Source organism: Artibeus jamaicensis, unplaced genomic scaffold (genome assembly GCF_021234435.1).
Source record: "Artibeus jamaicensis isolate MK-2021 breed Jamaican fruit bat unplaced genomic scaffold, CSHL_Jam_final scaffold_369, whole genome shotgun sequence".
Lineage (NCBI taxonomy): Eukaryota > Metazoa > Chordata > Mammalia > Chiroptera > Phyllostomidae > Artibeus > Artibeus jamaicensis.
This window is the reverse complement of record NW_026522042.1, coordinates 34,079,440-34,215,301: the sequence shown is the minus strand read 5'-3', so window position 1 is coordinate 34,215,301 and position 135,862 is coordinate 34,079,440. Positions and strand designations below refer to the sequence as shown.

Sequence of the window (135,862 nt, the reverse complement as noted above, 5' to 3'; positions counted from 1 at the left end):
CCTGAAGGGAACCAAAGTTTTGTCACCCAGCCGGCCTTTTTGGGGTATTGATTTTAAGCTGTTTATTAAGAAACAAAAAACTCAGAAAGCACATTTGACCCTCTTCCCTTCCCTGCCCAAGTGATTTAGGCAGAGAAAACTGCCTTGGGAAGGCATCTCAGCCAGTCCAATTTGAATTAACGTGGTAAACTGAGGGCTTCACACGGTCTGCTGCGTGGACACAACCGCGGTCCCATCGTTTGAGTTGCTGAGCAAGAACTTTCCTGCCATGGAGGTCGCTCTTCCTCAACTTGCTGTAAATGTCCCATTCTCCCTTCTGAAATATATCGGGTTGGCCAAAAATTTGGGGTTTTTTACCTGTAAAATGGCTCTAGTAGTGCTTAGTTGTCTTTAATTTCATTCGAAACGATTTTATTAGATTAGATTGTCATGGCTGGCATATCAGCCTGCACTTAAAACAACACAATTGGTGAATTTTTGTGCAGCCATTTTAATACCGAAGATGGAAGAAAATAAGCAACATTTTTGGCATATTACGCTTTATTATTTCAAAAGGTAAAAATGCAACCAAAATGCAAAAAAAGATTTGGGCAGTGTACGGAGAAGGCACTCTGACCAACCGAACGTGTCAAAAGTGGTTTGTGAAGTTTCGTGCTGGAGATTTCTCACTGAGTGATGCTCCACGGTCAGGTAGACATTAACTGAGCACAATCAATGTTAGCTGGCATACTCGAAATACCCAAAACAATAAAGTTACTGGGGAAAATGAAAAGTGTCTCTTTTTTACTAAAAAACCCAAATGGACTTTTTGGATCTGCTTTGTCCAAAATGTGTTATTTACCCAGGGTCACTTCATCTTTGGACTTTTCATGCTTGGAATTCCCCACGCACACATATTAAAACTTTGATTTCCCTCTGTTCATCTGTCTCTGTTAATCTGATTATTAGCTCAGCCAGAAGAACTTAGAAGGTGGGAGGAAAAGTATTAGCATTTTTAAGGCCCCCTCGTGGCTGTCAGCCTTCAGTTCTGCACGTCCACCTTCAGCTGTGGTCTGAGGCAGAATAGTGTAACTGCCGTAGGGAGTCCGGTCCAGAGCAGGAGGGGGAGAAAGAAAGGGCAGGAGCCGGCACAGGGGAGGGTGCAATGTGGCAGGCTTGTTGGGGAAGATGCCACTGGCCCCAGTGGTGGGCTGACTGGGATCTTGGGGGCCGGATGGAAACCAAAGCCAGGGGCTAGGGGTGACCACACAGGGGCACAGGGGGCAGGGCGTGGCCTGGTGGAGGGTAGCCTCTTAGCCTTCATTTCCATGGCCACCCCCTCCTGTTATTCTGTTCTGCTGGTGGAGCGCGGGTTTGTCCACATGCCCACCACCCTCAGGAAGGACTCCAGCAGGTGTGCACACTTTACACTCATCTCTGTAGCCCCCTCCCCTTTCTTTTGCTGGGTTCAGGTGTGGGCAGGGGCTAAGGGCCTGGCCAAGGAGCTGTGGGGGTAGGTGTGTGGGAAGAGGGCTGGGGGAGGGGGAGCGTTACTGAGAATAATTTCTGCGGAGCCAGGTGAGGCGGTCCCAGTCACAGAGGCAGTTGTTTCCTCAGACCTGTGGCAGGGGTGTAGGGACCCCTGTGCCTGGGGATGGGGTCCCTGTGGCCACTGCAGTGGGAGGTGGCCCTGGTCCTTACCTGAGGTGGTGTCTGGTGCTGTGGGGGTCTAGTTAGTCACAGACAAGACTGTGCTGGTTCTGAGGTCAGTCTCAGGGGATCACAGGGTCAGGATGCTCAGAACCGCCTCCCCCCCCCCCCCGCCCCCGGGCAAACCCATCTTGCCTCCCTTGATTGGAAGCCTCCATCCCAATCCTGCAAGGTTGCTTCCATGTCACTGGGTCAGCCCTTGGCCGTAGACCCCTCCCCGTAGCGAGACCTGCTCCACTTTGAACGTGTAAACACGGAAACTTGGGCCACCCAACCCGCCGCCTCACTCAGCACAGTGACACGATCCCCTGGGCTCCTCCGGCCCCTTGCTCCCCTGGGAGGTCGGGTTTCCAGGGCTGGGCATCTCAGCCTGCTCTAGTGAGGGGTGCCTGAGGTGATCCTGGCCCTGAGCCTCCTCAAGGTGCCTCCCATGGCTTGGGGGGCACACAGTGTATCAAATCCTGTGGTCCTCCAGCCTCCGGGAGCTGCAACCCCCAGCAGCTCTGCCTCCAGTACTGGGCGGCTTAGGCACTGCCCACGGTGCACAGTCTGAACCTCGGAGGCTTCTCACACAGCAGACAGCCCGCTCTTCGACAAGGCCCAAGACGGAACACCTTCAGTACACGCAACCTGTTTCCATCACTCATCCATGCACCCATCCACCACCATCACCACCCACCTGTCATCCATCCATCCGTCTGTCTGTCCACACATCACCCATGACCACCCATTCACCATCCATGTGGCATCCCCACAACATCCATCCCCCAATCCATCCATCCATCCATCTATCCGTCTGTCATCTCTTCATGGTATAGGGACACGCGGAGAATGAGATGCTGCACACAGGTGGGGACGCAAAATGGGAGCGCTCTGGGGTGGCTCCCCTGAGGTGCCTGTTATCAGGAGGAAGGTGTGAGGAGCCCAGAGAAGGGCGAAGGCATGCGGTGGGCAGTACAGGGGGACAGGGGGGGAGCACAGGGCCCACAGTGGGGCCCACCCTGCTGCCAGGCCAAATATGAGCATTCAGAGCGGTCAAGGAGAAGAGGCGGAGTGTTGGTGCAGCGAGGCCCAGGCTGCAGGCGGCGGGGGATAAATGACACGGGTGTGCGTAGTCACAGTCACCCCGGCTTTCGTCCTCCCGGCCACACCCTGCCCGTCAGGCTCCTAAGCCAAAGAGCCTCTTTGTCAACAGAGAATATTTTTTCATTGCTTTTAGAGAGAGAGAGAGAGAAAGAAACATCAATTAGTTACCTTCTTGTATGTGCCCCGACCATAGGTGGAACCTGCAACCTGGGTATGTGCTCTGACCGGTAATTGAACCTGTGACCTTTCAGTCTATGGGATGGCGTTCCAACAAACTGAGCCACAAATATGCTGTTAAGGCATTTTTAACTTGTATATCTGTCACTTACAGTCCAGACGCTGATGATGAAAATAACTAAAATGATTTCTTATGATCTAGGTGCCTCCTTTGTTTTCTACTAAGGCTGCCTTCCACCTAAAACCTTCTATAGCTCCCTATTACCAACTCAACCTGTGTGGCTTTAAGGGCTCCTGCTCACTTGCCACATGCACCCTCAGTCTCATCCTCCCTCGCTGAATACCCTGTTGGAGCTTTCTGGTCTTGCCCCCAAGGTGGCCTCTTTTGTCCCATGAGCCAATAATTCCTCAGGGTTGGAATTCCCAACCCTCTGTCCCACCTCCTCCCCTCCTCTGGGCCATTTCCTGTTGCTTCCACAGCTCTGCACTATCTGTGGGTTCTCCTGTCCTACTGGGCATCTCTGTACCTGTTTTCCCAACCTTCTGTCCCTACCTCCTGCTCTAACTCTGATATGCCAGGAGATGTCTTCACTTGCACAGGCCCTGCTCAGAGCCAGACAAATGCTCCCAGCTGAGGACAGACACACCTGGACACTGAGGAAGGACAGGTATAGCCAGGATGTAGTTCAAAGCAAGAACAGAGCTTTCCGTCAGAAACATCTGCCCTGGCCCCCACTGGTGTGGCTCAGTAGGTTGGATGTCGTCCTGCAAACAGCGATTCCATTCCCGGTCAGGGCACATGCCTGGGTTTCCAGCCAGGTCCCCAGCGGCGGGGTGTGAGTTGTTTCTCTTCCTTTCTCCCTCCCTTCCCCTGTCTCTAAAAATAAATAAATAAAATCTGTTTTTTCTTTTTAAAGAAATGTCTGTCCTGCTTGGCTTCCCAAGCAAACCCCAGCAACACAAGTTGTATTTGCCTTCCAGGGGGACGCTCTCCAAGTGGGTGCTGGGAGAGGCCACAGCCAGGCTCAGAAGCTAGAGGTCTGGGAGCCCTTGAACTCTTTTCTTTTTTACATAGACTTTACATGGGATGAAGTGCACATATATTAACTGTTCAGTTCAGAGTTTGGAGAACTGCGTGTACCTGCGTGGCCACCACCCAGACAAGACACAGAGGAACCAACTGCCCAGAAAGTTCTCTCCTGGACCTGCCTGTCGGCCCCTCCCCATAGGAAGCCACTGCCTGCTCTGTCGAGCCTGTTCTGGAACGCAGAGTAGATAAGATCCCTCAGTCTGTGCTCCTGGCTGTCACTTGTTGGTTCGTTCCTTTCCGTGGCTGAGCAATGTTGCTTTACAGACGAACGACACCTGGCTAGTCCCTCTCTCCTGCTGACAGACACTGGTCGTTTCCGGTGGGGTCACTAGGAATAAAGCCGCTGTGGAAACTTGTGTGCAAGTGTCCATGTGGACACGTGTTCACTTTTCTTGAGTACCTAGGAGGAGTAGTACCTCGGAGTGGACCAGCCCAAGGAGTAGAATTGTATTTAATATATTTTTTTAGGAAGGGCCAACAATTCCCCACAGCGGCGGCACTATTTCACACGACAGGCAGGGCCGGGCTGCTGGGGGTGGGGGCGCCGAAACAATGTGGGGGGCGGCTCTCAGCAGCGCTGCGGGGGGCTCCACCTGTGGGCCCCTTGAGGGGGGCAGGTAGGCTCACCTCCTTTATTATTGGTTTTTAATTCATTTTTTATTATTTTTATTTTTTAAAGATTTAATTTATTTATTTTTAGAGAGGGGAGAAAGAGGGAGAGAGACATCAATATGTGGTTGCTTTTCACATGGCCCCCACAGGGGACCTGGCCTATAACCCAGACATGTGCCCTGACTGGGAATTGAACCAGCGACCCTTTGGTTTGCAGGCGGGCACTCAATCCACTGAGCCACACCAGCCAGAGTTTTACTTCCTTTAATAGGTTATTTGATGCCCATCTCTTGGATGTGTCCCCTCCCAGGCAGGAGACCTGGTGAACACCCTGCTGCAGCCCCGACGCCGGACCCTGCCCTGTTCCGCAGCAGGTGTCTTGGCCAACCTTGCCCATCCTAGACCCTGTCCACAGGTGGGCTTCTCACTCTGCCCGCACACCCCCGTCTTCCTACCTTAGAGTAGGGTTTCCCACCACTCTCCCTCTGTGCATTTCTGTCTCCGTCTCTCTCTCTCGACTCTGCTTCTCTGTCTGTCTCTGTCTTCTGTCCACTGAAGAATGAACCTTATGCTCAGGTGCTAACTAAACACACACAGGCTTTTCCGCCTGTGGGCTGGCGGGGTCATCCCCGCTATGTTCCTGCAAGAAAAGCCCAGCCCCTCCACACCCTACCTGGTGACAGCTCATCCTGCTTCTGGAGGTAGGCAGCCAGAAGACTCCTGCAGGCCACAGTGAGTCTCTCAGAGCTGGGAGTGGGGCTGCAGAGGGCGTTCTGCCACCCCAGACCCCACAGTGACTACCCCACCTTCACGACGCAGGGACTGGGGGTACCAGGACCTGGAGTCCCAGAACCCTGTGGGAAAGGGCACCGTTGTCCCCTGGTGTGGGCAGATGGAGTGCAGCTCAGGACCCACCTCCGCCTCCTGCTGACCACCTTGCCAGGGTGTCCTCACTCTTGCAGGAGTAGGGAGGTGAGGACATGGGCCTTGGTGCAGGAGGCCCACCAGGTGAGATCCTGTGGTCAAAGGGACCTGTGCAATTGCTGGCTGGTGACCCCAGTAGTGAGTGGTCAAAACTCACACCCCTCCCCCTGGCATTATTCACACCTTGTGTACCCCTCCCCCTCTGCTCTGGGGTCCCCAGGTACAGCGGGTGCAAGTCCTTTTTGGGCTCAGTGTTCTGCTCACCCCTAAAAATCTGGGCTCCTGGGGCAGCTGCACCCCAACCCACAGCTATGCATCCCACCCATCTTGCTGACATCCCTGAGCCAGGGCCTGGTTCATGTTCAGCTGTTCCCATGAGGAAGCTGAGGCACAGATAGAGGGAGGGACCTGCCCAGGGTTCTCTGGAGGGGGTTAACTGAGGTGCCCCAAGATGAAGCCAGATGAGCAGAGATATGCCAGGATGCTGAGCTTCCACACTGTCTTTGGGAGGCGCTGCTGGCCAGTGCGGTAGATGACTTCCGTGACAGGCAGCCAGGGGCCCAGGGCGGATCCTGAGCTGTCCTTAGGACTCCCGGTCCGAGGGCGCCCCCTGCCGACCGCCTCTCACACAGCCAGACTAGGCCGGGGCTGCGTGCCGAGCAGGAGCAGAGAGGCAGAGGCGATGGACTCTCTTTGGTCCCCGGTGAGGAGCGTAGGTCTCCGAGGCCACTTCGGCACCCAACGAGGTCCTCCTGTGCTACGGCGCTATCACCCACAGCGGTGGTGGCAGGTTGGTGTCAGGGTGCACTCCTGCTGCATTGCACAGGCACTGAGGTGTGCACCTGCTCAGGTAAGTTGCACATCTGTTGGTCCTGACACCTCCCCCACCTCCGTCCATGGGAAGTTGGGGGTAGGGACTATGTTTGGCAGTATTTTTTTTCTCCACTGCATATGAAACAGGCGTGGGCCTGCAGCCCACACAATCTTTGGTGTATGGCAATAATTATCAGTGAGCACTGTGATTATCCCCTTTAATCAAGAGAGCCTGTTGAGGAGGAATGCAGGGTCTGCAGGCTCTCCCACCACCCTAACCACTCCCGGGAATGGGCAAGGAGGGCTGCAGGAGGCCGACCTTCCAGACTCAGGCCCCAGGTCGGAAAAGGAGCCTCTTGTCCGCCTTCAGGGCAGGCTTGATCCAGCACTTGAGTCCTGGGCTTGCAGACCCTTGGTGTTCCCAGGAGCTGGCATGGAGGCCTCTCAGGGAGTGATGGAAGGAAAGAGACCTTCCTTCTACCCTAATGTCAACACAGCATTGGATGAGTTAATGCTCTGGGTCTTGACCATTAGGGGAAGGGACCACCCCTGTAGTGATAGAGAGGGCTGCTATCTGTGCATAATGCCCCCTCTACTCACCAACCCTCATCCCTACCTCGCAGAGGGGGAAGCTGGACCCCAGGGCTGGCAAGACAAAGTAAGTGCAACAAGGATGTGGCTGCCCCCCAGCTCCCCTGCCAAGGGGAGTCCAGCTCCTGTGTCCCTGCCCGAGAGGGTCAGTGCCTGGTGAGTGGAGGTCGGGAGCATCTGTCCCAGATACAGTGTGGAAGAGGTGGCGACAGCAGACCCCATGCAGGGAGCCCCAGCTCAGAACTTCGCCTGGCTGTCGGCTGCAGCAGGGGCAGTGGGTTCTTGCACCACAAGTATCAGGAGCCTTAAAAAAAGCCCACACCGGCCATCTGCCAGAGGAACGTGGACTATGAGGACGCGCAGCATTATTTATAGAACAGAAACTGGCACCAACCATGTGTTCACGGGAGAGGAAGAATCAGGTAAGTGAAGGAACGTCGGACACTGGGTGCGTGCGACCCAGACACCCCAGATACTCAGGGAGTGTTCACTAGCATGGGGAAGTGTTCGTTACACGAGGTCAAGTAGGGGCAAGCAGGTGGTTAAGGTGGTGCCCAGTGCAAAATAAAGCACTTCACCTGGCACAAGGCAGGTGACAGAAACGCAGGCCGCCGCCTTGCTGCCCGGGTCCCAGGACTGAGCTGGCCCACCCTCCCCACGGGTCCTGCAGGGCACGGGGAAACAGGGGAGGCAGAGCATGTGCTGATGGCCTGACGGAGGCCCTCTGCCAAAATGCGAGGTTGCAGTGATGGCCCCCAGCTGGGATCCCGAGATGCCAGCTGCAGCCTGAAGCTCACAGGAACCGGAGTGATTCAACCCACCATGACCCACTCACACTGGCGTGCGCAGCCTCTGCCTGTCCACGCTGCTAATGCCTGCCTAGGTCCTGAGTGCCTGCCAGGTGACCTGCAAGGTGATTTCCCCATGTGACTGACATGTGATTACCTCACAAATGCCATGTGACTTGCATGTGATCCCCCCCACGTGAGAAGGACTCAGAACAGCCCTGTTATTCGCGGGATGATGCTCAGGATTAAAGGGAAACCAGCTGTGTATTCTCAGCTGTTAAAAAGCAGGTGGCTCTTAGTACTTGGCAGAGGCTGCCCAGAGCGTGTGTTCGCTGGTGATGTTGGCTTATGGAAATGCACCGCTGGGAAGCAAAGTCCTCAGTTTTTGTCTGGGAACTGACCCCTCTTTTGGGGCTTCCTTCTTTTCTCTAGTCACACATCCAAAGCACCCCCCCCGTTCTTGTCCTCCCAACTCTCAGCCAGGTGACTAGCTAAGGAAGAGGGGAAGGGGGATGCTGGTGGCCATGCTGAGGAAGCAACATCTTCCTGGGGTCTCCAGCTGGCGGAGGCCCTGCCCTTCTTGGGGTCTGCATTGGGGGGCTTCCTCCTCCAGCATCTCCTCTGTGTCTCCCACCACCCCAGCCCCCTGGGTGACCCACTCCTCTCCACCCCCACTGTGGCGGTGGCAGCCCCTCTCCGTCCCTCTGCTCTGTGGCTGCCTCTTGGTGGGTACTGCCCAGGAGCCACTGGCAGATTCCCTAGAAATGAGGTCCTTGAGTCCACGAGTAAAGGGGCTGGGAGAGGGAAAGTGCCAGCTGACCAACCTATATGCTCCATCCCTTGGACCTCTGTGAACTCCCTCCCAAAATTTAACCATCGGAGCTGATGCTTCAGGAACATGGTACACCCTGTCCCCACACATCATGCAAACAAGAATGCCCTCCTATCCCTGAGTGGGTGTCCAAAGTCCTGTCAGCTATTGATCACCTCCAGATGACATCTCCTCACCTGTTCCAGGTACCCACCTAGAATTAAAGACTCTGCTATAAGATTAGCAACACCAACACACTTATGTGCAATAGGAAGGAAATGGAGATGGGAGGAAGTGATTATTGAACAGAGAGATTCCCAGCATGGCAACATGGAAACTGCTCTTCAGCGGGCATCCTGCCTGGTATCTGTTTAGTCTGTCCTTCCTCCACTCCCAGCCGCTGCACATGATCCTGACCTGGCAGGTGACTCTTACCTCATGTCTGAATGGTTATAGTGATTTGGGGCCCTGCCTGCATTGGATGCTGAAACTCTCTCCTAACACCCCTGTGGAAGCCCTACACCTCGGAGAATGCCTGTGTTATAGACATACTCCTTGCTGGACCGTGTCTCCCCAAATTCATGTTGAGGCCCTGACCCCAGGGGTGGCTATATTTGGAGATAGGGCCTGTAAGGTGGTAATTGTGGTTAAATGAGGTCACAAGAAGGAGCAGGGTGCTGATCTGATAGCTTTGGTCTCCTTTTAAGAAGGGACACCAGAAAGCTGTCTCTCTGCCCTATGAGGACAGGAGGCAACGTCTGCAGGCCAGGAAGAGACCTCGCCAGGAGCCCATTGAATGCGCCCTGACCTGGGACTTTCAGTCTCCAGAACTGTGAGAGCAAATGTTGGTTAAGTCGCCCATGTGCGTGGTATTTCGCTATGGCAGCTGAGCAGCCTAACAGTCCCCTCACCACTTCTGTCCTTGGGAGGATGGCTTCAGCCATCTGCTTTGTGGTTCGGTGGCAGAGCAGCCGAGTGGCGCACCACAGTGCCAGGGACCCGTTGGTGCCCCTGCAGGGAGCCCTCTCTCCCAGCGCTGCGGGGACAGGGACGTTTGCAGTGGGGCACTAGGAGCAGGGGTCAGAGCCTTGGCTCTCCTTGCTCCCTGGTGACACTGGGATGGAGATGCATCCCCACACCTTCACTGGACCTTCCTTTCCGTCACGGGATTCGTCATTTTATTCAAGCCCCTTTTCCGTCCACACCCAGCTGCCTCTTTTGAAGACTTGCTAGGACCCCATGGGGCTCAGAGCAGAGTCTCCTTTGAGAACCCTCCTTTCCCAGGAGGAAATTCCTTGGCCTTCTCACCCTCCTGCCTCAACTGGTCTCTTTGCCGGAACAAACCTTAGGGCTCCTCCTCTGGGCACACACTCTGTGCTGACTCTGGGACCATCTTTGCAAAGGTTGCCGGTACCTTCTCAGCACTCACATGGGTGCGGGTGAGGACGGGGGATTCCTCGAGGCCCCTTCCTGGCCCATCTATCTGCTCTTTGGGTGGCAGGGGCCCAGGGTCATCTGCCTCGGGGTTGGCACTTTGCAGAGCTGCACACGATGGCGGACACCGGGCTCGGAGTTATGGTGGCGTCTGGGTGAGGTCAGGCCACATCCTGGGGTGAAATGTGGGTGAAATATTGGGGTTTTATGGAAAATAGCCTCACAGGGTGATCTGGTCATAAATCTGTAACTGGTCACAGTGACTAGTCACACCCCTTGCATAACATACAATGTTTTAGTAAAAGGTTTATCTTTGCCTTAAGCCAGTTCTGTGCAAACCATAAACCAACAAACAACCTCTGAACCATGCACCCCTGAAACAAACCATAACCAACCTCAAGAAAACACATGGTCTTGTTAACTGTCCTGCAACCCAATCCCCGCCTTGCTTCCTCCCACCTCCACGTCATCTTCCTCATGTCACCTCCCTAATTTCAAGTGTGTAAAAGAAGCTGCAAGACTGTTATTCTCTGGTGCATTTGAAATCTTGTTCCCATGCCTATGTCATCAATTTGGCTCAAATAAACTCATAAAAATTCTGTAGAGGTGTGGATATGTCTTACGTTGACACAAATGACCTGGAAGGGACATGGTCTTACAGGCCACCCCCAGGCAGAGTGGCAGGCCCCAGGGGAGCAGGCTGCACCCGTTCCTGGATCATGGAGGGGAGGGGGGCGTGGATGGAAAAGGGGTTCTATGGGAAGTAACCTCACAGGACGATCTGATCATAAATTCCTAACTGAGCAGGTCATGGTGGGTAGTCCATCCCCAGGCATTTAGTGGGGATGCCTTAAGCCACCCCTGTTTATTGTTGTGAATCTAGGTTAGCAGACCTTTAAAACACCAGCAATAAAACTCCGCCAAGGTGGTATTAACCCTCAAGGGAGCACAGTCTTGTTCACAACTCTTGTTCGAGATCGTTTAACCCAGGAGTGTCCAGCCTTCTGGTGTCTCTGGGCCACACTGGAAGATGAGAGGCGTCTTGGGCCACACATTAAATACACAAACACTAATGAAAACTGATGAGCAAACAAGGTTTTATGTAAATTTATGATTTTGCGGGTGTGCGGGTTGGACACGCCTGCTGGGTCTAATTCAGTCTCTGCCTTGCTTTCCTAAGTTCCCTCCTTTCTTTCAAATGCATAATAGAAGTTGCAAAACTGTCATTCTCTGGAGCAACTGAGTTCTTGCTCCCTGCACATGTCCTCGGTTTGGTTCTATTACACTCTTACAAAAATTCTCTACAAGTTTAGCTGTTCCTTACATTGACATGGGGGGTGCTGGAGGGGAAGTGAGGGGGGAGAGGAGGAGAGGGGGCTCTGGGAGAAGGGAAGGGAGGGAAGGGGAGGGGCACAGCAGGGCTCTGGCTATTCTTCTCCTGCGTGGGGCCCCTGAGGAGCCCCCACTTCACTGTACAGGGGGAGCAGGGACAGGCTCTGGACCAGGAGAAAGGCGGGCCCCGTACCACTTGCTCAGGGCCTCAGCCGAGGCCTGGAGGGTGGGCTCCCCGTGCTGCTCCTCTCCAGCTCCCTCCCTGGGGACTTCGGGGTGGGGCTCTGCTCTGCTCCCCCGGCAGCCCACTGACCTGCCTTTCCCAGACCGCGGCCTGCTGCCCCTCCTCCTTTCTCTGTCCAGGGTCCCTCCTCTGAAGACTCTGGTCAGGCGTCCGCCCTGCTTCTCCCTTGTTCCCAGAGCTGGCTCTGTCCTCCTGACAGCGATCTTGCCCTCTGAGCCTTGCCCCCATCTAAGACCACACCCATGCCTGGCACTCCCCAAGCCCACCCTTTGCCCAGCATTCAGTCTGACCCCCAGCCATGGGTCTGACTGCCCGGAACCTGGGGATGCACTGCAGCCGGGCCCGATCAGGGTCCTTGGCCCCTCCCCGACAGCCTGGTCTGCTTGCTCTGGGGACCAGGTCAACCTCCCTGACAGCCTGGGTCTCCCACCACAGGGCCCTCAGCCTGGACTGGGCTCACCATGACCCCTGACCTTGACTTACTGCCCTCAGCATTCCTAAAGCTCTGGAACCTCCTGAGCATCAGCATTAGACAGGGGAGGGAGTAGGGCTGGGGCCTTTATGTCCCCCTCCTCCAAACTTCCTCCCCAGGCCAGCCCCACACCTTCCCCAACCCCTTTGTTATCTGACCCCCCAGTCCCTCACAAGGGTCCCCAGGAGCTTGGTGGTCCCACTTTCCTTCTTTTCCCTCCCTTATCTCAGCCTTTCAGTGGGGTCCACACTCCTGACCTTTAACCTCACTGATCCTGACTGCCTGTAGGGGGTCTAGATCCTCAAGCTTCTCTCTAGGTGTGCCCTTCCCCTCCAGGCACTCCCCTCCGGGGCCAGCCCCTCCACAGCCCCTCCCCTTTCTCCTCATCAGCTCTTCTCCCTCCCCTATCCCTGCCTCCAACTGGAGAGTCCCTTCCTGGGGTGGGAGAGCTGACCCTGTACCAGTACCGGGCTTGTGGCATCTTCTTCCCTGTCCCAGGAACTCTTTAGAAGGAATCAACTTTGTTTACATGAGTTCTCGGGAAATGTGTGTGGTTTAATTTAGGAAGTAATATTCTGCTCAGAACTCTTTCTCACGCTTTTCACTCAATTATCTTTTAAGACCCACTCTCGGCTTCTAACCTCAGGCATCCCCGAGGTCTCTCATCTCCCCACCCAGGTGCCTTCAGCCCTGGGTCCCCCAGCAGCTGCAGAGGACACACAACAGGATACCCCACACCTGTGCAGGGCAACTGTATCTTAGGTAGGAACGGTAAGGGGGATCCTTAGTAGCCCACTGTCCTGGTTCTCTGGGCATCAATTTCAGTCCTCTCAGCACACTTATGTGTGGGCATCCCTGGTGCACCGGCCCAGGAGGGGCCCCGGTGCTCCCTCCCTAGCCCACGGCTTCCTCTCTGTCCTTTCTGCCCTCCCCACACTCCTGCCTTAGTCAACACCTCCATCCACAGACTGAGGGGACCCCAACCCGCCACCCTGGTGCTCGGAATAACTCACCTCTGGTTGGTGAGGCTCTCCTCCCCCGAGGGCCTGACCCAGGCCGGCTTCTCCCCAGCTCTCCAACCCAGACCCCCACAGCCATCTTTGAACCTGGGGCTGAGGCTCCTCCCCACTCCTGCCCATAGTAGGTGCACAGGAAATGCTTCATCGGCACCTGATGGGACAGGGGCTATGGTGTGGAAGGCTGCAAGTGACCACTCTGCAAGGCGTCAGACCAGTCTATGAGCACGTTGGTACAAATGCAAGTCCCCCTGGTTTGTTATACCCGTTTATTATAGAAGGGCAGAGAAACTTAGGCCATGGGAATCCTGGCAGAATCTGCAGCCATTCCAAGGCCACACTGGAGAGCACAGTAACTGGGCTGCTTGCCGCGGTCACCATGGCTTCCAGCGGAGTCTGTCACATGGCCCCTCTAGCACAGAGAGCTCGTGGGCATGGAGAAATGCTTCAAAAATGGTGGCTGTAAATGAATGGTGAATTTTGCTCTTGCAATAAAAGGGTCCCCCAAACACATTCCCTTTAAGTACCTCTATCAAGGTGCAACAGTGTGGTCATCCCGCTTCCCCTGTTGGAGCCCCACTCACAGCCTGGAGCCAAATGCCTTAAAAAAAAAAGTTTATTTGTTTATTTTTAGAGAGAGGGGAAGGGAAGGAGAAAGAGGAGAGAAACCAATGTGAGAAACATTGATTAGTTGCCTCTGGTATGTCCAGTTTGGGGACCAAACCCTCAATCAGGCTTGTGCCCTGACTGGGAATCCCACCGGCAACCTTTGGCTTTGTGAAATAATGTCCAACCAACTGAGCCACACTGGTCGGGGGAAGCCAAATACCCTTTTAAGGACAGTTTCCGCTCATCTGCAGCTGCATGTCCACATAAGAACGTCCACACACTTAGAGAATTTTTATACATTTGAGCCAAACTGAGGTTACATGCTGGAGAATACCATCTCAAGTTCTTTCGAGAATAACAGTTTTGCAGCTTCTTTTATGCATTTGGATTTCAGGAGGGAACTAAGGATGATTATGGGAGGGTGGAAGGAACAAAGACAGGGATCAGATTACAGGAGAGGTTGCAGTTTCTGTTACCTTATTTCGTTTTTTAAAGAACAGACTTTTATTGTCTCACAGTTCTGGAGGCTGGAAATCCAAGACCGAGGGGTCAGCAGGTGTGGTTTTTCCGAGGCCCCTCTCCTTGGTGTGCACAGGTACACACACTGACCCATGATGGCAGATGCGCCCATGGCTGCGTTCTCACTGCGTCCTCACGTGGTCTTTCCTCTGCGCACGTGTATGTACCTCTGTCTCTCAGTGGTGGCTTCTCTTAAAGGTGTGTTAACCTAGATGCACAGAAACAATGCACAGGACTTGAGATAAACCTTTCACTAAACAGGTATATGCCTGGGGTGTACCCACTGTGAACTGCCCAGTCGGGGTTTATAATTTATCACAGCACCCCTTTTTCATCCACACACGGCTTCTGCAAACAATGGGGCTCTGCTCCCGAGAGGGCACAGCTGGGGCCTCCTGGCCAATGTCTGCTCAGGGTGCAGCAGAAACGTACATACGCCAGGTACTGGGCCCTCCCTGGTGGGTGGGCTCCCTTTGACCTACTCTGTGTAATCTGTGTGCACCTGAGATCTCCTCTGAAATCTAGCCTGGGTGCTGTTCAGTGGGGACACCCACCCCCATTGGGTGACCCAGGGCCCCCAGGAAGAAGTGAATGTGGGGAGGGCAGCCCCTGAGCTGGGCCCAATGAGCTCATTCTGTTCAGCCTGAGGAAAGATTTTGAGCATCAAGGAGGAGCTGGGATGCAGGAAGGCACTGACCTTCAGGGGCCAGGAGGATCCTGGGAGTGGTCTGGGATGAGCCTGGTGGGGAACCAGAAGGTTTGGGGAGGAGGGGTCTGGATTGGTGGGATCGGGTTCCATGTGGGGAGCTGCCTGGGATTCCCCGAAGGGCAGCAGGTACAAAGGCTGGCTTCCTCCGTTGGTGGTGGTGGGGTTGGACCTTGGTCCTTGCTTTCTAGATAAGAAAGTTCAGAGTCAGACTCAAACTATAAGAGAAAGTTCATTTAGAAAGTCACGGAGGTGAAAGAAGGGCCCTTGGAGCTTAGAAGAGAGAAAGGGAAAGGTCGTTTGCCTGGGGGGAAGGAGTGGGGAAGGGAAAGGCACAGGTGCGCTGGGGTTGGGGGTGGGCAGCGAGTACTGGATCCTTCCTCTTCAGGGCTTTAAAGGCTGGGGGTTTAGGGGAGGTCTTAGGGGGGATCGCAATAGAATATTCATCATCATTCCGCTGATGCTCCAATGTGAAATTTATTCCCCTGACTTCATCCGTCCTTGGGCGTGGTTGGCTCACAGCACTGATTGGATTTCTGCTATTTATCTCTCTGAGCTGGGTGATCTGCGCTATTGCCCTCAGGTTGGGGGCGGGGGGAAGAAGTGTAAACCATTTACTCTTCAAGTGTCCTTGTTTTTTGTGATTTACTAGATGATTGTAAACTGTTTGACCATTTACCTACCCATCTCCGTTTTCCTATTATTCCCTTCATCCTGGTTACTGGTCCCCTGGTTACTGGTCTGTCTGGCCCTGTCTGCCCAGCCCTCCTCCCCTCCGAAGAGGCGCAGGATGGGGCGGGGCTCACAGTTTCTTGGAAAAGTACTGCCTGGAGTCTGCTGAGGAGTCACTTCCTTAGGTTGATGGTTAATTGAGTTTAGTCAGTTCGAAAACAATTTGGATCTCCTGGAAATGCCCTGAGCAGGGAGGAGCCAGAGACAGGGTAGCAGGGGTTGGTGGCCTGGGGACTGCCCTGTGGGAGGGTGGGCCTGGGCTTCTCTACGCCCCCGGGCAGGGATCCAGCGGGCCAGTGTGAGCCCCCGCACGACCACATGTGCCAGGGACCCCAGCCCTGGGCTTGCTCTTCCTCTGGGTTTTGGGGACACGGGGTGGGCTCAGAGACCCCATCTGCCTCTGAGGTTCTTTCACTGACTATCCCCTCTGTGGCCAGGGCCTCAGGGGCCCTGGAGCCCCCAAGTAGAAGGTGGCACAGCCCTGGGGCAAGGCCAATGATGTCCTTGTCTCTGTTGAAGGACAGAAAGTGGGGAGCCACCAGAGGGCCCCTGGGGGAGCACGGGAAGGTCCAGCTCAGTCCCCAGTCCCTGCCCCCCCATCAGAGAATCCATGTGTGGGGCGGTGGGTGCTGGGCTGGGGGCCCCACTGCCTCCCCTCCCTGACCTTTCACACATTTTAGACCGAACTTCCTCTCCAATCTTCACTTGAAAAAAGGAGTTTCAGAAACTGATTTAACATGAGGTTGGAACCCCAGAGATACTGTGAAAGTCCTCCTTGATACTTGGGTCAGTGGTCTGTGCCTCCTCTGTCCTCTGCCGGGTTGGGTCACAGGCGGGGAAAACATCTCAGGGGACACCGCCTTATTGGGTGTGCTGGGTCTCTTGAGTCCAGTTTCATTCCTTCAATTTAATAAGCCACTTTAAGAAAAATCTCTACCAGAACTTCAAAGATGGGGAAAAAGATTTTTGAGCAAAGATGTTTATTGCCACACCATTTATGAGGGGAGACCCCCAAAACTCTGGAAAACCTGGAAGGTGGGAGTACAGGCTTCCCCGGCTAAGTGAGTGTTCTAGGAACCCATCTGTGCCAGTGTGCCAGCTGGTGTTATTGTAAGAGGCTGCATTCAGCTTTGGTGAATTTTTTTTGTAAGACTCGACACGTTTGCCCATTTCATGATGGGTAATTTACGAGCACACCTGCCCACACAGCGCTGAGTGTTCAGCAGTTTTTGACCAAAAATGGCCTGACCCCCATGCCCGACCCTCCCTATTCACCCAGTCTCACCCCGACTTTTTTTTCCTGGATGGAAAGAGTCCTCAAAAGCAAAACTTTTGCAGATGTGGAAGAAGTGAAATAAGAAACGGCACTAAAAGACATCAAAATAGACGAGTTCAAATACTGTGTTGAGCAGTGGCAAAACATGTCCATAGGTGTACTGCATCCAGTGGAGAGTACTTTGAAGGTGACCGAAGTTTAAACATGTGAGAATAAACACACAGTTTTCGTAAATAAATTCCGCTCGTTTTGGGGTCCTCTCCTCCCCTGCACAATAACTGAAAGCTGGAACGACACAGCTGCACAACAACAGAAAATGAGCGAAAGCTCGACGGGCCCCCGCGTGGAGGCAAGTGCGCGGTGCGAGGCTTACGGCGTGGGAGAGCACGGGTGTTCCATGGAGAAGCGCAAATGGTCCCATCGCGAACGTATCTCAGAATGTACATGTGACATGCAAGTGTGTATGCACATGTACACCTATGAGAAGAAGATGCTAAGCTGTTTACACCATCCGTGAGTGGTGAAATTATAAATGCTTTTTACTCATCTCTTTGTTCTGAGTTTTTCAACTATGCTACAAAAATGTATTACTTTTATAATCACAAAAGTTATAAAAATGTAAATGTTCACATATTACTATTAATCTGACAAAACTACCTTAGGCCCTTAACCCAGTGCTCTGTCTGCTTTCTCCAACCTTGTCACACAGAGTGGGTGCTCTGTGTACGACCCCGGGCTCCCAGATGGATGCTCCATCTCCCCACACACTCTGGGGACCTAGGCAGCCCCTGTGCTCCACCCACTGCCACCAGCTGGGCTCCAAGGACAGCTGGCACCATAACACAGACAGAATCACACTGCAACCTGTCCCAGCTTATGCCTGGGTCATTTCCTCTAAGTTCCAGGTTGTTAACAATGGGTAAACAGGTAGGAATGAGACTCAGGTGACTCCCCCCTCCCACCCCCCAGGCCAGGGTGAGTGAGGACAGTCTTGTCTGAGGCTAGACCTGCACGGCACCAGACACCAGCTCAGGTAAGGACCAGGGCCACCTCCCACTGCAGTGGCCACAGGGACCTCATCCCCAGGCACAGGGGTCCCTACACCTCTGCCACAGGTCTGAGGAAACAACTGCCTCTGTGACTGGGACCGCCTCACCTGGCTCCGCAGAAATTATTCTCAGTAACGCTCCCCCTCCCCCAGCCCTCTTCCCACACACCTACCCCCACAGCTCCTTGGCCAGGCCCTTATCCCCTGCCCACACCTGAACCCAGCAAAAGAGAGGGGAGGGGCTACAGAGATGAGTGTAAAGTGTGCACACCTGCTGAGTCCTTGCCACCCTTTCTTCCTCTCTCTCCCTCTCTCTCCCCCGATCTCTCTCCCTCTCTCTCCCCCGATCTCTCTCTCTCTCTCTCTCTCTCTCGGATTCCTGCCCCAGCACAGGCAGCACTCTGCTCCCTCTTGCTGTGAAAGGCGGAGGGGGAAGGAATACTAACTACAGGCCAGAGTGGACTGTCCAATGGGGTGACGCTGACCGGGTGGCCTTCACTCCTGCCTGCAGTCAGTGGATGAAGGCTTAGAATTGGGGGAGGAAAAGCATCAACATCCCGTGACTTCTGAGGCTTCTGCTCAGTAACTTGGGCCTTATAAACACTACTCCTTCGTGAAAACAAACCACGCTGTTCAAGACAAAGGTTAATGACTGGAAGTTACCAGAGCCCATGGCCCGCCCTCACCTGCCGTGGTGCCGCACTGCAGACTTGGGTTGGTGGGGGTGTGGCCTGGCTGACAGCAGTCACTAATGATCAACTCTGGTCCTGTGCCTTGCTGTCTGTCCTATGGCTTAGGGTGTCTTCCTGTTCTTTAAGACATTTTTAAAAAATTCATTTTGTAGAGAGAGAGGAAGAAAGGGAGAGAGAAAAACATCGATTTGTTATTACACTTACACATTCATTAGTTGCTTCTTGTATGTGCCCTGACCAGGGAGGGATTGGACCCGCAACCTTAGCGCATCAGGACGACCCTCTAACCAACTGACCTACGCAGCCAGGGTATGTTGTCCTGTCCTTTAGCAGGTCCTGTCCAGGGCACGTTCCCACGAGCAAGGCCCTCTCACTTGGCTTCTGGCCCAGCACAGGAAGATGTCAGAAGTCATCCTTCTGCACAAATTTCTCATTGATTTGAGGGGTGGGTGTCCTCCTCTAACACTAGTGTGTAAGAGTCTGGAGCTGCACGTGGGCCCATTGAAATAAAGTGTGAGACAAACACGAAGTGGATTAAAAACCACATCCTCTTCCCAAGGGCTTGGATGAGCTCTCCGGTTCAAGCTACATGTTTTAGAACTTATGAGATGGCAAAGATTTTAAAATAATAATATCCCTGGTGCAGGAAGTGCAGGGAATGGACTACCCTTGCTTTCTGTTGGTGGGGGTGTAGCTCAGTGCTCCCAGAGAGCATGTGTGACCTCCAAGTCCCTCAGAGCGAGCCACCTGTGCCAGTCCTGGGGCACGTGGGCTGGCTCCCGGGGTCCGGGAACACAGGTATGAAAACTCTGCAACTGTCGGTGGCAAATTGAACCCAACAGTGCATAAATTATGCATCATGGCCAATTTGGGATTATTCCAGGAATGTAAGGTTGTTTCATATTGAAAAATCTAGCCGTAAGCACCACATTGAGAAAATAAAGGAGTACACACTATTAATAATCATTTCAAAAATGTGGAAAACCATTTCATGACATTCATCACCCATTCATAATAAAAGAAGACCCTCCAGGATGGGGTCGGTGATGGCTGAAGGGTGCAGGTGTCTCCTGGAGGTGACAAGACACTGCAGGGTGGATCGTGGTGACGCCGCACAATGCTGTGAATACACTAGAAAGGGAGCCATTTGTGTATTATGATCATTCTACCTCAACAAATCTGCAACAAAAAATAAGGGAATCTCTTAGTATATGGAGAATAGAAGGGACTATTTTATTCTGACAAGAGTTGGTACTAAAATAGCCACCGGGTCAATAGTTCCATGGTGAAACAGCAGAGGCTGTTGACGAGATGGGAAGGGGGCCAGAATGCCTCCTGGTGACTGGTTTGTCCACTGTTGTTCTGGACACAATGTAATGAGGTAAAAAAAAAACAACCAAAAATCAAAACAGAAAAAGACGTCAAAGGATGGGGGTGAGTGAAATAAAACTGTCATTTTCAGTTGGCATAATTTTGTATTGAAAATTATGTAAAAGTCAATGTTTAAAAAAAGTTTAAAAAGAACTTTAATATAAAGTCTATATACAAAGATAAATTACATTCTATATATATCAGCAATACACAATTAGAAAATAGATATATTTTTAAAAATACCATTCATGATCACATAAAAATAACCAAATACCTAACAATAAATCTAATGGAAGATCTTCAAGACCTCCATGCAAAAAATCTACAAAACATTATTGGGGAAAGAAGGCATTGTTAATGGAGGAACACATTAGTTTGTGGTTTGAAAAACAATATGGTTAAGATTCCATTTCAATTAATCTATAAACCTATAGATTTAGTGCACTTCAAGCAAAATCCCAGCAAGTTTTCTGTCAAACCTACAAGTTTGTTCTGAAATGTTTACATTCTTTTTATTTAAAAAAAAGATTTTATTTATTTATTTTTAGAGAGAGGAGAAGGGAGGGAGAAGGAGGGAGAGAAATATCAGTGTGTGGTTGCCTCTCATGTGCCCCCCCCAAAATGGGGACCTGGCCCACAACCCAGGCACGTGCCCTGACTGGGAATTGAACCAGTGACCCTTTAGTTTGTAGGCCTGTGCTCGATACACTAAGCCACACCAGCCAGGGCCGAAACCTTTACATTCTTTAGGAAGAACACAGTTGGAAGAACATCAGCTGTTAAGACCTGGCCTAAAGCCACAGGGAGGAAGACTGCATGCCCAGGACAGCAGGTGAGCACCAAGACCAATGGAGCAGAGTGAAAAGGGAAGAGAAAGGCCACACAGACTTGAACACCAGATCCACAACTAAAGCAGTTTTGCAGAGAGAGGGAGAGAGGGTGAGGTTGTGAGCAAGCAGTGCCGGGTCATTTGGATATCGGGGAAAAAAGGAATCTTGACTGCTCCCTCCTACAGCACACACAGACAAATCCCAAAGAGTTCCAGGTGGGCTGTTGACTGAAACATCTAAGGCCAGCCCATAAAACTTCTAGAATAAAATCTGTGAGGGTATCTTCATGACTTTGAAGTAGGCAGATTTTTTTTAAGGGGTCAGTGATCGGACAACAGTGTGATGAGAGCTTGTGTTCATCCAAGGCACTGTTGAGGGTTTGGGAAGGCTGACCCTTGCGAAGGCTGGTGGCCAAGCCGTATCCCAGAATGTAGTAAAGTGTCCTCAAAATTAATAGAAAGGGTCAGCATCCCAATAGAAAAGGACATTTAAATAGGAGGATCACGATGACTGGTCAGTTCACGGATGAAGCCGCACGGCACAGGCCATTGGAGAAATGCAAGTTAAAAACCACACGACGGCCCTGGTTGGTGTGGCTCAGTAGACTGAGCACCGGCCAGCCTGTGAACTGAAAGGTTGCTTGCTGGTTTGATCCCTGGTCAGGGTACATGCCCGGCGTGTGGGCCAAGTCCCCAGTTGGGGGCACGAGAGAGGTAACTGATTGATGTATCTCTCGCACATAGATGTTTCTCTCCCTCTCTTTCTAAAAGGAATAAATAAAATCTTAAAAATGATAACACCCCCCCCCCCCACGGGGTAGTTATTTAGCACTGGCACAATGGCCACAACATAAATCAGGCAAGGCCACTGAGCTGGCGAAGGCATAGGGCCTCCCAGGGATGCTGGGTCACTGGCTCACCCCCCCTCTCAGGCCATGGCAGCATCCTTTCAAGTTGCGCATGTGCACACAGAGGGCAAAACGGCGCCACTGGGGATACAGACAAGAGTGTGCCTGAGACAGGAACGGGCTTCGCAGTGGTTTTCAGGATAATGGCACGCACTGGATGCTGTCCCGAAGCAATGGAAAAGTGAGCTGTGACAGGTCGCCCTGGGGCCCTGCGCACACACGCATACATATTTATAAAACTGCAGAACAATGGGACAGCTGTGTTTACCCACAGGTGGTAGTTGAAAGACTCTACTTTTCTTTAGCAAGCATGTTTTTCTTTTGCAGCAAAATGTTGTCACGGCAGACATGGCTGAAGAGACAGGGTATGAGGGTGTGGGTGAGAAGAGATGGCCTCAGGCTTGTGGGACGAGGAGGAGGGGAATGTCCTTAGATGAATGGGCCCCTCTGAGAAGATCCTCAGCATCAGACCCCCTCTCTGTCTTTACCGTGGACAAATGTAACTTTTCACAATTTGCCCTATTTGCCTCTTCAGCTTGGCAACTAACAGAGTTTATTAAGGGGAACTTACATGGATGGCACATCTTAGGTGGCCATCCTCTACACCACTTGGCATGAGCCACAGAATTGTAAAGAACAGGGCAGGGTGGACAGGACAAGGGTATGTGACCCAGCCCAGATACGGGACGATTCCTCACATGCATGACCAGGTCAGGACCAAGCCTGTGCGGAACAGCGTCTGGAGTGTTTCAGTGCAGAAGGAGGGCCTCGATTGCTATCAGTTTCTGATGGGGTTTTGGGAAGCAGTCTCTACTGCGGCCCAGCTCTGGCTGGTGGGCAGTCCTGGTCACATCATGTCCCGGTCTCTCCTCTTCAGAAAAGAGGGGTCTGTTTCCTGCCTGCCTGGACTGATCATCTGGGGAGGGCACAGCCAGGCTCCGGCTGCAGGAACCGTCACCGAGTCCATATCAACTGGGTTTTTCTGAGGAATCCATCAGATGCTGTCCCAGGGGCGTCGCCAGTGAACAAATGGGAGGTGGAGCTCCCCTGTGGCTCTCACATCCCATTGAGAAAGAGAAACCATAAGCAATCAGCCAGGTAACTGAGTCACCTGCAGCCTGTTGGAAGGGCAGGCAGAGATCAGTGGCATCTCTGGCATGACTGCAAAGTGTGAGGAGGGCTGGTGGACACTATGGGAAGATGGCTCCAGGCAGGGGGAACAGATGTGGGCCTGGGGCGCAAGGAGGGGCCTCCAAAGGGGGGCTGCTGACCCTAGCAGGCCAGCTGGAACACCATGGGCCTTTGGGCCTTTCCCCTTTGAAGAAGCAGGTAGAGGGCTCCGAGCAGGAGTGGCCCAGGATGCCGTGCCCTCACCAGACTGTGAGAACCCCCTGCTCTGCCTCCTGCTCACCATCTCTCTCTCCACCCCCCTCTCACGTGCGCCCTGCACCCAGAGTCTGGCCCCGCATCTCAGAATGCTCAGGCCACAGAGGCCGCTGGCAGCCCCATGAGCCCATGGCACCATCCTGGAGCCGCCCGCCTGCCTCTTTAGCACTCCACCCAGACCCCCAGCCAGGGCTGTGCGAAAGGACCCAAGTGACTCTGGACCTTGACTGAGTTGGATCCTTGGTGCAGCCCCCTTCATCCTTGTCACAAAGATTCTGAGGCCCTGCCGGCCCAGGGCACCTGGCCTTCATTCTGCTAAGCCCCATATCTGAATTTTCCCCAGGAAATCCACCATGGAGTTGGATGTACAACATGTTTTCCAGCCCAGGAAGGGGCCTCGGGGTTCTAAGGGCTATGAGGCTGGGACTCAGGGAGGCTGGAGCTCTAGGAATGTGGGTGCCAGTCCAGTACCTGCCACTCCAGGCTTCCTCTGTGAGGCTTCCAGAGGGAGCGTCCAGAAGAGCCCCCTGGGAGTCAGGCTGTCTGAGCACATGTGGGTGCGGGGGCGGCTCATCTGTGCCCGTGACTTCTATGTTTGCACAGGGGGAGGGGCTGGCCAGTGCCAGCTGAGAGCCTCAAAGGGTCGGCCAGCACCTCCGGCCTCTGAAGATAAGGCATTAACAGTCCTGTGGACTCGCCCTTCAGATCTGCTGACGCTTCCTTTCGGTCTAGGTGCTTGGGGTGAGGTGCCAAAGGTTCCCTATAAAGTACTGGGGCTCTGGCTTTGTTCACTCATCCTCCAGCTCCTGTCCTGTTCTGCCCAGAGGGATCTGCCTGTGACCACCATGGTGAAGCTTGTGCTGCCCAACCCGGGCCTGGAGGACCGAATCCCCTCCCTGGAGCAGCTGGAGGTCATGGAGAAGGAAGAGGCCGGCTCTCGGCCCAAGTGGGACAACAAGGCCCAGTACATGCTCACCTGCGTGGGCTTCTGCGTGGGCCTGGGCAACGTGTGGCGCTTCCCGTACTTGTGCCAGAGCCATGGCGGAGGTAGGTTGGGCAGGAGGGCAGGCTGGGGCTTGAGGGCAAACAACAGTGATATCCCCCAGGACCCCAGCAGCCCATTCACAGAGGGGAGAAGTTTGGAGGGCAAGGGGCTGCGAATAGGTCTAATCTGGGAGTGGGGACAGACAAGGGCCAGCTGCTCCTGTGGAGGGAGCCCCTTGTCTGAGCGGGGAAGGTGCTGGCCCGAGGGGCAGCAAGGCCAGCCCTCCTTTCTAACACCGTATGGGCAGTGAGCTAAGTTCTAAACCCACGGGTGGGCTCCACATTCCCTGAGAGACAAAGGAGGGAGGTGGGCCTGCAGTGGGTGATCCACAGAGAAACAGGCAGGTGGGTTCTTGGCAAGAGGTGGAAAGTCTGTATTCCCCATGTAATGCTGGCCTCAGCCCGTCCTGCGGCCTCCAGAGGCCTCCAGGGACCTTGTCTGTAGCCCAGGGGCGTCTCCTTCCCCTGGGCTGAGGCCACTCCCTCTCCCCCAGCTGCAGATACTCCCCTGGGGTTGCTGGGTCTCAGTCCCCAGGGTCTCGTCCTTCTACCCACCCTCCTGGCACCTGTAGGTTGCAGGGATGGAGGTCATACTTGTAGTCCCATCTGCCTCTATGTGTCTGTGGCTTCTGTCTCCCCTGGGCCCCCAGCCCTGGCAGGGATGGCAGCCAGGAGCTGCGCCTCGGGAAGGGGCACAGAGCCATGCTTGTCACCTGGGAGGAGGTCTGGGTAGGTGCTGCACTCACTGGAGTGACAGGCTGTGCAGAGCAGCTAGATGCTCAGAGGATGCTTCTGGTTCTGTGGGCGTCAGAATAGCCTCCTTTGAAAGAGCAAGGGCTCTCAGTGATGTGAGTTTGTTCATACTCTGAAGAACCTGCAGGCTGTCACCAGGCTTTGTGACAGAAAAGAAATCAGATGGGGTTGTTTCCAAGTCACCTGTGTGACCCGCCCCCCACTTCCGTGGCCAAAGACCGAAGCTTCCGAGTGTCTGGAGGGTCTGTCTTTTTGCCTCAGGTCCAGCTGTGCTTTCCAGATGGTCCTGTCCCAGTCACCACTATGCCAGTGGAGGGGTGAAGGGACCCCCCTGGGAGCCCGTGAGGTCACACAGCAGGAGGGTCAGTGACTCTCTCTGCAAGGTCCTGGTCACCTCCTGGACTCCCACCAGAGCTGCCCTGGGGCCAAGGTTCTGGCAACACCTGCAGCATTTACTAAGTTCCAAAGGGAAGGGGCTGAAGCCAGGTGGGGGCAGGGGTTTCTGGGATTGAGAAGGGTTCACCCCCCAGAAATGGGGGTTTGGGGGGTGAACCACACCCCCTGTGAGTCCAAGGGTCAGTGTGGGGACATTGCCTCCAGGCACAGTGGGTGAGAGGAAGATGTCCCCACCACCCCTGGGTCCTAAAAAGTGGACAGCGAAGCCAGGGGTCCCAGGTCTGTCAGCTCAGAGAAGCAAGGAGGGAGGTCCAACTGCCCGTCTCCCACCTCTTAGGACCCTTCTGGTGGCTCACCTGCTGCCCCTCCAGGCCACGCCCTGCCCCTCCTGTGTGTTCCCGCCCATCCGGAGGGCCTCTCACTGCTCCTCGGCTCTGGTCTGGAGCCGAGTACCTGGTCCTCCAAGCCCAGGAGACATTCACTGAGGACAGTGATAACCCTCAAGCCCAGGAAACAATTGTGGAGGACAGTGATAAGGTTCCCACCCCAGGAGAAAATTGCTGAAGACAATGACAAGGCGTGGCAGGTGACTCCTTCGGGCTGGCAATTCCCATGGCTGTGGCCCCAGCTCTAGGGGAGGGTGTGGTTTTGTAACTGGGAGAGACAATGACAGAGCTGAGGACTCCTGCGACCAGTCCTGTTTTGGTGAAAGCTTAGCTTGCCTTCAGTTATTTCCAGGAGTTTTGGGTAAATTGAAAAGGAAAACAAATCACCATTTACTTTGTTTAACTTTATATTATGAAAAAAATAGAATGCAGAAAAGTAGAGGAAATGACAGCGGAGACCTCTTCCCCACAACGTAGACGGGCGTCTGAAGCTCTTTGCTGAGTTTGGTGGGACGGCGGCGGGTGGGAGTGCACGGGCACATGCAAAGGCCCCGTGTACTGCGTGACGCGGAAACCACGAGGAGGCCTGCCTTCTAGATCTCTGATGGGGGCACGTCTGTGACCAGAGTAGCGGGTAACTGAGGCACCAGGTGGGCTGTGTCCTCTGCCTGTAGCACCTCAGCTGCCCTGCCTTTGTTGGGTTCCTTTTCTTGGTCTCGTGTGTCTGCCACCAGCAAGCAGCAAGATGTAGTAGCCTCTGCCAGAGTCCGTCTTGCCACCACACGGAGACACAACGGTCAGCCTGGACCATGTCTGGACTATGGGGGGCAGGGGTGGCTCTGGGCAAGGGCGAGCAGCTCTCCTCACTCAGCCTCGGGGAGCCACAAGAGGGGCTTGGGGACCCACAACTCGCATGCGGGCGCTGGGGCAGGGGGCTCGTGGGCCCTTTTCCTGAAGAGAGGTATTTCAAAAGTTTCGAAATTGTCCCTGAGTTGAGCTGACAGCAGTCTGTGTCCTGGCCCCACCACACTCTCCCTCGCACCCTCTGGGTCCCCAGTTCCCGCCTGTGACAGGGACAGGAACAGGAGTCTGACCCCAGGGCCGCACCAAAAGCTGGCTGTTTGTCCAGCTTTGAAAACCAAGAAGTGGGGCGTGTGGGCGGGAGGCTGAAGCCAAGAGGTGCCGTCAGAGTCAGGACCCACCCACCCCCCGGGGCCAGTGACGAACGGCTGCGTTCCATTGTCCACGCGAGTGCAATACCCACTCTGTCCCCAGTGATGTCACCCCGACTCACCCCATACACTTTCTTAGTGACAGAACACGTAGGAGAGATGGTGTGTGGGGCGGGGGGCCGTGGGGGCCCTGCCTTCCTCCACCGGTGCTGGCCCGGCACCCATCGAGTCAGCAAATATTCCTCTAGTTTCTGCTCTGTGCCACACACATTGCCTGCAGGAGAGAGAGATGTGGGGAAGGCTCAGACCTTGCCCTTGAAGACGGCCGCTGCCCCTCCCCAGCCCATGTCTCCCCACCTCTCCCCCACCTGTTTCCTACATCTTTCTCGTGCAAGACCTTTATACCTGGCCAGGGCCCACCGCATCTCTGCCTCCGTATGTGTGTCCATCGGTGTGCAAGGGCACCTGACCACGGGCACCTACAGACAGGACGCCTGTCAGGCGCATGTTACACCTGGGGGAGCTTGCAGGAGGGAGGGCTGCCAGGAGCACAGGCAGCAGAGGCTTCCTGGAGGAGTGGCTACCAAGTGGGGTTTTTAGCGGGAATAGGAGTTCCCTGGTGGAGACAGAGGGGCAGCAGGACCTGCGGGTAAAAGCGATGTCCTGAGGTTGGGACCCATCCCAAATGTCCAAGAACATTTGGGGACCACAGACTTGTTTTTTTTTCCTGCTAGTTTTGCCCGGAAGATTTTCACATCACGCTCCTGGGAGATGAGAGAGGCGACTCTTGTCGTATTTTAACTTTGTCCTCACCAGCAGCGTGACCCAGTGAGTCATCCCTGCCCACGAGCCTGCAGACCCCGCGGTACTCCAGACCTGGGGTAGCCCCCCACTCCCTTCCCATGGGAGCTCCAGCTAGGGGTCGTCACTGCTGTCTGCTTTTCATCTCATTGTCACGTCGAGCTGACTGTCACCTTTGAGTGAAGTTTCTGTGTGCCGTCCGTGCCTACCTGGTTGGATTTTGAGCCCCAGAAGGGCCTCACCATGCATGGTCCGTGGACTCCCTGTGTTCTGTTCAACACGTGGGTACCTTTGTCAGTTCCCCAGGAGCTGCCGTGCGCTCACCCTCTTGGACAAGCACAGTCCTGGGGGAACAGCAGGCAAGTTGGCTGCTCTCATGAGGGGACATGAAGCGTCCCCCATAAAGCAGTCCCAGTGGCCATCTTGAGTGGCGTGCTGTTGATGCTGGTATCCTAAGTTTGTATTCGTGAGCAAGTTCCGCAGGAACTTTCTACCAGAGCCTGTGTCTCCAGAGGGGCCTTTTGTCGTCTGGCGTGCGCTACCTGACACACTGCTGCCTGTTTCTGACTAGGAGCGTTCATGATCCCGTTCCTCATCTTGCTGATTGTGGAGGGCGTCCCTTTGCTGCACCTAGAGTTCGCCATCGGGCAGCGACTGCGCAAGGGCAGCGTGGGCATCTGGAGCTCCATCCACCCAGCCCTGAAAGGTGTAGGTGCGTGTCGGGCCATGACTGTGGCACCCCTGCTCGAGTCCAGTGTGGGCAGCAAGCGCGCTCCTTCCTTCTCTCCTTTTGCCTCTGTTTCCCGAGGGCTCGCTGCCCCCAGCCGTCTGCAAGCCCTCCCTTGGCATCTCACAGAAGTCAGTGGCAAGGTCCAGGATGGGGCCACTCCCGGTCGACAGAGACCAGCAGGGCAGCAGAGGCTATTCTGAGTCCCTGAGTGCCCGGACCTGGGAGTACGTAGATGTGGAGACAGCTGAGTCCCCCATTGCCTCCCACAGCAGAGCTCAACAAGCGCCTCAGGGACCACCCTCCTGTTCTCTGGAACGCTGAGTCTACTCACACTCAGTCCTCAAGGGGGGTCCCCCAGCACTGCCCCCTCCTGCTCCCAGTGTCCCATTCACCCAGGGGTGCCTCCACCCGCAGCGCCTCCCAGAGGTGCCCCCAGCAGTGTCCATTGCTCTCCAGGGATTGCATCCATGCTTGTGTCCTTCATGGTGGGCCTCTACTACAACACCATCATCGCCTGGGTCATGTGGTACTTCTTCAACTCCTTCCAGGAGCCCCTGCCTTGGAGCTCGTGCCCACTCAACGACAATCGGACAGGTGAGCCCGGGCAGGGCAGGGCTGGAGGGCAGGGGCCAGGACGGCTGGCTGTTTGAGAGCCATGGGCACCTTTGAACGTGCAGAATCCATAAGTAGTCACCTTCTGATTTCCCCAAGTTCAACTGGCTGTGGGCCAGGTTTGTCAAAAATCAGAGCACATCTACCATAACAGAATTTTAAAAAATCACTCCGCCAGAGAAAAACCCTTTAGAAAGGTGCTTCCACCTCAAGAGGACTGGTGAGTGGTGCCAGCGAAGGTCGGAATGAAGGGAAGGTGGGAGGATGCCACGGGGCGTCATAGAGACCCACTGCTCCCTGACATCACACCGAGTGGTGGCCTGACCCTCCACTGTCCCTTCCCACTGCATTCCCCAGGGCCTTCCTCTCTGCAGTCTCATGCCCCTCACTCACCACCCGGTCTTTCTGGGCCCCTTCCAGAGAGGGAGAGTGGGGAACAGACCCTCTGCCTGGAACCTGCAGGGTCATGGGCCGTGTGCTCAGCTTGGCAGCTTGCACACATCTGCATCAGGATGCAGACACGAATCCAATAGGCAGGGAGTGGCCAATGTACAGCTGTGTGTGCGCATGCATGTCCGATGTGCTCACACTTCTATGTGCACAAATATATGCACAAGTGTACATGTTTGCATCCAGGGATGCCCACGTGTGCATATGTGTCTTGTGAGTGTGCACACATGTGTGCACACGCAAACACATGTAGGTGTGCTCGTGTGTGCACACACATTGGGAGTGCACTTGCCTCTCTATGCATGCTACCTCCCTGGCGTTGGTCTGTTGGGAGCACAGCCTGGTTTCTGGTGACACTGCCCTGCTCCTCGCTGCCCCCCCTCGCTTCCCTTTCTATGACCCATGCTGATGGGTGTGAGTGCCCCCTGCAGACTATGTGGAGGAGTGCACCCGCAGCTCAGCTGTGGACTACTACTGGTACCGGGAGACGCTCAACATCTCTACCTCCATCAGTGACTCTGGCTCTGTGCAGTGGTGGATCCTGCTCTGCCTGACCTGTGCCTGGAGTGTCCTCTACGTGTGCACCATCCGTGGCATCGAGACCACCGGCAAGGTGTGGGCTGGGCTTCAGGAGCTCACTCACAGGGGCAAGCAGGAGGGGGCTGCCCCTTCGCCAGCTCTGTGGGTCACTGCCCCATGTCTGTTGTTTTGGGAGGAGATGTGGTGCTGGCCTGGATGGTTCTCAAACCTGTGCTTAAAAAGCAGCAGCAAGAGTGACCCACAGTATCTCTCTGACCCGGAGGGAGTGGAATAGTCCTCAATACAAACAGAATAGGAGATGTCTCCTCTCCCTGCCCTGGGAGCGGGGGCAGTGGGGTACCCAGGGGAGTGGAGCTGGGGTCCCGCATGACCTTTTTCCTCTTTGTGAGCACTGCGTCCCCCTTCATCCCATTTCTGCCCTTCCCCAGGCTGTGTACATCACCTCGACGCTGCCCTATGTCGTCCTGACCATCTTCCTCATTCGGGGCCTTACACTGAAGGGAGCCACCAATGGTATTGTCTTCCTCTTCACGCCCAATGTGAGTGTCCTGCTGTCCACCCCAGGCCTCCAGCTCCTATGGCAGAGGCCACCCTGGGGGACAGGCCTGCCCACCTTATACCAGCCCTGGCCAGTCCCAAGCCCCTTTGATATGTGTGGGCTGGACCTGTGAGGGGGGGCTGCCTGAGAGCTCGAGTGGGGCTCTGTGTGGATTGAGGGCAGCCGTCTCCAAGTCATCGGCCAGCACCTGCCCAGCGGCCTCGGCTGTTGCCGGCCTCCAGGCTCACACCGCTCCCTCGGGCCACTATTCCCTTGGTTTCCTGTGATTCTTCATCCTTGGGGTGCCTGGCTGAGGGTCTCTACTTGGTTACAGATCACGGAGTTGGCCAACCCGGTGACTTGGCTGGATGCAGGGGCCCAGGTCTTCTACTCCTTCTCTTTGGCCTTCGGGGGCCTCATGTCCTTCTCCAGCTACAACTCTGTCCAGTGAGTGACCAGTGGTCTGGGCTTGTTGGCGCCCCCAGCAAATCATGGGATCCATGGGACTTCGTGCTGGGGAGGCAGGCTGAGGCTCTGGGAGATTTTCAAACACTAGGTGCCTCAAGTGAGGCCTGTTTATGACTGTCCTCTCCATGTGCCTTGGTCCTGAGAATGAGGAGCCCCAGTATGCTCTCGTCCATCCCCTCACCCACTCTCTGGTGGCCCCTCAGCATCCAGGACACCAGATGCCTGGCCACCACAACCCTCCCCAGACCAACATTCATGCAGAAAGGGTCCCTAGGGATCTTCAGAGGAATGCGGTTGTTATCAGTTCATCTCCACAAGCACCAGTGGAAGACCTACTGTGTGCCCTGCCTGATGCATGAATTTCTGTCCTGCTAGGACCCGTTGCTGTGGTCTGGCAGAGAGACAAATGGAATGAGCAGGAAGAGGGGTCCCTGGAGGGGCATGGGGCCAGGCTGGCGTCCTTGATTGGGGTGGGCTCACAGGCAAAAGGTGTGATGTGAACAAAGACTCAGGGAGTGGGTGAGTGGGATGCCTGCTGGCTGCTGGCCATGGGGGGATGCTCTGAGAGGGTGGGGGCCAGGCAGGGTGGTGGTGGGGCCTGATTTCTCCACCTCCGTGCTGACCCTTGTTATTATCTGGACTTTTAATTCTGGCCATCCTGGTGGGTGGGATGTGGTGTCTCACTGTATTTTGATTTGTGTTTCCCCAAGAGCTGGGGGACTAGGCTTCTGTTGGAAGCATCTGGAAGGATGGTATTAGCATCAGCAGTGGAGCCAGTGGGAGAGCTGCTGGGTCTGGTTGGGGAGGTCAGGAGTTGTGGTCTGGAAACACTGAGCTGATGATGGGGAACCCTCAGCTGGGTGGAGACGGGACCTGGAGAACCAGGGGAGGGCAGATGGGGGTTCGGTGGGGTAGGGGACACAGGAGGGAGGAAGGGAGGGGCGTGGCAGGGTAGGTGTAGAAGGTATGGCCTGGGCTACCTCTGCGGGGCCTGCGGGGTGTGGGCAGTGAGGCTGAGTGCTTATCGAGTGCTTGCCTCCTGGGCCCGAAGCAGCAGCTGGCTGAGCTGGAATTGTCACACAAGGTTCTCCTGTCCCAGGTTTGGGGGTTGAAGGCTGCTCTAGAGGTCCCCACAGCTTTCAGGGGTCTCCAGGCCACCAAATTGCAGTGCAGGTGGCATTGTGAAGTGGTAAGAAGAGCAGGAATGACGGACCACTGGCTGCCGGTGCAGGGCTTGGGCATGGCCTTCTGGTCACCTCTTGCTGGGTGTACTTGGGGAAGGACAGGTGGGTGGGCTGTGTCCCCTCTTCCACTGTACCCCAGCAGTTGAGGCTCAGGGCCAGCTCCTTGCCTGTGCTGATGTGGCCGGGTAGGTGGACATGGCATCCCCAGCCTGCAGTGACTACCGCTCTCTTCTGCAGCAACAACTGTGAGATGGACTCAGTGATCGTGTCCATCATCAACGGCTTCACATCTGTGTACGCAGCCACCGTGGTCTACTCCATCATTGGCTTCCGCGCCACAGAGCGTTTTGACGACTGCTTCAGCGAGTGAGTGTCCACCTCTAGGGAGCCCGCCAGGCCTGTACTGCCCAGGGCTGGTATCAACCCCACTCTCTTTCCAGTAACATCCTGACGCTCATCAACGGGTTCGACCTGCCCGAAGGCAATGTCACCCAGGAGAACTTCGAGGAAATGCAGCGGTGGTGCAATGCCACTGACCCAGTGGCCTTTGCCCAGCTGAAGTTCCAGACCTGCGACATGAACTCTTTCCTGTCAGAGGTGAGACTCTTTGGAGTGACTCAAGGGAAGGGAGGAGAAGACACCCTTGGGGGACACTGAACTCCCAGAGGCCCAGTTCCCACGAGCCTGTCTCCGTCCTCACATGCCTGCCTGCCTCTGACCTTCCTGCCCTGCCTTGGGGCCTGCACCCCGAGAGCCCATCTGTCACAGGCTGCCCTGCGGCCAGCTCTAACTGGCTCTAATGAACCAATGGGCCACATGACCGGGGCAGCTGTGTAGGGGATTCACATAGACCCTGTTGATGTCCTTCAGAACTCTGAATAGATGATAGTCCCCACAGCTGCCACATGTCTGTGTGGGCAGCTCAAGGCCCTGACTGCTGCTGGACATTATGATCCCTGTCCTGTTCATAAAACATAGTTCAGCTTTGGAAAACAATTGGGCCAAAGAGATAAAGACTGGTTATTTCACAGGATAGCTCAAATGAGCCCAATACCATCATAGTGTGGGTGTGGCATCTGGAGAGCTGGCCAGGGGTTGACAGGGAAGGAGAGAAACGTGACTGAGGCCAGGGGGACACGAGGAGTATGTGCCATGCGTGTGTGACCCGTCTGCTTGTCCACGCAGGGTGTGGAGGGCACGGGGCTGGCGTTCATTGTCTTCACAGAAGCCATCACCAAGATGCCGGTGTCCCCACTGTGGTCTGTGCTCTTCTTCATCATGCTCTTCTGCCTGGGCCTGTCCTCCATGTTTGGGAACGTGGAAGGTGTGATGGTGCCCTTGCAGGACCTCAGAGTCATCCCTGAAAAGTGGCCCAAGGAGGTGCTTACAGGTACTCAGGCCAGGGCTGGGCAGGCAGGCAGCAAGGACAGGCCTCAGGAACCATGGCCGAGGGGCAGGTGGGGAGGTCTGTCTGCAGCGGCCTTTCTCTGTCCCCAGGCCTCATCTGCTTGGGGTCGTATTTGATTGCGATCATCTTCACACTGAACTCCGGCCAGTACTGGCTCTCCCTGATGGATAGCTACGCCGGCTCCATCCCCCTGCTCATCATCGCCTTCTGCGAGATGTTCTCTGTGGTCTACGTGTACGGCGTGGACAGGTAGGAGGGAGGCTGAGGCATGTGGCTGTCTCCAACAATCTTAGGAAACTCCCGCCCTGGGGTAAGTTGTCCCCGGTCCAGACTTGGTAGAAGACAAGTGCATAGGACACAGGCCTGAGGGACCATGTGGTGTGGGCACCAGTCTGGTACCTGGATGGGTGAGGGCGGAAAAGAGATGGATCCCAGAGGATGTCCATCCAGAGCAGTCGAAGCTGCATCCCCTCCTGCTTCCAGATGCTTCCAGACCCAGCACTGAAAGCTAAGCACAGACCGTAGGGCACCACATAATCACAAATAAAAGTACAGGCACCTCTGATCTGACCAGATGATTTAAAAACATTTGTAACCAAAGTGTCATAAACAAAGTCAAAAGACACATGATTAGCTAGAGAAACAGTTGCATGGCACGGAGGCGAAGCACTGGTACACCAGAAGCCCTCGGCAGATGAGATGTGACCAGAGGGACCAGAAAACTCAGAAGGGTGGTCTGTGTCCTGTGGGGCCCAGAAGCAGCCTCCAGGGGCTGGGGAGCAGGCAGGGGACTTGAGAGTGGGGGAGTGACAGGATAGGGACATTAGCTGTGGGTAAGGGGGCCTCCCTGCGGGACCAGGGGGAAGGAGCTGGGTGTTTTATGTTAACTGGGGGTCCATGGCTAGGGAAGCCACTCTGGTGGGCATGCTCTGGGCCTCTTTATGGGGAGAGAGAGCGATGCAGGCAGACAGAGACTCAGACAGAGAAAGGGGCAGGATGGCCCTTTCGGCCATCCCCTTGGTGAAGTACTCAGGGCGTCACACCATCATCATGGAGAAGGAAATCCAGAAAATGACACCAGGTCTCTGACAGAAGCTGGTCTCACAACTTTAGAAGTAACTGTCGGCATCTACTCACGTGACATGCATGAGCCACTGGGCCGGCAGTGGGGAGGGACGAATCTCACTGTGCAAGTCCTGTTCTGGATCACCAAGACACGCGTGTGTAAGGGCACACGAACAGGAGGCCAATCCGAGCCACAGTGCACACAGCTGGGGTGGCCGCCTCCAAGCGACTGAGGAGTATGTGGGTGGACTCACTCACTTCTCCCCCAGCACATGCTGGGGAAGAAGGCTTAGGTGTAAATGCCTGCTGCTGGGTGTGAGGCAGGTGTTAAGGTCCTAATGAGTGTGCGTCCACCTGTAAATGGCCCAAAGACAGTTTGAAGCCAGACACTTGCTGCTGGGGGTCCTATGTAACACTGCCTTAAGGAGGCCATTGAGCAGGAGGTGGAGAGCCAGGAGTAGCACCAAGCGCAAGAGACTTGCCACCAAGTTCCCAGGCCCTGCTGGATACAAGGCTTAGGCATCTCTGTTTTTCTGGAAGTGCCCTACATATCATCGGTAGGCCTGGACTGTTCACATTTACATCCGGCCCACTCTGTTCTAATTTCTACAATAATAAATTCATTTATGTAGAACAGAGTTCAGCATAGGATGGGCAGGAGATAGTGGGGCCTTCAAGGTCAGGGTCATTGCCCTACTAAGCAGACTGAGGTTTCCTTTCTGCATTCCCCCAGAGGCATTGACTCCTGTTTGCATAAATCATTGCCTGAGGCATGTTCACAGGTTGGAGCACCAGGCTGTGGTTTGCTCTGTCTCCAGAGGCCTCCAGAGAGGCCCCCACTGTGCCCAGAGGCTTCCCGAGGGAAGCGAGTCTTTGTCTGGCAGGAAGGCCACCACTGTGATGGGGGCAAGGCCAGAGGCAGCACTTCAGGGTGGCAGCCATGTGTCCAGGGTGGAAAGGCTGGCCCATCCTGTGCTTTGCTGGGATTAAAGGCTTCTGATATCAACCAGTTGATGGCTCCCTATTGGCTTCTGCTCCAGGTTTAACAAGGACATTGAATTTATGATCGGCCACAAGCCCAACATCTTCTGGCAAATCACATGGAGAGTGGTCAGCCCACTGCTCATGCTGACCATCTTCTTGTTCTTCTTCGTGGTCAAGGTCAATGAGGAGCTGATGTACACCGTCTGGAACCCTTCCTATGTGAGCATAAAGGGGCCACTGGGTTGGGGGTGGGGGTCATGTTCCCTGTTAGGAGGCATATGGGGATGGCGGAGGTGGGGACTACCTGAGGGGCTGGAGGAGGTGGGGAAGGTGGGAGGGGCATAAGAAATAGGGACCCATGGAGGGCAGAGGAGGTAGGGGAATGGAGGGGATCATATTTCTCTTGAGGAGGTATGTAGGGGTGGAGGAGCCTTGGGTCTCCCTCTCCTCCTCCACAGGGGCAAGGATGTGAAAATCTTGGGGAGAAGTGGGCACTGTGCCCCCAAAGGAGACCCCACTGGCTGTCTTTGTGTCTGCTGAACCTGTGGTTGCTCTCTCCCTAGGAGGAATTCCCCAAGTCCCAGCAGGTCTCATACCCAGACTGGGTGTATGCTGTGGTGCTCCTCATTGCTGGTGTGCCCAGCCTTACTATCCCCTGCTTTGCCATCTACAAGCTCATCAGGAACTACTGCCAGAGGGGAGAAAACCAGCAGCTGATCAGCACCCAGTCCACAGCCTCTATGAATGGAGACCTGAAGTCCTGAACACCATGTCCATGGCTGCACATGTGCACGTTCATACACATGTGTGAGCATGTGAGTGTGCACATGGGTGAGAGAGTGTGTACACACACAGGTGTGCACATGTGTATGCACATATACATGTGTATGCGTATAAGTTATATGTGCACACATGAGCATGCATACGGGTGCCTTTATGCGCTGGTCTATATAATTTGCACGCACATACATGTTAGCACACATGCATACACATATGTGCACACAGGCATTTGTGTGCGCGCACATGGTTGTATGGGATGTGGGTGGGCGTGCACAAGAATTTGTGTGCTTATACCCATGTGAGTTTATGCACACACGTGTGCACAAGAACGTGCAAGCTGTGTATTTATAAACGTGCATATGTGACATGTGATGCACTGCATACACATGTATATGCATGCACACACATGTTCATGTCTAAGTGTGGGTGTGTATTTGTCTGTAATTTATATAGACATGTGCATGCAGCTATGTGTATACATGTGCAGACATGTTCCCATACAGCCAGGTGGGGCCTGGCTGCCCTATTGGTTCCCTGTGTCACAGATGTGGTGGGGCCTATATTCACGTGCTGCCCCGCCTTCCAAAGGAAAGTCAAAAGTGACAGCAGGGAGGCCATACCTGCTGTGCTCATCCTGTAGGAGGCAACAACTCTCCTTAGAACGGTCTTTCTGCCCCCCATTTCCCTTGCTGTTGACCCCTTGACCTTGGAGTTCTTGCAGTAATGTAATTTTACCCCATGATGAAGAGCTCTATTTGGAAGAGGCCATGGGCACTTAGGCCGGGGAGACCTGCCTGTCTACCAGCCAGCAAAGAGTTCCTGAGTCTTGGCAGTGTTCCAGCTTAATGAATGCTAACCCATTTAATCATTGCTCTGGCTGCTACAAATAGATGACAGTTAAATAAAACTCATCTTGGCATAATTTAAGGCAGAAACACCCTTTGAGTGTGTGTGTTTTTAAGAGAACATTAACCATGTGAATTTTTAGCCTGGTGTTGGAAAGGATGGGTTGTAGGGTAACTCGGCCTTGGTCACTGACATTGAGGACAGTCCATAGGTCTTGAGCAATGTCGGGACCGTGAAGACCCCGCAAGACTATCCCCTTGGTGCCATTCAGTGAAGATTGGTGTTATCTCTTCCCCCATCAGGGAAAGGCCTATTTCCTAGGATGCAACATCCAACCTCAGCCAAAGTTACTTGGCACTTGGGGTATTTATTTCAATGAACTGGCCACTTCTACTTTCCATGGAAACATCTGGAAGTTTAAGTTAAGCTGGACTTTCTGAGAATTCTCTAGGCAGGAGTGGGAGAGCTGAGTGGAGGGTAGGTCCCAGCACCACGTTCAGTCTGTCCACTTGGAGACACCCCAAAGCACCCTCCCCTCCCTTCCCAGCGCCTCCTGTCCAATAGGGACCACACATTTCAGCCCTGAAGCCTAGCTGAGAACCTCCAAACACATCCAAGTGCCTGGAGTCCTCTTACATGGCCAGTCACCTGAATGTCGTGATCTACAGAAACCTCTGGAGGTAAAGTGGGAAATCAGCCCACACCCTCCACCCGAGGCCATGACGCCATGTCCCTGCCCAGGAAGCCCACAGACCTCACACCATTCTGGTCTCCACTCCCAGGTGCCAATGACTTCCATGGGACCTCACCTCCTTCTATCCACAGAGCCTTCTGACCCTTGATTGGGAAAATGCTCATCAGTATCCTGTGGATGCGCTGCCTCACCCAGAAGTATAGGACAGGAGAGATGGGGTGGGGCTGATCCCATCGGTCCCTGTCACGTGAGGAGTGCCTCATTTTGCAGACTTACTACCTTTGTAAATTTTTAGACATGCAGTTTTTATGAGCAGAAAGCGTACCTGTCTAAATAAATCACTGTATTTCCTATTCTCAGCCTAAATGTTGTCCAAATGCAGAGGAACGAGCAGAGGAAACAGTTGAGCCCTCTAGAAGGGATGCTGCAGGGCTGTGGTCCTGGGTTCTAGGATTTCCTCTGAAGAAGCCACAATGCAGTGTCCACGGGGCCCAAGGCGTGGTGGGTGGACCTGGCCACTGTCTGAGGTGCCTTGTGTTGCTGGGGGTGAGCCTTAGCCTCGGGACGTGGGAGTCGCTGGCCAGGTCGCTGTGTTGGGGGCCAGGGAGAGGGAGTAAGGAGAATGGTGGGAAAAGCCCAGGCAGACGCTTCAGGCTGGCCGTCACCACCCCAGTCTCCTTTCCCCTCCTCTTCCCTCCCTCCTCCTCCTTTTCATCTTCTTTGATTCTCCTCTTTGTCTGTTTTCCCTCTCACCCCAAAAAGAATCTTTTAAAACTGGGTCCATGGGGCCCACACTTCCAGGGCCCGCATATTTGGGAACATAGCCAGATGTTTGAGCCACACCACGTCCTGAGCAAGTGAGAATTGTGAACCTGGGGCTCTGGCCTGTCCCAGTGGAAGAATCTGCAGGGGCGGGGGTCTCCCTGTCCAAGGAGCCCCCAGTGAGAGTGCCTGGGCTGAACTACCCCATGTGAGCAGCTCGCCTCTCCCTCAAGGGGTGGAGTGACTTGTCCCCCAACTTCTCAGGTCCCCACCATGTGCAGTGGGTGTCCCCTGTCTTGCCTGCTGCCTGAGGGCAGCAGTGGGTGCTTAGGGTGTGGGGGAAGCTGCAGCATCAAGTGGAGGAACCCCCCCCCCCGCCCCATTCCCATACAACGTCAAAGGTCACCACTGCGTGATTCCATTTCCATAATGTTCTTGAACTAACCACTATAGTTAGAGGTTGCCAGGGTTTAGGAAGGGGGTGGAAGTGGAAGGGAGATAAGTGTGGCCAGCAAAGGGGACAGCAGGGACCCTCCAATGGACGGGTCCTGGACTGACAGAAAAGCATCAACATCTGGTTGTGATGTTGACCGGATACTTGCAAGATGTTGCCACTGGGGGAACTGGGCACACGAGCTCTCCATAGTATTTCTTAGACTATTGTCTCACAGTCGAGATAACCTAATGGGCCCCAGTCTTGGGCCCCCTGAGTGTCCCCACTGGGAACGGAGGCCCCTGTTGAGAACGGTTCATTGGTAGGGCACCTGCAGGCCATCAGCACTGGTCATACAAGGCAGGCTGGTGCGGGAGCGGGGGCGCCAAGGAGGGACTGCATGCCAGAGCCAGGGCCTGGCCTGAGTTACCGATTAACTGGCTCCACAGCTTTCCTTTAAATAACAAAAAATACACCTGAAGGGGAGACTGCACCTGGCTGCAAGCCCCAGCAGAAGTTTGAGAGTTGAGGCACCAGGGTGAGGGAGACCAGGCATGGCATGTGCCCCAGGACCAGACCCACTGGGGGACAGCAGAGGGGACGAGAGGCCCAAGTGGGACAACAAGCTCCAGTATGTCCTGAGCTGCGTGGGGTTTGCCGTGGGCCTGGGCAACATCTGGAGGTTCCCATACCTGTGCCAGAGCCACGGCGGAGGTAAGCCTGTGCCCAGGCCGCACCCTCGACCAGAAGAAGGAGAGAGCAGTGGCATTTCAGACTGGTTTGTCACTGGTTCCTGCCCCTGGGTGGGAGGTGTTCCTCCTGGGAATCAGCGATGCGCCGTGACCCGGGGGAAACGTGTCCCTTGGGAGTCCCGTCTGCGGGCATCGTAGCTCTTGGGACCCAGGCAAACCTTCCAAATACTGCCCCTGCTCAGCCTCGCCATGGGGCTGCCCATGTCTATGGACTCTCCCAGCCTTATTTTCAGAGTCTGCACTGCAGACTCCTTGCTCCCTTTGAGAGCTCCGGCTTTGAGCATCCCTGAGACAGCAGGTCTCCACAGGAGGCCACGGGCCCTACTGGGAAATGTAGTCACATTCGAGTTTATTCTATTCTATTCTATTCTATTCTATTCTATTCTATTCTATTCTATTCTATTCTATTCTATTCTATTCTATTCTATTCTATTCTATTCTATTCTATTTTTGGTCCTCACCTGAGGACATGCTTATTGATTTTAGGGAGAGGGGAAGGGAGGGACTGAGAGAGGCAGAGAAACATCGATGTGAGGGAGAAACATTGGTTGGTTACCTCTCACAAGCGCCCCAACTGGGAACTAAACTGGTAACCTAGGTATGTGCCCCGACTAGGAATTAAATCCAAGATCTTTCAGTTCACGGGAGGACGCTCCAACCAACTGAGTCACACGGGCGAGGGTGAGTCATTTCACTGATGGTCAGAAGGACTTGAACTAAAGCAGTGAGCCCGCTTCTTACTCCACGCCCTTGTCTCACTTGGCGCAGTGCGAACATGCATGTTCCTTTTCACTCGCAGTGCTGGGGACTGAGGGCACAGAAAGACACAAACCACCCTTGGCAGCTGTTATGGATCATTGTCAGATTTTGTCTCCTGACATGACAGGTGGGGCACTCCCCATGCTGGGCTCGTTCTTCCCTGGGGTGCCACCCTCCAGGGGCTGTCCTGGCTCAGCACCTGGTCAACTTGATTTCAAGGCACCTTCTGCTCCTGTGAGACTTGAGGTCTACCAGAGAGTCCCTCACGGTGATCACCTGGCTCCATGAGATCTCTGGTTGGAAATGTGCGGAGCGTTTTGGGGGTAATTACTCTGGCCTCACCTGCCCAGGAAATGAGGGGTGAAAGGAAGTCTGCAGGTGGGTGGAGCTCTCATGCCTCATTTTCTGGACAGGAGTCACCTTTTCCCTTTTCAAGGCAGATGGGTAGCTGACCTGATGGCGACAGGTAAACAGAGGACAGGGCCAAGTCTTGTCGGGGAGACAGGGAGAAAGGGCTCTTGGGAGCTCCGTGGCCCCAGCTCTGCCCAGCAGAGCGGACAAAGGCCCTGTTTGTCGCAGCTCTCCTGGTTATAAGGACAACGCCTCTTTAAAGGTGATTTTCTCTCCTGGTTATAAGAAAATGTGTGGCATGCAGAGAGTTTTGAAAAGGCAGAGCCAGAGAAGTAGGAAACTGACCTGTCATGTCTGCCCACAGAGGTGTCGAATGTTTGTGGGGTTTTGGAGCGAGACAGCACCTTGGGCCTTGGGTGTCCTGATAATGAGCTCCCAACACTCCGACACGGAGGCCGCAGGCGGCAGTTGCTCCCACCGCCCCTCAGCTGCCACTTGCATCAGGAAAGAGGGCAGCCAGGAGCAGGCTTGACGCAAGGCTGGACATGCTGGTAGTTAACTAGTGTCTGTAAACGTTTCACCACCCACAACCAGTGGCCACAGTCGGTGCTGCTACAGGCCTGGACAGTCGGGGAGTCAAACTTCCTGAGTCCTTGTCACCACAGGCTGTGAGCTGAGGCACCCTACCTCTGGGGCCTGGGGCAGGGTGGGGCTTGGGCCCCTGGCTCCACACGAGGTCTGAGAGCTGTCCCTGTTACCACCTGAGCCCATGGGCCTTTGTCCCCATTTTTGAAATACCTGTTTAGGATCTAGGTGCAGATATAAAGCACTTGGTGAAAATGTCATGAAATGTCTAAGTTTCTTTAACTCACGCTTCTCCTAAAAAATGTCTCCACACGTGTTTGCAGGCCCTTTTGCCACTACTGATTATTTTGAAAATGAGGAGATAAGCAGATAATGTGTCACATTTTTAATTTGCCTGAGTTAATGACACTGAGGGTGACTATTATTTTCTCCCCCATTCATGATTATTCAGCTTTGTAAGCTTTTAAATATAAGACTTAAGCAACATTGTCACAAAATTGAGCAGAGCATGTAGAGACTGACAGTGATCCCGTCACATAAACACCATTTCACACTCTGTGGGAAAGGTTACCACGCAGCTGCCGGGGACCCTGTTCTCCTCCCAGCAGCCTGGGGAGGTGCCACAGGGTCTGGTGACGAGAAGGGCTGGCCTCGCCCACAGGCCTTGCAGGTGGGAGCTGCAGGTCCGGATCACGCTTGGTGCCCGGGTCTGTGGACTCTGGCAGAGGTCAGGGGCCTGCGCACACTGGGACCAAACAACTCTGTATCCGTCCCCCCCTCCCACTGCATGGTGAGCGAGGGACAGAGATGGGTCCCGGCTCAACTCGGGGCACAGCTGACGGACGATCTGAGGCACTGGCCTCCACAGAATTCTGTGTGAATGAGACAGCTCTGTGTGCTGGGAATGCTGGTAGCCAAGGGTCATGGAGTCTCAGTAGGAACAGAATGGCCCATGTGTTGGTTAAAACTACCTCCAAAGCACTGAGTTGGGTGTGGCCATGGTTTAAAACAACAGCACCAGGCCCGGGGTGCGGTCCATCCCCTCTCACTGAGGCCGCGGTGCTTCACCTACCCATGGGGCTTCCTCTGCTGACCAGCGTGTCTTTGCAGGGGCCTTCCTCATTCCCTACCTCATCGCCCTGGCCTTCGAAGGAATCCCGCTCTTCCACATGGAGCTCGCCATTGGCCAGCGTCTGCGCCAAGGCAGCGTCGGGGTGTGGACGGCCATCTCCCCTTACTTGGGTGGAGTGGGTAAGCTGTCTTTCTGGACCCCTGCCCACAGTTGCTGGGGAGGGTGGAAAGTAGGCACAGTTCCATGGGCACGGTGGGTTTGCTCATCACACAGTTGTGGTTTGGAACCTGCAGACAAAGGAGGAATTTTGGTATAAATGTTCAGGGAGATCCAGGCAGCAGTGTCCCTGTGGGAGGTGGTCACACTCTTAGAAGGCCTCATTCGGTTCCCCTGAGGAAGGACTTGGGTGCAGGGTGTTGTGGGGGGTGACCTCAGGGTGCAAGAGGAAGGGGCAATGGGTGAACCCCTTGGAGCAGCAGCAGCAGGCTGTCCCATGTCCTGAGTCCTATGGGCCTGTGCACACGCTGAGCCAGCACGTCCTGGGAGCTCACGGGCATGGGGGCAGGCAGGCTGGACAGGGGGCCATAACATGACATGTGACCAGCGAGGAGATGTGGCCAGATGCAGCCAGAGGAAGGGCAGCAGAAATGGAGGAGGCTGAGTCAGGGTGGTGTGGAACGGAAAAGATGGCGACTGCTGCTTCATCCGCAGGCCTGGGCAGCCTCACCTTGTCCTTCCTGATCAGCCTCTACTACAACACCGTCCTGTCCTGGGTGTTGTGGTACCTCCTCAACTCCTTCCAGCAACCGCTGCCCTGGGGCTCCTGCCCGCTGGACGTCAACCAGACAGGTAATGCTAAGGACCAGGGAACGTGGTGCTCTGCCCGAGCCCGAGCCCCGCACTATTGCCCTGAAATAGCATGCTGAAATCTGATTCTCTTTGCCCCTTGTCTCTGTTCACTGTTGGACGAAGGGGCCCACAGACACAGGGCAGCTCCTCGGAGCCATGCCAGTGCCTGGCAATGAGAGGGGGTTGCTGCTTTGGCCGAATTAGGTTCTTTAGGTCCAGACCTCAGCCTAGCCCTGGGTCTGGCTAGGTCTTGGCTACAAGGAAAACAGTCACTGTTTTCAGCAGTTTACTCATGAGGCTGTGTTCATCCTCTTTCCCTTCCCACCTCTGGCTGGTACGACCTTGTGTTTTGCTCATTCTGAACGAGGCCAGCCCTGGGCACCTGACAGTGAGTCTGGGCCTGGAGTTTCCTCATGTTGGCCTTTCTGACCACACTGGACGTCCTGGACAGTGGAGGGCCCTGGTCCTGCCCAGTGGGCCCAGCTCTCCAGCAGCAGCTCCAGGATGGGTTATGTGTAGAGTCACTCCTTGGCGGAGGTTTGCAAAGTCCAACTCCCACCTGAGCTCCTCGGCCAGCCTGTGACCTCCTGGTTTCAGGGTTCGTGAAGGAATGCGAGGGCAGCAGCACCGTGAGCTACTTCTGGTATCGGCAGACGCTGAACATCACAGCCGACATCAACTACAGTGGTTCTGTCCAGTGGTGGCTGCTGGTCTGCTTGGCTGCCTGCTGGGCAGTCATATACCTGTGTGTCATCAGAGGCATCGAATCCACGGGGAAGGTGAGAGCTCGTGGGGCAGACCCCACTCCCCTGCTCCCTCCAGCTTCAGGGGACCCCCCCACCCCTACCTCGCCACACGTCGCGAGCAGTGTTTGCAGCTGATTCAGACACTCTGCTAGGAGGGGCGTGGGCATTGAGACTGTCATATCTCCTTGGAGAGTTGACGCTTTCATCGTTATTGAGTGACCACCCTTCTCCGAGTCACAGTCTTCGCTCTGAAGTAGGTGAAGGTATCATCATAGCCACCCAGGCGCCTCGACCGTGCTTTTTCCATTCTCCTTCTTTGACCTGACCGAGGCCTCTGTTTCAAGCGTCTTTCTTGTCGACAGCACGCGTTGGGTCTTGCTTTTTGAAATCCAGTTTGACAATCCCTGCCTTTTATGTGTGGTGCTCAGACCATCTACATTTAATGCAATTATTGATCTTGTTGATATAAGTCTCTCACTTACGTTTATTTTCTACGTGTCAGATCTGTTCTTTGCTCCTGTTTCCCTCTTTTCTGAGAGTTTTTATGATCCCGCTTTGTGTCCTTGTTTGGGTAATTGGCTATAACACTTTGTTTTATCTCGGGGTTGAATTAGGGCTTGTAGCTTACCGTGGTCCACCTCGGAGCAGTGCGTGTGTGGTGGGGGAGCCTCCCAGCCGTACACCTCCCTTTCGTCCTCCCGGCTTTTGTGCTGCTGTTATACAGAGCAGGGCAAAGGTAGGCTCACAGTTGTGCGTATGGAAAACAATATAATAACTAATAAATGATAATACAAGAATAAAATCTGTGTTTCACGTACTCGCAACTGAAAACCAACCTTTGCCCCACTCTGTGCATTTTACTTATAATATGTTGTCAACGCCAAGTACATTGTTAGCATTTTTGTTTTAAACAACTGATCATTTCTTAAGGAGATTTACATAATGAGAAAAAGCGTACTTATAGTTTCCACGCGGAAAGGACCAGGGAGCCTGCACCTCTGGCTCACAAGCATGGCTTCTTTTTTTTAGTTTGTTTGTTTTTGTTTTGCATGGCTTCTCAAGTGCACCCAGCTCAGTAGCTTCCCCCGCCTCCTCTCGGTGCAGAGAAGTCCAGCATCATACATATCCATCTTTTTATATCACCACATGATGCTCCAGGCACCCGTAGACCCTGGCTCCCAGTTGTGGTTGTGTGGCTCTTGCACAGACCGAAGCGTGCATGTGCACCTGGGAGTTCCTCAGTGGGTGTGTGGATGTTAGTTACTCTCACATGGGGATCTTCGCATTTGAGAGGACTGGAATTACCAAGGGCAGCCATGAGGTCAAATGATCCAGCCAGAGTTTCCAGACAACCCTGTTATGAAAGTCCCTAAATATGCATCCTGGTGACTCGCAAAGTCAGTCCGTATTTGGGGACAATGAGAAAAGACTGTCCATTTAATTAATTAAATTTTTAAAAATTATATTTTATTGATAATGCTCTTACAGTTGTCTTAATTTCTGCCGCCTTCCACCCAGCATCCCTCACTTCCTCAGGCACTCCTAACACCATTGTTCATGACCATGGGTCATGTATGCAAGTTCTTTGGCTACTCCATTTCCTGTACTGTACGTTACAGCCCCATGGCTACTCTGTAACTACCTATTTGTACTTCTTAATCCACTCACCTCTTCATCCATTCCCCCACAACCCCCTCCCAGCTGGCAACCATTAAAACGTTCTCCGTATCCATAATTCTGTTTCTTTGCTTCTTGTTTGCTTCTATTTTCTAGTTTGTTTTTTTTAGAATTATTTGTTGATAGATATGTATTTCTTGCCATTTTATTGTTCATAGTTTTGATCTTTTTATTTATTTTAGAGGGAGGGGAAAGGAAGGAGAAAGAGAGAGAGAAACATCAATGTGAGAAATATCGATTGGTCGCTTCTTGCATGTCCCCGGTTAGGGACCTGGCCTGCAACCCAGTATGTGCCCTGACTGGGAATTGAACCAGCGCCCTTCCCGTCTGCAGGCTGGCACTCAATCTACTGAGCCACACCAGCCAGGGCTCCTTCTTTTTCTTAAACAAGTCTCTTTTACATTTCATATAATAATGGTTTGGTGATGATGAACTCCTTTAGTTTTTTCTTGTCTGGGAAGCTCTTTATCTGCCCTTTGATTCTAAATAATAGTTTTGCTTGGTAGAGCAATCTTGGCTGTAGGTACCCACTTTTCATAACTTTGAATATTTCTTGCCAATCTCTTATAGCCTGAAAAGTTTCTTTTGAGAAATCAGCTGACAATCTTATGGGAACTCCCCTGTAGGTAACTAACTTCTTTTATCTTGCTGCTTTTAAGATTCTCTCTTTATCTTTAACCTTTGGCATTTTAATTATGATGTGTGCTGGAGTGGGCCTCTTTGCATCCACCTTGTTTGGGACTGTCTGTACTTCCTGGACTTGCAGGTCTATCTCCGTCCCCAAATTAGAGAGCTTTCTTTCATTATTTTTTTCAAATAGATTTCCAGTTTCTTGCTCTTTCTCCTCTCCTTCTGGCACCCCTATGATGTGAATGTTGGAATGTTTGGAGTTGTCCCAGAGGCTGCTTACACTATTCTCATTTTGTTGGATTCTTTTTTTTTCTTGTTCTGCATGATTGTTTTGGGTTTGGGTTTTTTTGCTTCCTTATGTTCCAGTTCATTGATTTGTTTCTAAGCTTCACCCACTCTACTGTTGTTTCCCTGTAAGTGTTTTTTTTTTTTTTAATTAGTGTCTCATTCATTTGTAGTTGGATCTCTTTTATGCTCTTGAGGTCCTCACTAATTTTCTTCAGCATTCATGTAATCAGTGTTTTGAACTCTGCATCTGATAGATTGCTTATCTCCATTTTGTTTAGTTCTTTTTCTGGAGTTTTGATCTGTTCTTTCATTTGGGCCATGATTCTTTGTCTCCCCATTTTGGCAGCCTCCCTGTGTTTGTTTCTATTTGTTAGGTAGAGCTGTTTTGACTCCCTGCCTTGGTAGCATGGCCTAATGTAGTAGGTGTCCTGTAGGGTGCAGTCACACAGCCTCCCTTATTACCTAAGCTGGGTACATGAGGTGCACCTTTTGTGTGGTCTGACTATAGCCTTCTATTGTAGCTGAGCCTTGATTGCTGTTGGCAGGTCAATGGGAGGGATTTATCCAGGCTAGTCAGTTGCAAGGACTGGCTGTAACCACTGACCACCAACATCCACCCTCTGTGGAGGATCAGCTGTGTGGGGGCAGGGTGGTGGTGCTCCGGTGTGGTCTGTAGTTGTCCACTGGGAGCGCAGGTTCTGGGGTTTCCCAAGTGGTACAGGCCAAGTTCAGTGCCAACCTGTGTTCTGCCTAGGGCCAACCTGCATGGCCTATAATGCAATTTGAGATGGCTACGACATATGCTGGACCTGGAGATTCCCAGGTGAAGCCAAGCTATGAATCAAGGCTGGCTGCTGCTAGTGCTGGGCCTGGGGCCACTAGGCAAGGGATCTGAGAGCTGGGGGCTCACCAAGACCAGATGTGGCTTGTTTGAGAGGATTTAGGAAGTTGTGAAGAGTGAGCCAAGACCAAGCCATTCAGTGATTTTTATGCAAAAGTCAATGTTAACAGCTCGGATGGGCCCATAAATTGGGATAGAGTGTTAGGGGCTCTCCAGGTGTGGCAAATTGTGTTAGCCAGGTTGATGGAGTCTCAGATATGGCACCTGCCTGCTGGCTCTGTGGCTCTGTGAGGGGAGGGTTCAAAAAAAGGACAGTGGCCTCTGCCTGCCTTTTTGTCTGGGAAAAAGCTGTCTCCCAGCTCCTGCCTTGATACTAGACACTTCAGTTCTTTCCTATATGGTACTGGTGCCTTTCAAGCTGCTACCCCAGTGCTAGAGCTCAGAGGGAGTGAGTCTGAGTAAGTCTGTGTGTGGGTTCTTTAAGAAGAACTGCTTGGGACTCCAGAAGTTTCTTCCACTGACTCAATCCCTGCTGGTTTTTGCAGCCAGAAGTTATGAACACTTACCTGCTCGGCACTGAAACCCTGGGCTGGGCGATCTGGTGTGAGGCTGGGACTCCTCCCTCCTGAGATTTCCCTCCTGAATTTTTATCCACCACATGTGGATGTGGGAGCAGCCCATTCCACGTCTCTGCCCCCCCTACTGGTCTGGATGGAGATGGTTTCTATAACTCCATAGTCATGAGACTTCCATTTAACTTGATTTCATATGGTTCTGAGGATGGTTGTTCTATAGTTTATTCTAATTTTGATGTGGCTGTTCAAAGAGGCAAGCCTTGTGTGCCCAGGCCACCATCTTGACTGGAGTCTATTTTTTCAAAGATTTTATTTATTTATTTTTACAGAGAGGGGAATGGAGGGAGAAAGAAAGGGAAATGTACATCAATATGTGAGAGAAACATTGATCATTTGCCTCTAACATGCCCCAACCAGTGACCTGGCCCAAAACCGAGGCATGTGCCCTGACTGGGAATTGAACCAGTGACCTTTCAGTCTCCAGGATGATGCTCAACCCACTGAGCCACACTGGTCAGGACAAGAGCATCCTTGTCTGACTTTGCATAGATGCTGTGGTACAGATTCCTGCCCACACATGACTGAGAATGGGTGCCATGTAGGATGTGGGAGAGGTTGGGGGAAGTTATGGGGCCCTAAGGCCCCTGAGAGCGGCAAGGCGATTGAGGCGGGAAGAGGGTGTTGGTGAAGTGAGAGCTGAATGTCTGTAGTGCAACCAAGGGGGAGGCTGCTGCCCAAGACGTCAGTGCCCAACTCAGATGACCTGTGGGCACAAACGATATGCGAATCCATGTGTGACCATCAGAGTGAGCTCCAAACCCTCCAAGCTTGACCAGGGCCCACCCCCACTATCTTTACCTTGCCCCCCACCCTGACTCGAACAGAATCCCAGGTGAATGATGTGACACTGGCCACTGAGGCGTGTCCAGCATGACTGCCTTTCTAAAGATTTTTATGTGGAGAAGATACCACTGAAAAACTTCACAATCTGGTCTTTTTTTTTAAGGCAATTTATTTCACAGCCTTGTTTCCCTACCTGGTCCTGACGATCTTCCTTGTTAGAGGACTCACCCTGCCTGGGGCGGCCGAAGGGTTAACCTTCCTGTTCACTCCCAACGTAAGTGGGTCTAAAATGGAAGTTTAGGCACCAGAAAACATTTGAGTCAGGGCCCCAGCCCAGCCCAGCCCAGCCCAGCCATCCCACTCCCTCACCGTGTGGGGTGAGGATGAGGAGAAGGGGAGTGTGGGCCTCAGGGAGAAGGTCAGGGTCAGAACAAAGGGAACGAGAGGAGGACACGGTTTGGGACATTCAGACTTTGGTTCTGGTGGGACATGGGGGACTACAGTTCAGGGGAGAGACTGTTTGGGGACCTGATGTCCCGTCCCTAGTGCCCTGGACCCCACACCTCTGAGAGCTTTGTCCAGCTACACGGTTCCACAAGGCAAGGTGCCATGGGACCTAGGGGCCTGCCTGCCAGAGCCCATGACCCTTCTAGACCACTCCATGCTCTCAGGATCCCAGCAGCCCCTGGGAGATCCTGGGGCTACATGGCGTGCCCCAGGCTCCCCAGGCAGTGCCCTGCCTCAGGGGAAGGGAAGGGGACACCTGTGTGTGGAAGGGTGTTAGGCTAAGGGTCCCCCAGCAGCAGAGACACCAGGCACCATGTGCAGGTGAACCCTACCCTGGGCAACTACAAGCCACTCCAACCCCTCGGGTGTGAGAGGAATGGATAAACACAGCAAGGTTTGAGTTGCTCAGACCCATTTCCCAGTCCTGAGAGGTTTACACTCAAGTTCTCAGCACCCACATGTCCCACGTAGATGGGAGCTTTGGCTTATTTGACACATCACAGGATGGGAGGCTGAGGTTGCTGTATTAACTGCCCTTCCAAGCATGCTCCCTCAACTGTCCTTGGGGCCTGAGAGACACCACTCATGACAGCTGCCCCAGAGGAAGCCCTGACAACGTTCTGGGACAGGAGGTGCTGGGCCCGCGTGGTGTGTCTGTGGCAGCAGGTGCTCCTATGTCTCCCTAGATACAGACTCTCCGGAGCCCACGGGTGTGGCTGGATGCGGCCACCCAGATATTCTTCTCTCTGTCGTTGGCCTCCGGAGGACACATTGCATTCGCAAGTTACAACCCATCCAGGTAGGGCCGAGTCTGTCCTGATGCTCACTCAGTACGTCTTTATGGGACTTCCTGCCTGGGACAGAGGGTGACCTAATGTGAACTTGAGATGAGATCAGATTCTGGAGATTCCAGCAATTACTGAGTCACCCCCTGAGGGCTGGAGGTCAGGTCCTGCATGGTAGCACGTTCCGGAGCCACGGCTGGAAGAGAGCCCAAATAACCAAACCCAGGAACAAGACCACATGGGTCAGACACCGCCCAGCACAGACCACGTGCGTGGTGCATGAGGTTGGAGGGCAGAAGTGCCACTGCAGTCACTAACACAGACTCAGGCCCCCACTCCGCAGGGAGCCACAGCCACCATCCATGAGACCTGTTACCCCCACGGTGACAGCGGCATTGGAAACTGTGCAGTGAGAGGCCCCGTGACACCGGTAAACCCAGTGCTGTGTGGTGTCAGTACTTTTATCCCTCAGAGAGCACAGGGACAGGAGGTGGAGGACAAAGGGCCAGCTGGGCCATGGGCTGTGTCGACAAGTTACTATCTCAACTCTCACCCTCAGTAGCTTGTGTGTGGTTAGCTCACTTCTGCAGCCTGGAGCTGGGGGTGGCGGGAGGAGGCCAAAGCTGTCCTGAGACCACCAGGAACAGCACAGTGTTTCTGGGTCACACATAAGAGGCCCCAAGTGCAGCATGGGGGGCTTCAGGGCGGGGGTGCTGAGGCAGCAGGCGCCCCCTCCAAGTTTTCTCTCTGAGGGGCCCTAACCACAGCACTCACTCTGTCTGCTCAGGAACGACTGTGAGAAGGACGCGGTGATCGTCGCCCTGATCAACAGCATGACCTCCCTCTACGCCTCCACTGTAGTCTTCTCTGTCCTGGGCTTCAAGGCGGCCAGTGACTATGGACGCTGCTTGGACAGGTATGCACAGCGTCCTGGGCCAGCAGCTGGGGCCTGCTGCACTGGGGGTCCCGGTCTATGACTTTTCATTTCCGTGGGGAAGGACAGAGTGTCCCCCAAAGGGTGCGTCTACCTGGAAGCTAGAACGTGGCCTCATCGGGTCTTTGCAGGTGGTGTTGGTTAAGATAAGATCATACCGGAAAGGGTGCCCCAAACCATGAGAGTGTCCTTATATGAGACAGAAGGGAACACACGGACACAGGCAGAGGCCACTTGATGACAGAGGCAGTGGTGGTCCTCTCAGGACATGCCACAAGCCCAGGAAGGCCAGAGCATCCAGAGCTGGGAGATGCATGAAGGACCCCCTGCGAGTCCCCGGAAGGTGATCCAGCCACGTCCATGGTGCCGCTGTGACGCCTGTTCTAAGCGCTAGGCCCGGCCGGCAGAGGGAAGAAGGGGACGGCGGCACTCCCAGGATGGGGCGGAATGCTCTGGAGGGGCCGTGGGGCCTGTGCCCTGGTGAGCAGCATAGCTGCTACTCGGTTATTCTACCTGCTTCCACCAAGACGCCTGGTAAACACAAGTTGCTGACCCATTAGCTGCACTAGAAATCATCCCAACAGTCTTCCTGGGTGGTGTGCCTTGATCTCGCTACATGTGAGGACAGCACCCCTGTACTACACTTAGGGGACATTTTAAACAGCAAAATCACCACCAAAAAGCACAAAATATGTGAAAACCACGGGCCCCAACTGTCCACAGTGGAGATGAAACGGAAAGGCAGTGCGTGGCCTGGCTGACCTGGGCAGGCAAGCTCGCAGAAGGCGCCCGGGCGTTGATTTTGAGGTTACGGGAACACCTGCAATATTATTTAGAGCCGGGAGCCTTGGAGACAATTGAATAAAGCTCTCTGACTATGCGGCTGGAGGGGCAGAGAGCTTGGACCCACCCCTTCCGGAGCCTGTGGGGAGCACTGCACCCCATGTCCCCTGGGGACCCACAGGTCGGGCCCAGTTGAGCCCTAAGGGGAGCCCCTCGGAGCCTGAGAACAGCCTTCCTCCCCACAGTGTGTGTGAAGAAATAAGCACTCCCGCCACAGACATCCTTGAGACCCTGCCACACCCAGAGGGGCTGGCCTTCACAGGGTTGTCGGGGTCCTTTCTGGGCATTTCTGGCTGTGTTTGCTTGTGGGTGCCAGGTGTCCCAATGACCCCACTGAGTGCTCACTCAGCCTCTCTGTCCCTGCAGGAACATCCTCAGCCTCACCAATGAATTTGACTTCCCCGACCAGAGCATCTCCAGGGAAAACTACGCTGCCATCCTCACACACCTGAATGCCACCCAGACCGAGACGGTGGTCGGGCTGCACCTAGAGTCCTGCTGTCTGCAAGACTTTCTGGATAAGGTACTGAGGGGCCCGGCCTTGCTGCCGACAGCTGGCCAGGGGAGTGGACATCACTGGCTGTGGCGGGAAGTTGAGCAGCTGCACGCAGGGCCAGCTGACCATCAGGGACCAGGGCAGTGGGCTGGGCTGGGCAGTCAGCAGGCAGGTCCTCAGGGCAGCAATCTGATGGGAGCCTGAATCCAAGGTCCTGGGGTCCCATGTCACACGTTGGCTGCAGGCCATGAACAGGGAAAAGGTTCCTGTCACTCAGGAAGGCGCCCGCATTGTGTCAGTGCAGCCCACACAGAGCAGGACCACCCCCTTGGTCCTGACCCCGGCAGGGGCGTCGGTGCCCCCATGGCTCACAGTGCAGGACAGGTGGTGCGCTACATCCCAGCAAGGGCCCGTTTGTGTTGCAGAGTGCCTCAGGCACGGGCCTGGCCTTCATCGTCTTCACCGAGGCCATCCTGCACATGCCAGGGGCGCCTGTGTGGGCCGTGCTCTTCTTCATCACGCTGTTCACCCTGGGGCTGTCCTCCATGTTTGGGAACATGGAGGGTATCATCACGCCACTCTTGGATATGGAGGTCCTGCCAAGATGGGTCCCCAAGGAGGCCATGACAGGTGAGTGTTGTCACTGTCACTGGCCTCACGGCTCTTGTTTTCCCACATGCTGTCCAGACACCCTCCTCCATGAGGGCTCGACGGCCATGTCACATGGAGAGCTGGGCCAGCCCTGACACCTTTCAGGGCTGGACTCGGTGGACCTGGACTTGATGCCTCTAAGGGTCATTATGGGAGGGCAGAGGGTCAGGGGCAGAGTGGGGCAGGGATCAGGGGTCCCCTCCCGCATTGCTCAGTGAGTGCAATCCCAACACCCTCTTGCCCTCCAGGCACAGTTTGGGAGGTGGTGGGGATAGGCCGATGGGGGAGGAGGTGCGAGGAGCTGGGAGGGCGCAGCCAGGGTGACATGCTCAGACGCATGTCTGTGTGCAGGAGCCGTCTGCCTGGTCTGCTTCCTCTCGTCCACCTGCTTCACGCTGCAGTCTGGGAACTACTGGCTTGAGATTTTCGACAACTATACTGCTTCCCTGAACCTAATCATTTTTGCCTTCATGGAGGTGGTCGGTGTCATCTATGTTTATGGGACAGAAAAGTGAGTTCTGCTTCCCTCAGCATCAGCTGGGCTGAAGTCCTGCCCCTCTGCTCCCCACGTCCCTGTGTCCAATGTCTGGGCAATGTGGCAGCCAGTCTCCAGGGCACCTAAGGGGATAAGACAGAATCATCTGAGGCCCCTCCCAAAACATACCCAGGGTGGCTCCCAGTGGTCTACGAGATCCCTCACAGGACCGGCCCACCTGGCTGTGCTGGCCTCCCAGCCTGTGGGGAGGCAAGCAACAAAATGACCAGTCTTCAGTCACATAGAACAGATTCCTCAAGGTCAAGGACACGTGGGCGGACACCAGGGATCAGAAGGCCCGCCCTGCCCACATGCCCTCCTGGAGGCCTCTGAGAAGGCTCAGCACTTGTCCTGCCCATCCCCACCTGGCTTGGGCCTGCTGCACACTCACGCCTTCACCCCCACCTGGACCCACCCCTGTCACTCACACCTGTAACTTGTACCTGTCACATCCACACTTAGACCTGCACTCCCCTGCCACCCCTGAGCCCAGTTCTGCCCCAGTGGTCCTCGAGGTTGTGCTCTCTGTCCTTGGTTCCAAGGGGTCCTGGGAGTCACCAAATCTAGGGCCTTCACCCCTGCTCGGAGGGCACAGGGGCCAGCATGCTGGTCCTGAGGTGAGACACTGCTCACCGGGAGAAATGGAAGTGAGAGTCAGCTGACTTGGTCACGCGGGACAAACAGCGAGCCCTGAATTCCAGCCAGCCACGGGCTCTCAGGAGACACTCAGGATGCTTCTGGGGTGGAGCTGGGGTGGAGGGAGCAAGCAGAGGAAGAGCTGCGAGGGAATTCCTGCCTCTCCACTGGCTCCCGGATGTTACTGTGGATCAGCCTGAGTCACTCTGAGTCACCCCAACCCCAGGGGCAGGGCAGCTTGCAGGCAGCTTCACCATCCTGGGCACGAAGGGCACCAGGTCAGGCACCAGCTTCCGTCCTACAGCTGGACTGGCAAAGGCTTTACTGCTTCTCACCCAGTGGCTGAGCCTTGCAGGGATGAACCCTGCAGTTCCTGTCCAGAGGCACCTTCCCCAGGAGCTGGGCTGGTGGCCGGGTTGAGCTCCTCCTTGATGTCTGGAAAGGGCCAGGAGATGCTGGAGCACCCCCTGCCTATCCCTCTCCCTCATCCAGACTAACCTGCTCGCCAGGCCTTTGCCACATATCAATGGGAGATTGAGTCCTCATCAGGATCTGAGAGGGCTGCCCATTTGGTGGCTGCTCAGGAAGGCACATGGGCAAAAGGCAGATGGAGGTGGCGGGACAGCCCCCACAGGTCACATCGTTGTGACTCTGGATGAAGCTGCTGGCTGTGTGGGCTTGCCGGCACGGGACCGGGTGGGAGACCTAAACCCGCTGTCTCTGGCAGGTTCTGTGACGACATAGCATGGATGACGGGGAGGCGGCCTGGCTTCTACTGGCGGATGACCTGGAAGGTCGTGAGTCCCCTCCTGCTGCTGACGGTCCTCACAGCTTACATGGTCGTCATGATCCCGACAACAATGAGCTATCGGGCCTGGGACCCCCAATACGTAGGTCCTGCAGATGGGGATCCAGGGGCCCTGGGGTCCCTCAGACTGGGCCTGGATTGGACCTGGTGCCATCTGGAGCCCAGATGACCCTCCTGGTGGACATCTGCACCCTCAGTGACAGTGTGGGCTACCTTTTCTTTCTTTCTTTCTTTCTTTTCTTAAAAATATTTTATGTATCTTTTGGAGAGAAGAGAGGAAGAAAGAGGAGAGAATCACTGATGTGTGAGAGGAACATCGATCAGTTGCCTCTCGCATGCCCCCATCTGGGGGTCTTGCCCACAACCCAGGCTCTGACTGGGAATGGTTTGTAGGGGGTGCACAATTCACTGAGCCACACCAGTCAGGGCTGGGCTGCCTTTTCTATGGGACCTGAGGCCACGGGACCTCTAGAGTCCCTTGGGACATCGGAGGTGACTCGGCAGTCTGGACAAGCTCAGCCAGTGGCAGAAGGACTGGAGCAGTTACCAGACTTTGGGGACCTCACAGGTTCCTGCAGCCCTGCACACAGAGGTGTGGCTGGAGGCCACACTTCTCAGTGCTGTGGGGACAGGCACTGCATGCTGCTCACCCCTGGTTTGAGATGGGAGGAGGCGCATGTGGCTTATGTCACTGAACTGCCACCAAGCCCTGTCAGAGGGCCAAGCCATGGTAGCTGACCTGCCACCCCCTTTAACTGCTCTGAACCTCAGCGTGCCCCCTGTGGGGAGCAGGGAAGTAATTCTCTTTCAAATTCCTCTTCTAAAGGGGAACTGCCCAAGCCACCAAGGGCAGGAGGAAGAAATGGTGCAATACTTCTCAAAGAATTCTCATGAATATTATACTATTAGATTCACACAGCTGTGCCTTGTGAACCTCAAAAGAAGGGCCTGCAGTCCGCGTGTGGTCTTGCCCTCCAAGAGAGGGGACACAGGGAGGCCACTAAGCCTGATGATGCCAGTGGGCCACACAGAGGCGACTTCGAGCCTGTGGGTTCCCTCGGGTGGTCAGGGCGGCTCTTTCCAGAACACAGTCCCTAGGTTCCAGGCCTGTGGCTCAGAGTTCAGTCCCCAGAAGAGGCTCAGCCCATGTCCTGAAACTTCAGCCCCGTGCCCTCACCACCAAGGGAGCAGCCCCTGGTTGTGTGCCCTTTCCGTTCACCCACCTGGAATGAACCAACCTGTTGCTTCATTTCAGGAAGATTTGGGGTGGAGCTGCCCACCCAATCCATGGTCACTTGGCGGAGGGTCAGCCTCACTCTGACCAGGGCGGTAGAGCAGGGTGACGCTGTTCCCTTCCCCAGATGTTCATTGTGGCCTTGTGTCTCTGCAGAAGCAGTTCCCCTTGCGGCAGGAGAAGCCCTACCCAGGCTGGGTGCAGGCCGTCTGTGTGCTTCTGTCCTTGCTGCCCGCACTGTGGGTCCCGACGGTCGCACTGGCGCAGTGGCTCTCCCAGCGCAGACGGAAGCAGGAGAGTGTGCAACAGGACACACGCCTGAAGCTGCAGGACAGCGTAGCCTGCTGAGGGTGGGGAGGGCCTAACCTGTGTGTCCCTCACCCACAGATCACCCAACCCCATTATATTCCCCCCCAAACCTAAGACCTGTGCTTGTGCCTTCCAGACACCCTCACGCCTGCCGACCCTGCTCAGTGGTCAGACCAGTTTCAACATCACAGTCCATGCTGTTCTCCAAACAAGAGATGGCCCAGCACCTGGCTCCTGGGGCCCTGCAGTCTGGGGCACATGTCTGGGTGGCTGTAGGTTGCGCCTGGCGAACCAATGGGCAAAGGGCAGGGGGGTCCCACTGCCAAGCAGACCGGCAGAGGGAGCTCTAAGAAGGCCACATCCACACCCTGTGCAGCGGGGTCTCGCAGCACACAAGTTATGGGAATCGTAGGGCTGATCTCCAATGAGAAGCAAACAGGCCCTGGGCCCACAGCAGCCCCTGCACCTAGAGCACCTGGGTCACGAGGAAGGTCTGTCGTGACCGCATCAGTGAAGGGGAACTGTGTAGGCAGCAGGAACATGGGCTTTTCTCAGGTGAAGTGGGCAGCCTCATGTGGGAAATTGTCACAGGAAACAAATGGGCACCCCAGGACCCCAAAACAGAAACAGACCCTCCTCGAGAGAGCAGTTAGCCTGGCCAGGGAGCTAGGTGCTGGCTGGTTTCTCCTGAGGTTATATCACTGCCTTCCATTCTTTTAAAACTTTCTCAAAGGAGCCCTGGCTGGTGTGGCTCAGTGGATTGAGTGCCGGCCTGCAAACTGAAAACTTTCTCAAAGGCTTAAATGTGTGTCAAGAAGGTACTGAAAGGCTGATTATCATTCGGGTTCCTACTGTCTCAGAGGAGCCACATCACTCTCACTCCCAGTTGCTCTCAGTCACTTCTCGGTGCTGTCCATGCACCCAGCAGTCATGTAGGCCACAGTCAGGACCTGTTGGCTGTACAGCCCTCGGAACAGGGCCTCTTCCCCAGCTGCTCCAGTGCTAACTCCTCCATCTGACCACCCTCCCTCTGCCCACCTCCACCAGTGCCGAGTCAGGGGGCGGGTCTAAGGTGCCCAGCCCTGACACACCGGCTTGCTTCAGACTTGCCACCCTGAGACCGCTCTATCTTTGGCTACATGCTGCTGGGAACAGCCTCTGTGAAGACCCAGCACAGGTCTTTCTAAGCAACTTTTAAACCAGTCCCTAGTCGGGCTAATGCTGTCCAGGGTGCTGAAAGTCCCCCCCAGACAAGTGCAAGTCATGCACAACCCACGCCAGGCCTGCTGTGCCCACAGCCCGCCCAGACCCAGGCAAACAGGGCATGCATTACTGCTGCCTGGGAGCAGCTGGGAGTTCACATGGACTGAATTCAAGGGTACCCCAAAGTGTGTGTTAAGCCCCATGGTTGGGCGAGTCCTGCCCTTTGCCCCCATGTTGCTGCCGATCCTCTCACAAAGCCAGCGATGGCCAGTGAGCCTCACACGGCATCTCTCTTGACATATGGTCTCCTCAGCCTTGCAAGGACCCTGCGATCACACTGGTCCTCCAGGTAATTCACAATAATTTCCCTTTCAGTTGGCTGATGAGTTACCTCATTTCACTTGCAGGTTTCGGGATGAGGGCATAACTTTGGGGGTCATCATTCTGCTTCTTACAGCACCTGGGGGTTCTGAGCTCACCCAGGCTTGGCTTCCCTTTGCTTTAGAGTCCCTTACAGTGAGGTATGAGCATGTACGTGGGCAAGAGAGGGGGCAGCACCCTGGGACTGGGGAGCATAACTGCACAGCACCCCAAGGCGCCCGGAGGCACCCTCTGCTGTCACTCGGCTTCCCAGCCGCTCTTTTCGCACTTCGACTGCACTCGCTCCACAGGGTAGTGGGATGCAGGGGCAAGCGGGCTCCTGCTTCTGCCGTTCAGACCCAGGGAACACCAAATGTCTACGTTTTTTTTTGTTCACTTAAATTTTTAAAAATCATTTTCATATTTCGCCCTGAGCTCTTGGCAGACTGCACAGTGGTTTGGAAGAGATGAATCAGAAATTCTTAGTGAGCGAAGCCTGACCAAAGTACACGTGTTCCTCAGGGTTTAACACTTTAGTAAAGATGCACCTGGCCCTGAGTAAAAGTGCCCCCCAATGCATTTCCTAGAGAACAGGATTCTGGAGCTTCTAGAAGACAGATAAGGGAGCAATGACTGACCTCCTGGGCCCAGTCTGCTACGGAAATGCCAGAAATGCACAGGGCGCCATGAGCCCATGCAGGTCAGGGCGGGTCATTTCAGGTCAGCTCGAGCGCCTGCAGGGGGTTCCTGGTCATGTCCTGTCCTACCTGCCCTGGGTGGCAGGTCAGTTCTCCCCCACTTACAAGAGCGAGGGCGCCACAGGGAGACACTCAGGGTGGGGCTCATCTCTCCTGCACATTTATGACACACTTGGACTTGGGCCTGCCATAAGACAGAGAGCCGTCACTCGAGCACTCTCCACAGCAACAGTAAACAAGGCAAGGCCCATAAACTCTGAAAGCGTGTGCACTCAACCCCCGCCAAGGTACACTCAATAGCACCTGTCACAATTTGTGGCCCCATCAGGAACATCTGGAAGGAAGCTTCTAAATTGCTTACCACTCCACCCCAGGGGACAGGGCAGAGCACCAACAACCGCCCCACCATGAAGACGACTGCTTCCGATGACACTTCCTTTGAGCTGCCCCGTTACACTTTGTGCAATCAATCCTTCCAGCTCTGGCTGTTTGACCTTTGTCCAGTGCCCTGCAGGGCCCACCAGTGCGCAGTATGCCCCCCAGGGTGGACCAGAGGAGTATGCTGTGGGTCCCCACTGGAGGGGTCATTCTCACAGAGGTGAGGACACAACTCCGGCTCTCTGCTTGATGACACCTGCAGCTCCATGGACAAGCCTTTCTTTTGCTGGGGCTCCCACAGACACTGGTGGCTGGGGTGGACCCAGAAGGTGGGAATCTGAGCAGGGCCTTGACCAGGGGTGGGATGGGGGCTCTGGTGAAGCTTCTGAGAGAATAACCCCTCCTCTCCATCAGCTAGGCCCCAGCCTGCATACTGTCATATAAGCCCCTCCACGACTCCTAGCCACTTCTGGGTGGACTCACCTATGTCCTCCATAACCTCACCCTCCACACCCCTCCAAACTCCTGACATTGACTGTGGATTGAGAGCTGCTATCCGCCCCCCAGGTTATTGTACAGGAGAGGCCCAAGTCCGGCCCCCAAACCTCCAGGTCCCCACAGCAATGGTTCTGTGGCGGGGCCCCCACCCCGCCAGCCAGCAGCATTAGGAACTTGCTTAACTCCCAAGCCCTACACCAGACCTGCTGAACTGGAAACTTGGGGCCACAGCACCCCATGAATGTGTGCCTCAAGCCCCAGGGAACCCAGAACTCAGGTTGCGATCCGCTGCCTCATGGGCTCCAGGTCACCTGAGCTGAGCTGGTGCAGTCAGCTGTAGACACGGGTAGGGCTGGGCTAAGGCTTTCCCACCACCGTCCTGCTGCACCTGCCCGGTGGGAGCGCCCCTTCCCAACCACCCACCTCCTCCCTCCTTCCCACCACACCCCCAACCCCACCCCTGGAAACTCCCTCCAGCCCCCACAAAACCAAAAACCTATACACATCAACACTCATGTTTTTAAAATTATGGGTAACAGTACTTGTGTAGTGTGCATTTTAATACAAACCTAAGATAAATATTTAAAAACTAAGAAAATAATAAACAAAGGCTCTTCTCTCTGCAGCTCTTACCCTGTCACTGGGGTGATGGGGTAGGAGCAGGAGGCGGTGCAGGAGGGGTCATGAGGATGGTGTGCTGGGTGGGGAAAAGGAGACTCTGGAAGCAGGTGCGACAGCTGGGTGAATGGTGCTGGACACTCGATTCCTGGAGGCCTGGGCAGAGTGTGGGGCAGGCAGGTCAAAAGTGTGGGTGTGACTGGTGGGGATAAACCTCAAACAGCTGACCGGGCCCTTTGCTCTTGGGCAAGCTGAGCAAGGCACGAACTTTGGATGCAGCTGAGGTATCAGGGTGGGTGCTGCTCCACTGGGTGTGGACAGCTGGATTTAGGACTATGCAGATCAACAGGGAGGAGTCCACACACACCCACTACTTGTGGGCCAGCACCCCAGACCAGGGTGACCCCACAGCGGGAAGGGTGACAAAGGTCCCTGACACTTCTGGATGCCAATGACCCAGCCTGTTCCTCTATCTGCCTCCTCCTGACAGCAGGTAACTGAAGGATGAACCTGTCACTAGGAAGCGGCAGCAGGGGCGTGCAGGTGTTTGGAGGCAGGGCGGGCTCTGCTTCCCTGAGGACCTGGGGGCAGACCTCTCCAGGAAGCAGCCCAGTAAGCAGCATGTCTTGGGGTCTCAGGGCACAGAGGACAGACCCTTTGGGTACATCCAGCTGGGATGGGGCTCCAGGGCCTGGCACCCACCCTGAGCTGTGAGAAGGACTGGCTATCAGTCCAAGATGGCCTCGAAGTCTGTGGTCAGGGCCGGATCAGCTGCGGCTTGCAGTGTGGCCAGCGTCGCCCTCGGGAGCTGCCGGCACAGCTGCGCTTGGGCTGCAAGATGACCAAGATCAGACTTCCTCCCAGAAAAAACCTGAGAACATGCTTCATGTTGGTAGCTTTGTGGGCCCACTGAGGGGCCAGGAAGGGATGGCTGTGTGCTGAGCACCTACCATGTGCTGGCCAGGTTCCAGGCATGGGGCACACACCCTCGGGGCTGAGGAACAGACGGGGCCAGTAAGCATGTCAGAGCACAGTGAGGGGGTGGTGTGTGCAGCCAGGATGCAGGCCAGGGGTGGGAGAAGGGCACACAGACCAGAGGGGGTTGGAGGAGGGAGGGAGAGGGAGGCACAGTTCCTGAAGAAAGTATCAGCCTTGGAGGTGAGGAATGAAGAGGTAGAGAGTCTGAGTGGGCAGGCCAGGAGCCCAGGTAAGGGAGCCATGACCCTCCAGTCATTTGCACCCCATCACCTGGGGACTGCTGTCCCCACCACTCCTGTGACTCAGATATGGAGGGACTGACATTCGTTCACTCAAGGACAAGGACAGTTCCTGCGCATGCACGAGGGGTGCCTTGGGGCTGGACTCACTCGCCCAAGCTTACCAGCCCGGAGCGTTCCCAGAAGACACTTGTAGGTGGCACTGTGATGAGACAGCTTCAGCAGGAAGGCGTGCAGGCACAGCCACCTAGTGGCTTCAGAAGGAAATGGGCCAGCAGCACCCTTGGTCCCCAGGGACAGCCCTGGGGGACAACACAAGAGGCTGAGGCTTCCACCGGGCCCATCCCAGCACTTGGGCTCCAGTCGACACCTGGGGTCCCCATCAGGCTGCATTCCAGAGCAGGGACTCAAGGGGCAGGGCACCAACAGATGACTTCATTTCAGGGGCCATCCCAACCCAAGAACCACAGAATTCTGACAGCTGAAATGCTTTCAACTTCTCCAAAGAAGTTTCCCCAAAAGAGAACTAACAGTAAGTAAAGGTTGTTGCCCTCAGGACCACAAAGCATGGCCTGACTCAACCTGACTGTGACTGTGCATGCCGAGGTTGTAGGGGGTGGAGGCAGGATGAGGGGCTTGCATGGCTGTTCCTGACTTCCCTCCCTCCGAGACAGGCAGGGGGCTTGGGCTTAGTCTCCCCTATTCCTGACTACCAGCCTGGATTCGTACGAGCATCCCTGAGCCCCACGGAGAGGAGGCCCTGCCTGGGACAAGGCCCCTCGGCCAGTCCCCAATGTTCCATCATGTTCCAATCATGAAGGATGTCTGACCACATGGCAAGGGGTGGGTGAGATGAGGTAAGCATGTGGTCGGCACGTTAGACCGTGGGGAGAAATGGCAAGAGCCCAACTCCCTGTCTCCTGTCTTGGGTACACTAGCGCCTCTGGGCACATTGGCACCAGAGCTGCTCTAGTCCCGGGCACTCCGTGCGCTGAGAATCCAATGTCTGCCAGCACCACAGGCCACCCCAGCCCTGGGTCACCTGCACGCACCTGTGTTCTTGGCTTTCAGAAGGGTATAGCAGCGGGACGCAGTGTCAGAGATGATTCGGAGGAAAAACGAGGGGTTCTTCCGAACATGCTGATTGAACGGGAGCTGGAGCACACAGGCGTGAAACCTGAGGGCAGATCGGGCTTATCAGAGGGCAGTCCCTGGCTGAACGTGTGCATGGGGGGCATGTGGGTCTACAGGCACAGGTGTGCATGTGTGCTCAGCCTGTACGTGTACATGTGCACAAGTACCCCCCTGTGCACGTGACCACATGACAAGCCCATGGCCAGGTGCCCTGTGCCCCTGATCTTGCCAATGACCCAAGCCCCTTCTGGAAGAAATGTGCATGTGTCCATCCAGCCAGTAGGCAGATGGAGGCATCTTTCTTGCTTATGGGAGTGGGGAGACAGACCTGGAAACAGGGTTGGGGCCACTACTGGCGTGGAAGGGTGTGTACCACATGCTGGGAGGACCCTCTACCAAGGGAGAAATGGTGCTTAGCGCAGAGTGGGGGAGGCCTCCACTTGTGGACACTGCACCTTCCAACAACTCTAGCCTGGAGTCCCCGATTGTTCATGAAGAGCTGAGCCCAGCAGGCCCCAGTCAGACGGTGCCTGGTGAGCGTCCTGGTCTGTGGGCCAGGCAGACTGCCCTGGCCTTGCCTGTCTCAGCTGCTGTGACCACTACGGTTCAGCTTTGCATGTCCCCTCCTGCTGGGAAGGGCATGGGGCTCTCTGACCTTCTATGTGCCTAACCTGCTTTACTGGGAAGCAGCTGCCATTCATGACCACGGTGGAGGAGCCAGCAGCTCTGCACCCCGTCACACTGACTGACCAAGCGAATAGCGTGGAGCTGCCCAAGGGTGCCTGCCATACACCCGGGTTCCAAAAATGTTCCTTGACAGGAAGGTGTATGGGGCCAGAGCCCCACAGAGCAAGGGGGTATATTGCTGGGGGCAGGAGGGTGAGGTTGGGCTGAAGCCCATAGCAGGGCCTTTGCAGGCGAAATGATGAGGCCTCCAGGGACCTGGGGCTGGTCAGGGGCTGGTCTCCCACTCACTTGGAAGCATCAGCTGACTGCTCCTTACCCCTTAGGGACCTGAGAAATGAGCAGGTATCACAGCTACCTTGCTGGTAGCTGAGAATGGCCTGTGGGCACATTCCTGTTTACACTGAGCACATTTGCAAAGGTGTCACGGCAGCTTGCACATGACAGCACGTGTGCACGGGGAGAAGATGCAGGTGAAGGAAGAAACAATACGAAAAGCAGCAGGTGTTGATCTGAGCACTGGGGTCTCTGGGTGGAGCACGTGGGCCCCATACTTCCCAGAAGTGTACACAGGGCCCTCTGGCCCTCACGGCCAAAGCACAGGGTGCGGGCCCTCTGGGGCTGACGGAGTTTCTTGGTGACATTTAACAGGCATTTCCTCCGACAGCCCCATTCAGTTCCTACCAGCTAACTGTGTCTCACAGCATGGGCACAGCACTGGGTACCACAAACTCGGAGGCTCGAAACAGATGCCCAGCTCCCCAGCACCCGGGGGATGGCTGTGCGCCCTCATCCACCCCATGCTTACAGCCACTGGCCCCGACTGTGGGCAGAAGGCTTTCCCTGTGCCAGAGGGGCAGTAGCTGCTTCCTGAGCTGCCTGGCAGCAGGTCTCCCTGGAAACCACTGAGCAAAGACCAGCGTGTGTCCTGAGGCCAGACAGGCGAGTAGCCAGGCTGGTGTCCATCTTCCTGAGGGGTGAGCACAGCTTGACAGCGTGACCATTAACATTTTCCCAGAAAACACTAAGGCACAACCAGTTCTTAGTTCTGCCCCAGTTCTCAGCAGGTTACCGTGGAACCCCTGGGGACAGGGAATGTTCTGGAAGCGTGGCAGGGCCTCAGCATGGACTAATGAGTGGAGCACAAGTAGTGGTTGAACTGTTTGGGAGTCAGGTACCAGAGCCCCTTTCTGGGGGACACTGGAGGGTTGGTGGCCACGGATGGTCACCTGTACCTGCCTGGACCCTCTGCTCTCTGGGATCCTCCCCAGGAGGGCATCTGCCTTCCTCCCACTGTGGCTCATCTCCTACAACCCCGTCCCTGCAGCAGGACGCAGGGACGCCTCGGGCCATGCTGGCCTCCTAGCACCACCTGGTGACTGGGCACAGGACCTCCGACAAAGCAGAACTGCATGAAGAGGCAGCCTCCACTGCTGAAACTGCTTTCCCATAAACCAAAGGCTTTGACGTGAAGGCCTGGGGAACCAGGGAGAGGGCGCTGCTCTCAGCCCACGGGAAAGCAGGGCCCAGGCCGTGCGTGGCCCTGTCGCCCCGCTCTCTGTGCCGGCGCAGCCAACGAGCCCACCTGTAGGCCTGCAGCAAGAATATCTTGTAAACGTTTGTGCAAACCGTCTGGAGGCTGTTCACCTGGAGCCGCAAGGAAAGGAAATGTTGGAAATACAACTGAAATGTACATTTCTATCTTTTGCGTGATCACCAGCATGAGTGGAGTAAAAAAGAGGACCCTTCTCTCTCCATTGACATCCTACCACATCCTCACTGGTGGCCCCTTGCTGCCTGGGGTGGAGTCAGGACTCTGCTGGGGCCACCTAAGGAAAACAGGCAGGAAGGGATGAGAAGGCCAGTGCTCAGGGTGGCTGTGATGACACCTTGTGGCCCTGAGGTTCTGAAGCTTGAGGCCACCAAGGCCTTGGACCCCCATACCCTGCGAAGAGGAGCCCCAGGGTGGAGGAAGATAAGCCTGAGAAGGGTAGGGGAAGGGGTCCTGGATGTGCATGGGCACACATGCACACTCACATACATCTATGCACACTCCCACACGTACACACACAGGCATGTATGTAAAAACAAACCCACAGGCATGCACAGCTATGCACCCACATGTACAGTTATACACATGCATGCTCAAACGCACACCCACCAATATCCGCATGCTTATGTGCACATCTGCACATGTACACAGTGGGACCTATAAACCAACTCCCACTGGCTGACTGAGCAGCAGGCTTTCTGAGCTATGAGGTCTGCTGGTCACGTGCTCACCTGCAGATCCAGAAACAGACTGTGGCATTTCAGCCTCAACACTGCAAAGAGCTTCCGTCGCATGCTCCTCCCGGCCTTGAAGCCCTGGCTGAAGGTGAGACTTGCTCTGATCGAGGTCTGGGCATAACTGCAACACAAAGGGCATGTCCCATGATATGTGTGGCCACCTTCCACCCTCAAACATGGCCTGTACCCTCACCCAGAAGAGGATGCTCACCCGGCATCCTCTTGGTCCGACCCAGCTCGGTCATTCTATGGAAACACGGTCACTCCAGGGAAACAGGACAGAGCGTGAACAGGGCCCTGCACACTGCTGCTGGCAGCTGGGGCACTCCTGCCATGTACCCCCCTCCATGTAACTCTGCAAAGGTGGACAGCGGTGGCAGATGCCCATACCCTGGATGCCATATTTTGAAATTTATTTTCCCTTTACTAAACACTCTTTGAAAACAATTTCAATGGCAGAATAGGTTTCTTCTGGGTGTTGTGTGATATCGCAGCCACTTACTTAGGTTGTTCCAATGCCGTGGCAACAAGTTGTGCCACCCAAGTGTTTAAAAATGATCAAAATCTTTGATGATGTTTCTGATTTTTTTCCTTAGGATAGACTTCTAGAGTTGAAATTATTGGAAAAAGGTCTTAACACTTTAAGAACTTTGATAAAAGTTACTGCTTTCCAGAACAGTGGTTCTTGTCTGCCCACCCTAAGAAATGTGCAAACATGCCCACACCCAGCTCCAGTGCTTGGTGAACTGCAGGGCAGCCGCCAGAGTGAGGGACTGGGGCCTTGGTGCTGTTGTTGGCAGAGCTGGGCCCAGAGGGTGGGGAGCCTGGGAAGTCGAAGCAGAGTTCACCTGATCAGGAGAAATCAATCGGACAAAGCTGAGGGGCCGGGGTAGGGCAGGGAGAGGGCTGAGGAAGGGAGGCACATGGGCCAGCTCGGTGAGACGGCAGACAGGTGACCGACCCTCTGGATCGAGCATAGAAAATAACTGCATTTGCCTCTTCCCTTTCTAAGCAAATTCCCAAAGAGCCTCTTGGAAGCAGGAGTGAGTGCTGGAGTGCTCCAGCAGAGGAGCTGGAATTCCCAACCCAAGGAAAGGGAACACATGCTTCCGCCAGTTTCATAATCTGTACCCTTTAGTCATAAAATGGCAGATTCCTGCATCTGTGTTCGCCCAGGTCAGGTCACATCTGTGCTGGGCCTCAGGCTGGACTGCATGCGAGCTCTCAGATTTGGGAGACAGGGTATTAGGGCTGAACTGTGTCCCCCACATTCACGCGTTAAAGCCCTCTCTCTGTGTGACTGTGTGGGGGACAGCGCTTTTAAGAAGGTAACTTAGTTAAATGAGGACATTACAGTGGGACCCAATCCAAGGTGACCGGTGTCCTTCTCAGAAGTGAGAGACACCAGAGATGCCTGAATGCAGGACGGCCACGTGAGGACACGGGGAAGACTGTCTACACCTCGAGGAGAGGTCTCAGGGCGAACTGGCCCTGTCTAGACCTGCACCTCAGACTTCCGGCCTCTAGGACTGGGAGAGAATGTCTGTGATTGAAGCTGTCCTGTCTGTGGTATTTTGTATGATGGCCTGAGCTAACCAACCACACAGGGACCCACAGGATTGTGTACAGAGCAGGCCCCGCGTGCCATAGCCCAGTGTCCCTGGTAAATCAAAGGTGGCCATGAACTCATGATATCCAGTCCGGCCACTGACAGGCAGTAAGAGTGTGTGCCCTCACTGTGAAAAGACCATGTCCAGCAGGACCTGAAATCTTGGGGTTCCGATCTGTACCACTTCCCTACATGCTGGGGTTGCGCCAGCCACACCATTTCCTTTTATGAAAAACACTCCAGACAGCTGCTTACCTGGCAAGTCCCTTCAACCCACACAAGGACACACTCTGGCCCCCTCTTGAGGGGGAGAAGGCACCGTAAAGTCTGACCTTTTGGGACCACAGGCACGTGTTGGATCGGGACAGAAGCAGGATCAGGACTAGACCAGCCTGGTACACCTGGCTGGGCGCACTTACCTGGAGTAGTCGCAGAACACCTCCAGGGTCTGTGTGTCCAGCAGCAAGCCACACCAGGGGAACAGGCAGTGGGCCGGCAGCTGCAGGGGGGCTGCACCGCCTAGGACGTCATCTTCCACAGGGAAGTTCACTACTGTCTTCCGCAAGTTCGCTATGCAGCCATACTCGGGCACGCCCTTGACCAGGGTCCTAAAGCAGGGAGGCCACATCGGCCACCGGGAGGAGAGATGCCACTCAGGATCTCGAAGCACTAGCTCAGTGCCACGTAAAACCCTGAGAGGCAGAGGGAGCAAGAGCTGGCCCTGAAGGGCAGCTGCACCACATCGGACTGCAGGTGCTCCCAAAGCTCTGGGTGATCACTGTTAAAGATCAGAGAACAGGGCAGCCCCCAGGAAGGGCAGAGGCCGGTAGTAGGAGAGGGGAACATGGGGCTGAACCCTGAAGGCCAAGTGGACTCCGCATGACCCTATTCATAGCTAAGATAGGTGAGCAATGGGCTTAGGTTCCCAGCTGAGAACTGAGAAAGGCCAGGTGGGCGGGCATGCAGGGCCCATGGATGACACACTTCCTCTCTGCAGTGGCCAATTGGGCCCACTCAGAGACCGAAGTTCCCAGGTGTGCTGGGGTGTTTGTAGAAGAGGCCAACACACCTACATTCAGCCAGCTGTAAAGATTACCTTCCATAGTGAGGTGGCACACCCATCAGTCGCAGGACCCATGAGCAGAACCGGGGTGTTCTGAGAAGGGGGAGTCCTCTGGTGGACGGCAGCCTGAGCTCCTGCCCTTCCTGTGCAGCCCATGGATTTCAGACTCAGCTTGCCAGCCCCCGCCATCACATGGGCTGACTCCTTGCAATAACTCTATATGTCCCCAGCTAGCCAGCTCCCAATGGGAACCCAATGGACACACTCTGGTCCACCTCCCTGCCAAACACCCTCAGTGCAGTGGTGTCCCACAGACACTCCACGAAGAAGGCCCCACTCTGTCTGCACTGTCCCCTCTGGCAGCCACTGGCCACGTGTGGTCACTGATGTCTTTGAATTTGGCCAGGAGCTGGATCTGTCACGTGACTTAACTTTGACTAATTTACATGTGCCCATTATCCTGTGTGAGGCTGCTGTGTGTGGCAGGGGGGGCCAGCACATGCCCAGCAGGGTTTTATGCAGCCCTGCAGGCCCTCTGACCCCTGAGGATCCCCTGGGGCAGACATGGGGTACGGGGACACCATCAGCAGGGCTCTCCAAAGACAACCCTGCACCCAAAGCAAACTGGCCCTCGGGCACAGGCACTTCTCAGAGTTTGGCTTTGTCACTCTCCTCCCTTGGAAAAGCACACTGCAAAACAGGCCCCAGATTCCCGGGGTCCAAGAAGGGATACCACTCTGCAGGCCATCCCTCCTATAAGGCAAGGACCCTGTCTGTGAGACGTAAGTTTGAACAAAATGAACTTCAACACCAACGCCCCAGGTGATCCTGTGCATTTAGCAAGCCCCCGCTCTCCGCTCTCTCTCTCTCCCAATGCCTGCCACAGAGAAGAGTGACTCCATTTTAGAAGCTGCAGACAGGCAGGCAGGGCTGACTCCTGCTCCCCCTTCACTGGCACAGCCCCAGAGAAGGTGTTGTCACTCCCTGCACTGTCCGGTGCAGAGTGTGTGCGTCACTTCCAAGGAGCCTCCGAGAGCTCAGCCCAGCCCAGATGCCAGACCCCCTCCTGCTCTCTCCCTCTGGGGACACCTGTGTCCTGGTGCCACGGTCAGCTCCAGGCTCCTGCTCTGCACACCCAGGTTCTCAGAACAGCATGACTGTGCCACGTGCCCTCAGCAGAGATGCTGGGACACGGGGCATCAGATGAAAATGAATTCTTAGGGGAGCAAGGCGGGCTGCATGAGGCCACAGAAGCACCTGTTGAGGCCCACATGTATGCAGGCCCTTACCTGAGAAAGGCTTTCGCTTGTGTCAGGTGAGGAGTGACCAGCAAGAAGTCGTCCACCAAACGCAGGAGCACTCTGACAGGCAAAGATGCCCGAGAAAGGGTGTTAGATAGACCTGAGTTCACATGCACAAGAACAAATAACCCGTGGGACTCAGTTCTGGCTGGGAACGGAGGACAGGGCCCCACAGTCAGGCCAGCACAGCCACCGGCTGGGTCCCCTGGAAATGCCTCACTCCCTGGTGCACTGAGAGCCACTCACAGCCCACATGTGAGGCCGGCTCACTATCTCTGGGGAAACCTCCCATGATGGACAGGCAGCCCTGTCTGCACCAGAGCACAAGAGGGGGCAAAGGTGATCAAGGGGACAAATGACAGGGACCCCGTTACCCGTCCTGCTGCAGCCCGGGGAACACCCTGCTCTCCATGTCTCCATAGCATAAGCTGCACAGCAGGGTGGACAGGATGGAGCCCTGGGGGATCCCCTGACACTGGACGTAAAACCTGGGGGAAGACATGGGCGGAAGGGTGGAGCACGTGTTCAGACGTGTGTGCAGACCACACACACACATGCACACACAACGCTCAGACCACATGCACATGTGCATACCACACAGTGAACACAGAGCACACGCCACCCTGCTTGGGGAGGGAGGTGAATCTCGATCTGCCACACCTGCCCACAAAACCCCACCACAGACTGTCCAAATGGGGCGTGACCCCTCTTCACCAAGAGGCAGCAGGCAGTCCTGACTCACTTGCCCCCAATCCTTATGACGTGGTTGCGCACCAGATGCAGGAAGAAGTCGAACAGGCTGCTGCTGGCCTCATTCAGAGAGCAGCTCTGGAAAAGCAAGTGGGAGATGTGTGTGAGCGAGCGGACACTTGAGCAAGAGATGGGCAGGGGCAGAAGGAGCGGGAGGCAGATGAGTGGGGACAGCATGGGTAATCTGTGGCTCTGGCTGGGCTCAGACCCACGGCCACTGGCCCAGATGGCTTGTGCCACTCACTGCTGCTGTGGCACGTGGTGGGGCTCTGGTGGCCAAAAGACATCTGGAGGTCTTACAGCCATACTTGAAGGATTGGTTCAACCTAAAACTGGTTCTGCATAAAGCCACAAACTCAGCAACAGCCTCTGCTCACACACAAGAAAAATGTGCTTCCCACCCATGGGTCAACTCCAGGTAGATCTATGGGTCGAATCCAACGTGTCTTCCTAAAGGAAAGGACATGTTTTCTTTTGGCCTCCAGATCAGAACTGAAGGAGAAGATGCCTCTAGCAAATCTTAACAAAGAAGCTGGACAGCAGCAGAGAATTCAGCGAGAGGGCTGAAGGCAGAACAAGCCTCCGCTGGCTGACAAGGGTGGCTTCGGCTTGCCCATGGCCCTGCCCCCAGCGGTGTGTTGGGCGTCTGCCCGTGCTGACCTGCTCGATGACTACAGTGTCCCTCAGCGAGCTTGTCTTCTGCAGTTGTTGCACAAACTGTTTCATGTAAGGCTGGAGGTCCGTGAAGGTGGACACCTAGTGTCAAAGAGAGCTGGGTGTAGGGTGCTGTGCCCACCCTCAGGAAGTTCAGGCTACGCCTAAGTGCTGGCACCTGCAAGTGTGCGAGCACGAGCATGTCTGGCCCTCCTGTGCCGTTCCACTTTGGTGTCCAATGCTGTCCTCCGGGAGCCCAGGCCTGGCCTGTGGCCGTGCAGCAGGGTCCAGCACTTCACGGCCACTCTGGCACAGCCGCTCAGGAACATTCCTCTGGCAATGTCTGAGACTAAACAAAGCATGCCTGTGACCTGGCAACTCCACCCCGAACCCACCAGATGACACCTGACAGTGACGCTCACAGCGTCAGCTGCTTCTCGGACTTGTTGGGGAGCAATAGAAACCAGGTAGGAAGGGTGTTGGGTATGAGTCTTGTTCATGGAATTTGAGACAGGTTAGCGAGTCGGCAAGATGGAGGTCAGAGTGGCGGGCACCTGGGGCAAAGGGGGAGCCTCCGGGTGGGGGTGACTCTCTGCGCCTGGGCACAGGTGGCAGCACCATCCACCCACAGATGCACAATTTCACTGAGCTGTCCACTCGGGATTTGCAATCTACACTCATCTGACTTGCCCAGGGGTTTTCAGGTGTGCCTTTCCCAAAAATTTTGGGGGGAACTCCTGCACCCTTCTGCCTTCCCTATGGTGCAGTTATGGGGGGATGGTGCCCTCACTCTCCAACAGGCTCCTGATGACTGCGCATGACAGGCATGGGATCCGGGGGGCAGCCACGGGGACCCCAAAGAAACACACGCATGGCTCTGGTGCCACCTCCTTGCACAAAGCCAGGGGCCTTCTGAAGGGACAACAGGCAGGAGAGGCTTGGAGAGAGGACTGAATGTGACATGCACCAGAGTGTGAGGAGGACGAGGACAGAGGCACCTCCCAGCACTGCGAGCACAGGAAGCACCACTCAGCACCCATGGGGGATGGCCAGACTGCCGGGGCCACATCCATGTCACGGATACACTTCCTCATGGCACACACCCAAGGGACTTACGTGTCTTTTGAAGGACTTCCGGACGTGCCCACGTGTGGTTCTCTGGACCATGGCGTACTGGCGGAGGCAGTACGTGTGTTCTTGGGGCTTGATCACGTTGGCAATCACCTCCACCAGCCTGCTCTGAGGAAGGGTGTCGTAGGCACCCATCACGTCCACCTACGTGGATGGAGGTGTGTTCACAGGCTGCTCACACACCTACCTTGGCCTCCCGCATCCTGGGTCCCACCTGCTCTGTCCTGCCAAATCTAGGCCCCAGGCTGTCCTTAGAAAATCCCGGGGGTGATAAGATATGGTGGAGCCAGGAAGCCCCTGAATACCCTTCCCAGAGCCTGCCCCCCTGCCATACACACTTGCCCCACTGTGGGGCTCTTGCTGAGATGCCCCCATTTCCCCCAGACTGAGCACTGCAGGGTGGCTCTGGGTTCTTTTCTCCACCCCCCAGACTGGGACATTCCGGGGGGCCCATGTCTCTGAGTGCAGGCTGATGAGGAGGAGGTCCCTGCTGGATGGCCAGAGCTCTAGGGCCCCTGGCTTTATAGACTGAGCCGGGTGCACTCCTTCTCAGGGAGATCCCCCACACCCCAAGCAGGTGGTGGTGGCATATTCTCCCCAAGGGCAGGGGCCCCTGTGGAGTTAGGATGTGGAACATCGGAGTCCATGCCAGCAGGGAAGGCTCAGAGCTTCTGCCCCCGGGAGCCAGGTGCTGCCAAACGAAGATGAGGTCGCCTGCCCTCCCTGCTCCCAAAAGTCTACAGCTCCACCACAGGCACCTCACCCTGGCAGACACGGGCCCTGGGGAGGGGGCCACGTCCAACAACCTGGCCAGAGCCCAAAGTATGGAGCCACTGGGTGGGTGAGCCTGAGGGTGCTGAGTGACCTCACTGGGGGTGGGGGGCACCCACCTTGACAAAGTACAGCTGAGGTGCTGGGTCCTGGGCCCGCACACGCAGCACGAAGGTGCGCCAGGCCCTATAGATGTCATCCATGCCCAGCAGTGAGGCACCCAGGAGGCCAGGGCGCTGCATGCGCTCGTAGTTGAGCACGCTGAACAGCGTCTTGACTTTCGAGGAGAGATGTTGCACCTGCAGGGCCAGTCAGGATGGCAGCATCATCAAAGGGTGTCCCTGCCAAGGGGACCCGGGGCCCGACTGCCTCATCCCACCTGTGGGGCCCAGGGACACGGGGAACCTCTGCTTCAGCACCCCTACCCCACAGCTTCCTTCACATGTTGGAAGGGCGAAATGATCGATTCACCCACGCCCATCACAAGGCCCTGGGGCATCCCCAGAGACCCAGCCTGCAATCCAGAAACGCAGCATGAAATACTGCTGAGTAGCTGCCTGCAGGACCATGTCTCCCACCGGCTCCCACCTCACTGCGGATGGAAAGGTGCGCTTCCTCCTGGGGACTCCCCCCCACAGATGGGGAATTCGTCTTCACTCACAGACCAAATCAGACCCCTAATCCACACACACAGCGTTCCTTTCTTTTGGGGGGCACAATCACTCCCAAATGCTCCAGGGAGGCATTGGACCTGCTGGTGATGCAGTCATGCTGCAGGAGGAAGGGGGTGCTAACCACAGGGTGGGGTCCTTCGGGGGGCCTGGGAACCCGGAGCGGAGGCTGACTGGCCTAGTTCTTTCCGTTCCTGCATCGTGGGGAGCATGCATCCCTGGTGCTACAGCAGGACCACGGGCACCACGTCAGTCCTTTGTGTCATGGGTCCATCTCATGAGAACCTTGTGGGTCCTCAGAGCCTGTTCAGCAGCTTCTAGGGCTGGCCTTCCTGCGAGGGCCTCCTCTGGACCCTCCTCTGGCCTGTCCGTGGTCCCCCTGGGCTGTCTGCCCGAACACCAAGCCTGGGGTTTAAATGCAGTTTGTTTAAAAAACGAGACAAACGGGGTCACCTTCTTGTCCCTGCGGAACGCTCTGGCCCCCACAACGTAGTCCATGTTCACAATCGGCCGCAGTCCGCCGGGCTTGGGGAGGAAGCGGAGTCTGGACATCAGCACAGCGGGTCTGGCGTCCTGATGTCTCCTGACCTCGGCTGCTGACAGTTGGCGAAGCTGCACCCTATCAAAGTGCTGTCTGAAACAGAGACCCTCGTGGGACACTGGTCGGTGGCCAAAGGAGAGCCGAGGCGGGTCCACCTGTGAAGGCACCCATGCCGATGGGGCTACCCCAGCACGCTGACCAGACGCTGCTGGAACACCCTCCGGGGAGGGGCCCAGGACACTGGTTCCCTCTGGAAACCAGGGTACTGCAGGCCGGGACTGGACAGAACCACTGGGAGGACCGCATGTTCTGCCACGTGGAAGGTGCAGGGGAGTTACTTCGTGCAACCCCACACGTGCCAGCAGTTACTCCCTGGGCACCTCCCAGCTCCCTGCCAGTCTTTTCCCAGAGACCAGCCACAGGAAGGGTCCGGGGCCCAGAATGCTCCCTGGGCTGTGGCCCCAGCAGTGAAGGAAGGTTGGCAAGTGCAGCCCATCCTGAGACTTGAACACCCAACCAGCAGGGCGATGGTCCCCACGGTGAGGGTCTAAATGAACACTTTGGATCACAGGTCATAGATTTTAAAAATTATTAAATAGGACATACTGTACCTCCACTCAGACCCATGACAACAGCTTCCAGTCCCTCTCTCAGGCACCGGAGGACTGGGACTGGGCCCCTGGTTCAGGAGTCACTGCCTCCCTTCAGAGATGTGTGGCTCAGGGCAGGATTTAACCCAACTGTGCATAAAGCATGGGAACCCTGATCTGGTCACTTCAGGGTCCTTGCTAAGCCCTCTGAGGACACAGGGCACCTTGGCCAGGCTCACCCATAGAGAGGAGGGCTTGGGTGTCAGGCCTTCATGCCCCTAGCCCTGACGGATCCCCACCCAGCTAATGTCTGCCACCGTCCTGCATCATGTACCCAAAAGAGCTGCCGAGCAGCTGAGGCAAATCCACTCAGAGGCAAGCCAATCTCCTGGAAGTTTCCACCTCAGGGTCCTGCCTCATAGCAAGACATCTCCACCCCCAGAATCTTCCCAGTGAGTTGTTAAAAAGGTGGGCTTCATTATCTCGTGACACAAGTCCCAATCATTCTGTGCAAATTAAAATAGAATCTGACCACACACCAGGGGTAAGTGGCTTTCTGGTGCCATGTTTCCCAGGTCTGAGAACCTAGAGATCACCCTAGCTCAAGCCCCCGATGCCACAGGTAAGGAGAACTCTGGGAGTCCCTGCCAGCACAGAAACCCTAGAGGCCAGGGTGGCCCCTGGAGTAGCTGGGTGAGGAGCCCCAGGGTGAAGGGGAGGGGGGACGGGGGGCTCAGAGGAAGGAAAGCACTGCGTCTGCAGATGGGTAAAACGGGTCACTCCGTGCTCTGTGATACCTGATCCCAATGCTTTGCAGTTGGCTCCAGACACTCTTCCGGAAGAAAAAGAGCTGGTTCTTCTGAAATGTGGTCTCCGTGACATAAAAAAAAGACTTCAGCAGCTCAACCACATATGTGCCCATCAACCAGCACAGAAACTTGGCCAGGACCGCTTCTCTCAGACGGTGTTCTGCGGCCGGGACAGAGCGGCCCCCTGGAATGAGAGGCACGTGCTCAGCCCGCCTGCGTGGCCCATCACGGCAGCCACGGCTGCATGAGATGGCAAGTCTGGGCTGGATGTGCAGCACTCGTGCCCCACCCACTGGATCCCGCGGACTTGGGCAGAGAATGAACACGGAGCGCCTCAGCAGTGACGTACCTACTGACTGACTGTATGTGGAAGTGGCAATGTTCTGGACATACTGGACTTCAATAAAATGCATTGTTAAATCGGTTTTACTCTTGCTTCTCACTTTTTTTTAACGTGGTACGAGGACATTTTAACTTATACATGTGGCGCACGTCCCATTTCTGCTGGGCAGTGATGATGTGAAGCGCCACCATTTGTCCTGGTGGACAAGCAGAACGGAGGATGCAGGGACACGATTTCAGGCATCCTCACTGCGCAGCAAATTCAGACACACCTGGGGTTCTTCGGGCTGGACAGCCCGGTGCGTGGTGGCAGTCACATGCCAGCTCGGGGATGCCACATGCCGTGGGACGCTGAGCATACATCAAGACTGCCATCCACCTCTGTGGGCATTTTATTCTGTGAAATGTCACGGGAAGAGAGCCGTGGGTGTCACCTGGCTGCCGCAAAAGCCACAGCACAAACAGAAATATGTAAAGGAGAGAAAAAGGACCCAGAGGCAGGTCTGGGACAGCAGACAGGTTGGAGAACAAAGGAGAGACAGTGAAGCTAAATACAGAGGAACTGTGGGAAAGAGTAACAGTGTCTGATTTGAAACACAACCAGGGCATCAGCATACAAACTGGGGTAGTCACCAGGTTAAAATATGCTAAGGCCCTTGTGCTGCTCAGGAGAAGGGAACCACTAAGGAAAGAGAGCAGAGAATATAAGAAAAATTAAATCAGATTCTCCAGGAGAGTGGCAAAGCGTCACACTGGATCAAAAACAAACTTAAAATGTCAGCGATATGCTATTAAAACAATATATCTAAACTATGAAAATATGAAAAGGTGGAAAATAAAAATCAAAGAAATGACAAATGACACGAGAGGTAAACACTAACCAAAAGGAAGCCGGTGCAGCTGTTCTCAAATCTGTTAAAATAGACTTTAAAGTAGTAAGAATTAGCAGACCTTCAAACCAGCACGTACCTAGTAACACCACGCACACATGTCAGAACAGGGGCAGCTGGACACACGGCCCGAGTGAGACACGCCAGCCCCGCTCGGCACTCGGAAGGATGCACGCGTTCCTCGTAGCACGTAACAAGTCTGATACGGTACACACAGCCACCAACCGGGGCCCCTCCAGGACACCAGGGACCCTGGTGAAGACTGTCCGTGCACCTGATCACAAAGCAAGTGCCCAACAACTGAGGACACTCAGAACACTACAACCTCAGCTGGAAATCAGTAACAAAAAGACAACTTAGAATCATTCATTTGGGAAATCTAAAAAGCTCACTGATCAAAGAAATGACAGAAGAAACTACAAACTACTTCGACGTAGTTGATATGAAAACGTGGGCAGCCCGAACAAGGTGCAGTGAAGCAGGACCACAGGAAACGCACAGCCAGACCCACCTGAGAGGTCAGAGGCGGACAGAACAAGCCCGAGAGCAGAAGGGCACAACCATCAGAGAAACTGGCGGAGTTCAGAACAAAGCCCCAGGAAAAGCTCCACCCAGGCTCCACTCTGAAGGTAAAAAACTTGGCAGGAGGGATACACTCGGAGGGCAGTTCAGGAAAAGTGATCCTGTGGTCGGATGTGAGTCCAAGGCAAAGCACAACCGAAGCCAGCAGCAGCGTACGCCCAGGTTAGGGGAAGGGTTGCCGCCAGCCCAAAGACAGCCCAGGGAGGGGTAGCGAGTGGGTAAGCAAGGAGCCATGGCAGCTCCCGCGCTTCCATCAGGAATCTGGAGATGTTTTTGTAGCAGATGTGCTCAGCCTGGCAGTCTGGCCTCTGGGGCGGGTGACCAGGCTGCTGATGGGAGTCAACAGGCAGCATGGCAGGCGGGACAATGGTCAAGGCTGGTTAGACAGAAGGGCCGTCCCAGGAGGACAGGGTAGAAGAGGTGACCACAGACCGCTGTGATCAGAGAGGTGGCTCAGAGGCCAAGGCTGTCCCGTGCATCAGTGACTCAGCCGGGGGTAACTGGTGTGGCCCAGCCACGGAAAGAAGCTAATGCATGGGGAGAAGCTAATGCAGAGGTCCCAGTAGCCTGTGGACACACTCCTTGGGGGAGGGCCTTGTTGGAAATTGGGAACAGCCACAGAAGTCAAACACTCACAAGGCAAGCTGGAGCCCGGAGTAAAATGAGTTGTGTGACAGCTAACGTAACTGAGCCTGGCTTGTTTCAGGGTCCCCCACCCTGCCCACGTGGTCTGTGGGCACGAGTCACACAGTCTAGTTCTAGAGGCCTGCCGTGCAGCCCTGCCCACGCTCAGCAAGGTTGTCCTCGTCATGCAAAGAGCGGGTATGAGGTAGAGCTCATGGTATGTTTTCCACAATTAAAATGAAATGAAACAAAAACCAAGTTGCTGGAAGGTCACCTTGCTGTCTAATCACCTGACCCTGGGGTTGCTTGGGAGACTGAGAAGGCGTGCCCCATTGCCTGACACTGTTGCAATCGGGATCTTTGGGGATGGGGACGGGAGTTTTTAAGGCCCCCACCTCGGGAGGCTGCACCATGCATCTGGGTGGGCAAGCCTGGCTGCAACAGAGGGCTCTGAACCATTTTTCTTCTAAAAGTCCTAAATGTCTTGGGAGTTGGGGGAGGTCGAGAGCAAACCTTGGGCCTGTTCTCACTGCTGCTCCTCCATCACAGGAGGCAGGGAGGGTGGCTGGTCCTGTGCACTCCTGGTGCTGGTGTGCAGATGAGGAGCCTAGGGGCTGGACTGGAGGAACCTCATCATCAAGCCCAGAAAACCAAAGTACCTAGAGGGAGGGACACCACAGGCCAGCTGGGCAGAAGATGCCCTATAAGCATGCACAGCATCGGTCCACTTCCCTGGCACAGGAGACCATCCTGCTGCCCCCTCTGCTCCCTGGTGATCCTTTCCTTCCTAAAGATGAGGCTAGGGGTCCTTGGGCAGGAGACGGTCTTTTCCCTTGTTCAGCTGCCCTGCCCTGGCACAGCAGCTGCACCATTAAACCTTCAGCTTGGATCTGCATGTTGCATCAGGGAAGCTGGAGCCTTATCTCTCATACCCCAGCAAAGGGTCTAGTTCCCAACCTCTGTTTCTATCAGCGGGGCACTATTTCACGGTGATACCACGGAGGTCAAAAAAGGGATCTTGAATAAGGTTCAAGAATACTCATGAGAGCTTCCAGATGCTTCCGTCCTGTTGCCACAGCCCTATTCCATGTGACTGATTTGCTCACTGCCAGGCCTGGGCCTGCAAGGCCATGACACCCACTTGCTCACCTGGGCTTCTGCACAGCCAGATGCAGTCCTGCACTTTCATCTTCCAGGTCAGCTCCTGATGCGAGAGCTTGGCGTACTTCCCCAGAAAGGTGAATTTCTTCACGGTTTTCAAGAAGCGGCGCTCATTGTGCCTGGAACCCCAGAGCCCGGGTGGCACCAGCCGGAGAAGACAGGCCCGCAGGAACTCGTACACGTGCCTCGGGCTGCTGTGCTGGTGAAGGAGCTGGCCTAGGCACCGCGGGCCAGTGTCCTTCGGGGTGCCGATGCCCACACCCCCGCACCCCTTGTCGCCGGACCCCACCGCCTCTGCGGCGGCCGCCTCCCGCAGCGGGCAGTGCTTCCTTAACAGCACGCCATAGGGGCAGCGCGCATGGTTCCTAAGCAGATCCCGAAACAGAGGCCTCATCTGCCAGTAACGCGCGGGCAGGCGGCGCCTCCTGCGGAAAGCCCCAGGCTGCAGGGGCTTCAAATCCAGAAAGATGGTTTCCACGAGTCTCCGGGCCCCAGTCAGACTGGGCTGCAAGGAGTTGAGCAGGAAGGAGGAGCACAGCCCTTCCTTGCTACCAGTGCGGTAGAGAAACTGCTTGGTTTCAGCGACCACTGCGGAACTGGAAGAGGCCTGGGGACTTAACGGCAGAGAAGATGGGCAGCCAGCCTCGTGTTCACGGCCCTGCAGTGGTAAGGGACGCTGGGTCCTGGGCGGCTCGCCCTTCCCAGAAATGGCTTCCGCGGCGGCTCTGGTAGGTGTCACTGCGTGTAAGTCGCTGGCACTCGGCCCCCACACCAGCTCCGGGATCAGGTCATGCCTGGGCCTCTTGGCCTGTGGTGGAATTTCCCCTGCGTGGCTCCGCCGCCGCCGCCTGGAGCGGCAGCCCAGGGGTACACCGGCCTCCCCGTCACCACCATTCCAGGCCCGGAGCGTGGGTCCGAGGCCCACCAGGCTCCCATTTTTGTGTCTTGTGGTGCAGAGGTCATAGAGCGGTGGCCCGCAAACCTGGTAGGCGCAGCTCGGGGCCACCAGCAAGTAGAGTGCGCAGCGTGCCAGCAGGTAGGTGAGCACGTCATCACCCACGCGGCGCAGAAGCAGCCCCCACGCACCACTGCCTCGCAGCGTCTCGGTCACTGTATTGGGCAGGTAGCTGCACACATTGGTTGTGAAGACCATGGGGGGGCCGCTGTGGGCCCCGTCCAGCAGCGCAAAGCCAAAGGCCAGCACGTTCCTTGCACCACGCTCGCAGAGTCTCTGCAAGACCCTGGCCACCAGCTCCTTCAGGCAGGACACCTGCAGGGGAGAGGTTCCGAGTCGTTGGGAGCCCAAGCGCAGTGGTGTCTGGCCTTATTCCGAACTATGGCCCTCATCCCACCCAGCAGGCCTGATGGGGTCCCCCCGGGAAACTCACCTGGCGGAAGTCTGGGGTGGCGGGAGGCGGCTGTGCGTCCCAGGGCACACATACCAGGCACTGGGCCACCAGCGCGCGAAAGGCCGTTGGGTCCCCACGCTGCACGAGGCGCCGACCCTCAGGACCCAGTCGCCGCAGGAAGGTGTCCAGAGGCAGCACCTCTCGGTAGCAGCTGCGCAACAGAGCACGCACTGCGCGGCACCGGGGCGCACGCGGCATTGCTGGGGAAGGGTTGGGCTCCTACGTACCTGACCGGATGCTACCGCACGCACGGCGCGGAGGGGTCCCAGGGGAGGGCGGCCTATGAGAAGGAAGAGGCGGGGACTGCGGGGTCCCAGCGGAGAAGGCGTGGCTGCGGGAAGGAGGGGCGGAACCCGTTCAGGTCGAAAGGGCGGGGTCGAGTGCGATAGGTGCTTGTGCCTTTACCTTCCCTCCCTCCCAGGGTGGGGAGTCCGGGCATTGGCCTCACGTGCCAAAGAGAGCAGTGGTATCCCCACTACGCAGCTGCACCTGGCAGTTTCCCCACTCGTGCGATGCGAGCCCCGCAGGGAGGATGGGGCGAAGAGACTCTGGGAGTAAAAGGGGCCCTGGGGGATCTGGTGCACTGTGTACCTCCTGGGCAAAGGGTCTTTCCGGTTTGTCATTTTCTTACATGAGATGTGACTCTGGTACAGAGGGCTGTGCTGGGGTCCAGTAGAGGGGTTTGGAAGGAGCAGGATGATACATAATGTACAAAGGAGAGAATGGACCCCATCGCTCCTGTCAGGCAGGCCTGGGAGGCATCGAAGGCCGGGTGCATCCTCAATGGGCACCCAGTGGTACTCCTGGAACTTTCTTCGATGTGGGCAGTGGGCAGCAACAGTACTCAAACGCTGACTTGGTCTCCTTGACCCAGAACTGTAGATTTTGTTTGGTTTCTTAGGCTTCTCTTGTCCTGACCATAAACCAAAAATCCCTAAAATCAATTCCCTATTTATTAATCATGCATCTGGTGGGTCTGCCAGGAAAGGGGAGAAAGTGGAGCCAGTTTTCCTGCATGGCACAATCTGTGGGTTCCTCACTCCTGCCTGGTCCCTTAATGTCTGAGCTCTGAGACCTCTGTGCCCTCCAAGCCAGAGGGTGGAAGGTGAGCCTGGACAGGCTGGGGGACCAGCCTACAGCTTTTCATCCCCAGAAAGAACCAGAAGTCCTGCCTTCCCACCCAGTGACAGAGACCCTCCCCAACCCTTCACCCCTCCCCAGAGACAGAATAGTTTTGACAAGGGTTGGCTGGTTGCACCAACCACACAGTTCAGAGTCACCCTAACGAGACCCCCCCAACCCAGACACTTCGGGATGTTCACATTTGCATCACTAAGACATGGGGAAGCTTCCAGGTCTGGGGAGGCTTTGGCAAACACTGAATGGCTGAACAAATGTTAACCTTTCACAGCCATAAGAAATTTGATCAGGAAATTGCTTTTATTCATTCACAGCCTTAGCATTTCAATAAGCCTCTGCTCTGCTCTCTCTCCCTTGACAGACAGAAGGTGTTTCCCATTTACCATGCCCTCGGGGTATCTGCTGCTTGGTAATCCTGGGGGTGGATTGCTGTTCTAAAGGTCCTGGGAGTGAGTGCTTGTTTCTTTGTGTGGCTAGAGAATCTTGGGTTGCTTTAGGAAATTTGTTCTTTTCAAATAATGAAGTTACTCTGGTAGAAACAATAAAAAAGAAAGAAAGAGAACAGGGGCTGAAAATGACAGGTGTGTGACTAATACCATGTCCACGGTGAGGTAACCTCCCAGCTCGAATGGAATTACTCACATCCAGAGTCATCCAGGAACTCGGCTTTGTTTGTTCTGTCTCTGAGGTGTGTGATGGATGGTCTTAAATCATTGCCTCATAAGACATGATAAATGCTCCAAGAAAAAAAGTGGCACTGTTGACTTAACATACAATAAAACTACAAAATCCCATTCCAGGTCTTCTGGGAGGGCTTGGATGGGCTTCGCCTTACACTCAGAAGTTTCTGGACAGAGCGGATTCTGTGCCAGGAGCCAAAGGATGCTGATGCACCATTCATTCGTTCACTGGAGGATGATGAGTAAGAGACTGACATCAGATCTGCAACAATGTACATAGTAAGGGGACCCTGGGTTCCTCCCAGGGAGCGGGCCAGGAGTCCTGGCCGGACTGTGGCCCGGAGCTGCCCTGCAGTGCTGCCCACTGCGGCTCCTAGTCCATGAGTGATTACAGAAAACACTGAAGAGGAGACATCTGAGCAAAAGGGGGACATGGAATTCCTCAAACTCTGGACCAGTGAGTGTGACTTGAGCCCAAGCAGATGTCTAAACAAATGATTAGATTGATGGCTCCTGTGCAGGTCTCAGCTCTTGGTGGCAGCCTGGGATGAGGGGAGGATTGCGTGTGGGTGGGCCTTAGTACTCAGCTCTAGTACTGCCTGTGCCCACTGTACGGCCTGGTGCCCTGTCCACACCCCACCTGGGCACCCTCTCATTGGCGTCCTGGATGAACACACACAGCTCGTGTCTCAGACCTACAGCCAGGAGGAGGGAAGACCAGATCACAGAATCAGGGTCCAGATGGGGCTCAGTGGGGCGGGACGGATGCCAGATGAACGTGGTGTGATGTGGTGAAATGCGCCCCAACGGTCTATGAACCTGACCACAAAGCAGTGTGAAACCAAAACCCGGGCAACAGCATGCCTGTGGAAATGCCACTGTGATCCCAAACTCAGCACCAGGCACAAGGACAAGAAGCTGGAAGAGCCTCCAAGCTCACCGACTCCAGCCTCCTCCCCGACGCTTCCACCTCTCTCCCAAGGACCCTGAATTTCCTGATTTAGGGCCAACTGGACAATCTAGGGCCATCTCCCCTTAAAATCCTTAACATAATCTCATCTGCAAAGTCCCTTGTGCTAGGTGAGGCCACACTGACAGGTTCCAGGACCAGGCTGTGACATCTTGGGGGCATTATTCTGCCCAGGACACTTAGTATGGCAGCGAGTACAACTGTTAGAGGAACCAGTTCAGCCTCAGGTTCCTCTCCCAGCGCCCCCAGTGTCTAAGCCCCCCCCTACCCCCCGTAACTCAGTCAACACTAAACCAGAGCCAGGATGCTGACCCTGGTACATGTGTGGGTAGTTTGATGCCACTTTATCATCTGTATAGAGTTGTGTGTCCAGTACTGCCATTTCTGTGTCCTCGCCTGCATTTGGTGGTGCCACTGGTTTTTACCTTAGCCACTCTGATAGGTGTGTAGATAAACTTCTCTCACAGTCCTGAGAGGCCTTGACAACTTCAGGGCTGGGGGAGGCCTCTAGGAGAGGGTCTGGATTGGAAGTTGGCAGAGCCTGAGTTTGGGGCTGTGATACCAGGACCCACGTTTGGGCTGCAGGGCAGGTTCTAGCTCAGAGAATGTTGGCAAAGTAGAAAGATAATGTCAGGAAAGCTGTCATTCAAACTAGACATGGACTGAAAAGAGGGGACAACCTTAAGGCAAGTTCCAAAAGTGTTTTCTGGAGAAGCAGAGAGAAGCAGGAGAGCCAAGGGCCCCACTGGGAAGGGGGTGGAGTGGAGGACGGCTGTGTGGACCTATGTGCTGGAGTCCTGGGTGGGTGGGTGGGGTGGAGGAGGGCTGTCCTACAGAACCTCTGAGTCCATCTGTCCCGTCTCCCAGTTTGTCTGAATCCAAGAACCCATTGTTCCAGCTGCTATTGTTACCCCAACCTGGGGGCGGGTCAGGGCAACCCCCAGTTCATTTTGTCCTGGGCTTATTGGGTTAATTGGTCAAGAGTCTGAGCAGGTATTCTTAGTGGTGAAAATAAAGAACAATATGAATAGTGGTCTTTGTCTATAAAGTGCTTTACAATGCACACTCAAGTGTGTGCACTTTAGCAAGTTTGTTATCACTGAACAGTCCTGGGAAGTAGGCAGGTAAGTGCTGTCACACTTTCTCGCAGGTTCAGAGGTGGCGACTTACTGAAAATTGGGGGCCGGGCCTGGACACAAGCCTGGGCTCTCCAAGTCCAAGAGCACTGTTGGGAACATGGCATAGCCAGGAGAAGTGCCCTGGGGACATGGCCCCACTGGGTCATGGGTGTCCGCGGAAGCTGAAACGCTGTGGCCTCGCTCAGTTTGGCAGCTCCTAGGGAAAAGTGTCATGTTTTGCCACTTTCTTAGCTGGAGGAGGCCTCTGATCTCCCCCTTGGCAGCTTCACTGCAGTAATCCTTCCTGACTTGTTTCCATCTCCTGTGTACTTTCCCTTGCACCTTAAACCCCCTTATGAAAACCAATAAAAAATGCTCGGCTCAAAAACCCTGCGGCTGCCCATGTTGACTCCTTGCACCTTGGCAAACAGTCAGTTCCTGCCACCTACGTTTGCATTTCTGCACTCTTAAGAGGTATTTAATGAAATTTAAGACAGTGGTAAGTCAAAATTATCCACTGGGGTGCCAAAAGGTGGAATTTATTTACTGAATTAGGTCTTTTAATCGCTCCCTCTGTAAACACGATGCCTCTCGCCTGGCCACATGCTGGTCCCCTGTGAGTGAGGCACAGGGGCGGGGGGGCCCTTCAGAAGCAGTGTCCTCACCAGGGGCTCGGAAAAACTCAGTGACCTGGGGGCAGTCTGTTCCCCTCAGCAAGAGTGAGGGGAAGACAAGGATGGAGAGAGGATGTACTGTAATGACTGCGCAGCCTGGGCTTCTGGGTTTTGCCTGAGAAGAGTATCAGTGGTTTTGTGAAAAGAGAAGCTAAACTCAAATTTCCTTACAGATAAACTCAGTCACCACTTCAGATGAAAGCAAGACTGAAGCCACATGCCAGGAACGTCCTTGATTCCTCTTTGTGGCATGTGCCACATTAACCACTGTCACCTCTTCCATTCCTGCTGGCCACTCTCCAGAAAGCAACTAGAAGGATCTTTGAAAAACACGAATAAGAGCACATCGGCCCCTGCTCATACCTCCTAAGGCCTGTCATTGATCCTAGATCAAACCCAGGCTTTTTATTCTGGCCTTCAGAACGGCACAGTCTGGTCTTCCCACCCTTGCCCACACGCTTGTCTTAAGCCAGGACCCTTGAAAAAGCTCGTCATTTTGTGTCCACAGACCCCCAGGCAGATCTGACACACATAATCGTTCTGGAAGGGCTCACCCACATTTGAGGTCTGGGGGCTCCCACGGATGAAGTTTAACCTATGAACACACCACCAACGCCCTCCAACACACAAGAAATCCAAGTGCTGTGAGTGACAGTGGGCAGAAACGAACAAACCCAGAGGGGCAGACTCCCAGTCTCGCAGCAGCGGAAAAGATTTATAGTACAGTGCAAGTTTATTTTATACATGGGGGCTGGCACCTTAATGCCCCTTTTTTATTACAAAATCTCTTATTACAAAACACTAAGCATATAATTCTGTAATATGACACTATCACACTCAAGCGCACTATACGACATTTTAGGTGGAATGTTCAGATTAACACTATAAACTATTGCATCCATATTATTACCCCACCAACCACACTCAAGCAGGCCGTACTTCTGCTGGACCCCGTATTTAAAAACAAAAGCGGGAAGTAAGGTATGACTAAAGGGAATAGCTATTAAAATGGAAAGATTTGAAGAGAGTCGAACAGATTGCCTAGAATTACATGTATGTATCAATGAGTAACATTCAGTAAGATGAACCTTAGTTCATCTTTGATTCTACTTGAACCAAAGTACAGAAAATCAGCAACATGGAAAATGATATAACTGAAACTACACAGACTTCAGCAGAGACACGGAGGCTGAAACAAGAAGAGAGAGAGATGAGAACAAAATTGCAGGGGAGAGCAGAAAAGTGTGGAAGGGGCACTGTTTGAGAGAAAATGGCTGAAATCTTCTGGTGTTGATGGAAGACAGGACTGCACCATTAAAATAAGTATATTACATACCAAAGGAATAAAGAAGGGGCTAGGAAAAGGTCAGAAAGAACGTCTTACATTCAGATGGGAGAAGACAGATCACCCACCCAGGTGACGGCGACTTTAGGAAAATCCTCTACTTTTCCAGGGGGAACCGCCATTGGTCATGACCAGGCCCCATCAAAATGTCTCTCTCCAGAAGGAGGGTGAAACAAAGACACTTTATCTGAATAGATCTTGAAGGATGTAGCAGGAGCCAAACTTCTAAAGGAAAGAAATGTGAACAAGGAACCATGCACATGTATAAAATAAAAGGAAGATCTGACTGGTGAGGCTCAGAAAACAAAACAACACAAGCTAAAACCTGAGGACAAAGCACTGAAGTCTGAGGGCCAAGCCGAGCTGAACGGCTGCAGGGGCCCAGTGAGTGGGGAGGCCTGCGTTGGTGGCCTGCACTGTGTGGCACTGGCCTTGCTTCCTCTCCACGCGTCAGCCGACTCCGCTGTGACTCCTCTGGCCCTGGGGTTTTCTCTGTGGGAGGGTCTTAAGGATGATGTCAGGTTTCTACACAGAGGGCGACTCCGCGTTCCAGTTTCTTCTGGAGTGAACTGTGGCAGTTTGTACCTCTCAAGGGATCTGTCCATTTTGTCTTGTTGACTATAATGACATAAAATTACCCATAATATACTCTTATGATTCTTTACATATGTGTGGAACCTGTAATGATGTCACCTCCCTCATACCTGGTACTATATAGTTTGTGTTTTATCTCTTTCTCTAATTATCCTGGCTGGAAGTTTACCAGTTTTATTAATCATCTCTAAGAACAATCTTTTGAGTTCATTCATTTTCTTTTTTCTATTACACTGATTTGCTCTAATACTATATTCTATTTACTTTGGGTTTAATTTGCTTTTTTAGTTTCTCAAAATGGCTGCTGATGACACAAACATTTTTTCTGCCCTAGGTTTTCGGTGCAGTGAATTTCTATGTTCAAATATCACAAATTGTGATACTTTGTTTTCATTTTGTTCAAGGTATTTTCTAATTTTCCTTTTGATTTCTTCTTTGATCCAGGGGTTATTTCAAAATGTGATATTTAATTTCCAAGTAGAGATTTTCCCAGAGAGCTTTAATTATTCCACTGGGGCTAGAGAACATAATTTGTATGACAAGTCATTTAAAATTTATTTAGGCTTGTCTTATGGCCTAGAATGTTGTCTTTCTTGGCAAATGCTCTAGAAGCTTTTGAAAAGAACGTGCGTCCTTCTGAAGCAGTGAGTGTCTACACACAGGTCAGGTGGCCGACAGCGCTGGAGTCTTGTTTGTTCTCGTGGACCTTCTGTGCACTCGCGTCTGTTACTGAGGTGCCTGCAGAAACTGTCTGCCGCTGTGGTTTCCACTGTGTCTCCCTGTGCTTGTTACAGTTCCTGCTTTATACATTTTGAAGCTCTGTTATTGGGTACATGTTTAGAATTGTTAGGCTTTCTTGATGAAGATACTTTTATTTTTATGAAAGGACTTTATTTCTGGTAGTGTTCCTACTCTAAAATCTACTTTTTTCTGATATTAATATAGTCAGCCCAGCTTTCTTTCTTTGGTGAATGTTCTCTTAATGTTTTATTTTTAATCTATTTGTGCCCTTGTATTTTAAGTGGGTTTCTTACAAGCAGCATTTAATTGGGTCTTGCCTTTACATTCAGTCTGGCAATTTTGCCTTTTAATTGGGGTGCTTAAACCGCTTTCATTTAATATGATTATTGATAAGGTTGGGTAGGTTTCAATCTACTACATTTTTTAAAAATTACATTTTATTGATTGTGCTATTACAGTTTTCCTGATTTTTCCCCTTTTGCCCTCTTCCACCTGGAAGCCTCCACGCCCTCAGGCAATGCCCCCATCGTTGTTCTTGTCTGTGGATCATGCATATAAGCTCTCCAGCTGCTCCATTTCCCATACTGTACTTCACATCGCCATGGCTATTCTGTAACTCTTTGTACTTCTTAATCCCCTCATCTCTCTCCCATTCCCCCACGCCCCCTCCCATCTGGCAACCATGAAAACGCTCTCTGTATCCATGATTCTGACTCTGTTCTTAGTTGCTTAGTTTGGTTTTTAGATTCAGTTGTTGATATGTATGGTTTGTCACTTTCTCATTCATAGTTTTGATCTTCTTTTTATTAAGTTTAACATTTCATATAATAATGGTTTGGTGATGATGAACTTCTTTAGTTTTTTCTTGTCTAGGAAGCTCTTTATCTGCCTTTCAATTCTAAATGATCGCTGGGCAGAGCAATCTTGGCTGTAGGTCAATCTACTCCATTTCTATTAGTTTTCTATTTTTCCCATCTGTTTTTTGTTCCTCCTTTTGTCTTTTTCTGCCTTTTTGATTCAATTTAACCTCCTTAGTGGCTTAGTAGTTGTAACTGTTGTATTTTAGAGACTGCTGTATGGCTTACAGTGTGCACCTTTAACTGACCTCAGGCTACATTTGGGTCACAGCGCATCTTTGTGATGAGCAGGAGAGCATCACAGTAGTTACCGCTGTGGCCTCTGCTTGAATGTGTGCTACTGCTGTCACATATTTCAATCCATGTGTCATGAACCCTACAAAATGCCCATGCTATTTTCACTTTAAGTGGTCCATTAATCTTTGAAAAAAGCCTTAGAAACAAAAAAAACAATCTCTACATTTATCCACGTAGTTACTTTTTCTGACTGGTGGGTCGCACTTCTGCCAGATGCTGCTGGAAGCAACCCTGGCAGTTCCCGTAGAGCAGGTTGGTGAATGCTTCTGACTTCTGTATGTCTGTTAAAGTCCTCAATTTTAAAATATATTTTGAAATATATTTCACTGGGTGAAGAACTCTAAGTTAGCAGATATTTTTTTCTTTTCAGTATCTGAAAAGTATCTTCCAGCTTATATCGCTTCTTCCAAGAAACCCCCTCACCATCCCTTTGTCCCCCGTACATCACGTCTTCTCTCGGGCCGCCGCGAAGACTTTTCTGTTACTGGTTTTCAGCAGTTTGATTACAATGCACTTTTCAGTTTTCTTCCTGTTTCTTGTGCTTGGTTTTTGGTAAGCTTCTTGAATCTGTGGTTTATATTTTTAAAATTAAATTTGGCACATCTTCAGACATTTGTTTAAGTGTGTCTCCTCTGACTCTTTGCTCCCTTGGGGACTCCCTTACACAGCTGGCCGCTCAGAGTCCCCCTCAGCTCCCTGACGCTCTGTTCTACTTTCCTCAGTTTTGTTTCTTTTCATGTAGGTGCTGTTGTTATGTCTTAAGATTCATTCATCCTTTCTTTTGCAATGTCTAATATTCCACGGATCCCATCCAATGTAGTTTTCATCTCAGAGTTTTCATCTGTGGAAATTCGCTATGGATCTTTTCATGTCTTCCATGCTTCTATTTAACACTGTTAATCTTTCCTCTAGCTTTTTGAACATGTAAATTGAGTTTAAGAACCGTGTAACTATCCCTGTCTGCTAATTCTGTCACATTTGTCATTTCTTGTTCAGCTCCAGGTGACTGACTCTTCTCATTGTGGGCTGTAATTTCTTGCTTCTTTGCATATCCGGTCATTTGGATATAGACAGACATTGTGAATTTCATCCGTTGGGTGAAGGACATTTCTGTATTCCTATGAATATTTTTTAGCTTTTTACTGGGAAACAAAGTCTTCAGAAACAACTTGAACCTTTTTAGACTTTGCATTTAAGCTTTGTTGGTGGGACCAGGGCAGTGACTACTCTATTGTTCAGATTTCCCCCCCTACTACCAAGGCCCAGCTCCTATAAGTCCTCTAACTGGTACCTCCTGAAGTACAAAGTTTCCACTCCGGCTGCTGCTGAGTACCATGGATCATTCCTTCCAGTCCTTCTGGGCAGTTCTCTCCTTAGACTTGTAGCTTCCTGACACACGCCCTGATCGGTAACTAGCTGAATACTCAGGACTTTCTCCTCTCTCCAAACCTCTCCCTGTGCAGCTCCTTCCACTCCAGCACCATCTCCCAATACCACCTCCTCACCTCGGGGAGACTGCTGGGTTGCCCAGTACGCACCCTGGAACCTGGACCTGGTGGGCAACTGTGGACAGGCCTCTTCTGTCCCTGCCTCTCCCTGTCAGATGCTCAGGGTCTTTGGGACTGCGACATGGTGTATTTGTCTAGCTGTTGTCACTTCACATGGGAGGTAAACCCAGCCCCTGTTGCTCTTCCTTGTCCAGAAGCAGCAGTTCCCAAAACAGAATTTTAATGTTTTGTTTGGAAAAAAGACTGAAAATTAACGAGCTAATTAGCTATCTCCACAAGTAGACCCAATACATGTAAAAAGAAACAATAAAAAAATCAGCAGAAATTGAGAGAAAACAAAATATAAAGAATCAACACAGGCACTAGCTGGTGTGGCTCAGTGGACTGAGCGATGGCCTGCGAACCAGAGTCGCTGGTTTGATTCCCAGTCAAGGCACATGCCTGGGTTGTTGGCCAGGTCCCCAGCTGGGGGCATGCCAGAAGCAGCCCATCCATGTTTCTCTTACAAGATGATGTTTCTCTCTTTTTCTCCCTCCCTTCCCCTCTCTCTATGAATAAATTAAATCTTAAAAAAAAAAATCAACACAGTTAACCCTTTACTCCTTTTGAAAAGACCAATACTAGTAAAATTGACAAAATCAGATTCATTAGGAAAAAAGAAGATACAAATGACTACGCAAAGAGTTGTTATGGGCTTGTATCTCCCTCAAATTCATATGCCGAGGCCCTAACCTCTAGGACCTGTGAATGTGATCTTGTCTGGACACAGAAACTTTGCATATGATCCAGTTAAGACGAGGTCATTAGGGTGGGCCCGAATCCAGTGTGATCGTGTCATTACAAAAACAGGAACTTTGTAGACAGACACATAGACAGGAAGAGCACCAGTGAAGATGAAGCCAAGGAGAGGGCATAGAAGAGGTCCTTCTCAGCCCTCAGGAGGGACCAGCCCTGCCCACACCTTGGCCTTGGAGGGGCAGCCTCCGGGACTGGGAGACAATGAAGATCTGTCGTTTCAGCTGATGGTTTTGTAGGATTTCTGTCATAGCCCAGCGAAGTCTGAGAGTTGCACGGGTGCCATGCCCGCACCAGCACTTGCTACCCCATCTTTTCAATGAATTGCTTGTCGCCTGGCCTGTAGCACCTTGTTCTGGCAGCCTTGGGAAACTAGCACAGAGATACAAGCAGACACCACTGCAGACATTCAGAAGACAAGCCCTGGACAGTGTGGCTTAGCTGGAGTGTCACCCTGTAAACTGAAAGGTCACATGCCTAAGGTATGGGTTTGTCTCTAGTTGGGGCACAGAAAAGAGGTGACACACTGGTGCATCTTTTCCTCTCTCTTCCTCCCTTCCCCTCTCTAAAAATCCATACGCATGTCCTCGGGTGAGGATAAACACCAACATCAGGAAATTATGAACAACTTCCTGCCAATTTAGATCGAATGGGCGACTTCTCTAAATGAACACCACAACTTGAGGAGGAAACAGACCCTGCACAGCACTCCGACCGCAGTCGTGCCAGGTGTGCGTTAAGTCGGCAGGAACAGTGTGCCACCAGGGAAGCCTGAGGGCCACGTACCTTCACAGGTCGCCTCACAAACCACGTAGGAACGGCTACCAGGAACGGAAAAAGGGGAATGCTCTCCGTCTCACTTTATGTGGCTAAGGCAGCTTTAAACGAACCCAGTAATGATGAGCAATGTATGATGATGGGGAAAATGGAAAACAGAGAAAACACAGGCACTTTCCCAGACAGGGAGACCCGAGTGGCGAGAGCATGAAAAGGTACTCCACATCATAAGTCCGGAGCCTTGAGAAGATCACGCATGCATGCGCACACACACCCGAACAGTAAAATGACCGGATGGCAGTGCCAGGGGCAGGGAGGGCGTGAGACGGGTGGGACTCAGCTATTCTAATTGAAGCACATTCTCCATGATGCTCCTGCCACTCCCAGTATGTCCCCAAAAGAAATGACTGTGGCTCTGGCTGGTGTAGCTCAGTGGATTGAGCATGAGCCTGCAAACCAAAGGGTTGCTGGCTCAATTCCCAGTCTAGGGCACATGCCTGGGTTGCAGGCCAGGTCCCCGGTACGCAACCGCACACTGATGTTTCTCTCCCTCTCTTTCTCCTTCCCCTCTAAAAATAAATAAATAAAACCTTTAAACAAAAAGAAAAAAAAAAGAAATGACTGTGATGTCCCCATGACATGCACACAAATGCTCAGGGTAACTATTCCTAAACACCAAAATGGATGAAACCCTAATGTCTGTCTACAGTTGATGAACAGTTTTCCTCATGCCATGGAACACTGCATAGGAGACGACCGATGAGCCATAGCCAACAACGTGGACAATGGTCAGAGATGTCTGAGCCACGAAGCTAGGCCCTGAATGCCCAGTACAGTCTTCTGCACGGATGCAGTATAGGCAGGGCCAAGGTATTGTTTGAAGAACGTCTCTGTGACACAGTGCATGTGCTGAGGGTCCACCTGCCCAGGTAAAGAGCTCACTGGCCCAAATCAGGAGCTGCTGTGAGGTTCCAGGTTCTAGTCACTTTCAGTTTCCACTTTTACCCAACAATCAATTTAATAGCTTCTAAGGGTTCTGCGATATTCTACCAAGTGTTGGAATAAACTGCTCAGTCCTGAGCAGGAAGCTACTTCAAGGACTCCTATCAAGCTCGTTTGGTTTAAACTTATTTATCTTAAAAAATGTAGGCAGTCCCCGGGTAAGTGGCTCAGTTGGATGGAGTGCCGTCCCGTACACCAAAAGGCTGAGGGTTCAGTTCCCAGTCAGAGCACATACCTGGGTTGTGTTTGATTTCCTGTTGGCATGCATGTTGGAGGTAACGGATTGATGTTTCTTTCACACGGATGTTTTCTCTCTCACTCTAAAATCAATAAACATATCCTCGAATAAGGATTTTTATACATATATGTGTATGTGTATATATATGTACATATATAAATATATTAAAGTGTTTTTATATATATAAATAAAAGGAGGCAGGCATTGAAGTGGCCCATGTAACTTATTAACACATAAGACTACAACTTTTTATAAAGAACTATTGACCAAACATTTCCTTTACAAGAATGACTTCAACAGCCACAAGACTGGCCCAGGTGTCATGGGATTTGCAACCTAGGAGAAAAGTCACTAAAGGGCCACTGGAAGCTATAAGACTCTTCGGAAACAAACCAGCCAGAACGTGGCGTCACTGCCTCTTCAAGGATTTCCAAGTGACCATCTAGAATCCCATGTCCCCACACTCTGCTGCCAGGCTCATTAGGTTCCTGCACTATGAGAACTGCTCAACAACCTGTTAGCAAAAGCAATAGTCCTCTTAACACCAATTTTATAAGGAAACTGAAAATGAGACAGTGGCAAAGATCTACAGAGAGCCAAGTCTGCCAAGTTTTACACTTTGAATGCAAGAAAGTTTGATGTGATGGCACTGTTGAGGGGGCTGGGCCCAGTGCTAAGAGTCCCTTGTGGCCTGCCCTGAATTGGCACCAGGGTCAGCAGAGCCCCTCAGGCCCAGCCAGGCGGTCTGTTCGTGGAGCACCTTTACTTAGAGCCGTGTCCACACAGGTGTGAGGAACCCTCACAGAGAGGCCTCCACTCCCCCAGAGAACACATGTTATATAAAAAAACTTGTGGGTGTGGATAAGGGCAGACTACTGGGGTGGTCTGACCTTCCTAAGTGCTTTCTGTGCAGGTGACGAGTCTCAGAGATTGACTGTGGGACCCTGGACCCGCCTCAGTGTTCTGATGATAAAACTAAAGGGGTAACTAAAAACCATAGTGTTCTTCCAAATCATTGAATGAGGGAGGCTCACGGGCTTTACTTAACTAAAACTTGCTAATTCTTGACAACCTCAACAGCAAGCAGGGATGCATGAGAACATGTGCTCACCTGCAGGCAGGCCTCCTGCTCAGCTCCACCTTCTCCCCAGAAGGGGCCCCTTCCATGGACTCCTGCAGAGGCCAGAGTGTCCAGACGATGCTCAGTGGTGAGGAGGCTGAAGTCCAAGCCTGGCCCATGTTCCGCTGGGGCTGAGACACTGATGTCCATGCTGCGAGCGTAGACAGCTACCTGCTGTGCTCACACAGCTGCACACTCCCTGAAAACATCCTTCAGAACTGTTTCACTGAACACGTGATTAACCACATTACCCCCCAAACCCGTGGCTACCCTCTGGCTCGCCTGTGCTATTTCTTTCCCTACGTTAACCTGAGGTGCTTCCCTAATGAAAACACCACCGATTTGGCCAGTCATGACCATTTAATAACTTAGTTGTTGGTCTTCAGTATCAGACATGACTATTTAAGAATACTCATGACTCCAAAGCTAGGGAAAAGGTCTTTAAATACGTCCTTTTAACAAACAAGTAAATAAATCCACGTTGCATGACGTATCTGAAAGGCTTTCCACATTGCAACAGGCCAAGAAAGTGTTACAGCCAGAGAAATTTATTTTATTTTAAAATAGAAACATACATACATTAAGCTTTAAAATAGTCAAGTTTTAAACAAAAAGGAAAAAAGCCATTTGTTCCCAGAGTCTATACAGCACGGATTTAGAGGCATTTGAAATTTCACGTAAGGAGCACTTACAGACAACTGGAGATGGAGACCCGCACCTCCCAGCCTTCAGAGGCTGCTGGGTGAGGGGACACTGGTGACGGCGCAGCTGCTGCTGACACTGGACACTCCTGCGCAAAGAACCACCAACAGCAAAGGTTGACCACAAGCACACATCTCAGTGACTGACTGAGACAGATGTCTTCATGCTGGGGGCATCAGAAGTGAAGCCAGTTCCTCTCAAACACCACTCGAAGGGACTCAGGAGACGTATGAGAAACGTTCAGAGGTTTTGGCAATGTAGAAGGTGTAACATCCAGGGATCTCCAAAAATACTCAGGCAGCTGACCATCCGAGATGTGCTGTGTGCTGGTCCGCCGATGGCCCAGGCCAGTGCTTAATGTGTGTGGGGTTTCTGCTGGGGCCGCTCCTCGTAGGATTCCCCGAACTCATTCACTCTGCTCCTATCCACAGGGTACAGCCTGCAACGACACGACAGATGCGCTTCTGCTTTTGAAGGGAGGACACACCTGTCCTCAAGTTCCAATGATTAATAATCAAATTGTCAGATGTTTACCGCATGAGAGGAATTTTGGGGTTCACCTCGTGTTCTCCTGTTGATGTTTTTAAATGATTAGGCCAGAGCTCCGTGCTGCAGGCTGATCAGAGGACAGGGACACCGGTGCCAGAGCCTAAGCCCGGGCCAGAACACTGCCCCCAGGGAAGGCCTGCCCCAGGGGACCAATCCCAGTTCCTAAGAGCGGAGGAGCATGCGGCCTGGGGCAGTGACCTCCTTTATGTTACACCAAATTGGACTACGAGGGCGTGAGCCCACAGTGGTTGATTCCGTCATTCAGACAGAACAAGCACTTCTACATCAGGAAACAGAGTAATTTCTCCCATGGCTTACCATCAGCAACTGGAATGTTAGCTTGGGAAACACACAAAGACCACTGCAAATGGCTATCTTTCCCCACAGGACGGCCAGGTGCACATTAGCGGGAACTGCGTGACTCCGCCTGGGCAGTGCACCTCGGAGGCACCGCACTCACCATCGCTGGTACAGGTAGACGAGGAACACCACATCGTCCCTGAAACAGGCCAGGCGGTGGGAGGTGGGCATGGTGATGATGAAGGCGAAGACATCGTCAATGAAGGTGTTGAATGCCTGCGGGTTGCGTGGGAGAGGGGAGGGTGAGGAATGGGCTGCCAGGGACCACCCGGAGACCCCCTGCCAACTGCCTGGACCCTGTTCACTCATAGCCTGAGTCAGCAAATCACCTCACAGCAGACACACCATGGGTAACAGAGGCTCCTGCTGTGATGACAAAAACAGAAAATAAGCAGGTGGAGGCTCTGGACTGGCCACGGCAACCCAAACAGCTCTCAGGACAGACGGACCAGTGGGACAACAGGCTCCACCCTGATGCCAGCCACTGGGTCAGGGGTATCTGATTTTGAGACACGTTGTCAAGTCACATGCATGGCTTTTAGCTCAAGAAAACCTCCTGTCACTATGAGAGCCAGAGCCACTGTCTTTTAAAGCCACTGGTGTGACTCTTGTGTTTAAAGCAGACACCCCCACACTATGACAGGAATGTGGCCCTGAATGTGTGAAGCTCTGACCTTGTATGTGAAGGCCTTCCAGGGCAGGTGTGCCACCGACTTCATCTGGGGACAAGGAGACACGTGAAGGTCAGGGGCAGACCACACAGAGTGCACACGTGACCACTCAGCTGGGGCAGTGTCTTACCTTGTAGTTCACAAAGAGCTGGGGCAGCATGAAGAGGAAGCCGAAGGCGTACACCCCTGGGGAGACAGGACATGGCTGGAGAGTGTGCGTGGGCTCTGACACCCTGACAAGCCCTGGAGCCAGGCTTTACACCCTGTAGCTTGCTGGCTAGCAGAATGGCTTCAGAGAGCAACATCTTCTTCCTCAATCACTGTAAGACTCGCCTGCAGGGGGCTGAGTGCTGGGGCTGTGAGGACAGGATTCCCACTCCACACTGTCCCCTTTGGTGGCTGCAGCTAGGTTTGAGAACCATACCAGTGAACGTGGCATCCCGGGAGCCCACCCTGTCTGCTTGTGCCCTTAGCTGCCCACAGAGACCCAGTGCTGTGGTCAGGGCCAGCCCAGGGCTGGCAGTTCCCGTGTAGAGCTCCATGCTCATGGGCTGCTCCTTTAGTTTGCCCGAAGGAATCAGATGTAAGCACGGTGCTGTTCACTGATGACACAGAATGTTTTCATGCAAAGAAAACAGACTGCTCAGGGCTCTAGTCCCAGGAAGCCTATGTGGGACCCCCACAGGCAAACCAGGCGTCCGGGGGCCCTGCCCAGTGCACAGGGTAGGGCAGAGGGTTCACCAGGGTAACCTCACGTCACCGGAGCACCGAGAAGGTACTTGCTGTAAATGCTGTTACTCGAAGAGAAAAACACACAACTCACCGTTGACGAAACTGTTGATTAACCAGGAATACCAGCTGAAAAGGAAGAGAGCTGTCATTGTGGAAGGCCTGACTCTGTCATCAGTGTCTGTTAAACCACGACTCTTGTGGGAGCCCTCTGTCAACATCACATTCTCCCAGAAGCCCCAGAGGTCTGCCGTCCGCACACTGTACGCCTGGGGCCCTGGTCAGATCCCAGATGCTGCGACACCCGGTGAGGGTGGACCAGCATGCCAAATGCTTCCTGGGAGCCAGGGCTTGCCGCAGGGTGGGAGACTGTACTGACTAACACTGAACTTCAGATCTGCCAGTCAGATGGAAAAACTAACTCTCAGCGCTGTGTCCTCGCCCCAGCCCTTCCCCAGGCCCCTGCCGCTCCGAATGCAGCAGCCACACACCGTACCAGATTTTCCCTTGTCAAATGCATCCGACTTCACCCCAGACACCACTGCTGTGGGTGCGGACCTCACTATGCGCCTGCTGATCCAAAAAAAAAAGGGGGGCAACAGGACACCCCCACTCCAGCTATGTCTCCAGTTCTGAGGCTACTCCCACAAGCATTCCTGACCCCCTGCTTTCCACACTGAGGAGGAGACAGAGCCACAGACCAACCCGGTGCTGGCAGTGCAATCGTGGACAGAAGCAGACAGAGGCTGAAGGGGCACGGTCTGCATGGCTGTCAGTAATGAACTGGGCTCTCCAGGTGACAGCATGGCAGGGAGAGTCCTGGTGACACCCGTACCTCTTATACTTGATGTTCAGCAGTGAGTAGACAGCACCCCCAATGCACAGAGGGTACAGCAGGTAGGACAGGTACTTCATGGCCTGCAGGGAGCAGAGTACTTCCTGTTAGAGCCCAATCCTCAAACCTCTGTTAACGCACTTTGTGCAACTAATTCACAAGGATGGAAAATAAATAGGGCAAGAAACCGCCGACATGGGCAGCTGTGTGACGTGTGTGATGTTGTAATGGAGGACACGTCAGCGTGCATTTATCAAACCCAGAGAACGCACAGCACCCACAGTCCAGCTGATGTGGACTGTGATGTCGATAATAATGTTGGCTCACCCAAAATAAACTAGCCTATAACAGATCAGTGAACAAATGTGGTGAACAAAAACCTGAAGTCTCAGGACTGCATCAAGGCTACTGCCCAACCCAGCACGGCTGTATCCTTACGTTTATTTGCTTTGGACTTTACTGTAGCCCCAGTGAAGTTGAAATGCAGGCTGATGCTCATCAGCCATCAAATACACCCAGCCCTGCACAGGACATGCTGTGTGGCCACCCTGCAAATTCTTGCTCTACAGCAGCCTTAGCACACAGGCCTCCCAACGCAGTCGCCCAGGTGAGCGACAGTGAGCTTGCAGCAACCACAGCAAACTCCTAGAGGACAAATGTGCTTATGAAAAATAGAAATGTCCTGGGAGACATGGGCATGGGGACACCTTCAGAAACAGGGAGAAACCTCCTGGCCCCACTTTTCCAACTTGGAAAACCACTTGGGATCACAGCCATCCCTCCAAGGAGGTGGCCTTCCCATGGTAAATGTCAGGGTAAGATGCTCAGTTACTTGTTTGCCAGACACGCACACTCCCCCAGCTCCCCTGCTCCTCACCTGAGTGTCATACTCCTCAGTTTTCCGCTCCGACTCACTGTAGGTGCCAAACTGTTATAAAAATCCAACACAGTCATGTTAGCTAAGTGACCTCAGGCAGTGTCTGAGCATGGCTTTGCTAGGAATGAAGAAGTGACAGGGCTGTGTGCTGACTGGCAGACGCCCAGCCTGCCCACACGCAGTGAGGCATGACCCCTTCAAGGCCATGACACCATGACCACAAATCTCCCTCCACCTGGAGGACCAGCGGGCAGCATTTCCGCATTTCTGCTCCACTCCAGCCTGGACCCTGAGCTACTTCGTGTCAGTGTGGCAAAAACAGCCCCACCCACTGCGTCTCACTCACTGGGCTGCTTCCTGTTCTTACCCCTGGTGGTTTTTTCAATGAAGACACTTGCTCTGTATGGATACACTGTAACACTGCTCTTTGATAAGTAACAGTGGGTCCACCTGTCCCATTTGAAAACAAACTGCATTCTATCTGCCAAGTTTCTTGTCCTTAGGATCTGGACTTGGGAGGGTCATACAGCCCTCAAACAAGGCCCATCACAGAGGACAGTGACCTTCTTACCTGTAAAACTCAAATGCCACTCAACCCCCAGCTCTGATCTGTGCGGGAAGCTCCTGAACACCCAGTAGCTGGGACAAGCCCTGGGTTGTAGCTATCTGGGAAGCAATCCCGAACTGCCCGTGGGAGCAGACCAGCGTCCCACCTCGGTGTGGAGACGGCCCCGCCTTTCAGTGCTGACACTGCTAGGTCTGCGGTGGGGCGTCTCTGTGTGGACCCAGAATTAGTGGTGATGAAGGAGCCAGTGTTAGCCCTGCCAGGGGAGCTGTTCCATGTGCCATGACCACAGTCACGTCAGCGAAGGACAGCTGCCTGCTTGTGGGGCCTGCACCTCATCGGTGCAGCTACGGCATGCATCGGCACACAAACTGGTGCATGGGAACGATGGGTGGTATAGAGGGAAGTAGATGAGGTCAACCAAAAGGAAGGAACACAAACCCCCCAGAGAGTAAAGCAGAAACACTCACCTGAAACTTGGGCCTGAGGCCTCTCCAAACAACAGTCATTTTCAGAGCCTTTTTTACTTTCCACAGCTGAGGAAAAATAAGAAACCAACGATTCTAAGAGTAAGGAGATGCCAAAGATTACCCCTCAAGTTACAGATGTGATGAGCTGGGGCCTTTTCCTGTGCACCAGGCTCCTGCCTGCTGGGTTAGCTCACTGGCACAGGCTGGGGGACCTGGCCCATGGCCTGCATGCCAGCCCAGGAGCTATAATCCACGTGAATGCTGTTATCTGCCTCTCAGCACCAGCAAACTGGCTCTCACCTGCTGTCCTCCTCTAGGCTGAGTCCTGTACTCAGCTCACATGCACTCAGCTGGCTCATCCTACCTTGACTGCTTCTAAATTCACCCCGGCACCAGAAAGCCCAGCCTCTGTCCAAGCCCTGCTATTGCTGGGTCTCTCCGGGACCCACACCCCCTTGCTGCCTTGAAACAAGGAGGACATCACTGCCTTAGAAAGCAGTCACCACACTGTGGCTGTGGCTCCAGAAAGGTCTTTGGGTGGCGATCTTCCTCCATGGGCATGGACAGTGCAGTCCCTGACCTGACAACCATGTGCAAGGAGGGCTGGGACTTGCAGAGCAAGGATGTGCAGGCCACCACCTCCCTCCACTGTTCCTGCACACCAACCCCACAGGGCTCCCTTTCCTGAGCCACACACAGCAGGGCCACCACAGGGCACCAAGCTTCTGGAGGCCATGCCATATACTTCTGCTTCCAGTGGATCCAGCACAGCAGGAGCCACATGGCACTGTAAACACGTCAGAACACACTCTGCAACAGATGTGATGAGCTGGGGCCTTTCAGCAGTGAGAACTGTATGGCCACCACTCAAAGGCACATTCTGAGCTGTCACTTTTGTCAACCCACAGCAGTTGTGCCCTTGCCTGACTGGGGGTGGCCACATGTCAATCTTTGGCAGTTATGCAGGTTCTGACTGCACTGAGCACTTGGGCCCACGGACCACGGCACATGGCAACTCAGACAACAGCTCACCTCAATGGCAGCTCCGACACCTGCGGGGACCAGCACCAGCAGGCTTGTCTGCTCATCCAGCAGGAACAGGAAGATGACCACAGTGCTGAAGCAGCGCCAGAGCACTGGGGACAAGAGAGGAGTGCTGAGGGGGGCCACCATCCCACTCACTCGTACTTGTGCAGCCCGCCCCACTCCCCTGCCTGGCTCACAACACCTGCCTTTGTATACCACACACGCACCACCTCCACCTGGTTCACACACCCCTGCCCAGCAGATTCACATTTGCACATGTAAAACCCACACGCTCACCCCTGTGCCACTCACACATACCTGCATATGTACAACCCCCACACTCACCCAGCCCTACTTACACACCCCTGTATGTACACAGCCCACACATGCCACCTCCATGTACAGCCTGTGCATGTAAACTCCTGCCTCTGCTCCTGACACACACACATACATGGATGAGCCTACAATATTTCCCCCTTCGTTAACAGTGAACATTGAACTACATGCACTAAGGAAAGTGGTTTAAAATGATTAGAAGCAGCTCCAAAACCCAGAAGGCAACCTCAGCTCTGTAAGCATGTTTAAGTTACACGTGCAAACACACAGGAAACACGTTGAGAAAATGGGTGCTTGACTGGAATTGCAATGACTTGCTAGTCAAGTCACTTTCCTGTTTTTTAACAGTTTCATGATAAACATATCTTTTAGACACTGTACCCCTCCCCACCTCTTAAGTTGTGCTTTAGAAACACTTGAGCTGACCAAAAATGTCCTATTCCCTCAAGTGCTTCTCCAGGCAGCAGCACAGCCAGCTCTGCATGGTGCTCACCAGTAGCACAGGCCCGGGGGGAAGACACCCACTGCCTTCCACAGGCACAGCCCCAGGGACCCCTCCCCCCCCCCGGAAAGGCTGGGAGGGGCAGGAAGATTCAGCAGTGTGGAGCGTCCTCTCTGAGAAAACCAGGGGGCAGGAAAGTACCCGGGACGTGAACGACATGGGCAGCGGGCCAGGGGAGTGGGGGCAGCGGGGCACCCAAGCACCCCAGACCAGCCATGGGGGCGTGTCATTCCCACGGCAGGAGACACTGCCGGGCTGGCTGACACAGGTAGGCACTAAGAACCAGCATCATGTCTTCACTGAGGCAGGCCCTAGCCACATGGCCTCTGTCCTCTGTGGACACAGGCTTACACAACACTCACCAAGACCGTATAGACGATCACGGCTTTAGGTTTCAAAATGAACTTTATAACCCATCTTTATCGATCGCACAATACATTTTGGGAATGGGTAAAAAATCCTGAGGGTATCTACCTGCTTTGGTGGACATCCCAATCATGCTCTTCTTTTTCTTCCAGAAACTGATGTCGTTTTTAAATGCCAGGAAATCAAACAGAAGCTGAAAAGGGGAGGGGACAGCAGTGTGCATCTGTCTCCCGTGTGAGTCTGCAGGTGGGCACAGGATGCAGAAGGTGGATCCCATGTGTCTCATTGGATCACTACAACCGGTGTCTCTGCCTGTAGTGGCAGGGAGGCCGCAGGACACCTGGAAGGTGTCCCCCTCCCCTCTCATAGCAATGGCACGTGGTATGTCCGCCTGAGAAGTGCCCAGACTCACTCTGACATGAGTTTAGATAAAAAGTGCTATTTTCCAGCCCACTTTTGGAAGGTTCTAGCTGGACTGGTGGCCGAGTCCCAGCTACTCAGAGCTGGCTGCGGCTTGGCTCCCCGGGCCTGAGTCTTCTCACCTCCCCACCGAACCTGAGTCCAGTACAGCCACCACGCAGTGATGGCTTTCCTCCACCAGCCTGGAGAACCCATGCTCAAACAAACGAGAGCCCCACCCAGAGGACCTTCTTGCTCTGATCACCACACCAGGATTTATACAATGAAATACTCATTTCACAGTCATAATTCACCTCAGTGATTTTGGAATTCTTTTCAAAACAGTCTCCAAAACCACCCAAGTCCCAAGTCCTTAAGATGGCCAGCACCCCAAGGTCAAGACACCCTCTTCTGAACTGGGAGAAAGGCCCTAGCATGCTGGCCTGCAGAGTCTCAGGTGTGTTTGGGACCAAGGGGCTGCCAGGTGGGACACCACCACACCAAACGCCTCGACTAAGGAGGGCTGGCACCCTCAGAGCTGCCCACGCCTGCCACTGTCATCGCCGACGAGGACCCACTCACGTGAAATGCTGCGACAAAGAAGGTCAACGCTAAGATGTACAAGTTGGTGTCAACGAAAATTCCTTTCACTTCATCAGCATCTTTCTCTGAAAACCCTGGGAAAAAAAACCAACATAGGCAATGTCAACCTTACTTAACATTACAAAGGGTTTTGAAAGTTGTTGGCAGTGAGAGTTCACCTGTGGCATTTTAAATACTGTGTTCTAAATAAAGTAAACTTACAAGAAATCAGCAAGGACTTTTTAAAGACAGGAACTAGAAACACAATACTAGTGACCCTCTGATTAAAAAATTAAATGAAAGAACCTGAACCGCAAGGTTCAAAGGCTCAGGAGTTTGTGTGAACTGTCTGGACTTGCACCTGTAGGACACTGCCACCTACAGGTATGGAATGGCATATGTGGCCTCACCGAACTGCTGCAGGGAGTACACTGCGTCCTGCATGTGGATCCAGAAGCGGAGCTTTCCCAGTGAGATCTTGTCGTAGGACACAGTGAGGGGCAGCTCAGTGGTGGAGCGGTTGATGACCTAACGGAGGGACAGCACGGTCAGAACCTGCGGCCAGGGCGAAGCCAGCTGTTGGCCTGCATCCAGCATCCGGCCTTCCTTGGTCAGACCACTGTGCACCCTGGGCTGCACCCCACACCTGGGACACTGCACCTCTTTCTCTGAGTCCCACACCCACTATAGCCTGGCATAGCAGAGGCCAAGGCTTCAGACCCAGGGCCACGTGGCTGGAAGCTAGATATTCCTATATCCTGGGCATTATGGCCATGCCCGAGGCTGAGCTTCCCCTCCTGCCTCCTCTGGGGCTCCAGCACCCACTTGCTACCCTCTCAGAACTGGGCAGGGGTCCTCCTCCATACAACGTACACAGCTCTTTCTGAGGAAACCCTGAACATCTCTGGTGATCGCATCCCCTCTGCTCATCCTTCCCAGCATGAATGGCACCCCCACCACATGTTAGGGACTAAGGACATATGTGCCACTGAGCCAAACACAGGCCCCTCTCCTGGAAGGCTGTAGACCAAGTGGCTCTGCCCACACCCACAGGCTGAGTGTCCTGGAGTGCAGGACAGTGGCAGTCATTCTGCCTGGGGCAGGTGGGGAGCTCCAGGAAGAGGCAGTATTCAGGCTCATGAGGACGCACACGACTGGGGGTGGAGACCGCCTTGGGAAGGAAAGCGCAGACCCGTGTGCTGTGCTCGGCAGCACACGTGACCACAGTGGTCAGGTCCCAGGAAAGAGGCACCCCTGAGCACATGGAAGAGTGACACCTTCCATGTCCCTGAGGGTCCTGGGCATACCCACCCATGTCACATTTCATGCTCGCTGTGACCCTTCGCAGTGAGTACTGCTGATACTGTAAGCCCAGCAACCAGACACCAGGCCCAGGTACTGGGCCACCCCATGCAGGGCACCAGCCTGAGGCCAGGCAGGCAGCAAGACAGGCCCACCCCACAAGGGAGCCTCTGTCTAGGCTCTCATGGTGGGGAGCACCCCATCACTCCAGTGGGCTTGGTTGTTCTCCAAATACAGCACTGAAAAGTGACTCCAAGTGAGACAAACTGCCAGTGACAGTAGGTGACGTGGGAAAAAGCTCGCTGCCTATACATACATCTGTTTCTGTGAATAATGGCACTCTTGAACACTAGGCCTTTTACCAACCCACGTGGCAACCAGAATAACACAGGTGCTCTGTGGATGCTGCCCAGATGTTCCAGTGGCCCAGCCACAGACTTGTTTTTCCTCACTGCTTCCCAAATATTTACCCAGGGTGACCATGGGAGCCCCCAGGGCTACAAAGCACCATCTGGGGCAGCTCTGCCAAATCTAGTTTTTATGCAGCTGAGGTCTGCATACAGAACCGCCACATACTCCAATAAATGCCAGGAAGGGACTATGAGTACACACCCCAGCATGCAGGCCACAAAGGACTACACTCATTCTCTGGAGCAGTAGCAAAGCACAGTTCATCCAGCTCTGCTCAGAGATGACCTCAAGTTGAGGTCACCTTTGACCTGAAAAAAGCCCCTGTCAAAAACAGACCATAGTGATTTGCCTCCACAGTACTGGGACCTTTAAATGTCTGCAACGTATTCAGCATAGCACCTGGCATGCAGTCAATTAAATGGTAACCACTGTTACTGACCAAAGGCTGGCCACAGTTCCTTTACCCTCTAATCCACCCCGGGAGAGCAGGTGCTGTAGCTGTCTTGTGATGTCAGAGGCACTGGAGCTCCTGTCCACTCATACAACTCCCCCCGCCCCCTGGCCCTTGGCTGCCTGGGGAGCATAGGCTCCAGGGTGGTGGTGACATGCAGGGCCAGCCCTAGAGGAAGAGTTTGCTCAGGGCATTTTCTGAATCAGTGTGCACCTGCATAGCAGAAACTCAGGGTTCAGAGGAACAACATTCCTACACTGCTTCAAAAGACAGACGGCTCTTCCATGAGCTGTCTCTCTATTTAATGAAGGACCTTTCAAGCCCTTTCCAGCAGAGGTACAGGAGCCTGAGGCCAAAGGGGTTTGGAAGGACCCCACTGCTGGCCAGCAGCAAACCCAGAGCACACCCATGCTAAGTGAGAAACATATGAGCCATCACTGCAGACGTGAGGAGGCAGTCACACTCCAGGCTGCTCAAGTCCAGAGGGGAGAGATGCTTACCATGAGGTCCTTCACCCGATTGCTGAGCTGGTCAATAAAAAGAATGGGGAGGTAGTGCACGGTCTTCCCGAGTTGGATCCTGGGGGTGAGGGACAGTTTTCAAAGTCACTCTGAAGTTCTGTCACCTTAGACAAATTGAATGCAGCCCCAAACACCTGAGAAATCCCACCCAGCACTTCAGTTGCTTCTGGTCAAGACAGTCCCAGGACACATCTACCCAACAGAAGCAGAGGGATCTTACAAGCTGTGCTCATCCCTGCCACAGGAGACACTAGGAGGAGGTGGGTAAACAAACAAGGACCCAGCCATACCATGGAATATCACGCAGAGTGTAAAAAAGAGCAAGGTGCCCATCTGTGCACTCACATGAGAGGTCCAACAATGTAATAAGACAAAATAAAAACCTATCTGCTTTTTATACCTGGTGGGAGGGATGGGGGGGCTGATAGGAGTGGGGGGGCTTTTTACTGAGTGACACTTTCTATACTTTTCACATTTTTAACTATAAATGTATCATGTATTCAAAAATAAGATTTAAATTTATAAAAGGAAAACCCTTCTTGACGATACCACAGGAACCACTGAGAGCAAAGAAGAACAATTACTGTCACCACTCATTATTACTACCTGATACTAGGTCTTAAGCTAACAATGGGCTCCCCAAAGCCTGAAGACACAGACTAATCTAAGCTGGTCAATCCATGTTAATAGTTATGCTTAGCTAACAATGGTGACAGCGACATGATACGAAGTTAACTGTAAATACATGCAACTTAGTCATGTTAAAACCGGCCATGGCATTCCCTAACAAAGGTAGTCAGGATGCAAAAAGGACCAAACTCAAGTGACATGGTCTCAGCAATGCTCCTACTCTCTCTGCAAGGGAAGCCTTTGCCGAGAACAAATGGCAACATGACTCCCTTCCAGTTTCATTCATTCTGGTGCTCTGGTGGCAATCTTGGTCAGCAAGATCGCCCAGAGAAAAGGGACAGGGTTTGAGGGAGCACCTCAGGCCCATCTGGGCCTCTAGTTCCAGGGATGCTCAAAGATGGAGGTGTGACCAATCCACTTTTGGATTCTGGTGGGCCACCACCCCAAGGGGCTTCCTCCACTCCCACAACATTGGAGTCACACCCTCTGCTGTCAGATCAGGGCAGATGGGAGATGCTTAAAGCCAGACAAGTGAGTATATCCTGGCCAGACAAGCGCACTTACATCTTCATGTATCGATGCACATCGGCAGGTAGGGAGGACCCATCAAAGACGAAGTCGTCCACCATCACATTTAGTGTCAGTCTGGATCTCCAGTGAGAAATAGGCTCATCCAGGGCACTCACTGGCTTCTTCTCAGCTTCGATCTTCTGCTAAATGAAAAGGAATGACTTAGCAGGAAAAGGGGCCAATGCTGGGTGGGAAACTGGACTGAAAATGGGTGAGGCGGCAGGGCGGGTGGAACCTTCGCCTGGGAACAACCCACATGCCAAGAAGGCACAACTGGGAAGCAGAGGCTGGCACAGCTTTGGGGGCCATGACTGCCAGTTTCCCAGACTCCCACATCCCTCACTCCCCTCTCTCCACAGAAACGACATGCGGTCTTGGATCTGACTGCTGTTTTGGGTCTTCCGCCTAAGCAGCCTTGCTCCTCAGGGATCCTGAGGGGGAGTCCCCAAAATAATTCCAAGTGCGGGTGGAGCTAATGGCCCCATGTATGCAATGGGACAGGAAAGAAGACTGCTTCTCACCAGGGACATTGGGTTGCCTGGAATGAGCTGTGTCAATGACTAGACATCCATCCCAATTAACCAGATTCAGAAGGAAAACTGATTGGCAGGAAAACCTTTATTTCAGATCTAACTAATAAATTCCAGAAAACAGTGTCATTTCATTTCTCTCCCAAATAATGGTAACAGCTAACATTTGCCATTTGCATGTTCTAAAGACCCTTTCATACTCTTTACACCTACCACCTCCTTTATTTCCCAAGAAGGCCCCATGAAGCAGGGCCGTACTGTGCCCAAGGAAAGGGAGGTGAGGGGATCTTCTCAAGGACACAGAGCAGGGAGTGCAAACTGGAAGAGGTCAGAGCAGGCTAGCAGGGTTTCCCAAACCTGCCCGAACCACGAATAGCCCTGCCCCTGTGACGGAGGCAGCATCACGGAAACTTCCTAAAAAGCCACTGTCCTTGTTTGTAAATAATTTCATCTTCCATTCAACACAGCCCCAAACACCAGGATTCCTTTATCCAAGGCTTTGCTAATGGAATCATTAACAAAGTGTTTCCTGGTACACGTAGTTTTCTACAGATATATACAACAATCAGTACATATGCCTTTTTAATAATTTTGAATTACACTCTGAATAAACATTGATGAGCTGTGTGTCCTACACAGTGCGGCAAGTCTCCCAACTCTAAGCAATGACTGCAGCTGATCTCCACAGAACGGGCCACCCCATACCCACACTCCCTGAGGAAAAAATCATTATAAAAAATGTCACTGGATTAAAGTGCATGTCACTGATTAGACATAAAATGTATCTCAAGCCCTGGCTGATACAGCTCAGTGGATTGAACACAGGCCTACGAACCAAAGGATCACGGTTCAATTCCCAGTCAGGGCACATGCCTGGGTTGCAGGCCAATTCTCAGCAGCAGGGGACATGTGACAGGCAACCATACACTGATATTTCTCTCCCTCTCCTTCCCTTCCCCTCTAAAGATAAATAAATAAAATCTAAAAAAAAAAAAAGTATCTCAAACCATGGGAAATCACTGAGCTGGAAGACAGACACGTTTGCCAAAAACATCATACCTTTGTACTTTGCCGTGCAGGGACACAGGTGTGAATTCCATGTGGGAAAACATAGGCTCTGTTTGGCCAATAATCTGATGAAGACTCACCTGATTATCAGATTCACCAGTGAGCAGGTTGATCTCTTCTGGCTTGGGGACCATGTAGGTGGTCAGAGGGCTCACCAGATGCACCTCCTTCCCATCATGCCATGGGAGAATGCCGGCATGATGAAGGAAGATATAGGCATACAGCGTCCCATTATTTCTTGTTTTCTTTGGTACTGAAACATTAACTGTCCTAAAACAAGACAAATTACAATTTCAGACGTGTACATTTACATTCTGTATATATACACACGACAGAGATTACTCAAATATCTTTTTAAATTACATTGTTTCACACCAACTAATTTTAGTTTATAAGTATGAAAAACGAAACCCACCTGTTTGTGACTGCGAGTCTAGGTACAGAGGTTTACGGAACAATCTCTAGAAGCTTGGGCAGCTATGCCTGAAAGCTGAAAAGCCTCCATTTCCTGGCGCTCAGAAAGGCCAGCCACTCACCTGGGTCACAGGCAGGCAGTGGCTAACCCCATGAGTGCACATCCCTGGTGTGCTGCACTGCCCCTGCAGCTCTCTGCTGGGTCAGGCTGGCTAGAGGACGTTCATTCCAGCACACGTTCCCTTCACTCTTATCTGACACCTCCCAGCCAGTGTAAAGGAAAAGATAGACTTTTGGCAAACACATCATTTTTCAAGTTACACTTGTTGAAATCTTAGTCACTAAAGCCAGAGTTAATGTTAACCCTATCACTGGCACTTTGTCCCATAAACACACCTTTCAAATTTGGACTCCACGTCAAAGTCTTCCACGTTCAATACAAGATCCACATTGTTCTCAGCACCGAGGTTGGACCGTGTGGTGGTATACACACTCAGCTGAAAACAATGTCAAGAAAATTAGGTTGGCAATGCCCCTGCCACAAAACACACACACAGCAGACAGCTACACTGAAGACGAGCGTATCTGGTGCTACTGAATGAGGAAAGGTTTCATTTTAACTCGCAAAGGGACAGAACTGTGAAAAAAAAACGGCTGTATCTAAAGTGCTGCAAAAAAACCCCAACTTGCAAAAACAAAAAATCCAACTTGCTAAAATGTGTAGCTGACTGGATCAACAGAGCGGGAGTACAACCGACTCTGAGGACTTGTAATGGGGTGACAAGGGACAATGTCTTGAGCCTGCCTGCAGCCACCATGCAGGCAGGGTCTCTAGGATATGGGCGTTCGGAGGTCAGGGATCAGTGTACCAGAGCCCCCAGCCCAGCCACCGCCTGGCTCAGGTGAGAAGAGCCCAAACTCCTGGGTTTTTCTGATGAAGAGAGCTCCCGACCTCACTAGATTCTGGCTATCTCAGGTGAGAATAGCCCCCGGCCCCGTTCGGTCGGGGAGACCCTCCCACCCCTAGCCGGGAGCTCACCTGCAGCTTGGGCCTCCGCGCCAGGTAGGGCTGGATGCAGTTACCGTCGCCGGCGCACGGGCGGGTGTAAACGATGCCGTACATGACCCAACAGGTGTGCACCACGTACACCACAAACACGCCCACCACCAGGCTGGTGAACGAGCTGCGGCCGCTCCACATGGCGCCGCCGCTCCCGGGGCAGAGCTAGGCGCCCACCAGCTCCGGTCAGTCTCGCTGCCGCGGCCCCGCGGGCCTGCTGCCCGGCGCCCTGCCGGACACTCCGGCCGCCACCGCTCACCGGAGAGCCGCTGCGCGCCGCCGCCGCCACCGGGGAACTAACGCGCCGAGCGCCGCTAGCGGCCGGCTGCCCGGCATACTCTTGCCGCCACCTCCGTCGTTGCCTACCTGTCGCCGCAGGATTCGCCGGCCCTACGGTAGCTTCCGGGTCTTCCACCACCCGCCGGAAGTGGACCGCCCGCGCGGCCACTTGGGAAGCGTAGTCCAGCCGCCGAGCGGGCACACGCACACATACGTGCTCGCGTCAGTGACGAGACGAGGACGTCATATTTTCTGCGCCATTGTGTGTTTGTGTGTGTGTGTGTGTGTGTGTGTGTGTGTGTGTGTGTGTGTGTGTGTGTGTGTGTGTGTGTGTGTGTGTGTGTGTGTGTGTGTGTGTGTGTTCCCTTTGGCTGCATGGTAGGCCATGAGGAGGTACTACATGGCTTTGGAGTAATCAGATGGTGCCAGCAGCCTGAAACACAGATGTGTGCTTCTTTTCCTGAGTTATGATACCCCAAATTAGGGCAGGGGGAGAAGGAAGCACTGTGGGCATCCAAAAGGACTTTGTTATTTTAATGGGGACATTGGGTCACTACTTTAAATCTCTAGCTTTAAATAAACCTTTCCTTTTCACAACTTTCTGGCATTGAGAGACATCTTTCTTCTGGCGGCGGACATAACGAACTTTGGCGCCTGCTTGTTCTGTAAAAGTTTTTGGTGCCCCTGGGTGGGCTAAATATTGCCCCCCCACCTCTGTTCTGTAACAAGACATAGGTTCTGTTAAAGTACAGATTGACCTTTGTTAAGGAAGCTACCCAATCCCTGCCATGATTTTTAGTTAGGAATATGTATGTTTGGACCATTCTGTGTGGTTACTTTCTGTCCCACCATGCAGGCCCCTCTGAGTTTGTCAGGTTTAGTATGTGGCCCCGTTTTTGTTCATATTACTCAATGTCAAAATGTAGCACAGAATTTTTCAGACCAGCTATAAACAGAATAAGCTTGATAGAAACAAGCAGATAAGTAGCCTACTGCAAAGAAGAAATCAATATGTAATTGACCCAATAACAACAGCTTTGGTTGGGAATCCCATCTTTTTTACTTGCTGCAAGTAAATAAAATTATCTGGTAACAACTAAGTCTCCTTCCTGAATAGAACACCCTGCGGGGTGAACTTCTTGAGTTTGCTAACAGTTTTTGTTGTTTTTCCAATATAAACTCTATGGAGTGTGCTATTGAAAAAAATAAGGAATTCCTGGAATAAAATGGCTAAGGCCCCTCTCAGGCCCTCAGAAGGAGCATACTCATTTAGGATTATGTCCTCTTGTTAAGTCGACCTTTTTGTAATTCTGAACTGTCCTTTATCCCTGATGATATTCTTTTCAAGTGCACTTTCAGTAACAGAACTGTAATGGTGCACAGTGAGGGGTCTCCAAAGTCCCCATAGCACACAAATGGGCAAAGGGGGGGGTGAATGATACAGTTTTAAGTTACTCTGCATAACAAAATACAAGATAATAGCTGTTCTATGGGACCCAGGCAAAAGGTGTATGTGACTTAGGCAGGGGAACTTACACCACGCCTGCCTGAGAGGCTGGGGTGAAGGCTCCTGAGTCACAGGAGCCCTGACTAAAGATGGCAGGTAAATGAAGGTAAAGATACCGGGCAACTGGCAAATGTAGCACATTGTGGGAGGAGCCAGAGATGAAGTCACGGGGGAAGCTCCGGGTCAGCATTTAAAATAAGGGTGGTCTGAAAGAGAAGCAGTGTTGTTGTCCGCCTTGAGGGCTGGTAGAGTAGAAGTAGCAGCAGGTATGTGGTCTGAAAGGGTGTAAGGAGGAAGCTGATGGAGCCTGAAGACCCAACAAACCTGATGTGTTGGGAATTGCAGAGCTGCTGAACCAAGCGCGGATTAGGGGGAGGTGCCAGGAATGCTGAACTGTGACAGGGAGTGCTGACTTTCACTTCTCTGGAGGACAAACAGAGAAGCCACTCTCTCGGGATGTGTGTTTTCCTGGGCTTCACCATGATCCAGTGCGACACAGCACAGGTTTTCCTGGACTATCACAGGGAGGCTGATGACAATGCAGCCCAGATCCTGAAGGAGAGAGCTGCTGGGAGGGGATGGCGACTTTAAAATCCATGAGTTTACTTTCCAGAGGAGGTGGAGGACCGTTTGTGCAGCTGGTTTAAGAACAGATAAGGATAAGGAGAACTACTGGTCATGGTTTTGGCTTACAGCCTGGGGGAGCCAGGGAAGTGCTGGATCTCATGGGAGAACAGGGTCCCATGAGAGCCCTGTCCTCTGCATGAGGACAGACCAATCGGGGACCAGGGATAGGGACTTTTGTCCATATAAACCAGCTCCTCTCTGGCTTGGAGCACACTTTCCTTTCCAAAGGTTGGAAACCTGTGTTTCCCTGGGTGAAACACAGAACTTGTCTCACTAGAGTAGAGTGGAGCTGACCAGTGCAGCATGAAGCAGACCAGCACAGAGCGGAGCAGACCGCAGAGGAGTCTAGGTCCTCTGTGTTGTGTATGTACCACAGTGTATCCAGCTACCTCCATATTGATAGACATTAGGGTTGTTTCTAGTATTTGCTTTAAAATTGGACCATAATGGATAAGCTTGAACGTGCATGCTACCATATTTTTTGGCAGTGTGTCTCGGAGATAGATCCTTTTTAAAGAAAAGATGTTATTTATTTATTTTGAGAGAGAGGGGAAGGGAGAAAGAGGGAGGGAAACACCTACGTGTGAGGGCACATCAGCTGGTTGCCTCTAGCGCAGCCTCAGCTGGGGACCTGGCCACACAACCCAGGCATGTGCCCTGACCGGGAATCAAACTGGCAACCCTTCGGTTCACAGGCTGGTGCTCAATCCACTGAGCCACATCAGACAGGGTTGAGACAGTTTGTTAGAAGTGGTGTTGTGACAGGATAGAAAAAAGCTGGGAACATTCTTAGGCGAGTGGAATGGGGAAACTGAGACAAGAAAATTGGACAAGACCAACTCTGAGCAACTTAGAGCCGGCTGGGGAGTTGCAAGACCTTATTTCCCCTGACCAAGGACACTTGAAAGCAAAGGGTTTATACCTCTCTTCCCTAACCAAAGAATACATAGCTTACATCTCCCTGGTTTGGGAAAGAGAGACCCAATTAATGTCATTTGTGCCAGCTAAACCCAAGGACAGATAAAGTCAGGGGAAAAAATAAAAACTTCATGAAAAGCCAGAGAGACCCAAGATAAAAGTAAAATAATGTAAGATCAAAGAATATTCCCAGACCTCCCATGCACCCAGTTTAACATATCAGCATATTAAAAATGCACCGTGAGAGCTGATGAATAGTCTGCTGAAACCCTCCCCTAAGATTCTCACCCTCAGGAAAAAGAGAAAAGCCCCTCAGAACAAAGACTGGGGGTGGGACTGCTCTACAATGCGCCAGGCTCCTTCCCCAGCATGAACCTTTCTGTTTCCTCCTAAACCCTAAGGGTCCCAAGGAGAGTTACAGACAGGGGAGCAGCAGGCAGGGGCAGCACAAGCTGGGCTTATCCCTCGATCCTGTGCCAGGCCTCCCTCTTCCTGTGACTTCCCGGTGAGCTGACAGCAGGGCATCTCCTTGACTCACTCCTTTCCTATAACGTTTCCAGGGAGCCAAAGCAGGGCACAGCCTTGGCTCTCTCCTGTTGCTTCTTTTATTCTAAGTCCTTCCTGTGTTTCACCATACCCACCTTTAAAAAATGTACTCTCAAAATCACTTGGACTCATGAAACCGTTTTTACATGAAGTCAAGAAGTCATACACTGCAGATGAGCCTGAGGCAGACCCACTCTGGGCTGGTTCCTGTCCAGTACTGCTGATTCAAATGAAAAAAAGAAGTTGTACTTTTATCAGATATTGCTGAATTCCTTCCCTGAGGGGTCATTCTGCTATCTTCCTACCAGCAAAATGTGAGAACGCAGTTTCCTACAACGTGGCCATAAGAACAAGTATCAAACTTCTGGGGTTTTGCCAATCTGAGAGATGAACTATTGTAACTCAGTGTAGGCCTCATTTATGTTTCTCTCATTATAGAAAATAAGTGGCCCCCTCTGGAGCCAGAACTGTGGTTCTGTGGACCACCCTGCACTCACTGGCCATTTTCTGAGCTCACGGGATAACCACCATAATCCATTCATGTTAGTATGTTGGACATAAACTCTGCAGGTTCATTCAGCAAAATTAAAATCCTATTACATGAATTTGTGGGTTTGGGAAACTCGGGGGTTGGGTTGGGGGATGAGGAGCAATTTAGGCACCACCTACTCACAAGTGTGAGAAGCAGCAGGAGCAGTTACCTGAGGGAATTCAGGGTGAGCACAACCTCTGAGCACCTTCTCCTCTGGCGTCGAGTAGGCTTTGTGTTTCCAGAATTCCAGATGAATGCATAACCTCTCCTACTGTTCGCGCGCGCGTGCGTGTGTGTGTGTGAAACCGGTAACTCACTGCTTTGTTAATGGGTCAGGAAGAGTGAGTAGGACCCACCACCAGTGCCCATCACACAGAGGATCAGCCACATGGTATGAGCTGTCACATCATCCCTCAGGACGATGGTGTGTATGAGGTGTCGAGGGCTGGGGGTGAGCGAGGAAGACCCGAGTGAGCGTCCCGTGGCCTCTGTAGTGAAGTCCCGCAGACCAGGTGGCCTGCACATCAGAAATGTCTCGTCTCGGTCCTGGAGGCCGGCAGTCCGAGTCGAGGTGCTGGCAGAGCTGATTCCTTCAGAAGGTCTCTTCTCCCTCCGTCCTTACGTGGTCAGCCTCTGTCCAAGTCTGTGTTCTGGTGTCCTCTACGGGGACACAGTCAGATAGGATCCGGGTCCACCCTAGTGATGGTGTTTAGTCTGATTACCTCTTTAAAGACTGTATGTCCAGATTCATTCCGAGTGACATTGCGAGGTCCTGGTGGTTAGGACTTTACCTATGAATTTGGAGAAACATAATTCATCCCATAACAGCCCCCCACCACCCATTCCATTGTGAATCCTTCCCGAAGTATTTCCATAACGTATGACCTTTGGAGGGTTGGAGGAGAGGGAGCGAGGGAGGTTGGACGGAGCCTGGCGCTCCTCAGCCTCTCCACCAGCTGGCTCTGCACTGGGCCCAGGACATGTTCCCCACGTGTTGCGGGGGTGTGGGGGGGGGCAGCTTACTCTGTCCTTTCCTGAACTGGGGGCTGGTATGGGGGTGGCGGGCACCCAGAGAGGTTTTGTCATGAAGGGGCTCAGAGGTGGGGGCTCGCAACTGCACAGATGTGGCCTCTGTCAGTGTACAGAGGGGCTGTTGCTTCCAGTGCCTTCCGCGAGGTGCTGACAGTTCACCAGGCTTCACCCTCATCAACTGCCTATTTCCCAGGGAGAGAATCGATGACATTACAGGTTTTAGCCTTACAACACACGAGCTGTGTTATTATCTTACAAAAGCCTGGGCTGCCCTTCCCACAGAGCTTTCAGTATGACTTTGTATCAGTATTGGGGTTTGTAACGACCTCAGGAAACCTATTTTTGAACCCGTAATAAATTATATTCTCTGGCAAACTTGGGGAGCCAAACTACTTTGAAAATCAACAGTGTATGGAAACAGCTCTTTAAATGGCATGGAGACATCAGTTTGAGGTGGTCGTGTCGGATGCTTCATTGAGCGTCCCTCATCCATGCTGATATTTGACCTGAGTCGCAGCCTGGTCTCTAATTGTTACTATAAATGCCCCCTGAGTGAGCACAGTCATGACAGCTCTGATTCAACCACGTAGAAACCCGAGTGCGAGAGCACAGAGCCCTCTCAGGATCAAGGAAATGGGCCAGTGGGGCATCTGCGGACCCCTAAAACAGGCTGGAAATTCAGACATCACCCACCCTCACCGGCTGCAGGCAGAGGAGGCCCGAGTCCCAGGGATGCTGCTCCAACTGCAATACGGCCTCAGGCCCACCTGACAAGGCAGTCTCAGGCGATCTGAAGAGAACAAGCTCCCCCTGCTGGCTGTCCTCAGACCATCACCCTCTTTCTCTTTCTATCTCAGTGTCACAGGCCAATACTGGATCTGCAAGTTAGGTTCCTGTAGAAAGTGACACTGAACTTCAGCTCAACGGGAGAATGACAGATGTGGAAAAAAGCAACTTGTGCGTGCCACAGAGGGCTTCATGGGCTGGCCAGGTTCCCACAGGTGGATCCAGTGGCCTCATTAAATCTACTGCTCCTTTTGCTTCATCTTCTCTCTGGTCACCAGGCCTCGTCTACCGGGTGGGACCAGGAAAGTCGGTTTTAAACATTTATAGGTCTTTGGCAGGTTGCCCTGATGATGGACAGGTCTTTTAGGGTGTGTTGGATGCCAGACGCCCTGAAATTCAAACAAAGAAGGACTCCTTACTCACCCAATGCACATTTGCAAGATCCTGTCATACACACAGTAAAAAACTGGAACCTAGACTCCAACTTATTTACATTTAAACTCACATAATTCTTGCATGATTTTAACACACTCTGACTTTTGTAAGAATTTGTGACAAGGTATTCAGGGGCGTATGCTACTTAGCTTTGTTGAGAACATCTGGTCATTGTTCTGAATGGCAGTTTCACATGTGTTGGCCAAGCTTGCTGCCCTTGCCGCCTGGAGCTTCTGCACACTGGTCCCCATGCCACGTGTCCCAGTGAAGATGTGCCGCATGCTGAGATATGGAGGTTTATGGTGTGCACTAGCACACCTAATCATCCCGGCGCATCTCCTTTTATGACAGGGCATTAACTGATTTTTTGAAAAAAAATATGTACAACTAGGCAATATTGTCCCTGAATTTCATTTCAGCAGAGCAAGAGGGCACTCCTATAAAATGTTTGTCATACAGAGAAAGACAAATATCATATGGTGGCACTTTTATGTGAAATCCAAAAAATGCAAATGAATAAATAAACGTAACAAAACAGCCACAGACACATACATACTGAGAACGAGCTGATGGTTGCCAGAGAGGAGGGGGTGGGGCACAGAGTTAGATGGACTGAGAATCACTGACACCCAGTGAATGGTTTCTGATACCCAGCTGGAAGAATGGCTGGGATCACTCTATTGAGAACAAGCATGTGCCGTGCCAAGAAGTGACAGCAGACCCTGATGCCCTAAAGGCCACCTTGGCTCCTTCTCACCACATAGTTTTTTTAAATCCTTTTTAAAAAAAGATTTTTATTTATTTATCCTTAGAGGGGAAGGGAAGGAGAAAAGGAGAGAAATATCAATGTATGGTTGCCTCTTGTGCGTCCCCTGCTGGGAACTGGCCTGCAACCCAGGCATGTGCCCTGACTGGGAATTGAACTGTGATCCTTTGGTTCACAGGCCTGCGCTCAGTCCACTGAGCTACACCGGCCAGGGCATTTTAAAAAATCTTTTTAAAAATTGATTTTAGAGAGAAAGGAGAGGGGGGAGAGAGAGAGAAAAACATCAATGTGAGAGAGAAACATCAATCAGTTGCCTCCTGTATGCACGGTGACTGGGGATTGAACCCCCCCCCAGTCTAAGTGTGTGCCCTGACCAGGAATCAAACCCACAACCATTTGGTGTCTGGGATGATGCTCCAACCCACTGAGCTGCATCAGCCAGGGCACACCACATTCTTTAATTTAGGGAAACTGGAAGGAACAGACATCTGAACACTTGTTGAAGCTGGGCACAGGAATTGAAAATAAGACAGTGACATTAGAATTCTTCTCTCTTGCACAGATCTGGTTACGAATCATCCCTAGAATTAAAGATGGGGGGGTTATGTGTTGATTCTAAACTTCTGTTAGATGGTGAATAAATCCTAGTGAAATGGGGTTGGTGGGCCGCATGGACAATCTGCTTGGAGAAGACAAGTGTTGCCCTTATCACACTTTCCCTAAGTGACAAATCTGAAATAATGACTTAAAAGAGAAGCTGGATTCTGGTTAATGTCAGTTCCATGTAAAATAAGTGCCCAGTCGATTCATTGATGAATTTTGCTGGGTGGGCTTGGGAAGTAATGGATTTCCCATTTTTTAAATGGTTTGCAGGATTTGGGACATATTTCTCATAGCAGGAGGACCTGCTTGTCTCTGCGTTTGCTGTCTGCTGGAGAACAAAGTATGCATCACAGGGTTTTAGTGCACAACTGAATGAAAAGGGAGAAGAATGGATATGAAAGTTTTCTTCATTAATTCTTTTGAAAATTTGTCTATTGGTCTAAGTATTCACATTTATTTGTTAGACCAATGGAATAGAATAGAAAGTCCAGAAATAGAATCAAATACATACTGAGATTTGGCATATGGTAAAGATGGCAAAAACGGACTTCTGATAATAATATTCTTGGGGTGATTGGGTAGCTATTTGGAAAATGATAAAACTGAACCCTTAAGTCCTACTACAGGATAACCCCAAAGGACTGGAGATCTAAATGTAAGAAAGGAAACACACAGACTCCAGAGGAAAATGCGAGAGATGAGCCTTTCTAACCACAATGTACAATTCAGGAGAAAAAATAGAAGACTAATAAATCCAACCACTTAAAATAAAATATACTCAGTCAAAATCCTAACAAGTTATTTTGCGGATACTGACAAACTGATACTGAAGTTTATATGGAGACAGAAGATCCAGAACAGCCCACATGGTAGTGAAGCAAAAGCACAAAGTCGAGGGACTGCTGCCACCCAACTTCGGGACACCACGAAGCAGCAGTAATTAACGCCGTGCCACTAGCGAAGGAACACACACACAGATCCGTGCCACAGGACAGAGCCGAAACAGGCCCCCTTCCATATGGCCACTCATGGTTCACAGAGGAGCCAAGACGACGGGATGGAGCAGAGGCAGTCTCTCCAACAAGTGGACACGCCCCATGCAAAATGGTGTATCAAGACACACACTCTACGTCCTTCACCCCATTGACTGAGAATGGATCAAAGGCCTCCATATAAAAGGCAACACTATAAAACTCCTGGAAGATGATGTGGGAGAAAATCTAGATAAACTTAGATTTGGTGATGACTTTTTAGAGATGACACCAGAGGCATGCTCTGTGAAGAAAATAAGCTGTACTTCATTAAAATTAAAACTTCTGCTCTGTGAAAGGCAATGTCAGGGGAATAAGACAAGCCCCATATTGGGAAAAATACAATACTCTTCCCCTTAGCCCTGGGGGTTATGTTCCAAGACTCCCAGTGGATGCCCGAAACGATGTATAGCACCAAATCCTGTATAAACTCCTGTACCTACACGCCTTTTCACTTCAAGGAAGCACTTTATGGTTTCTCTTTGCCATATCAGAATTTCCAGCATCATTCTTGTGCTTTGGGACAGTTGTTAAGTCAAATAAAGGTGACTTGAACACAAGCATGTGACACTGTGACAATTGATCTGACAACTGAGACAGCTACTGAGCCATGTACACAGGTGGGTAACACATGCAGTGTGGACGTGCCAGACAAAGGATGATCCATGTCCCAGGCAGGACAGAGTGAGATGGCATGAGATTTAATCATGCTGCTCAGAACAGCTCACAATGTACAACTTACAAATGATCTATTTCTGAAAACCTTCATTTAATATTTAATATTTGCAGCCCTGAAACTGTGAAAAGTGAAACCATAGATAAAGGGGGACTAGTTTATTTGCAAAAGAGTCTTTTGATTAAGGACTATTATTAAAAAATAGACAAAGAACTCTTAAAACTCAGTGATTTAAAAAATGGGCCAAAGAACTTGACAGACACTTCACCAGAGAAGATACACAGACAGCAAATAAGCATATGAAAAAAGGCTGCATACCCTATGTTACCAGGGCCATGAAAGTGAAAAACAGTCAGATGCTACCACACACCTCTTAGAATGGCCAAAACTCAGGACACTGACAACAGATGCCCTCCAGAACGTGGAGCAAGAGGAACATCCATTCACTTCCAGTGGGAATGCGGCCACTTGGGAGAACAGCTGGGTGGTTCCTTACCAGCTAAGTGAACTGTTATTGTGTGTGATCCAGCAGTTATGCTCCTTGGAATTTGCCCAAATGATCTAAAAACTTATGTCCACACAAAAACCTGCATGTTAATGTTTATAGCAGTTCTATTCATAATTGCTGAAACTTGGAAGCAAACAAGATAACTTTCAGCAGGTGAATGGACAAGCTGTGGTACATCCAGACAGTGGAATATTATACAGCTAAAATACATGAACTGTGAAGCCCTGGAAAGACACAGGGAACTAAAATGCATGTTACTAAGTGAGAGAAGCCAATCTGAAAAGGCGACACACGGCATGATTCCAACTCTGTGACATTCTGGAAAAGACAAAACTGGAAAAAGATCATGGTTATCAGAGCTTGGGGCTGGGAGGAATTAATGAGATCACAGAGGGTTTTTAGGGCAGTGAAACCAATCTGTATGACCCTCACAATGATGGATATGTGTCGTTACACACTTGTCCAGACCCACAGAATGCACGGCACCAAGAATGACCCTAACGTGAACTGTGGACTCTGGGTGGTGATGACACATCAGCACACACTCATCAGTTGTAACACATGTCCCACCTGGTGGGGGTGCTGACAATGGGGGAGGCTGTGCCAGTGTAGGAGCAGAGCGTATATGGGAAACTTCTGTACCTTTGCTCAGTTTTGCTGTGAAACTACAACTCCTTTAAAAATTAAAGTTTATTAGAAAATAGAATACAAACTTTGCACAAACAAAAGCACCACAAATAAAACCTAAGACGAGCAGCACACTGGGGGGAAGTGTTTGCCTGTAAACTATAATAAATGGTAATGTGCTTCTACCCTCAAGTGCGCAGAGAGCAAAGGGCTCCTGTGGCCCACGGGCAAAGGTGCCAGCCTCCCTGACAGAGGTCTGGAGGTTTGACAACGTGCCTGAGGCGTCTTGTGAGGAAGCAGGTTGTCCTGTGACAAACTGCAGCCTTGGGGGAGGGGAGAGGGGCTGCAGCCCCAGAACTGTATCCACATGTACCTGACAATGGCGATGCTGGTGCTCACAGTAGTGCGAGATTGGGAACAGCCCAGAAACCGAAGCGTCGATTCATTCATTTAAAAGTGCATTTGAAGGACAGCTGCAAATGCACTTTTAAATGAATAAAGAGCTATCTCTACGCTAACAGCAGCTGTCTCCCTGATGCACTAGTAAGTAAAACCAGAAAGAGGTCAAAGCATCATCATGATCTGTTACAGGATAGCCAGGGGCGGGGGGGGGGGGTTGTGGGCTGAGGGAGTAGGGGGAATAGAAAGTTAATGGGTGGTTCCGTGGAAGGCGAGAGGGGGAGGGGGCGCCCTTCCCTGTGAATCTGCTGTGTCTTCTCACTTCAGCACTGAGAGTCTTCCTCATGTGCAGAATAAGGTAATTATACCAGAAAGAACAGGGGCCACTGAGGTAGGAACAAATAAATGTAACTGCTGGGTCAGCTCCCAGGGGCTGCATAGCAGATATGCAAACTGTGGGCTCAAACAATGGAAACTGACTCTTGCAGTTCTGGAGGCCAGAGGTCGATGGTGATTTCTATCAATCAGCAGACATCAATGATTTCAGTTAAGGCACTGGCAGGGCTGTGCCTTCTGGGGCTTAGACTCAGGACCATCCAGGCCTCTCCAGCTCGGTGGTTTCCAGCAGCGCTTGGAATCTCTGGGCTGTGGGCGCGTCACTCAGTCTGTCCTTACGTGGTGGCTCCTCTGTCTGTGTCTGTCCTCGTCCTACACTAGCCCATCTCACTATAGTAGGACATCATCTTGACTAATCACACCTACAAAGGTCTTATTTCCAAATAAAGCCATGTTCTGAGGTTCTGGGAGGACATGCATTTGGGGAGCACTATTCACCCCAGTACAACTGTATGTCCAAGTGGTAGCAACGTAACTACACGGATGAAGCAATTACTCCAAAGACTTTGGAACACGGCACATGTGATGGATGTCTTAGTGGGATGTACGTAAATGACAAAAGAGAACCTTTTAATGTTGTTATGCTCTCGTCTTTCATTTTGAAGTGACTTCAGACTTACAAAACAAGGTACACAAGCGCTACGGAGAATTCCGGCCTATCCCGTAGCAGCTTCCTCCAAGTTCCCAGCTCACCTGGCCTTGGCTGTGGCACACAGCTCTCTCTGAGGACTAACACCAGCAGCACTACTGACCAGCCCGCAGCCCGACCTCAACATCCTATCCTGGGCCAGAACCCGCATTGTGTTTAGTTGTCACATCTCCTGGGTCTCCTTCAAGGGGTCAGTCCCTCAGTCTTGACACAGCACTAGCCATGACGGTGCACACAGTCTCCCAGCATGCACTCCTCTGCTGTCAGGACATGTCCTTGGGCCAGGAGCCCATGGACGGTGCTGGGCCTTCTCAGGGCCCCTTACCCAGAGGTGGCACTGTCGGTGTGTCCACTATCAGCTACGTTTTGCTGGGTTGCTTGGCGACGGGTATCTGCCAGTTCTCTCCACCGCAGAAGTTATCCTGTGGGGAGAACAAGCAAACACTGACCTTCTCATCGTTATTCTCTCTGTGGTTGTTAACACCCCTCTGATGGGCTTGCCTGGGACAGTGACGACTGTGATGTTGCCAAATGACCGTTCTGCTTCCATCATTCCTTCTACATTCCTTTCACTCCTGCCAGCAGGATATGAGTTCCAGTTCTCCACATTCTCACAGGCACTTTGTGATAACAGGACTTCAGATTTTATTATTGCTTATTTTAAATTTCAACAACTTTATTTTCTTTTAGTTTTACTGAGATATAATTGACATGTAAGATGAACAGCATGATGACTTGACTTGCAGAAATTGAGAAATGATGACCACAGTAAGTTTAGTTAACATCTACCACCTCATATAAACAGAAAAAGGGGGGAAACCACTTTTTCCCCTGTGATGAGAACTCTCATGATCTGCTGTCTTAGCGACTTTCTGTATTCCACATGGCATTGTCAACAGCAGTCACTGTACCGTACCCGCCACTCCCTGGCTTATTGACCTTACAATGGGAAGTCTGTACCTTTGACCCCCTTCCTCCAACTCCCTCCGCCTCACCCCACACCTCCAATAAATACAAATCTCTCTTTTTCTATGAGTTCAGAGTTTTTAAAAAGAGATTACACATGTAAGTGACATCACACAGTGTTTGCGTTTCTCTGTCTGACAGTCCTGCATTTGTGGCCAGAATTTTGCTGAGGGCCTTGAGACTCATTATCCACAGGGCCTCCCACCCAGAAGGGCTTGGCTTAATGCTCTGTTGTCGCTGTCCTGAACTTGTTAATGTGTTCTGAACAAGGGCCCTGCATTCTCATTTTGTATAGGGCCTGGAAATTATGCAAAATTATGTATCCAGTCTGATTATCCAAAACATGTTTGCTCGCTTGTTCAATTCTAGAAAACAAAATAATTCCCAGATTGCTAACTCGCAGGTCTGTGCAAAACAAATTTCCTAACTGGGGCACAGTGTCTGTGTACGGTTGGTTCTATTTGTCTTACCACAGGCAGTCAAAATACTGTCATTTAGGGAGCAGGGCTGGGCTGGGGTCAGGTGTCCCTGTCTCATCCTGGCTGAGCTGACATACTCCTGGGTCCATGGACAGTGGGTCAGCTTGGCAAGGTGGGGGTAGGCAACACAGGTGGGGGGGGTGAGTGCAGGGGCAGAAGGGCAGGTGTGTGCCAGAGGCTTGAGCCAGGGGTTGGGAGCTCAGGCGTCAGCAGGTGGCTGTGCTGGTACCCAGTGGGGATCTGCCTAGACAGGAGCAAGAGCCAGGCTGCTGGCAGTTGGCTGTGCTTGGTGTGTGTTGTACCTGTCAACTGATGATTGTTGGCACCAATTCAAAACCCCCAGTTTGGGATGCAGTGAAGGAAACTTTATACAGTGCAAACAGTAAGACAGCATGGCTGCGAAAACAGCACTGCTGGGGAACAGCTTAATAGTGCTGCAGTACAGCTGTGAAAAGAGCATGGCTGTGACCCGCTCTGGGCCCCTCTGCTCTGGTGAGACACATCTTCCTTGTTGCAGCTATAGCCAGGAAAACCCAGCCTCCAGTTTTTGGTGGAAAGTATATTAAGAAAGAGGGGAGCTGGCTTATATGGCCAGAAATCCCACCCCTGGTCCCTGATTGGTTTGTCCTCATGCAAATGAGAACACCAAATTTTTATAGTTTGATTGGTCCAAAAGGCACTGTCCAGATTGGTCAGAGCTGTGCAGCTCTGCCGGCTGGGGAAAGCCTCAATCCAATTGGTTGAAAGAGGATTCCAGAAAACCTTTAAAGGGGCTGGTTCGGCAGGTTGAAGCTCAGTTCAGGGAGACAGTTCAGTACAGAGGCAGGCACATCAGAGCAGGGGCAGGCAGTTCGGTGGGCCCTTTAGCATGGAGGCTTCTCTGTGAAGTGCAGTTTGTGTGAGAGGTCCCTGTGCAGAAATGTCTGTTAGGCTCTGGGCGGTGTGGGGGGTGGTAGTGGTTATGTGTGTTTTTGTTTTTGTTTTGTTTTGTTTTGTTTGAGCCCAATTAGCCACCCAGGTTCTCACACCATAGCTGTACTTGACCTTGTCACTCAGGTCATCTGGCTTTAACTTAACTAATGTCACAGAAGGCAGTGGCCTAGCATCTTTGTCAAACCGCACCCATCAGAAAAAACCCCCAAGGTGGAAGAAGTGGGAATGGTGTGGGCATGGGTTCCCCAGCACCAAAGGTAGAGTGGCCCCTCCTCGCCCTGGAGCATGTGACACCCCTTGCATGGTGCACGAGAACACACAGCTGCACCACTCACTTGGCCACGTAACGGGGCCTCCCAGCCGTGACACCAGTGACTGTAGTGGATAATTCTCTTTATTGTCGCCCCATGCACAAACCCCAGAGGTGGAGGGCTGGTCTGAGGGTCCCGTGAGGATTAGATGGGACCACCAGCACAGTAAGCACTCCCTCAGTGCAGGGATTTGGAATTCGGGTCTCCCCACCTGCAGTTCTGGTGGGCGACTGCTCAGGAAGAGAATGAGGGGCACGGGCTCCTGAATCCTGGACATGGCTGCTGGTGAAAGGCTGTGAGGCCACCAGGGGGCCCAGGTACAGCAGTGGTCCTAGGTAGCAGGTTATCGATGGTGCAGATCAATCACATGGCTCTGGCTCCTGGAAGGGGCACTGGATTACCCTTGACTGGAAGCCCCAGACAGGACACACAGTTCACTTCTCTGGCCAGAGTAAGTACGCCCAGCTAGTATCAAGTGTGTAACTAAACAAAAAAAGTCTCTGATAACAAATCTTACCCTTGAGACATGCAACTCATGGTGGTGGTTCTAACTTACATAACCAAAAAAGGGTTCATCACTACTCACTGTGCTGACTCTCAGTCCACAGCGGGTCACCTGCAGCGTGGAGAACACAGCCCTGCGTTTTACGGGGAGACTGCAGTGTGGATTGATGAGGTCTACTTCTCACTTCGGCCTCACTGCCCATCCAGGCCTCTGTTGCTGGGCCTGAGCCTGTGCTGGCCCATTGCCTCTTTTCTCCCACTTTCCCCATGAACTCCTCCCACCGCTGCAACCCCAGGGAAGCATCTCTTCTACAGCCTACCTGTTGCACTGAGACACAAGTCTCTGGGGCTCTTTGCACAGCTGTACCCGTGCATTTGCTGGGACAGTGACTTGAGTCAAGCGTCTTGCTGGGTGGGCTGTGAAGTTCTCAGGACATGGCCAGGTCTGTCAGGGGTCCGTCGTTTCTCCAGCACCGCACAGGTGCCTGGCCCCTGGCAGGATGCCATGTGTTCCCTGAGTAGACAGTGAGGGAGGAGGGGTGTAGGAGGGTCCTGAGACTGCCACCGCCACGGGCCTGGGTGGTTCCTTCTGGGAAGGTGAGGAGACTGCTCTGGGCCTCTCCCAGCTTCTGGTGTTGCTGCCATTGGCCGCCATTGGTGTTCCGTGGCTTGTTAGAGCATCCCGTCATCTCTGCCTTCGTGTTCATGTGAAGTCTCCTTGGGTGGGCATTGGCACCAAAACTCCCATTTTTATAAGGACACTAGTCCTTTTAAATCAGGGCCACCAACTCTGGCATAGCCTCCTCTTAACCAATTACCTCTGCTAAGACCCTGTTTCCAAATAAGGTTACGGTCACAGGTACTAGGGGTCAGGATGGCAACATATGAGTTTGGGGAGCAAATGCAGCCCTGATAGGTGGTGGGATCCTGGGAACCACAAGGGTGCTGCTCGGGCTGCCTGCCCCTTCTCTCCTCTGGGCCTCCCGGCTGTGCTCTTTTTTCAGCCCCAGCTCAGTACAGCAACACTGGGTCCCCTGACCAAGGGCTCATGGGACTCAGCTGGCTTTTGGACCCAAACATAGGAAGGGCAGTGGTCACTGCAGGGCCCCTCAAAAGCTTGGCCTCCTGCCATGGGGCCACTCTTCTGGGGGAAATGGAGCCCTCTGACCTGTACTGAATTGTGGGGGCTGGAAGAATAGCACCCATTCTTGTGCCCCAGCCTGCTTGGCCATGGGCTCCTAGTCTGTCCACTGCTGTGACGACAGTCACTGGAACCTACTGTGCACTGTAACCCTCTAGGAAGGCTGGGGGTACGAGCGCCAGGGGAGGCCTGGGCTCAGCCTGGAGTCTGAGGAGGGGCCGATCAATGGACCTCCAACCCAGGGAGGGCTGGGCAGCATTTTGACTCCAGTCGGAAGCAGCCAGTGGAATCTGGTCTGCATTGGAATTGGGGGTTATGTCTGGGGCGCAGGGCCAATCACTCTCTGGGTGTGGGGCATTGGCACTAACGTGTGTGCCCCTGGGCCCAGCCAGTCACCCTGCTGAGACGCCACAGCTGCAGCAGGCCCAGCCTCTCCTGGAGCTTTCTCCCCCGACCCCCTTGCACAGGCAGGTGAGGGGGATGCTGACGGTGTGGCAGGCATGTGCACTCCCATGGAAGGGTACCTGGTCACTGCTGTGGACAGTTCCGTGACAGAGGCAACGGTTCTTCCCCGCAAAGCCCTGGCCCGTAGTGTTCCCCCTCTCAGCGCAGTAAAACTTGTGGGAACACGGGCACCTCTGAGGAGCCAGCAGGAAGTGCGTCAGAGTGACCGTCGTCTCGGGACCCTGCCCATAAAGCCACCGCGGGGCTGGGGCCAGAAACTGAAACCCAGCTTGTTGGTTCAGATAAACTTGCCTTTCTAGTTAGAAATGACAGAGGACCCATAAAAAACAATTCCCTGGGTTTGAAACTACTTTGTGCTGGCAACACTCAGTAAGTACGACGGAGTAAGTACGACGGAGAACGTGACTTGTTAGCTAGTCACTGGGGACAGCCAATGAAAGTGAGTGGTGCTGCATCAGCCGTCCCATTGTCTGGGCGCCTGTTCGGAGCACATCCCATACTTAACTTATTTAATAGTTTCAAAACCTCCAGCTGGGCCCAGCAAGCACCTGTTTACAGTTGAGTAAACTGAGGCACAGGCAGTCAGGAAACTTGCCCACTAACTGGGCAGTGGGCCCTCAGCACCCCCCCCCCCCCAATTTCACCTTTCTCCTCTAACAACTTCGGGGCGGACAGAGTGCAGGGCAGACATGGGGTCTCAGCACCGACACACAAAAGACAAAACCCTGTGTCCCAACAGCACAGAGGCGTATTCAAAGTGCCAACATTTACTTTGCTGCCATGGGGAATGGAGCTACAGGTGACTTTTCCTCTTTTTCTCCCAAGCTTTTAAATTGATAATTTTGTGGTACAGTAGAATGTTTAAAATTTTAGATTTACTACCTCTGTGAGAAAAAGGCTTAAAGGATATATCAGAATGTTACATAGCTGATGGTTCGTAATACTACCTTCAAATATGTTTATGGAAAAACTACTCATATATTAACCTTTGATCCAGACCAAGACTAGCTCCCGGCGGGGCCCACAGGGCATTGCCGGCAGGACCCTGAGGCGAGGCTGGGCGCACAGTTTAAAATGAGATAGCGCGTGAATACATTTGCCATTCAAATTTTAACCCAGTAAATGTTCTGCCTGACACAACTCTTCATCTACACAACAAATAACTTTAAAGCAAGAGGAACTTAGCTCCTGGAATAAGTAAAATTATTTAAACTCTAGATAAATAGATTCAGTGCATGAGTGGCTTGACTTTTAAAGTTCAGTTATATAAATGGAAGCTTTTCGCATTAATTTGGAAGAGTGAGTATTCCAAGCAAATAGGGTTTGTGGTATTTTCTCCAATGCCACCCATTTGCTGGGTACACTCGAGGACCAGTGTCCCCAAGGGGCAGCCTCCCCGGCACACATGACCCTGACTGAGGAAGGGAAAGGGCTCTGCGCAGGGCAGAACTTCCTGGAGTCTGCACTCATTTCTGTTACCTGTCCACACCTGGCTGGTTGATGCGGACACCGGCCTGCAGTGTCCATGTCATTGTGGATGAAATGAGACATTCACACGAGCTACCAAGTCCGGTGGAGGAAAGGGGACAGCGTGGCTTTTCTCTCAAGGGGAGCAAGAGCCACGGCCCTTGCCATGACCAGCCTTTATTGGGTTTCTCAGCACATGAACTGATGGTCCTCATTTACTATGCACAGGTTGCTTTAGGTGATTACCTTTTACAGAAAACAAAGGAGCCAATGCCACTAATCACATCACAGGAGAGGGATATTTGCAAATGAAAGGGCAAAAGTGGTTGGACCAGTTACACTGGTCTTTGGAAGGTTTAGCATGGATTTTAGGAAGTTACTTTGCAGTAAATGTTTGTCGCTGGGGGCTGGGCCCACGCCACACAGAATGGTCTCCTACAGTGGTCTACAGTGGTGTCGGGGACCCGAGCTCTGACCCCTGCTGGAGCCCTGGGTCCCCACTTCAGACAGCAGGGCACGTTAGCACAGTAAGGACTGTGATGCGTCCTAAACAGGAAAATCTGGGTCACTTAGCACCTCCAGTTCCCTGAACACGATTCTCTTCTATTGTGACACCCCTTCTGTAGCTGCCCTGGGGACACAGTGGGACAAGCGAGGTCTGCTGCCCTCAAATACCCCTCTGCCACCTTCCTCCTGGGGACCCAGTGGCCCCTTCTCAGGCTTACCTGCCCCGGGTCTCACTCCTCCAGAACTCAGGACTCCACCCACCCATCTGCACAGAGGGTCGGAGCGGGGGATGCAGGGGCTGTGCATTCCACTGCCAGGCAGATGAAGGGGGCCGCTCACCCTGCCCAGTTAAGGGCCCCAAATCTTTGACCCTGCCCCGGGAAGGCCTGTTTTCTTCCCTCTTCCTCTCTCACACCTGAAAAACGTGTTTCATGAAATGGAACTTGCCCTTCTCAGGTGCACTAACTTTGATATTTTCTATTTTGTTAAATTTTTTAAAGCATTAAGCTAGACACACAAATTGAAATACTCTGACATTTTTCATTTTGTGTGATGACACCGAAAACTGCAGGTCCCGGTCCAGCACAGAGGTTCTTTTACTAGGGAGCACGGATCACCTGGGAAGCAGGCAGGAGGCCTCTCCCTGTACGCCACCCCCTCTACCAAGTTACCTGGCAGGCAGGGGTCGGGGGCTGGAGGGGTGGAAGCCGGTGTGTGGCTGTCTGTTCAGGTTTGTCTTCTCAGCTCCGCGGGAGCCTTTCCTGCAGCCGGTTAGCCCAGGTGCACTGGGGTTGGTCTGAAGGACCCTGGTCCCTGGAGAGGGCGCGGTGCCTCAGCCTCCTCCATTGGAATTATGGCCATGGAGGTGGTGTTTGTGACCTTTGAGGCTCCTTGGAAGGAGGAGGGAAGCAGGTAAATCAGGGTGTGGCAGCATCGTCCATTGGGACAACTGAACATAGGACTTGCTAATTAACTGTCTCAAAAAAGATGACCTTTTTTCTCTGCTGCCAATAATCAGGATTCTGTGAACTCTGGGCTGGTCAGATGCATCTCTAAAGATTAAAGGATTGGAGAGTGAAAAAGCAAAAAAGCCAAACGCAGAGGAATCTATTTACCCTTTAAATCACGATTTCACTGTTGCCGAAACTTTATTAAAACGCTTCTCTCAAAGGAAAATCGCACGGCTTTTCTGGGGTTTAACTCACAGACTTCGTGTCTAAAGGTCACTTGGCAAATAGCATAAATGTGACGGTAAAGTGCAGGGTGGACAGAGGGCTGAGACCTCCACCTCAACAGGACCCGGGGCACAGGCAGGCTCTCCCTCCTTGGGACCTTGGTCTCTGAACATGTTGGTGTGAGAGGAAAACACTTTTTCCAGTGTTCTGAAATAGCCTGTGTTAAAGAACTTGGCATCTCCTTGGAGAGCAAATGGCAAATACAGCATCCTATGTCTAGCCCCATAGGGAGATCTGATACTGGGCCAGAATAACAGGCTTTTAGATGTAATACAGGACTTTCCACCCATCCACCTACCCATCCACCATCTACACTTCCATCCATCCACCTACCTGTTCATTCATCCAACTACCCCTCTCTGTCTACCCCTCCACCCACCCACACATTATCTGTCCTTCTACCATTTATCCATCCCTCCATCCATCTATTCATCCATCATCCATCCATCAACTCAACCACCTTCCTGCTCATCAACCATCCATCCACATATCTACCCACCCCTCCATCAATCCCTCCATCATCTATCCATTCATAATCCATCATCCACCCAACATCCATTCTTCTACCCTTTCCTTTCTTCCTCCCTCCTTTCTCTCTTTCCTCTTTCTATGTACCCACCTACATCCTTTTTTCATCTATTCACCCACCCACCCACCAAACATCCACTTATTCATTCATTCATTCACTCACTCATTCTTCTAAATACCCACCCATTAACTCATCCATCTACAAATATATAAGTGACATTGTCTACTGTGTAGTGGGACTATTAGAGACACTGGTCGAAGTGAATGGGAGCAACGCAGGCCCTCTCCAAGGGGAGCTCCCAGGAGAGAGGAGGAGCACTCTCCCTTTGGTGGGACACTTGGGGAGACTAGGCACTCGAGGAGCACTGAGCAGGGGCCAGTGTCCAGCAGTGGGGGGTTGGCTGATCCAGAGGTGATGTCCAAGAGAAGCTGGAAAGGTACGAGGAGTCAGTGGTTGGAAAGTGGGGGACGAGAGTAGAAAGGAGACTGTCCTGGGCAGGGACGGGTGGGAGGCTCAGGAATTTGGAGATGCGTCTGACTGGGCTGGAGCCTGGACTGTGGATTAGGGACTGAATTCCACTCAGGGTGGACCCGCTCTCTGATATCCCTGGCAGGCTCGCCTGAGTTAGTTTCCTGAGGCTGCGGCAACAAAGGACCACAACCTGGGTGAGGTGGGGGGCTTAACACAACAGAAACTTATTGTATTTACCTTTGAAAGTGCACTGTCTTTACTCCACAGTTCTGGGGTCTGAGTCTGAAATGAGGCTGCTGACAGGGCTGGTTCCTTCCGCGGGGCCTGGGCATCATGGACATGTGGTTGCCTCACCTTCATCTCTCCCTTGGCCTCACATGGCCTTCTCTCACTGAGTCTCTGTGTCTCTCTCCTCTTTTTTCATATTGATGAGAGAAAGAGAGATTTGTTGTTCCACTTATTTTCACTTTCACTGGTTGCTTCTTGTATGTGCTCTGACCAGGGGTTGAACCTGCAACCTTAGCAGTTCAGGTCAAGGCTCTAACCAACTGAGCTACCTGGCCAGGGCTCCTCTGTCCTTATAAGGTCACCAATCATATTGGATTAAGCCTTCTCCACTCCAGTATGACTGATACAGGGTGCAGCCAAAGGGGCCCCCCCCAAAAAAAAAAGATTTGGAATGGTGTCCAGAATTCAAAGTGTATGGGAATAATGGAGAGACATATAAGATGTCCTCACCCCACCCCCACAGGTGTGAGTTGGGGGGGGGAAGGGACAGTTTTGCACAGCCACAGCCTTGCAGCTAATCCATGGCATTGTCTTTTAACATATCTATAGCCTCTGGCGGTCACTTGGATATGTTAAATGGCTGTGGCCAGGCTTGGAGCTAGGGAGATGAAGTGACTTCCCCCCAAGATGTAACTGGGGGCAGGTCCCCCCAAGTTACAGCGCCTGCGTAGGGGCTTGGAGAGGATTGGCTCGAGGACATGGGATGATTACTGCCCAGACTAACGATGGCAGCCCAGTAAACTTGTATTAATACAGAATACTGGCAGGTGTAACTGATCTTGGGAGGAGTCGGAAATAGGGGTACAGAGGAAGATGGGTGCTGGGATTTAAGAGCCAGGCACGGCAGCCATTGAGAGAGAGCCACGCGGTTTCAGCAGAGTGAGGACCCCCTGTTGGTGGGGTGAAAGAGGGAGCCACGTGGTTTTGGCGGAGTGTGGACCCCCTCTTTCCCAGGTGAAAGGGAAAAACCACGCAGTTTGGCCAGAATGGAGATCCCTGCAGCCAGGTGAAGAAGACAGCCACATGCTTTTGGTGGAGTGCGGACCCCTGCAGCTTTGGTAGAAGAGGCCCACTCGGCTTTGGGGTGCCCCCTTTGGCCGCGGGGCCTGAAAAGCAACAGAGACTTTGACTGGAACTGGATACAAAGGACTCTTGCCAGTGGACCATGAGAGGGTACCACAGTACTTTGGATTAACTCGAGATCCTGCACAGTGACACAGCTGACGGTGCCAGCGGCCTGCAACACAGACGTGTGCTCTTTTCCTGATTTACGGTACCCGGAGTTGGGACAAGAGGGAAGGGAACGCTGTGTGGGTGTAGGTGTATAACCTAAAGGACTTTGATATTTTAGTGGTGGCATTAGGCCTGAATAGCATTAAATAAACATTTTGTTTCCTTTTCACAAATCTCTGGCATTAAGAGTTGTGTTTCCAATTGGCGGCGGACAGAAGGGCCCAGTAGATTTTAGTATTTTGGTTTTTGGGAGGGGCCCCTGTTGTACAGCAGTTTTGGGCATCCCTAGGTGGGCCAAATATTGTATTGCCCCTCCCTTGGACCTCCTCCTGTTGTTCGGTAACATGACCTCATCTTAGCTAATTACATTCCATTAAATATATTTCCTGCGTGAGACTACCACTGCATACCCACAAAGCTGACATTTCAAAGATGACAACTCCTTGTGTCAGTGAATTTGGGGAGCAACTAGAACTCTAATCCCATCTACCCCCTCATTCTCTCATGTCTCCTGTAATGCTATACTCTAATGCTCTCATATACGCTCTGATATTGCACTAACGTAATAGTAATGATACATTTCCAATGAGGTGCCAGGGGTTAGGACTTTCCTGTCTCTTTCTGGGGTGCAGAAGTCAACGCCATCTGCTAATAGGTCCTCCCTTACCAGCTGAAACGTACTCACCCCATGTTCACCAGCGACTTGTAGTTTCCATTCATGAACTCTCACAAGTGTGTGGGGGCAGACACACATGTGTGAGTGTTCTGCTGGGCACGTGGTTGGAGGTGGAATTGTCCTGTTTGTGGATGCTCTTCTCCTTAGGCTGAAAGCCCTGAGAAGCAGAGCCTGAAATGAGGATTCCCCTGATTCAGTGGGGGGGGGGGCTCTCAGGAGAAAATGGGAAAGAAATGGGATGAGGGGAAGAGGGGCTAAAAATGGACATGATTTCAGCGGTAGTCAAGCCCAGCCTGCCCCCAGGGTGCTCTGGGGCACAGAGCAGGGCGGGGCTTCTGCACATGGTCAGTGATGGGCAATTGCTGCCCCCATCCCTGGGCAGGCCTAGGCCCGGGCCCCAGGAGTCTGTGGGTGAGGGGCCCAGTCACCCAGGCAGCCCCTGCGGTGGTTCCAGATGTGAGCTGTGCGTACCTGCAGCAGGTTCCACACCTGATCGTGAAAGAAATCCCATTTGCTGAACAGGGACCTTGCAGTGTTTGCTACTGTGGTTCAACCTCACAAACACACACTCAGCCCTTTTCAGGTGGCATGTAATTTACTCTTGTGCCTGAAATGTGTTTGAGTTCCCATCATGCAGCCTGCTCATCGGTGTGGGGAGTGTCTGACCTCTTGAGTCTTCCTGGTGTAGCAGGCTGAGGTGGACTCATACTGTAGGTTGCCCTGCTTGACCTGCATGTCCTAGATTACTGGTGATGTTGAGCATCTTTTCATGGGGCCGCTGGCCATTTGGACCTGTCTCCTTTTGTGTGTCTGTTCAGATTCCTGCTCATTTTCTCATGGGGTCGTCTCTCTTTTCCTTACAGATTTGTAGGAGTCCTTAATATATTCAGGGTGTACACCCTTTGTCACTTCCATTTGTGGCACAGCTCTGGACAGCATGTGGCTATCTGGCTGGCTGCCCAGGAGGAACCGCAGCCCAGAAGCTTGGGATCAGGACACCAAGCACACTCCCATTGTAACAGTAGCTGCTGAGACAACCCGCAGCAGGTCTGGGGTGGCTGGCTCCACAAAACTGCTCCCTGGGACTGTCCAGAGAGCCATGGAGCCCCCAGGCTGGGTCCAGCTCACCAGAAAGGTCTATGCTGGTTGTGGTGGACCCCGTGTGAGAGTGCATATGTGTGCATATACATGCTCATGTGTGACATGAGCAGTGTGTGGGCTTGTAGGCATGTGTACATGCAGGTGTTCACATGTGTGGGTGTGGTATGTGTATGGCATATGCAGTATATGAGCATGTGTAGTCATGTGACACGGGTGGCATGCATGCTGTGTGAGCATGTGCATGTGTCCCTGTGTGGGAGGATATGCAAGAAAGGACAACTTGGCTTCCGGGAGTTCTCCTCACCTGGAATGTGACATCTGGAAGCCTCCATGTGGGGGCTTCAGAACTTTGTTGCATGAACTTCTCCCACAGACCTGCAGGTACTCACACTGCAACTGGCGTGAGGGCACAGCTGGAATAGAACAGGCCAGAGTCTTGTGAGGAATAGATCAGGCCACAGAGTTAGTCAGAGCAGACCACACCTATTTCTGGGGCACCCTGAGACCAGGGGACGGAGGGATCATAATAGTGCTGAGGTCAGCTCACTACGTCCCCTTAGAGGGGGCTCTGTG

At 53.0% G+C, this 135,862-nt stretch overlaps 4 protein-coding genes across 9 annotated transcripts; 2 read left to right on the top strand and 2 right to left on the bottom strand.

Annotated features, from left to right (window-relative positions):
• The first annotated feature begins 23,861 nt into the window (after positions 1 to 23,861).
• SLC6A19 (solute carrier family 6 member 19) lies at positions 23,862 to 38,344 on the top strand. The gene is made up of 12 exons (XM_053657175.1): positions 23,862 to 24,202; positions 28,279 to 28,419; positions 28,894 to 29,031; positions 29,931 to 30,112; positions 30,468 to 30,578; positions 30,912 to 31,024; positions 32,467 to 32,595; positions 32,670 to 32,826; positions 33,415 to 33,619; positions 33,727 to 33,886; positions 35,743 to 35,905; positions 36,250 to 38,344. Exons 1-12 carry the CDS (start codon positions 24,001 to 24,003, stop codon positions 36,448 to 36,450), a joined length of 1,902 nt encoding a protein of 633 aa, XP_053513150.1. The 5' UTR covers positions 23,862 to 24,000; the 3' UTR covers positions 36,451 to 38,344.
• Positions 38,345 to 39,683: 1,339 nt separating this feature from the next.
• On the top strand, positions 39,684 to 57,021 carry SLC6A18 (solute carrier family 6 member 18). 2 transcript variants are annotated; one of them, XM_053657264.1, is made up of 12 exons: positions 39,684 to 39,915; positions 42,759 to 42,899; positions 43,432 to 43,569; positions 44,167 to 44,348; positions 49,333 to 49,443; positions 50,363 to 50,475; positions 51,249 to 51,377; positions 52,605 to 52,761; positions 53,160 to 53,364; positions 53,737 to 53,896; positions 55,284 to 55,350; positions 56,755 to 57,021. In XM_053657264.1, exons 1-12 carry the CDS (start codon positions 39,756 to 39,758, stop codon positions 56,944 to 56,946), a joined length of 1,755 nt encoding a protein of 584 aa, XP_053513239.1. In that variant the 5' UTR covers positions 39,684 to 39,755; the 3' UTR covers positions 56,947 to 57,021. The 2 variants fall into 2 exon arrangements, with proteins under 2 accessions (XP_053513239.1, XP_036993203.2); XM_037137308.2 differs by having other exon boundaries at positions 55,284 to 55,446.
• Positions 53,799 to 95,200, bottom strand: TERT (telomerase reverse transcriptase). Of its 4 annotated transcripts, XM_037137305.2 has the most exons (19): positions 94,732 to 95,200; positions 93,618 to 93,702; positions 80,864 to 81,797; positions 79,464 to 80,745; positions 75,865 to 76,060; positions 74,390 to 74,570; positions 73,385 to 73,564; positions 72,480 to 72,638; positions 71,370 to 71,465; positions 70,702 to 70,787; positions 70,334 to 70,447; positions 69,948 to 70,019; positions 68,015 to 68,203; positions 65,981 to 66,107; positions 65,283 to 65,344; positions 62,932 to 63,056; positions 62,044 to 62,181; positions 61,365 to 61,493; positions 60,562 to 60,818 (listed from the first exon to the last, which is right to left on the bottom strand). In XM_037137305.2, the coding sequence occupies exons 3-18, from the start codon at positions 81,080 to 81,082 to the stop codon at positions 61,390 to 61,392; spliced, it is 3,330 nt and encodes a 1,109-aa protein (XP_036993200.2). In that variant the 5' UTR covers positions 81,083 to 81,797; positions 93,618 to 93,702; positions 94,732 to 95,200; the 3' UTR covers positions 60,562 to 60,818; positions 61,365 to 61,389. The 4 variants fall into 4 exon arrangements, with proteins under 4 accessions (XP_053513237.1, XP_053513238.1, XP_036993200.2 ...); XM_053657262.1 differs by lacking the exons at positions 60,562 to 60,818; positions 61,365 to 61,493 and adding an exon at positions 53,799 to 54,003 and having other exon boundaries at positions 80,864 to 81,215; XM_037137303.2 differs by having other exon boundaries at positions 60,562 to 61,493.
• A 70-nt stretch (positions 95,201 to 95,270) lies between these two features.
• CLPTM1L (CLPTM1 like) lies at positions 95,271 to 111,077 on the bottom strand. Of its 2 annotated transcripts, none has more exons than XM_037137306.2 (17): positions 110,646 to 111,077; positions 110,003 to 110,103; positions 109,273 to 109,462; positions 107,589 to 107,737; positions 106,374 to 106,452; positions 104,120 to 104,237; positions 103,710 to 103,804; positions 102,837 to 102,921; positions 101,531 to 101,634; positions 100,499 to 100,564; positions 99,464 to 99,514; positions 98,587 to 98,669; positions 97,846 to 97,880; positions 97,153 to 97,208; positions 97,026 to 97,070; positions 96,452 to 96,567; positions 95,271 to 95,881 (listed from the first exon to the last, which is right to left on the bottom strand). In XM_037137306.2, the coding sequence occupies exons 1-17, from the start codon at positions 110,805 to 110,807 to the stop codon at positions 95,797 to 95,799; spliced, it is 1,620 nt and encodes a 539-aa protein (XP_036993201.1). In that variant the 5' UTR covers positions 110,808 to 111,077; the 3' UTR covers positions 95,271 to 95,796. The 2 variants fall into 2 exon arrangements, with proteins under 2 accessions (XP_036993201.1, XP_036993202.1); XM_037137307.2 differs by having other exon boundaries at positions 107,589 to 107,734.
• Positions 111,078 to 135,862: the final 24,785 nt, after the last annotated feature.

What these genes read in the sequence shown, in the direction of transcription:
- SLC6A18 (XM_037137308.2), top strand. Translation starts at nt 39,756, where the DNA reads ATGGCATGTGCCCCAGGACCAGACCCACTGGGGGACAGCAGAGGGGAC. An exon ending in CCTTCCTGTTCACTCCCAAC is followed by an intron (nt 49,444 to 50,362) that starts GTAAGTGGGTCT and finishes ATGTCTCCCTAG; the next exon opens with ATACAGACTCTCCGGAGCCC. An exon ending in GCAAGTTACAACCCATCCAG is followed by an intron (nt 50,476 to 51,248) that starts GTAGGGCCGAGT and finishes CTGTCTGCTCAG; the next exon opens with GAACGACTGTGAGAAGGACG.
- SLC6A19 (XM_053657175.1), top strand. Translation starts at nt 24,001, where the DNA reads ATGGTGAAGCTTGTGCTGCCCAACCCGGGCCTGGAGGACCGAATCCCC. An exon ending in CCCAGCCCTGAAAGGTGTAG is followed by an intron (nt 28,420 to 28,893) that starts GTGCGTGTCGGG and finishes ATTGCTCTCCAG; the next exon opens with GGATTGCATCCATGCTTGTG. An exon ending in GCATCGAGACCACCGGCAAG is followed by an intron (nt 30,113 to 30,467) that starts GTGTGGGCTGGG and finishes GCCCTTCCCCAG; the next exon opens with GCTGTGTACATCACCTCGAC.
- TERT (XM_053657262.1), bottom strand. Translation starts at nt 81,082, where the DNA reads ATGCCGCGTGCGCCCCGGTGCCGCGCAGTGCGTGCTCTGTTGCGCAGC. An exon ending in CGTTCCGCAGGGACAAGAAG is followed by an intron (nt 73,565 to 74,389) that starts GTGACCCCGTTT and finishes CTGGCCCTGCAG; the next exon opens with GTGCAACATCTCTCCTCGAA. An exon ending in CTCAGCTGTACTTTGTCAAG is followed by an intron (nt 72,639 to 73,384) that starts GTGGGTGCCCCC and finishes CCATCCACGTAG; the next exon opens with GTGGACGTGATGGGTGCCTA.
- CLPTM1L (XM_037137306.2), bottom strand. Translation starts at nt 110,807, where the DNA reads ATGTGGAGCGGCCGCAGCTCGTTCACCAGCCTGGTGGTGGGCGTGTTT. An exon ending in GTGCATCGATACATGAAGAT is followed by an intron (nt 106,453 to 107,588) that starts GTAAGTGCGCTT and finishes CCTCACCCCCAG; the next exon opens with GATCCAACTCGGGAAGACCG. An exon ending in GCCTCAGGCCCAAGTTTCAG is followed by an intron (nt 99,515 to 100,498) that starts GTGAGTGTTTCT and finishes TTTTTATAACAG; the next exon opens with TTTGGCACCTACAGTGAGTC.